Genomic DNA, 144,179 nt, shown 5'->3' with positions numbered 1-144,179 from the left:
GCCCTTCCCTCCTCTCTAGGTCTGACCCAGACTCCTAGGTTGCTGCTCTGGTTGCTGGAAACTTTTCTCTCAAGCTAAATTAGAGGCACAATTATAGGCTCTATATAAGCCATCATGGGCTTTCCTTGGTCTCAACTTTCTATTTTTATTTACATTGTCCCTGCTGCGGATTCTTTATTCTAACCTATATTACATCACAATATTATTGTATGTGTTTTTGTTGAAAAGCTTTTCAATGCCTCCCTGAACTAATACAGAACACAAATAAGTATGCAGAATAGTAACCCTGAAGTTTCTGCCCCCAGGAGACTGCTGATGGTGTCAGCTGTGTATCTTCTGTTTCTACATTGAAAAGAGAGAGGGATGGTGCCAATGTCCCTTGTTCCACTGTGTGGATCATGGGAGGTCTTGAACTTTATCGAACCAGGCACTTTTTCCAGATATTCCGGATAGACAAATGGTCTACAAAACTATAACCCACCAGGATTTTGTCTCAGGACTAAGTAGGAAAAATTATCACCTGGGTCTTTTATTTTTGTAAAACATTCAAACCATCCCCAACCCGAAAAAAAAAAAAAAAAAAACCACCAAAACACAAAAAACCAAGGATCACCTAAATATAGCTAAGTGAATCTTCTATCTTGGAAAAACACTTTTCACAAATAAAAAGCATACAGTTTAACTCAGTTGGCAGCATCTAATAATCAAATTTAGAAAAAGATCATTTTGGATGGTGCATCTAGGGTAGAAGTTGTCCTCAGAAAAATTTGGAAAACTTGTCTGATTCTTGATTTCTCCTGGTCTCCTTCCTTTCTCTCCCTCTCCACCTCATAATGAACATTCCTTTTTCACGTCTCCTCCCTTAGCCTGACACCGGATGGAGTTTCCAGGCGAGCCCCACTGTGGTGCTAATAATAGCGATAGCTGCTATTTATCAAGCCTTTACCACTTGCCAGGCTCTGTGTGAAGCGCCCTGGATACATTACCTCACTCATTCCTCCTGCAGCCCTCCCAGAGGATGGGCATATTTGTGTAATGAGCCCGGACAGACATGGTGCCTAAAGCCCCATTAGATCCTTTGTCAGCCCTCCAAATAACAAAGTTATTGGTATTCTTGACCTTTTCATGCTTGGTTTTAAATACATTGGTGAATATGTTGCTGGTTACAGAAAGGAATGAGCAGCAGGCTATAGGGAATTGGAGTTAGGCTTTGTATGCTTTTTTAATCCTTTTCCTGAGCAGTAATTACTGGTGGTAAATGAAAATACTGGGGGCCATTGTTTCATATTGACATTTAACTTCTTCCTTCCATGCAGTAAAAAAAAAAAACAAAAAACAGTAAGAATGATTAAGAGCCTAAGATGTAGGAAAGTGTTAAGGGTTGAATTCAGCCTCTCCTGTCAGGCTCAGGATTAACATTATGTTTGAACGCTTTGTCCTGTGAGAACAAAAAGTGCCAGGTCTCCGTGCTGTATATTTTGCAGGCAAGATATTCCAGGCTGTCTCTGGAGGGTCTGACGTTTTGAGTAGGAGCAAATGAGTCTGCAGAGGATGGCAGGTCAGTGGAGGGTGAGACTTCTGTTTTTGTTTCCTCCTAGACCTTACAACTCCTAGACCTTACCTTCCTTACTCTCCTGGTGATCCCATCAGAGGACAGTTTTCCAGAGTTCTCTGCTTCACAGGTAAAGCCCTACAGATTGCTCTTAAAGTCAGGACTTCAGGGACTGGCAAATGTTCCCCAATCAGTCAGCAAGGTTCTCACACGGGGGCACAGAGCCAACGTGTTGGGGCACAAGGGCACCGAGGGAGCACAATCTTGCATCAGACGCTGAAACTCTTTCATCACATGCTCTGACAATGAGACTAGAAAACCACAGCTGAACACTGATGCAACAGGATAGGAGCTGGTGGCCCTGGGACTTAACCTACCCTTGCAAAAGGGAAGACGGAAAGAAAAATAAAAGACCAGCTACATTTTATGTGAGACCGTCCCATTTCTTTTTGGAGGACCTAAGGGAATATAATTGGGAGAAGGCAATGGCAACCCACTCCAGTACTCTTGCCTGGAAAATCCCATGGGAGGAGCTCAGTAGACTGCAGTCCATGGGGTCGCTAAGAGTCTGACATAACTGAGCGGCTTCATTTTCACTTTTCACTTTCATGCATTGGAGAAGGAAATGGCAACCCACTCCAGTGTTCTTGCCTGGAGAATCCCAGAGATGGGGGAGCCTGGTGGGCTGCCGTCTATGGGATCGCACAGAGTCAGACACGACTGAAGCGACTTAGCAGCAGCAGCAGCAGGGAATATAATTATGTCACTTAGAGGGAAAGGAATGAGGTATGCTAGAGACTCATCAGAATTTTATCATTTCTTAGTTTTATTAACATGAATAACATGTATGCAGCAGTTTTGTTCTTGAACTTGTCTTTAACTTGTGAATCAAATCTTTCATTATAAAAACTAAATTACTATAGTGGGCTAAATAATAGCTCCCAAAGATATCGGGTTCTTGTCCTTGAAACTTGTAAATGGTTCCTTATTTCAAAAAATTCTTTGCAGGTGTGATTGAGTTAAAACACTTGAATTGGAAGGATTATCCAGAATTATCCAATAGGCCCTACATAATCACAGTATATTCTTTTTGAATTATTTTATTTTTATTTTATTTTTTAAAGATTTCTTTGATGTGGACCACTTTTAAAGTCTTTATTGAATTTGTTACCATCGTAGTTCAGTTTTATGTTTTGTTCTTTTGGCCACGAGGCATGTAGGACCTTAGCTCCCCTACCGGAGATTTAACCTGTATCCTCTGCATTGGAAGGCAAAGTCTTAACCACTGGACTACCAGGGAAGTCCCCACAGTATAATCCTTTTAAGAGAGAAATAAAAGGAGAAGACATACAAGGAAGAAGCTGCTGCTGCTAAATTGCTTCGGTCATGTCCCACTCTGTGCGACCCCATAGACGTCAGCCCATCAGGCTCCCCTATTCCTGGGATTCTCCAGGCAAGAACACTGGAGTGGGTTGCCAGTTCAAGGAAAAAGAGGAGAAGGCAATATAAACATGGAGGTAGAGATCAGAGGCATATAGTCACAAGCCAAGGAATGCTGGCAGCTCCCTGAAGCTGGAAGAGTCAAGGGACAGAATCTCCCCAGAGCCTCTGCTGACTGCTTGGTATTGGCCCAGTCTGCTTGGTATTGGCCCAGTCGTGCTGATTTTGGATATCTCACCTCCAGAACTGTGAGGAAATAAATCTCATTGTTTTGAGCCCTCGTTTGTGGTAATTTGTTACACCTGTCATAGAAAACTGATATAAGTACTTAACTTGAACCTAGAGAATTAAATTCTTAAGTCATGAACATAGGTCTGTCTACTGAAAAATAGGTCAGTACATTATGTGCTTGTAGAGAAGGAGACGTGAGAAATGGGCAGCAAGGTTTGCCTCTTGGAAAGGGAACCAAGAAAATAAGAGTCTAAACTGAGAGTTTGAATTTTTTCAAATGTGCCTAATCCTTTAAAAAACACTTTTAACTTTGGGATAGCTTTAAATTTACAGAAAAATTGCAAAGATCATACAGAGAGTTCCCATATACATAAACCCAGTTTCCTCTGTGATTAGCATCTTATGAGTATGTTTCATTATTCACAGTTTTTCACAGTGAACTCATAATACATTACTATTAAGTAAAATCCATACCTTGTTCCAATTTCCCTAGTTTTTTGCCTATTGTTCTTTTTCTTTGCCACGATCCCACCTAGAACACCACATTTCACTTAATTGTCATGTCCTGTTGGGTTCCTCTTGGCTGAAACAGTTTCTCAGACTTCTCAGATGACCTTTAGAGGAGTCAATACTGGCTACTAGTCAATAGGATGTTTCAGTTGAGATTTGTCTGATGTTTTGTCATGATTAGACTGGGGCATGTATTTCTTTTTCATTTTTTAAAAAAATATAAATTTATTTATTTTAATAGGAGGCTAATTACTTTACAATATTGTATTGGTTTTGCCATACATCAACATGAATCCACTACGGGTGTACAGGTGTTCCCCAACCTGAACCCCCCTCCCACCTCTCTCCCCATCCCATCCCTCTGGGTCATCCCAGTGCACCAGCCCTGAGCATCCTGTATCCTGCATCGAACCTGGACTGGCAATTCTTTTCTTATATGATATTATACATGTTTCAATGCCATTCTCCCAAATCATCCCACCCTCGCCCTCTCCCACAGAGTCCAAAAGACTGTTCTATACATCTGTGTCTCTTTTGCTGTCTTGCATACAGGGTTATCATTACCATCTTTCTAAATTCCATATATATGTATTAGTATACTGTATTGGTGTTTTTCTTTCTGGCTTACTTCACTCTGTATAATAGGCTCCAGTTTTATCCACCTTTTTCAATTAAAAACTCCTAGGTGGCAAAGTGGTAAAGAATCTGCCTGCCAATGCAGGAGACACAAGAGATGTGGGTTCGATCCCTGGGTTGGGAAGTTCTCCTGGAGTAGGAAATGGCAACCTGCTCCAATATTCTTGCCTGGAAAATTCCATGGACAGAAGGAGCTTGATGGACTACAGTTCACAGGGCTGCAAAGAGTTGGGACATGACTGAGTGACTGAATACACAATAAAAAAAAAGAAATATATTATTAGCACACTAAAAATATTTATGTAGATTATTGAGAGGATTAAAATAGTGTGTGTGTGTATGTGTGTTAGGTAGGACTAATATTCTATACATATTGAATATATATACAGTATACTGGTATACTGTATATATCGAAGGGCTTCCCTGATGGTACAGTGGTAAAGAATCTGCCTGCCAGTGCAGGAAACACAGGAGGTGAAGGTTTGATCCCCGGGTCAGACCAGAAGATGCATGCATGCATGCTAGATTTTATATATGTCTATATCTATATATGAAGTAGGATAACGTGGTAAAGGAGATCTAGGTTACAATCTCAACCCTATCACTTACTAGTTCTGTGATCTGGGGTGAATAACCTCTTTCTGCCTCAGTTTTGAAATCTGTAAAATGGTGATAATAATATGTGCTTAATAGACTGGTGATGAATATTTTAAAATATAGGTAAAACTAAAATGTAGATATAATAAATTTTCTATTGTTCTTAAGTATAATATTGGAAGGAATTGTGACTAGTGCAAGGAATTGTGACTAGTTTGCTTGTTTTAAGGGTCTGTTCAAATAAAGTGACCAAGTGATTGCTTTAGCTATATTCATAAACATCTCTGCCTTGTGATGAATTATCCATGAAATACTTATTTAGTGTCTGCTGCTGCTGCTGCTAAGTCTCTTCAGTCGTGTCTGACTCTGTGCGACCCCATAGACAGCAGCCCACCAGGCTCCCCCATCCCTGGGATTCTCTAGGCAAGAATACTGGAGTGGGTTGCCATTTCCTTCTCCAATGCATGAAAGTGAAAAGTCAAAGTGAAGTCGCTCAGTCGTGTCTGACTCTTGGCGACCCCGTGGACTACAGCCTACCAGGCTCCTCTGTCCATGGGATTTTCCAGGCAAGAGTACTGGAGTGGGTGCCATTTAGTGTCTACAAGAGGTGAAATTTTGTGCAACACAGAATTATACAAGACACAGTGCTTGCTTACAATCTAACGAGGCAGGACCAAAGTGACCCATGAGTGCAGAGGGAGAAGGGGTATTTGGAAACTGGAGCAGCTTTGTCTTGAAATATAGGTGGCTAGATGGCAACCCACTCCAGTACTCTTGCCTGGAAAAATCCCATGGACAGAGGAGCCTGGTAGGCTGCAGTCCATGAGGTCGCTAAGAGTCAGACACGACTGAGCGACTTCACTTTCACTTTTCACTTTCATGCAACCCACTCCAGTGTTCTTGCCTGGAGAATCCCAGGGACGGGGGAGCCTGGTGAGCTGCCGTCTATGGGGTCGCATAGAGTCGGACACGACTGAAGCGACTTAGCAGCAGCAGCAGCAGCAGAATTTTTATACTTTATCTTCTCTTGATTATCAGCATATTGGAATTACACTGCAGAAAATTTGAAAGAGTATAATCAAGTAGAAGAAAAATATCCAAACATAATTCTATTTTGGCATAGTTCCCTCTAGTGTTTTAAATAGATTTTATATATGTTTCCCGCATTGCGGGTAAAGCGTCTGCCCGCAATGCGGGAGACCCGGGTTCAATCCCTGGGTTGGGAAGATCTCCTGGAGAAGGAAACGGCAACCCACTCCAGTACTCTGGCCTGGAGAATCCCACAGGCGGAGGAGCCTGGTAGGGTACAGTCCATGGGGTCTCAAAGAGTCGGACACGACTGAGTGACTTCACTTTCCTCTAGTGTTTTTTAACTATGAATTTTAAAAACTACTGAGATCATATAGTAATACAGTATTCATTTTTTTCCCCACCTACTAAGTAATAATCATTCTTTCATGAAATTCAAACTGCTTCTTAAAGCCTCATTTAAAGTAGCTGCATACTATTTCCTTGTACTAATAGGAAATAGGTCTGGGCATTGTGAAAGAGACAGAACAGTGACTTAACCAAGACAGAAATGTGTTTCTCTGTTGTGGCAGCTTGAGCTGTTATGAAGCTCTGAGAAGTTGCCAGAGGCACAGGCTCTTTTATTGCATTGCTTTGCCATCTCCAGGTGTGGTCCTGTTCTGCATGGTCCAAGATGTCTCACCACCATGCTTATGTGAAAATAAAAAAGTTGGTGGGGGGTAAAGGGGGGGAAGGCACACCCCTAATGTCCATCACTTCTGCTCATATTACATTGGCCATATCTAGTCATATGGCCATAATCAGTCACAAGGAAGGATGGGAATCATAGTATTTATTCTAGGTGGTTATATGCCCAACTAAAATCCCGGGTTTCTACTACTTTAGGAGGATAAGACAGATACTGAGGCTCAGCTAGCAGTTTCTGCCACACTTTGCCTGGCTGTGTGGTGTGAAGTCTCTCAGTCGTGTCCGACTCTTTGCGACCCCATGGACTGTAACCTACCAGGCTCCTCCCTCCATGGGATTCTCCAGGCAAGAGTACTGGAGTGGGTTGCCATTTCCTTCTCCAGGGGATCTTCCCGACCCAGGGATTGAACCCGGGTCTCCCGAATTCCAGGCAGATGCTTTAACCTCTGAGCCACCAGGGAAGCAGATACTGAGGCTCAGTTAGCAGTTTCTGCCACACTTTGCCTGGTTGTGTAGTCTTCTGCTAATGTAAACCAGGTATTTTTGCTAGAGATATTTAGTGTCTCCATTTTCTTTTGCTTTAATGATAAATCTTTATATTTTTGTGCTTGTGTGTGTGCTTAGCTGCTCAGTCATGTCCGACTCTTTGCGACCCCATAGATTGCAGCCCACCAGAGGATTCTCTGCCCATGGGAATTCTCCAGACAAGAATACTGGAGCGGGTAGCCTATCCCTTCTCCCAGAGATCTTCCCAACTCAGGGATCAAACCAGGGTCTCCTGCTTTGCAGGCAGATTCTTTACTATCTGAGCTACCAGAGAACCTCATTGTTTTTTGCTTGCCAAGTTTCAAATGTTTGACATATCAATTCATTTAAAGCCTCGCAATAATCTTATAGATAAATACTATTATCCCTATTTTAAACTGAAGAGAGTAAAGTTAAGGTTCAAGGGAACGTAACTAGTTATAGAGTGGCCAGATTTGAGCCTACAGTCCAAATTCTGTAACTACCACTGTGCTTCTCATTTTTGCCAAGAACTGATTATTTCCTTAGGAAGATTTCTCGAAGAGGAATTAGTTGGTTAAAGGGTATGGGCAATTTTTTTAGTGGAGGAGGGATGTTGAGCAAAAAAAAAAGAAAAAGAAAAAGTGGGGATTCTAATTCTCTGACAAGGAATTGAACCTGGGCTCTCAGCAATGAGAGGGTATAGAGTTCTAACCACTGAATGGCCACAGAATTCCCAAAGTGCATGGACATTTTAAAGGCTAGTGATTTATTTTCCTCATTTACTTTATAGAAAATTTATACTAAGTGGCCATTCCCACCAATGAGAAAAAAAGATATGATGTCTTCCAAAACTGCTCCAAAATAAATCTTCCTGCCTGGTCATATAAGTCATCCTCTTAGCATCTTCCTGGAATTGGAACTGACCCCATTCTGGAATGGGGAACTGACCTCATTCTCACACTAGGCTTGATTTTTCACTGCACTTTTGCTTCAAATGTGGTAGTGGTGCTTGTAAATGGGCGGTGGTTATTTTACATACATTTATACACCCGCACGGCGTCCAGCCAAATGTGAAGGAGCTCACTGTATGCTTTTCGAGTTAACATGGGAGACACATATTCCTGTGGAAGTAACCTCAGTGCCTGGCCTTTGTAGGTGTTCAAAAATACCTTCTTACATGAAGTTATAGGTTCTTCCTGTGTTGGAACAGATCTTTTCTTGTCCCAGCTAGTATATTTCCATAAGCTACCACTCCACCACAAGTCTTTCTTACACAGCCAAATTTCACTAAACCACAACAGCACAGCTTTCTGTCTTCCTTCCCCGCCACACCTCAACTTCCTGACATCTAGCTCCAAGTCAGTTTTGTTGTTGTTGTTTAGTTGCTCAGTTGTGTCCAACTCTTTGCAACCTCCTGGGCTATAACTTGCCACTTCATACATCCATGGGATTTCCCAGGCAAGAATACTGAACTGGGTTGTCATTTCCTTCTCCAGGGGATCTTCCCAACCCAGGGATCTAACTCACGTCTCCCACACTGCAGGTGGATTCTTAACCACTGAGCCACCAGTTTCATCCCAATGTCCCCTCCCAAATGCCCTTTTGAATTTTGCTTTTCTTTCAGGTGGAGAGCCAGTTATTCATAAACTATTCAATACTATTTATTTATAATATTGGAGTGGGTAGCCATCTCCTTTTCCAGGGGATCTTCCCAACCCAGGGATCAAACCCAGGTCTCCTGCATTGCAGGCAGATTTTTTACCATCTCAACCACTTGGGAAGCCCTGAAAATGTCTTTTTGAAAGAGAGTTCTTGGAATCCTGATGTCAATAGCGAGAGAAGACAGCATGGTATGTTAAATCGACCACCATATTCCCCTAGGGCTTCCCAGGTGGTGTTAGAGTAGATTTCTAGTAAATATTTATTGGATGAGTGAATATATGTAATGATCCCTTCTTAATTATAAAATCATGAAATCTTTCATCTAGAAGGATTCCAACAACCCAAAACATGGTACAGGCATAAAATATAAATTGCTTCAGGGAAACAGGCAGACAGTTATCAGTGCTGTCAATGGGGTGGAGAGAGAGATAAGGAGGTGAAGGCAACTTCAATGGTGTCTTGTGTCTTTCCCTGTCATTCATTACAAGCGAATAAATTCATGTTTCATTTTTTAAAAACATAAAATGTAAGCAAAATAATTTAATATATATCTTAAAATAATTAAAAACAGGTAATTATGAATGTAGAGCCTTAAAGATTTTTCTAGTGTATGTCTAGGATAAAATCTTGATTATTTAAAACTGACAAGAAGAAGGACCAGAGTCTTCCACCGCACAGCACTTGGTGTCATGATATCATGATTACACATCCAACATTAGGCTTACCCTGTACGGCCATTTTATTGTCAGTTCAGTTCAGTTCAGTCACTCAGTTGTGTCCGACTTTTTGCAACCCCATGGACTGCAGCACACCAGGCCTCCCTGTCCATCACCAATTCCCAGAGTTTACCCAAACTCATGTTCATTGAGTTGGTGATGCCATCCAATCATCTCATCCTCTGTCATCCCCTTCTCCCACCTTCAATCTTTCCCAGCATCAGGGTCTTTTCAAAGGAGTCAGCTCTTCGCATCAGGTGGCAAAAATATTGGAGTTTCAGCTTCAACGTCAGTCCTTCCAATGAACACTCAGGACTGTCTCCTTTAGGATGGACTGGTTGGATCTCCTTGCAGTCCAAGGGACTCTCAAGAGTCTTCTCCAACACCACAATTTAAAAGCATCAATTTTTTGGCGCTCAGCTTTCTTTATAGTCCAACTCCCACATCCATACATGACTACTGGAGAAACTATAGCCTTGACTAGATGGACCTTTGTTGGCAAAGTAATGTCTCTGCTTTCTAATATGCTGTCTAGGTTGGTCATAACTTTCATTCCAAGGAGTAAGCGTCTCTTAATTTCATGGTTGCAGTCACCATCTGCAGTGATTTTAGAGCCCAGAAAAATAAAGTCTGACACTGTTTCACTTTTTTTCCCATCTATTTCCCATGAAGTGATGGGACAGGATGCCATGATCTTAGCTTTCTGAATGTTGAGCTTTAAGCCAACTTTTTCACTCTCTCTTTCACTTTCATCAAGAGGCTCTTTAGTTCTTCTTCACTTTCTGCCATAACCAAATACATGTTTATTTCAGACTTCTAACACAAACACAAGCTGCTCCCATTTTTCCTTTCTCCCCACGCCCCCCCTTTTCTCCTGCAACAAGTGCAAGACTGTGCTAGGAACCATGTGAGATATAAAGAACATATACTTAGCTCCTTCTTTCAAAAACATTGCATATTGGCTTGGGAGATAAAATAAATGAAAAGGGAACAGATGATCTGTTATAGAAGAGATAACACCTCAGGCCCGAAATGTATGTGATTAAGTTCAAAAAGTGTAAACCCATAGGAAATGGTATGAGGTGTCACTGTTGTGCAGATTAAAACAGAGCTGACCGTACAGGTGTAAGCAAACTATAACCCTGCTTAACTTGTTTCATTCCCTAATTGAGTGATAACTTCAGTACTAGTTTCCACTATTCTCAAATTGTTACTGTATTATTAACTAACAAGTGTTTATCCTTAACATAAGCAGTGAAAATGGAGTCCTACAAAGTGATTTTTGCCAATAGGTCCCATTTCTGCTAAAAAAAAAAAAAGTGGTATGCTCAGACTTAAACGGTCACGAGTCCACACTTCCTGTAACTTGGGAAGATGTCTCTCAGACTGTACTCAATATCACACAGCCAGTAAGAGACAGAGTCTGACTTGAACCAAGCAGTCTACCCCCAAAGCTGTAGGCTTAGCCATCATCTTCCAGGAAGGGAAGGGAAAACATAACCCCAGTTGTGTATTTACCATGAGTTGGGCACTCTGTTAAACACTTTTATTTACACTATTTCATTTAATCTTCGTGACAATACTTAGAAATAGCTGTTATAATCCACAGTTCTGTAAATGAGGAAGAAGACAGGCTCCAAGAGGTTAGGTTAGGAAAGTTAACTAACATTACATAGCTGGTAAGTAGTAGAGCTGGGATTCAAGTCCAAGTCTTTCTTGCTCCAAAGCACATGCATGTTTTATTATTTCAGGTAATAAGGATAAACATCTTTCAAAACATAGTAGTGGAAGACTAATAAAAAAAACAACAACAATGTTTGGTGATGTTGAGAATCTATACCCTCTGCTGGTCTTGCTCTATATCGGGCTCGTGTTTGTTAGCAAGTTCACTTCGACATTTCTCTCCAATCCCTCCCATCTCCCTCTGGCAGCCTCTCCTACCCTGCGGTCTCCTTTTTCTTTCACCCTTGAGTTCCTGATTGTTCTCATCTTTAATTTCCATTAATAACTGTCTGAATGCCCCCATAGCTCTCTCATGATATGTCCTTTTGGCATAAGAACTTGTATGAAAGTAGTTTTGTAATGTGTCTTTGTTGTTCTTGTCCTACCCTGAATATCCTGAGGGCAGGAGCTGCATCTCATTTATTCATCTCTGTTTGTCTCAGCGTTGGTGCTCACAGAGTAGTCAATCAGCAATTCTTTTTTGACTCGACTCCCCCTCTGGTTGCCCACAAACGTCTATTGTAACTCCTCTTCCCCATCCTTGTGTTCCCACCTCTCACTCTCCCACCCGACTCTCAACCTCTCCCAGTTCCCACCCTTCACTCTCAACCTACAGTGTCCTGAGCTCAGAGATAAGATAACTCAGTAAATAAGGCCTTCTGCCATGATGGCCATGTCCTCCATCTGTGCTGTCCAAGATGGCAGCCACTAGCCACTTGGGCCATTGAGCACCTGCAATGTGGTTCGTGCAGCTGAAGAACTGAAATTTTACATTTCATTTCATTTTAAATAAAATTGACTAAGAATTGACTAAAATGACATTTAAATTAATTTAAGTAACCACTACCATATTGAATAGTTTCCAAACACAGAACGAACAAGATCCTCAGTTTAAAGCTCAGATTGAAGAACAGGCTTTCGCAATAATTCCATGGAAGGGTATTTTGGAAATACAGAAGTGAGAGCTGTACAATTCATTTCTGGAAAGATAGTTGCTCACAGTTATTCTCAAGTTTTCTGGAATGAATTATCATGCAAACTAAACAAGTCATCTGTGCACTAAACATGTAGACACCATCTATTCTCTATAGGGTGGCAGCTCCATTAAAATAACACTCATGGAACTTTTCTAATGGCTCAGTGGTAAGGAATCTGCGTGCCAATGCAGGGAACACAGATCTGATCCCTGTTCTGAGAAGATCCCACATACCACAGAGCAACTAAGACCCTGCACCACAGTGACTATGTCATGTCTCAAATTTTTTTTTGAGCCCACGAGCCACAACTAATAAGCCTGTGTGCCTCAGCTACTGAAACCCACATGCCCTGGAGCCCGCGCTTTGCAACAAGAGACACCCCTCAATGAGAAGCCTGAGCTCCACAACGAAGAGTAGCCCCACTCTCTGCAACCAGAGAAAGCCCTTGCAAAGCAACAAAGACCCAGTGCAGCCAAAAACACTACTAATAAAATAATTTTAAAAATAACATTCATATCTGTAGGGTAAAAAGGAGGAGATGCCAAAGTGGTCTTTTACTGAATGGACTTTGAGATGCTAACTGGAAAAAATTCCTTCTTTCTTCACCCTCTGCATTTCTGTCAAATTTAATTTTCTTGTTTTCTTTTCCTGGAAATCTAGTGACAGTCAAGAATGTATTGCTGGGAGCCAAATGTGTCATTTTATCTTTGGCAGTTGAAGAACTTTGATATTTCTTTCTAGGGGTAATGCATCGCCACTTAGAAAATAGCTAAGTGGAAATGCACTCTTAAAAGTAGATTTGTTCTACGAGCTTCCTTCGATTTGTCAAAAAGACAAAAATCTCACCAGCCTCATTTTGTAATCATGCTCTGAAATTACTTGGAATCATCTTTCACCTACTTTTCTTGTCACTGTTACCTAATAAGTGTGGCAGGGAAAAAGAAAAGGAACACATTTACAATTTAATGTTCTGCTTATTACATGTACTGTCAACGCTAATTGTTTTAGGCAAGGTGTCTTATCTTCGATTAAAGTGATCAGTGCCTCTGAGTATAAAAGAAACAGCAGTAGAGTTTCACAACTCTTATTCATAACAGAGTCCTATACTTAACACTTTCCTGTGCTGACATCAATAATTAAGACACAAACCCTGACTTAAGCTATGATTATCTCCAAAATAGATAAATGGCATGCTCATTAATGAAAATCTTTGAGGTTCCTCTGTGCTCTACCCAGTTAGAAAGAGACACATTAAAAAAAAAAAAAATCCTCTCATTTGCAGAGAAGGAAGCTGAAACCACCAATCAACTAAGGGTTTTTACTTTTTCAGTTTAACTGGGTATCAGCAATGTTGAATATTCAACATAGCTTTCAAATATCAAAATCTCAGCACCATTTTCAAAGCACATCAGGCATCTCATGAAGCTAGCCTTTTGCTCTCGACACAGATCCAACATCTATTGCTTGTATATTTGAGGTTAACAATGGATAATGAGAAAGCAGAAGAGATTTTTATAGTTTTCACAAAATAGGTCAAGTAGCAGAAGGCAATGGCATCCCACTCCAGTACTCTTGCCTGGAAAATCCCACGGACAGAGGAGCCTGGAAGGCTGCAGTCCATGGGGTCGCCAAGAGTCGGACACGGCTGAGCGACTTCACTTTCACTTTTCACTTTCATGCATTGGAGAAGAAAATGGCAACCCACTCCAGTGTTCTTGCCTGGAGAATCCTAGGTACGGTGGAGCCTGGTGGGCTGCTGTCTATGGGGTCGCACAGAGTCGGGCACGACTGAAGTGACTTAGCAGCAGTAGCAGCAGCAGCAGAAGACTACTTCATTCTTGTCCTGGCCACATGACCAACATTTTTTTTTCTGGATTCCTCCTCTCTCTTCACTCTTCATCTCTACGTGGGCAGACCCATCACATCAATGTTATTGCTGGGCAGCTCGAGTTCACAGTCACCCAAGAGGGTCTCAGGGAGAACCTACATGCACTAGGCCCTTTCTGGAATGGATCTTCAGTCCTCACATCAACCCTGGGGGCAGGTGATGTTTCCATTTCACAGACAAGATACTGAAGCTTAATCAAGTGATGTGAATGGTCTTTGATCTACCTGATGAAAGGGAATGCAAGCTGGACTCAGAAGTCCTGCTTTCCTATACTTCTAAAGCACCACACCATGCTGCTTTCCTGTCCAGAATAAAGGTTCACCTTATACGTCTGGAGCCCAGGCCTCGAAGAGCTTCCAAATACCATCTTGTTGGAGAAGCAGAGCCCTGACCTGTGAAATTCCCTGTGGGAGGAAACCTGGCCTGGGCTTGTGTGGTAGGCTGCATTGTGGTCATCCAGTGCTGTTTGGGTCCGATGCCTGGAACCTGTGAGGATGTTCCCTGACACGGTTAAAGGGCCTTTGTTAACAATCTTTTTAAAAACATTTATTTATGTATATGTCTGTGCTGGGTCTTTGTTGCTGCACTTGGGCTTTCTCTAATTGCTGCGAGCAGGGGCGTTCATTGCAATGACTTCTCTTGTTTCAGGGCACGGGCTCTAGGGCCTGAGGTCTTCAGTAGTTGTGGTGCGTGGGCTCAGTAGTTGGGGCACATGGGTTTAGTTGCCTGGCAGCGTGTGGAATCTTCCCAGTCAAGGATCAAACCCATGTCTTCTGTATTCAAGAGAGGGAGGCAGGAGGACTAAAGTTACTAGTAGGAGATGTGATAGTGTAAGGAAGAGGTTGGAGTGATGCAAGGAAGGGGCCATGGGCCAAGGAATGTGGATGATGTCTAAAAACTGGAAAAGGCAAAGAAATAGATTCTTGCGGAAAACTCCCAGAAGGAATTCAGCCCAGCCAACATCTTGGTTTGAGACTTCTGATCTCCGGAACTGTTGTTGTTCAGTCACTCATTCGTGTCCAACTCTTTGCAAACCCATGACTGCAGCACGACAAGCTTCCCTGTCCTTCACCACCTCCTGGAGCTTGCTCAAACTCATGTCCATCGAGTCAGTGATGCCATCCAACCATCTCATCCTCTTCTCCTGCCTTCAGTCTTTCCAAGCATCAGGGTCTTTTCTAATGAGTCAGCTGTTTGCATCAGGTGGCCAGAGTATTGGAGCTTCAGCTTCAGCATGAGTCCTTCCAATGAATATTCAGGACTGATTTCCTTTAGGATTGACTGGTTTAATCTCTTAGGAGGCCAAGAGACTCTTAAGAGGCTTCTCCAACACCACAGTTCAAAAGCATCAATTCTTCAGCATTTGGCCTTTTGTATGGTCCAACTCTCACATCCATACATGACTACTGGAAAAAACATAGCTTTGACTAGATGGACCTTTCTGTCTAGATTTGAAATAGCTTTTCTTCCAAGGAGTAAGCATCTTTCAATTTCATGGCTGCAGTCACCATCTGCAGTGATTTTGGAGCCCTCTGAAAATAAAATCTGTCACTGTTTCCATTGTTTCCCCATCTATTTGCCATGAAGTGATGGGACCAGATGCCATGATCTTAGTTTTTTGAAGGTTGAGTTTTAAGCCAGCTTTTTCACTCTCCTCTTTCACCTTCATCAAGAGGCTCTTTAGATCCTCTTCACTTTCTGCCATAAGGATGGTGTCATCTGCATATTTGAGGTTATTAATATTTCTCCTGGCAATCTTGATTCCAGCTTGTGCTTCATCCAGCCTGGCATTTGGAATTCTAAGAGAATAAAAAGTGCAAAAGCATAAGTTTACATTGTCTTGCTGCTGCTGCTAAGTCGCTTCAGTCATGTCCGACTCTGTGCGACCCCATAGACAGCAGCCCACCAGGCTACCCTGTCCCTGGGATCTCCAGGCAAGAACACTGGAGAGGGTTGCCATTTCCTTCTCCAATGCACAAAAGTAAGAAGTGAAAGTGAAGTCGCTCAGTCGTGTCTGACTCTTGGCGACCCCATGGACTGCAGCCTTCCAGGCTCCTCTGTCCATGGGATTTTCCAGGCAAGAGTACTGGAGTGGGGTGCCATTGCCTTCTCCGTTACATTGTCTTAAGCTACTAAATTTGTAAAAATTTGCCATTTCCTATTGTAGCAACAGCAATAAGAAACTAAGGTAGCTTATTAACAAAAAGCAAACAGTCACCCAGGATTGGGTTGGCTGATTGCAGTCCCCATGTATTGGCCCCGGTGATTCCTGATTTTGTTTTTGTGTTTGTACACCACCACAGGAGGGCCTCTTATATCAAGAGTGTCATGAAGTCTTCAATTTTTAAAAACTTGCTAAAATTGTTTTTGTGTTAAATATATCACGTGGTGAGGGAAAACCTTTTTCAGGTCGACTGCTCTGCCTTTGAGATCATGGGCTAGTTGGGAGATTGGAATCATGTGAAAGTCTAAAGGAGAAGGGTGGTGAAGACCTAAGTCTTTGGAATGAAACTTAGTTGGAATTCCAACTTCAGTGTTTTTTTTGTTAGCTTTGGGACCTCAGCCTAGTTATTTAACCTCAGCTTTCTCATCTGTAGAATAGGGATAATGACAATAACTATCTTATAGGGTTTTAATAGCAATTAGATGAGACAATTGTATAAAATGGGAGGTGACAGGAACTTCCCTGGTAGTCCAATGGTTAAGACTCCATGCTCCCAATGCAGGGGGCCTGGGTTTGACCCCTAGTCAGGGAACTAGATACCACATGTTGCACCTAAAGAACTCATGCACTTCAGCTAAGACCCGGCACAGCCAAATATAAAAATAAACAAATTAAAAAAAATAGAAGGCAATAATAGTTCCTTTTCAGAGGGCTAATATAACTTGATTTTTTTTTAACAAAATAATTTTATTTATTTAATTATTTTTGGCTGTGTTGGATCTTTGTTGTTGCAGGAACTTTTCTCTAGTTGCACTGAGCAGGGGCTAAACTCTAGTTGCGGTGCTCAGGCTTCTCAATGCGGTGTCTGCTCTTGTTGCAGAGCACAGGCTCTAGGGCTCGTGGGCTCAGTAGTTGTGGCTCCCAGACTCTAGAGCACAGGCTCAATAGCTGTGACACACGGGATTAGTTGATTTGCGGTATGTGGGATCTTCCTGGATCAGGGATTGTACCTGAGTCTCCTGCATTGGCAGGCAAATTCTTTACCACTGAGCCATCAGGGAAGCCTGTGACTTGATTTTAACCATGTAAATCTCTTAGAATACTTTTAGATATCTTGTAGATAGTAAGCACTCCATAAATCTTTGTTACTATTTTAATTGAATAAAGCAGGCAAGCCATGATGGGAACAAAGTAGGACTCTAGACTTTGAAAGACAACTGGTGAATGCCTTACATAAAATGACAGAAGGAGGAAGAAAACCAGTATTTTCTGAGTGCTTAGTAGGTATCTGGAACTTAATATCAAAGGAAATATTTTGAGAGTTAAATAAAATAAGATACCCCATGCTCAGTGTAGGTTGTTGTTTTCTTATCCTAATTATGCAATGGAGTCTTCCAGAATTTAAGCAGTTTACTCAGGATCCCCTGACCTTGGCATGTTCGAAGTCCCTGGCCTTTCCCTCCACCTTGCTGCGTCTAGCTACAAGTAGAATGGAGGTGAGCCCGGAAGGGCGTGAGGACATGAGGAGTCAATTTGGCTGCAGTAGGGGCTTCCTTGGTAGCTCAGACAGTTAAGAATCTGCCTGTGGGAGACCTAGGTTTGATCCCTGGGTTGGGAAGATCCCCTGGAGGAGGGCATGATTACCCACTCCAGTATTCTTGCCTGGAGAACCCCCATGGACAGAGGAGCCTGGCAAGCTACAGTCCATGGGGTCACAAAGACTCGGACACAACTGAGCGACTAAGCACAGAACAGGGTTGGTACCTGGCTCCTGCTCTGGTCCCTGGCACAGAGTAAACCCTATACATACAAACATGCACGCATATATACATTCACATTTATATTTTTGTATATAAATGATGAATTCGAAACGGCCCAGACACGGTGATGCCGGCCTCTTGGTGACCACCAGATGTCAGTGCTAACAAGGAGTTCCTCCTCTTTGTTTTGTTTCCAGAGCTGAAGTGTCTTCATTTGGGAAATCCCATGGACACAGGAGCCTAGCGAGCTACAGTCCATGGGGTCGAAAGAATTGGACACAACTCAGTGACTAAACCACTACCTCCATCGCTGGCAGACACAGCTAAGAGAAATTTAACCTGGTCATAGAGTTCATCTTCTAGTTCATGGGAGCGTGGAGGGATTTTGGAAGGTTGGGTTATAAATATGTATTTTAGCAGAGCCTAGAACCGAATTTGGAAAATATATATTGGTAGAACACTTAGATCTTTAAGATAAAAGTCTAAATCACTGGACTTTTATTGGTGGCTCAGTGGTAATGAACTCACCTGCCATTGCAGAAGATGTGGGCTTGATCCCTGGGTAGAGACGATCGCCGGGAGAAGGAAATGGCAACCCACTCAGTATTCTTGTGTGGGAAATCCCATGGATAAAGGAGCCTGGCACGCTACAGTCCATGGGGTAGCAAAAGAGTCTGCAGGGCTTAGTGATTAAGCAACAACAAAGACAGATCAAATCATCACATCCTAAGGAAGTATTTGTATTTGGAAGATGAACTTTCCTTGAGGGTAGGCAATTGTGAAAACCAAAGGCACTCAGACCCTTAAATTCAAGAGGTGAAAAAGTTATTGATTGGTTATTGGTTATTGATCAGCAAAGGCTTGGAACTGTAGATTTAAAATTTAAAATCATGAAATGTAATTTACTCACTATGCAAGCCTATACCTATACATATATAATTGAAATAAAAATTTCCTAAAACAATATTTTACTACATGTTGGGCTCTCTTGTATTTTCTTTTCTATTCTATTCTTTCATTAAAAAATGCTGGTTGGGACCCACCAAAATGATGACCCACAGTTTGAAAAATACTAACCTATGAGATTATGCCATAGTATGTTTTAGATGAGGTCCTGGATTTTCAATGCTTGGTCAGAGTTAAATTCTAGGGTTAGAGTAGTCTAAGGGGGAAATCCATCCTTCAGGTATAGACCTGGACTCAGATGGAAAATTTGCCTTAAGTTACTTATCCCCTGAACCTTAACTTTCTTGCATGTAAAATGGATATAACAATGCCTCCTCACAGGAATGTTGTGAGGCACCTGGTATATAACAAGACTTTCAGCATATGCTTTTCCCTTCTCTACTTGAAGAGGGTTTTCTTTTTTGTCTTATTTTAAAATTTTAAATTATGCTTAATTGATTGATGACTGCTTTACAACATTGGTTTGATTTCTGCCACACATCAACATGAATTAGCCATAGATGTACAGATGTCCCCTCCCTCTTGAACCTCCCTCTCACCTCCCATCCTTTCCCACCCCTCTAGGTTGTTATAGAGCCCTGGTTTGAGTTCCCTGAGTCATACAGCAAATTTCCATTGGCTAACTGTCTCACATCTGGCAGAGTGTATATGCGTCCACGCTATTCTCTCCACTCATCTCACCCTCTCCTCCCTCCCTCCGCCCTTGTTGATAAGTCGGTTCTCTATGTCTGTGTTTCCACTGCTGCCCTGCAAACAGGTTCATCTATACCATCTTCCTAGATTCCATGTATATTGTATTTGATGGGTTTTATATTATATGTGGCTAGAGGAATTACAATTTAACTAAACCAGAGCATTTCATGTGGAGGGGCCATTAAATCCTAAAACCAGTGCCTGGAAATCCTTAAAAATAGAATAATCTTGTGCGAGTAGTTCAGGCATAATCACACTCAGAGGCAGAGAGCTGGAATAATGCTTCTTAGAGGTTTGGGGAGAGGAAGACATACCCAGTTTACAGTGACAGTTTCACTGGAATTCCCCTGTCTAACTCTCTCCTAGTACGAATCACACAAATGTGAAGTGATTGTAAAGTGAAAGTTGCTCAGTCATGTCCGACTCTTTGCCACCCATGGACTGGAGCCCACCAGGCTCCTCTCTCCATGGAATTCTCCAGGCAAGAATACTGGAATGGGTAGCCTTTCCCTTCTCCAGGGCATCTTCCCAACCCAGGGATCGAACCTAGGTCTCCCGCAATGCAAGTGGATTCTTTACCATTTGAGCCACCAAGGAAGCCTAAGAATACTGGGGTGGGTAGCCTATCACTTCTCCAGGGGATCTTCCTGACCCAGGAATCGACCTGGGGTCTCCTGCATTACAGGCAGACTGTTTATCCACTGAGCTACCAGGGAAGCCCAATCACACAAATACTATTGCTCATTTAATGATTTTTTCCCTGCTAGGGTCTGAGCTTGGCTGGTTAACAGTAGGTGCTCAAAATATTGTTGATATTAAGGCAGAATTATGAATGGGCATGTGACTATGGGTCAGACATCCCATTTGGAGAATTCTAGCTGAGGAGCCCTGTGACATGCTGAAGGAGAGCTGGGAAAACTGACTTTTTAATTTGCAGGGTAATAAATACTTATTACCAGGGTAATGTGATTTGTTTTATAATTAACTGCCTGGATTTTTTCAGTCTGCAAGAGCCTCTGAATTATGTCACCCGAGGAACAGACTGATTTCTTAGCGCTTCAACTCTTCTGAATCCTTGACATAAGAATCCATGTGAACGTTGGCAGTGTTTTCCTTTTTTAAAAATATTTTATTTACTTACTTTTGGCTAAGCTGGGTCTTCGTTGCTGCAAGCGGGCTTTCTCTAGCTGTAGATAGCAGGGTCTACTCTATTTGCGGGGCATGGGCTTCTCACTGCAGTGGCTTCTCTTGTTTTGGAGCATGGTCTCTACATACATGGGCTTCAGGGGTTGTGGCTCTCAGCCTCCAGAGCACAGGTCAATAGCTGTGGCTCCTAGGCTTAGTTGCCCCGTGGACCAGGGATCGAACCTGTCCCCCGCATTGCAAGGCAGAGTCTTAACCACTGGACCACCAGGAAAGCCTGGCAGTGTTTTCTTGTGTTGTAACTGTATCTCTGCTCCCCATTAGGTTATAAGTTCCTTGAATCTGTTTTGTGACAGTAAAGCCTCTTGTTTGTGATTACCTGCTCTATGTGTGCACGATCACTATCCTCACAGCTACCATAGCAAGGCAGATGTTGTTATATCTCCATTCGACAGATGAAGGCGCCGAGGCTCAGAGAAGGTGTAAACCTTCCCCAAGTCACACAATTAGCAGACAGCAGAGTCCGGATTCAAACTTACCTCTAAAGCCAGAGTTGGGGTACATGATAAATACTCTAAAGCCAGAGTTGGGGTACATGATAAATACGTGTTGACCTTGCACACTTTTGGTGGGAATGTAAATTGGTTCATCCACTGTGAAAAACAATGTGAAGGTTTCTCAAAAATTAAAATATAACTACCAAATGAGCCAGCAATTTCATTCTTGGATATATACTCAAAGGAAACAAAAATAATAATTTGAAAAGATACATGCACCTCAATGTTCATAGCATCATTATTTACAGTAACCAAGATACAGAAGCAACGTAAGTGTCTATCAATAGATGAATGGATAAAGAAGATGTGGTATATATATATACACATATGGATCCTGGACCATGTCAGTGGGGGCAAGCTTCAGAACACAGAGCCAAAGGAATCATTATGAGAGAGATAATGCCTTAGAGGAGATAGAAATGAAAAACTTGTAAGCTGTCTGAGTCCTCTGTCTGAGGGCAAGAGAGAATGAGAGAGGGAGATTACACACAATCAAGGGAGAGCGAAGGGTTAAAGAGAAGGAAGGCAGGGAGGTGGAGAAATGCTCTGAGCTCTAGGAACATCCATAGACTCTCTAAGCAGCCCCTGAAGATTCTTGCCTGGATAGGAACAAGCAGAGAAGGATGCTCCTCATGGTTCTAGCAACTTGCTGGAGTTACAGTTGTTACAGTTCAGCCCTCTTTTTGTTGTTTTTCAGTCGCTCAGTCCTGTTCGACTCTTTGAGACTCCATGGACTACAGCACGCCAGGCTTCCTTGTCCTTCACCACCTGCCAGAGCTTTGACATGAGCTCTCTTTGGCCTTACTCAATTCTAGCTATAGATCATTTTTGCAGACTCATGGAATTTTAGAGTTGGGAAGGACTTTGAAGATTATTTGCTGCCATCCTGTGGTAAGATCTCTCTCTTTCTCCCTCTCTCTCTCTCTCTAGATAAAGCCACCAGGGATACACAGTGTGAAAACAAGAGGAATAGTAACATTAATGATAAAGTACCTGGAGGTGATAGAGAACGTACTTTGCAATCACTGATGCATGGATGCTGACCAGTGAGAAATGACACAGCAGCAAATACCTGGTGTGGCTGGACTGGACACGGATTTTCAGCTGTGCTCAGCTCTAGCATGTGTGTGTGCTGGCCATGAGATACATGTATGCTGTGTGTGCTCAGTCATGTCCGACTCTTTGTGACCCTTCGGAATGTAGCTCTCCAGGCTCCTCTGTCCGTGGGATGCTTCAGGCAAGAATACTGGAGTGGGTTGCCATTTCCTTCTCCAGGGGATCTTCCCAACCCCGGGACTGAACCTGAGTCTCCTGCATTGCAGGCAGTTTCTTTACCTGCTGAGCTAAGCATTGCCTAATTAAATCCCCAGAAAACCACCAGATGAGAAAACATTAAGTTCAGAGAAATGACATTAGTGTCCCAGGACACATACTGAGTAACTGGAAGTGTCTGATTTGAACTTGAGGCTCCTGACTGTAAGGCCCTGACTGCTTAACTACTCTGGGGTAACTTGCATCTCAGAAAGGCATAGCTGGGCCAAGGTGGGAACAAGGGAGCATCTGTTTGGCGTTTGAGACATGTAGGTGAGGGAGTCCTTTCCATTCTACTTAGAGAGACTTCTTGATTTCGTCCAATAATGGCCCTCGAGAGTGTCACTCTAGTTTCTTATTTCCCTTAAGGCAGAAAATGAATAGAAAATGGTGACCTCTTTCCTATGTCAAAGCTTTCCTGTCCTTTTGGGGAGTGGATTTGAAAAACATGTCCATTATTTTTACTTCAAGCCTCCTCTCCACTTCCAGAGGACTCTTAAATCAAGAAAAATGGCTGGGGTTGGTTCAAGCATGACCCTGCAGGGGCTGGGGTCCTTGACAGGGTCTGAGCTCTAAGACTCTTCAGCTTTTTCCCCAGCACGTTGTTTGTTGCTGTTTGGCTGCTAAGTCCTGTCGACTCTTTGTAACCCCATCATCGGTAACTCGCCAGGTTTGCCCAACATGGATCCATAGTCTTTCCTTCCAGCAAAGGACCCAGGTGACTGGCAATCTGACCCAGGGCAAGTCACAGCCTCATGGAGGGGACAGTTGGAGGACACTGATGGGGGAGAAACCTATGCCAGACATAAAAGCCTAACATAGCTTGAATTTCATAAGTGAATACATCTTAAAGGGGCTTCTTAGTGAAAGTGAAGTCGCTCAGTCATGTCCAACTCTTTGCGACCCTATGGACACCAGGCTCCTCTGTCCATGGGATTTTCTAGGTAAGAGTACTGGAGTGGGTTGCCATTTCCTTCTCCAGGAGATCTTCCTGACCCAGGGATTGAACCCGGGTCTCCTGTATTATAGACAGTTGCTTTACTGTCTGAGCCACCAGGGAAGTCCAAAAGGGATTTCTTAGATAGAAGTGAAAAGTGTCTTTGAAAAGACACTGGAAAAATCACCTGAATAAAAAAGAACCCCAGTGAAATTTCCCTAATCACTAAAGCCTCATTTTTCTATAATAATAATTGGTATTATAATCGTTACATAATATTTTGGCAGGAAAAAGTTGACAAGATTTCCTCTTTTGCTTTTCGGAATATATTTTCTGCCAAGCCTGGCTAAGGACACTTATCTGCCTCAAGAAATTAGGATAATTACCGCAGAAAGAAATCAATGGTATTCACGTTCTGATTCTCAACATAAGATCTTATTTCGAGGCCACAGACCTGAGAGCAGACATTGTGAATTGTCTCGATTTCCTCACGTCCTTCCTTAGCTTACCAAAACCCAGGCCTGGAGAAATAGACAGTCGGGGTTTCATTGGGAGATTGATGGAGGGAGTGCAGTGGGTGGCAGAACCCCACCCCTTCCGGTCATGGGGGTAGCTATTAGAAGAGATGCAGCCAGGACAGAAGTACCTTCTTTAAGAAGCTGGTGTTACCCAAGCTGAGGAGAACTCCATGGGCAGAGACCTCTGTGCTGGGCTGCCCTGTGCCAGCAGAGGGTATTACGGTATGGTTTGCTCACTCAGGCCTCTCTCATGTCCTATGCAGTGTGGATATCAGGCCGACAGCCAGCAGCTCTGAACAGTAACCTGTGTGTGTGGGAGTGAGTCCCAGGGCTGGAGGAAGAAGGTGGAGGAGAGAAGAGGGAGCAGAAAGCCTAGGGAATGGCACTAAAAGATGCCAGGTTACCACACAAGACTATTTAGCTGGGCAAGGACTGGGTTTGTCAACCTGCAGGACCAATAGAGAAGTGAGAGATAAAACGAGGATCCGCGGTGGTTCAGGTAGTTAAGAATCCACTTGCAGTGCAGGAGACCTGGGTTCGATCCCTGGGTTGGGAAGATCCCCTGGAGAAGGGCATGGAAACCCACTCAGTATTCTGGCCTGGAGAATTCCATGGACTGTATAGTCCATGGGATCGCAAAGAGTCAGACACGACTGAGTGACTTTGACTTCACTTCACTTGTGGGAAAGATCCCAGCTAAGAAGCTGCAGCATGTGGGAGCTAGTTTCCTGCCCAGGGATTGAGCCCAAGCACCTTGCATTGGGAGTGTGGAGTCTTAGCCACCGGACCATCAGGGAAGTTCCCACCCTATTTAAATAGTTCTCCAATCCCTCTCCAGGCTCTTACACAGCTTTATTATCCCTCACAATGATTACAATTTGAGCCTATGTCTTAACAAAATATCACAGACTGGGTCGCTTAAACAACAGAGATTTCATTTTTTTCATAGCCTGGAGGCCGGGAATCCAAGATTAGAGTGTCAGCATGGCCAGGTTCTGGTGAGGCCTCTCCTCCAAGCTTGAAGATAGCAGCCTTCTTGCTGTGTGCTCACATGACCTTTCCTTGGCATATGCGTGTGTGTGTGTGGAGAGAGGGAGAAGATCACAAATTCTGTCAAATTAGATCCCTATACTTGTGGCTTCATTTAACCCTGCTGCTGCTGCTGCTGCTGCTAAGTCGCTTCAGTCGTGTCCAACTCTGTGCGACCTCATAGATGGCAGCCCACCAGACTCCCCCATCCCTGGGATTCTCCAGGCAAGAACGCTGGAGTGGGTTGCCATTTCCTTTTCCAATGCATGAAAGTGAAAAGTGAAAGTGAAGTTGCTCAGTCGTGTCCAGCCCTTGGCGACCCCGTGGACTGCAGCCTACCAGGCTCCTCCACCCATGGGATTTTCCAGGCAAGAGTACGGGAGTGGGGTGCCATTGCCTTCTCTGCATTTAACCTATTACCTCCTAAAAGCCCCCAAATGCAATCACATTGGAGCTTAGGGCTTCAGCCTATTGGAGGGCATAGTATTCAGTCCAAGGCATCCTTATAAGTCCATGTTTATTTGAATGCATTTCCACATTTCTTAGAATTGTCTGTGCATTGCTATTCCTAAATTGCCCATGACTGTGCCTCACATGGCAGGCACTCGATCAATATCTGTACAGTAAACAGATGAAGGGCAGCATCTTCTCTGTTTATCCTTGTGAGACTGTAAACAAGTTTATGACTCCGTTATGATAACACCTCAAACATGCCCCATTGATCAGGAAGGCGCATGTGCTAGCCTTTTACCTGTGTTTCCGATAGAATCTTCAACAAGATCCTAGAAAATAGGCATGATTATGACCCTGATAGGGATGAGCCAATTGAGGTATGGTGAAGTGAATTAACTGGCCCAGAGTCACACAGTTAACAGGCAAGGCCAAGATTAGGACCCTGGTCTGTCAATTCCAAAGTCCATTTCTCTTTAGATTCTAGACCAGTAGTTCTCAAACTCCGATGTGCTTCAGAATTACCCGGAGGACTTGTAAAAACAGCCTGCTGGGCTTTTCTGATTCTGTAGATCCAGGGTGGAATCCGAGAATCTGCATTTTTAGTTAGTTCCCAGGGGATACTGATAGTGCAGGTCCAGGGACCACACTTTGAGAATCCCTGTCATAGACATACACTACTTCGGGTTCCCTTTTCTTTCAGACTCCTGAACCATTTTCTGTCTCTCTAGCGTTTGCTCCAGTCTCAGTCGTGAGTTTCCAGTAAGTGCCCAGTGTTTCCAGCTCGTCTGGTCTGGAGGGGCCCTCCGGAGAGCCTAGAGAAGGAGCTCTGCCACAGGGCGGCAGCAGTATTCCAGGTGCCGAGAGTCTGGCCTGGAGCTGGGGGCAGCTCATTAGCGCACCCGCCCGTGGGTTCCCACAGAGTGTGGGCCTGCCTGCCTCTCTGTTTCCCCTTGGCAGGGAGCAGGGCGGCTGGAGGGGACCTGGCAGAGGGGGAGGTCGCTGGCACACAGAGAGGCGGTTTTGTTCTCTGGGAGACCCGGGAGGAAGCTGGGTGGTCCCCTCAGAGTGTCGAATTGTGCCCTTGACAAAACCACCATGCAGCGCGGGGCTGCTGGGAGAGCCGGGCCTGACAAAAGCCTCGGAGGAGACTGGCAGGGATTGCCTGTACCCCGGGTGCACGCAGAGGCCTGGGCCCCTCCAGCCTGGCAGTTTCTCAGGATACTCGTTTCTAGGGGTGATGGGCCTCCGCAAAACCTCCCTCCCAGAGGAGGTTGGTCTGTGGCATCCTCGGGGAGTTCCTTCCTGCTCTGTGGGCTCAGATGGAGTCAGGAGCCACCTTCCCCTCCTCCAGCATCATCCGTGCGCCTCTTCTTTTTCTACTAAGCTGGTTTTATTCTAGACACCTTAAGAATCTTCCTAAGTGCCATGAGCTGTGCTGAGAATTTTAGAATTTTCATTTATTTAATTCTCATTATATGTTACGGAGGTCTTATTATACCTGTTGATGATAAGGAAAGCTGAAGCCAAGCGTGGTTGACCACAGAGCCCCATTCAACTTCCTCTCGTATACGGAAACCTGAGAGGAAAATTGGTGTGGAGAATCTGGGTTTCATTTAACCTCCACGTGTACAGATGAGGACTTACAGGGGAGCCTGAAGGTTTAGGTCAAGGTACCACAGTTGGCTAAAAACAGGTCAGGGATTTTCCTCATGGTCCAATGGCTAAGGCTCCAAGTTCCCATTGCAGGGGTGGCCCAGGTTCGATCCCTGGTCAGGGAACAAGATTCCATACGCCACAAATAAGAATTTGCGTACCACAACTAAAGATCCTGCACACCTCAACTAAGACCCAGCACAGCCAAATAAAAAATAAATAGAAGAAAGGAAAAAAAGCAAGCCAGGGACTTGAACTCACATTTCCTTGTCCAGGTAACTACTATCACCATGAAGCCAATAGATTATGTTCCAGGGTTAAGCAAGATAGTTCAGGGACCTTGAAGAAATTGCCCAAGAACTTAGGGTTAATAGTGTGGATTCAGCCAGCACATGTACAGGTTTGGATTCAACCGTCACTCTGAAGCCAGCCAAAGGCCTTTAAGTTTGAGAAAGCATGAAGGTATTGATACTTTTAGCCTAGCTGTGTTAGTTTCCTAACACATGTGTAGATGTTCTACTTCTTCAGCTAATGGCTCATGATCAGCTTACATGGAATAATTCTTTATTGAAGCCCTGTAGTGCCAAGGCCATGGAATTTGGTGACAGTTTTCAGACTTGTGTTGTTGACAGAACTTTGAGTGCTAAGTTCTCCCACATGGATCGTCAGTTCCTTTGGGGGCTGAGATGACTCTTGGATGGTCTTCTTTATTTTTTCCTGCTATGTCTGCAAGCTCCTGGCTGGCTGCCTTCAGCCCTTTTTTTTTTGATCTGAACCTACAGATTTGGAAGGGAAACCCAAAAGTTGTCATCTGACACCATCTTCTGCAAGACCACCGTAAGCTGGCTGTGTGTATGTGATTATTGGGAAAGACTTTACGATTTTTAAAGGGCATATTTTTGTGCTCCTTCTGCAGCACCAACTGGGCCCTGCTTTTTAATATCCTTCAGCCTCAGCTGAAAGAAGGGGCTTTTGTGGGAATGATGCCCAACCACAGAGGCTACAGTTTCCTCAGAAGACTTTGAAAAATGCCTCCTTTCCAACTTTACAATAGCTGGAAAATGACGGTTTTTGGATAGTGCAATATGAAAAGAACATGGGTGCGTTTCTAAAAAAGAGCACCCCAAATGAAAAAAATATGTTCACATTGGAAAACAATATGTGAATGCCAAATTGCTCAGCTCTGTAACAGATTACAGAAAATATCTTATGTTTGGAGTTGGGTAGGGGCAGGGGAGGACAGGAGGAAGGGATAAGAGAAGGAAAGGGGGAAAAATGAAAAGAGAAGAAAAACAGATGTGAGTCTAAAATATTTCAAGCATGGATAACTGAAATACTATTTAATTTATTTAAGACCATGCAGTGATTTACAAGCACATAATAAGTGATGAAGTCCCCAAAGTAAATAAATAGGAAGAAATGTCCCAGATTTGGGCTGCCTTTTACACATGTTTTTGTCTACAAAGAGAAATTAAAAATTAGGATAATTATTTTAACAATCACACGAACTCTGTCACCTATAATATTCATTTCACTAAAGCAAGCATAGTCTTGAATTTTTAATTTCACTTGTATGTAGGGTAGCCAAGTTAACTAAAAAATACAGGTTGCCCTTATGGTATTTTGGGACACACTTACACTAGAACACTATTTGCTATTTTTTTTTTTTTTTACTATTTGCTATTTAATACTCAAAAAAACATTATTTGTTAGTATTCAGATTTATCTGCTCTCTTGTATTTTATCTAACAATCCTACTTGAATGTGTATGTTCAATAAAATGAGACTGTTTCCAAACTGAAGGTTGAGACACTGGTTTTGCAGGGGTAAAGAGGGAAGTTTTGCAGGCATAAAGGAAGATGAGCTGAAAAAAAAAAATTCCCATGCCACTTTCTGAGTACCTGTTTTGTGCTTAGGAAACATAAGTGATAGGATGTGAAGATAATAATCTAGAACAAGGTGGTACCAAAAAAGGAAGTGGGAGGAGAGAAAGGCAGGTCCAACGGGGAGACTAAACAGAGAATATCCAGAAAAGAAGAGGCTCCTGGGAGAGAGGACTGGAGAAGTAGGATGACCAGAGGGAAAAGGGAAGTGGGGCGGGGCAGAATTTTAAACCCCTTGATGGCTTTCACATATTGATCTTCCCTCTGCATTGCAGACCTTGGAATTTCATATTGAGCTAATTCAAGCGAGCTCTCCAAGAGGAAGTGCAGTTCCTTCCTGCGAAGAGCTCCGGGCTCCCCCCGGTGGCTATTATGGGTATCGCTCCCCCAGACCCTGCTTCATTTATCCCCGAGTTTTCCAATCTCCCGCTTTCTCTCTTAGAACTCGGCCTTCCTCGAACTTCGCTTTCTCGGCTCTTGCTTCTCGGCTTTTTCTGACGGTTTATTCATTCGGAGTCTGCTTTCGGCATGACGCCTACCAACGGCTCTGGGCCCCGGCACAGGCCACACAGAGCTGGTCATTGTTGCCCCAGTTCTGGGACCACCCGGGTGGGAGAAGGGGCAGCGCGCCGCCGCGGAGGCCGGATGACTGACAGCAGCCTCAGGTCAAGGGCCCCGCGGGCCACCCGGAAAGAGCGCGCCTGCCCCCTCCACGCCCCGCTTTGCCCCTTCCAGCGCGAAATGAGCCCTTCCTTTCGACCCACGCAATTAACAGCAGTAAAATCTCTATTTTCAACACTCCGTATATGAATAAAGACTTTCCAAAAAAAGAAAAAGAAGGGATTTTACTGGGAAGGTGAGATTTTTCAGCCTAAGAGAGAAAAATCCTGCTTGGAGAGGGGCAGTTGGTGCTGAAAGGATAAATATGGGAAGCACGAATAGACTCTCAACTTCTCACAGTGCTGGATTGTAAGAAAAATTGTTAGGAGTGTGTTTAGTCATCAGAAACATTAAAAAGAAAGTTGAGAATCTGAAAATTTTTCCAAAGTTCCATTTGTGAACAGATCTATGACACAGGGATCTATGCCGGCTTCCCCATCACCGCCTTAGGCGCACACCGACAGGGCTGCCATGCCCCTCAACCCTAATGGCATATCCAGATCTCCCACAGGCCGATGACCAGCTTCAGGCGTGGCTCTGGAGGTTGGGGGTGGAGGCAAAATCCAGCTTCGACTGGGACGGGAAGGAAACTGGTGACTGCAGGAAGAGCACTTCCTAGGGGGGAATTTTTTGTGGCACTTTCCTGATTGCTTCTTTATCCAGAGAGTCCCATGGATGCGGATTCCCTTAGGGTGGCCAGAGCTGGTTTGATTCCCTCTGGCTGTGGGCATTTCCCCACCCAACCATTCAAATATCATAGATGCCTTGTAGAAAGACTGGTCAAAGTGATTTGTAAATGTTTTGGTCAAAAGATCCTTTAGAGAAATTGATGGAAATTAAAGATTGCTCCCATGCAGAAAGGCAAATGCCCAGGACTTTCCCTACAATTTCAAGGGCTGTATGAGCTCACTGAAGTCTTCACATGGATGATCTAGGACAGTGGTCCCTAACCTCTCAGGCACCAGGGCTAGGGTTCACGGAAGACAGCTTTTCCACGGATAGGGTGGTGGTGGTGGGATGGTTTGGGATGATTTAAGCACGTTACATTTGCTATGCACTTTATTTTTAATCTAATGCTGCTGCTGATCTGACAGGAGATACCATTACTGTGGCCCAGAGGTTGGGGACCCCTGATCTAGGGGTTTTTCGGACCATACTTAAGAGACCCTCCTCTAGGTGGCTGCCACCTGCTGGTAGAGGGTTACATTAGAAGGTCTCCAGACACAACTTTAATCTGGGCATTCCATGGTACTGCCTTTCAGTTCTTTATTAAAAAGCATGACAGAAAAAAAAAAGCAGTTACTCATAATTCATACATTATGAATAGAACGGTTCACTGGCACATTGGCTGTTTCTGAAATATCCTTTGAGATCTTATTCAGCTCTTTTCACAAATGGCAGCAGTCATCACATAGATAAATCTACCTAATTTGAAGGTCAGACAGGAAATTACTTTTTTTTTGGAAGAACCACTGGTGGCATTACACTTTTCTAATTAATCCCAACATGGAAATGATTCACTCTCTTGCAGAAATCTGAATCTGAAATGAACAAGTAAATGCAGGCTGTTAAAGCAAAATGCTTCCCTCACCTCCTCCTGTTTCCAGCTTCAGTTTTAGGAGTTGGGCAGGGAGAGTATGTCCTTTCTGATTTTCTTCTGTTTGGGTTCCCTAGCTGGGCCTTCCAAGATTTTACCTAGTAAAATCTAAAAAAAGAAAAAAAAGCAAACAAACCAAAGAACTGCAAGGCATCCTTCCCAGCATTATCCTGACCTCACCGAAATACTTCCTTGAGTGAAAAGTTTATTTTCCTTCAGGGAGAAGAATAATAACAACATGCAAAGATATCATGTAAAACTAATTTTTTTCTTTATTGAAAATACATCTACAAAGTAACGCTTCTCAGTCCACACTGGGTACAAGTGATATGCAGAGCCTGTGATGGGCTGGCGAGAGGGTCATCTCAGAGGATCTGCTTTCCGTAAGAGATGGTTAGTATTAAAAAAGATCACACTGTGTAACAGAGTTAATTTGACATGATTAATTTTTGCTCTACTGGTGTCATGACAGCCATGGATAATACATTAAGTTTTGTAGTGTATTTCCCAAATAGAGTCTTGACATTAAACGGTTATTCCACCACAGCCTAATGTTACCTTTTGTACACATGTAATGCTTGTGATCTATATAAAAATATCTCTAATTGTGTATCAGAGGATGTATGTCTAGATTTTCAATCTGTTAGCATAATTAAGTCCATTCTTCACCATTTTCAGTCAGAAACTCAAACACAGTTGGTATTGTCTGACAGCTCCCACTTCACATCTTTGACTGCATATTCCTTACAGGGTAAAAAAAAAAAAAATTAATCTCCTCTAAACCTAATAGCTGCCTTGCCTGAAACTAATGCCCCAAAGTCGTTTTTTTTTTTTTTTCTTGGAACCACGCTGACATGGCTTCATACCGATTTATCTTCTACCATTTCTCTCATGGACACAAATACAATCAAATCAAACAGCACTCCAGCTTAAGATTTTTGTTCCAACACAAAGAAATATCTTGTTTTACTCATTCTGAGAACTTTTGATGAGAGTCAAAAACCTTTTCAAATAAGAGACCACCCACCTGACTCTGGGACCTCTAGTAGAGACAGAGCTCATTCATTTGACTTGTTTAAAATAATATAAGAAGTGACCTTATATTTTAATCTGCAGACTTCCTTAGGGAATGATTTTTGAACTGAAGAGAAAACATGTTTCAGGTTTTAAAGAAAAAAAACACCTTTTCCTTAAAGATGCCTTATAATCTTGGTGTTTTAAAATCCTCTGTTTATAATGTCAACCATGCTCCATTCTTTCCTGGCTGGCTCTTTAGTGTTCCAAAGTAAGACGGGTAAGCACCCTTGCTAATTGATAGTCTTACTTTTTATTTTCTAAAAGTCTATGGTCAGTTGAGGAGTGGTGGGAGACATCCTTCCCAGAAGAGTCCCTTAAATTTGGGAAGAAAGAAAGGAATACGTCCCCTCTTGGGAAGAACTAAGCAGAGTTTCATGAACAACTCCACTCCTGGAATGCCTCCAGTCTGGTGACGTGTAACTGACATTTTGGATACAGGACCTTGTAAACCACACTGCCATCCCCCTACTATTTAGAAACGTTCATTCGAAATGAATGTCTGTTTTGAAAGTCCCATGCTCCATGGAATGATCCTTGCTACAGAACATTCTGAGGGGAATTGGAGAAGGTGTTCTTTCATGGTGCCACCTGATGTTTGGACTGGAATCAACCATAAAGGCATCTAAGGAACTTGCTCATTTTATAGATGGGAACACTGAGGCCTAGAGATAAGACTTCATCACTTCCCATGGCCACATGGAAATTTCTCTTTACATGCCTCCTTACAGCTGTGCTAGGTGTGTGTTAATATTGTCCTGCTACTAATATAAAATAAGGACACAAATCATAGGAGAAAGGGGGAAAAAAACAACCCTCTTAATATCCAACTAATAACCCATTGCTGATCAATTTGTTTTGTTTTGATCCTAAAACTGAATTGTATTCTGAAGGATTTCTCCATTCTGAACATTGATTTAAAACCATGATTTTAGCCGAGTATTTGAGTCTTTAAATTATAAGATCTATCACATTTACAGGATTGTGTGCCACAGAAACTTGTAAGATCTGATCAGGACTATTTTTGATCTCAGTACCTTATTAGATAAGACTAACATGAAATGACTTAAAAATTTCAAGGCTGGGATGAAAACTATACATTTTGGCCACTGCAAAATCTTCCCTTGATTTTGGATGAATACCTCCCAATCCTGTCAGGGCAGGGAGGAGAAGGGAGGGAAGGGGTTTACTGGCGAGAATGAGTTGTAATGAGATGGAAACATTGTATAATGGTTTTCAAACACCTGGAGCTCAAGGAAGCATTTCTTTGTGTTAGTCTACATCTTGGTCTCACTGTCCAAGGATTTTTCAATTTCGCTTTCCTGGGAAATCAGCTGATATGGTTTCTTCATTTCATTCTCTTCAATCACTGAGTTACCCATTTCGACATCCCGGTTCTTCAGTTCGTGTCGTGACAAGTGTTCAACAATGCCGGCTCCCAGAGAGTCTCCCAACACGTTGGTGGTGGTGCGAAGGCGGTCCCTGGGGAAGAGCACGGAGGAGTGAAAAGCGAGGCTCCAGTAAACGCCAGGAGCTTTCAGCTCGTGTTCTGAACTAGCCAGCTAAGCCACTGGGGGCAGCTCTTAAGTTCTGCTTCCCTGTCTCCTTCTATTTAAAATTAATCTTTGGTTCTCTTTCCTTTCTTTTACCAGAAGGTCTCAAATTGAACTCTAGAGACCCCTGGGGGTCCCTAAGGCAAAAACAATTTTCATAATAATGCCAAGATATTATTTGCCCCTTTCTGTCTCACTTTCTCATGAATGTCTATCTAGTGGAGTTTCTAGAATACTACAACATAACACAAAATATAACAAAAGAGATTGAAAGCAGAAGCAGTTAGTCTTGTATTAAACTAGATTCTAAGGAGATTTTCAAAGATGTAAAATGGTGTCATTCTTTTCCCTAAATTTTTGGTTTGGAAGATGGTATTTTTTCAGAAAAACGTTATATATGTTAACATGTAATGAATTTATTATTGTAATCTTTAAAAGTATTTAACATTTAAAAAATGCCCAAGTTTTTCTAACATGATGGATATTGATAGATATGACCCATACAGATAAAAAAGTTTTGGGAGTCCTCAAATTTTTAAATGTAAAGGGGTTGAAACTAAAACCTTTGAGAACCACCGGTTTACGCTATAAAAGTCTTCACATCAATTGAGTAGGACTGTGGGGCAGATAGTGGGCCGAATGCTTCCTACGTACCACTGCATTTAATCCTCATAGCACCAGTGAAGACATTCCTGTCTTCATTTTACAGAGGAGGAGACTAGGGTGGCTGGGTAACCTCCCAGGATCACACAGGGGCAGGGCACAAGCCCAGATCCAAGTGACTGTAGATCTCACGCTTCAGTTAATCACCTCCCTCCTCCCCCACCTTATAGTGCCTTGAGCACACTGAGCTTCTGAGGTCATTGGATCTAGCTCACAGCATCTATGTAGACTCTAGCACCTACTGCATCCTTCTAGGCTTTCAACCTGGGCATCCTGGGGAGAAATTCTGTAAGTGGAAGGGAAAGAAGAGGAGTGGAACGTGTCGGTCGGAAGGGTGAGGGGAAAAGGGCAGAGGGATGGGCCCTGGAGGTTAGGGTCTAGGGTACTGTTCTTGGAATTTTCCCCAGAGCCAAAAATCAATTCCACTTAATGATGCCAGCTCTCTTTCCACTGTCTTTGGGGACGCCCCACTCCCTGCGGGGATCAGATGGGAACATCTGCCCTGTATTACGCCATTGGAATGGGAAGCACAAGGAGAAAGTCTGAGCCAGCCTGGGAGGCCCACACTTCTGTTCCGGCTGCCATGGGGACGTGTTGTGCAATTCAGAACTGACTTCGCTGATTTATGTTGACTTTGCAGACAGTGGGTTTCCCAATCCCCAGATGGCTTTATGGAGTGAGAAGTGTAACAGCCAGATGTGCCCTGTGGACTGATAAGGGGGTGAGTGTGCGTAGAGTCTGGGACTCAGGCTCCAGATAGCCGCCGGGATCAGGCAGGGAGCACAATAATTACAAGCCAAGCTAAGCCTCTTCCTGGAGCCCTTTGCCTGGTGTCCTAAGATGACAGAGGGGCCCCCACGACGGCAAGCCGGATGATGTGGTCCGAGTGTACTCACAGGAACCAGTCCACTGCAATGATGAGTGTGATGTCGTCGGTGGGCAGGCCCACAGATGTCAGCACGATGACCATGGTGACCAGGCCTGCCTGAGGAATCCCAGCTGCCCCAATACTGGCAGCCGTGGCTGTGATGCTGTTAGAGGAAGTCCCCAAACAGAAAACCTTTGTTTAAATCTCCCCAAATAGAGAGCAGACCCTATAAAACATGCACAGTGGTGCTGTCTGACTTGCCAAATTAAGGACACACTTTAGAAAAATGTAAATGAGATTGTTAAAAAAAAAAACCATTGAGTTAATAAGCATATTAACTAATACTTATCAAATGCCTATTATGTGTCTCCTGATATGTGAAGCATGGCTTACCTCATTTGCTTCTTGCAACAACCCTTCAAGAGTTGGTCCTACTACTACAACCTTTTCTAAATAAAGAACCTTGTACCTAGATATTGGGTTGGCCAAAAAGTTCTTTTGGCCTTTCCCTTATGATATTATAGAATACTTCCTCATGTACCTGAATGTATTCTGTAAGGTCTAAAATACTGTACAGTTATAATAACAATTTATTTCTAATAATTCCTCTATCCAAGCAGAGGCTTGTAAGGGATACTGAACTTGCATGGCTACTGTGGTCAGAAAAAAAAATCAAATTTATGAATTCAAAAGCAAAATGATTTATGAACAAAGTTCTGTAGCACTATCAATATCTTTTACAGAGGCGATGTGAATTTCATTTGTAAGGTACATAACCCGTCTGGAACTCAGTTTGTTAAATATCTATTTGATAGGCTTATGTGACAATGTGAAAATGTTTTATGAGTAGATATAAAGTGGTATTCATAAAGTAATAAGTCTATGGAAGAGACTGTTCATGGTTCCCTTACATTGTCCCCCTTGTATAGTACCAAGTGTTCTATAGAGTAAGGGACCAGAGCTTGTGTCATCCTGGGTGTTACCCTCATCCGGGTGGCCCTGATCACTAGCTCATCATTTAAAGGCATTCTTAAGAAAATGTCATGTAGAATATTCCTTGTACCTGATTGTAATAATCTGTCCAAAGTTCAGTTCGAAGTTGTTAACTTGAGCAATGAAAATGGCAGCCAAGGCCTCATAGAGGGCAGTCCCATCCATGTTGATGGTGGCCCCTACCGGGAGCACGAATCTGGTAACGCGTTTGTCCACGCCATTGTTCTCTTCCAGGCACTTGAAGGTGATGGGTAGGGTGGCGGAGCTGAGCACAGTAAAACGGGACATGTCAGTTGACCATCCTGACATGTGAAGCACGGCTTACCTCATTTGCTTCTTGCGACAACCCTTAGGGAGTTGGTCCCACTGTTGTGCCTGTCTGTTTTAGTACTTTGGACAGAGAGTTCCTTCCTCTCCCATATTCTAAATTAAAGGGAACCAAGTCAGCACTGCTATAAATAGGGGAGCAGGATTAGGAACCGTGGGTCCCTTCACTGCATCATTTGACAGCTGCTTCTAGGTTTCTCCATGAGGCATCGCTTGTGATTACTCTCTAACTCCTGCAAGAAGAGCCTGTGCTGACGCTCTGCCATCTCAGGTAAATGGCAACTGGACAAGGGACTTGAGAGTGGGCAGGAAAGGATAGTTGATTTCTATTTTTCCCCGAAAAGTGTGTATATCCAGCCATTCCCTAAATCCCAAATCAGTCTGATTTAGCATCAGAGTCCAAAAAGCCAATTCATGCGTCTAGACATTTAAAACCTGGAAAAAAATGTACCCTGCCACTCCAATCTGAAGGTTCTGGTTCAAAGTAAGGTTTGAAATATATTTTCTGATAGGAATAAGCCATGGATATATCTATACCTGGAGGAAGTTCCCAGAGCCGTGATGAGCGCTTGCAGCAACCCTCCGATAAAAACCCAGGGGTTTTTCCGCGTTACCAGGAAGTAGAGGAGGGGTAGGACGATGACGGCATGGATGAGCAAGCCCACGATGACTGTCACTGTGTACATGGCCAGCTGTCCCCCGATCACGCCCATGTCTTCCATCTCAACAATTTTCCCTGCAATCAGGAAGAGTATGCCCAGAGGGGCGTACCTATGTAGAAGCAACACACGCACAGTTGGAAGTCTGATTTCCAACAAACTATTCCACAGAAATTACCAAGTGATAAGAAAAAGTCAATGAGAGTTGATGTCCAAACTTTTCTGCCCAGGATACTATGAGGGCTTGCAGAAATTATGAACTTCCTTCTTTCCTTTTTTAAAATCTAAATTTAAATACAAATAGTACTTTAGGCTTTCCTCTCACTCAGAATTTCTTTAGGTCACAGTTTTGTTTTGTTTTTTCTCCAAAGCCAAGAAAAATGGTAGGTTCAGAGGTTTTGTTACTTACCTCTTTTTTTCCCTAAATACCTCAGTTGCTTTGGGAGTCCTCAGATGCCATCCACTCTCCGAGCACTCCCCACCACCTCCTGTTCCCCTGCTAAATACCCTGAACAGTCAGAATCTACTGAACCAATTTCCAGACTTCTGGGCAGGGCAGAGGAGGCAGCATTTCCCACATCAGAGACTGATTCTCAAGTTAAAGCAAGATGTATACCATGCCATTTCAGTGTTTTAGATTTGCGGTCAACTCTCTTTATCAAGGACCACTTTTATTGGTTTTTCCTATATTACAACCTTGTTATATTACATACGTGGTTTTTTTTTTTTTTACTTAAATGTACTATAAGAGGAAATTATATGTTATAGTGCAAATGAAAAACTAACACCATTTGCGATGAGTAGAAGGCAATCGTAAAACAAATTTACAGCTATCAAATTTAATAATATGCATGTATGTACCTCCACAATCAGGTTATAAGTGCTCTAGTTAAGCAATTATTATCCACAGGCTGCTACTGCTATTTGCAATCCTTCTTCTAGATCTTGCTCTACATCTGAGCAAGAATTAACATCGGAGACATGAAAGGGATTGTATACACTGAATCAAGGCTGTGCTGCCTGGCTTTCAACTCTCTTTGTCCGACATATGCTGTAAACTACAACCCAACTCCTATTACCATAAACACAGAAGTCGATCACCCTTCAGGAGAAAGGTCTGTTGGGAACTGTGGAGGACTTCTTTCATATTGAAAAATACAATGGTTCTTTTAAAAGCCCTTTAAAAACACAGGCCAGAAAAGTATAAGAGTACCTGTTTTCAGAAATGTAATAACTCAATGTTGAATGTGCAGGCGAAATGTACAGCTAGAAAAGCTACATGTGAGGTTCATTCAGCAGCCTTTGAATAGACTTCTTTCATAAAAGAGGTGAAAGGTAGAGGCATTTTAATAATATGAAGATAAATGTCCACTTTCAGCCCTGCCAAGGTTTCCAAGGAGGGCCCCCAGCATTTCAACGGGGATGCCTGTGGAGACCGCACTCTGATCATCTTTGTGTTTCCGACTTCATATCCATCTTGTACAAACTCCTGAAAGATGGATTCTCTGGGATTCAGTGGCAATAAAAACTAAGGATATTTTTAATCACGTTGGTGAGTGCTTTTCTTAGAAATGGATGCCTTCCTGCCTCAGGTGTCAAGAGGGAGTCTGGATTTAAAATAAAGGATAAAAGGAAAGCAACCCTCACAGGAAGTTTAAACTGATCACTGGGTTCTTCCCTGCTGGGGAGAGTTTACTTTTCCAAGGTCAATGTTCCTCTGTGGATTTAGTCTTTTCCTTTGTTTCCCGCTCTCTTTTCTTTGAAGGAAGTTTTGTTACAAATTGTGGCTTGGCTTTCTATAACACTTCCCATGAGTCCCTCACACTAGCTGCAGAAGGGCCATTTACACTTCCTTCTTAGGACTGAAGTGGAGGAGAGGAGAGCTCAGTTTTTCTGATGGTTCAGGGGCCTCGGCCTTTGCTTTTCCCTCTCCTGGGAATGTGATTCTCACCACTTTGTATAGCTAGCTTCTCCTGGTCATTCAGAGCTCAGCAAAAAATGTCATCCATCTTTTCAGAGGCCTTTTTGTCCCAACCAAGGCAAATTTTAAGCCTCCTCCTCAGTTATTTATTTTTTTTATCATACCACATGATATATAAAATAAAATCTCATGTTTTATTTTTTCTCCATAGCACTTGTGACTCCAAGCATATGGTTGATTTGTTTAAGAATATAAGATCTGAACAAATTCCTACTGTATAGCTCAGGAAACTATATGCAATATTTTATAATAAACTAAAATAGAAAAGAATAAAAAAAAAAGTAAGATCTAGGACATCTTTATTTTCCTCAGTGCTATATCCATAGTGCCTGGCATTAAATGCTTGGTATACATCACTGCATGGGAAATAGATGGGGAAACAGTGTCAGACTTTATTTTTTTTGGGCTCCAAAATCACTGCAGATGGTGAGTGCAGTTATGAAATTAAAAGATGCTTACTCCTTGGAAGAAAAGTTATGACCAACCTAGATAGCATATTCAAAAGCAGAGACATTACTTTGCCAACAAAGGTCCATCTAGTCAAGGCTATGGTTTTTCCTGTGGTCATGTATGGATGTGAGAGTTGGACTGCAAAGAAAGCTGAGCACCGAAGAATTGATGCTTTTGAACTGTGGTGTTGGAGAAGACTCTTGAGAGTCCCTTGGACTGCAAGGAGATCCAACCAGTCCATTCTGAAGGAGATCAGCCCTGGGTGTTCTTTGGAAGGAATGATGCTAAAGCTGAAACTCCAGTACTCTGGCCACCTCATGCGAAGAGTTGACTCATTGGAAAGGACTCTGATGCTGGGAAGGATTGCGGGCAGGAGGAGAAGGGGAAGACAGAGGATGAGATGGCTGGATGGCATCACTGACTCGATGGACATGAGTCTGAGTGAACTCCGGGAGTTGGTGATGGACAGGGAGGCCTGGCATGCTGGCGATTCATGGGGTCGCAAAGAGTCGGACACAACTGAGTGACTGAACTGAACTGAACTGAACTGATAGAGGAGATAATAAAAAAATATGTATTGAATGAATAGCTAATTAGTTATAAAAGAGCAATGAGCAATGGGATGCCATCAGCACTGGAATAAAGGAGCTGACATCTTTCAAAACCAAAGAAGCAAACTAATGAAGAGAGGTTCACATACATTCAAGGCTACTCTCAGCCCAGAAAGTCACTGATTTTCTTATGCTTACCCGGATGAAATCTTTGCAACTGGCCATTCTGCCTGGTGGCATCTTCCTCAGAACAGAACACAAGTTGATGGCAATAAGCATCTTCTATAGAGCATACAGAGCAAATGGAAATACATACCACATGATCACTGCTACCAATCTCATGATGGCTTCGTTGAGAGAATCAAAGAACTCTCGCAGGGCCTGGCCCTGCTCCTTCATGTTTCCAATCACAAATCCGAAGCACATGGAGAAGACAACTAGTCCCAGCGCATTGACCCCGTTCACAGACCCTGGGACTGGGACTAACTCTTCTGTGATCCTCGTCAGAGTCTCCATGGCTTCTGAAACATTGTTTATCACGGCGCCCACGAGTGTTTCATTGGGCCGGATGGGCACTTTAAAGCTCCTCTTCTCATAGTTGGTTTTAAACTTAAACAGAAAAGACACAACAGTGATGAAAGATGATTTTTCTTTTCTTCTCTGTACTTTCTGCTCACATTTTCTGTAATGATATACATTACCCTGAATTCAGAGAACTGTGTTATAGAAAGTATCTGTCTATCTATATCTATCATCTATCTAATCTGTGACAAACCTCTACTACTTCCTCAGTACAGTCACACACACACACACACACACACACACACACACACTTAAATATACAGCAAATCATAACAGGAAAGAGGTTGAAGATGTTGGAGTAAACATATGCATGTTTCTGAAACTCTAATAAAATGACTATAATAGGCTTTTTAAAAATTAAAAGATATTCACAACAATCCCTGTATCCTCTATGGGTTCATGTTATGCCATCACTGGCAAATCACCTAACCTCCCTTTGCTCATATCCCATAGCTGCAAAACAGGGGTCATTGGGCTGACTCTACCTCACAGGGTTGTTGTAATGATCATATTAAACAATATATGAGATCATATGATAAATTTTAAAGCACAGATTTTCATGCTGGCTAATTATACTCACAAATAAAGCTCTTCTGGAACTAGACTTAGTTGGAGATTTTGGTGAATATTACAGATTTTAATATCCCTAAACAACATTCCTCCAGGTATTCCTGATTGTATCAGTTCTTAAGAAAAGGTGTTTGATTGGTGAGGATGACAACCCACTTCTCAAGTCTACAGAGGAGTTTCTCCTCTTACTCAGGAAATGGTCTTGAGGCTTCCCTGGTTGCCCAGTGATTAGGAATCCACTTGCCAATGCAGGGAACATGGGTTCAATCTCTAGTCCAGGAGGATCTCACATGCTGTGGGGCAACTAAGCCAGTGTGCCACAACTACTGAGCCTGCGGGTTGCACCCAGAAAGTAGCTCCTGCTCGCTGCAACTAGAGAAAGCTTGTGAGCAGCAATGAAGATCCAAGGCAACCATAAATAAATAAATAAATCTTAAAAGAAGAAAAGCGAGATCGTCTTTATACCAAAATTTCTGCATAGATGCCCCAGACAGAAGATGCTGACTGTATTCCTGTGGCCATTTGAAACAAGCCCATCTCTCTATGATTTTAATAAGAACAGAATTTCTGGCCTTCACATTGATGGTACTAAAGCACCAGAGAAAGTAATGATCTATGGATGCTGAGTGGATCTAGAGTCTAGGGGAAGAAAGCATAGCTGTACATGGAATGCTTGGCCATCACTTTACCAAGAGTATTGGTAAAGTATGGGAGACTGTTTTGTGCAGTGGGAAACTATCATTTCCAAACAAGGACATGACTAGCTGTCAATACTGTAGACATCCCTAAACAATCAGTGGCACTGCTGTTAATTTTAACAAAGAAACTGGCCCCCTTCTGTCTCCTATTCCAGTCAAATCTCTGTTCAACTGGGGTGCTTATGCATTTTAATGCACCCCAATTTTAGACTGTCTAGGGTGAATTTTCAATCCCAACTAGCCTTTCCTACACCTCCAACTCTTTCCCCTAAGACAGTTTGCAGCCTACACAGAAATTGCAACCTCACTTGCATTCTGATCTAAGACAAACAGATCTGGGACGATACATTTGCTTCTCCTTCAAAATCGTGTAAGTGCTATCCAAAACCAAATATTGAATACAATAAATCTGCATGAGTCAGCACTTTTCCCAGTGCTGCTAGAAATCAACGTTTTTGAATTCGTCCTGCGCCAGCTGACTAACTGGAAGAATCAGCCCCATGGTGCTGGGGTTGGCTGGCTGGATTGAAAGGGGATTATTATTTATGGTTACAGTTGTTTTGAATAAAAAGAGTTAGATTTTGCCTGTCAGCCTTTTTTCTTTAAAGAAAGAATTCTGTTTGAATTTTGCAGTATGTGCAAAATTGACTATTAAAAATGGTCAATACAAATTTTAAAAAGGGAAGAAAAGTGAAGAGTGGAAAACTTGGTCTTCCATGAGGTCAGGGTTTGGTTTTGTTTATTTTACAATCCCAAGTACAAGGGTTAGGGTAAAGTGACACCATCTGGGGAAATGTTTGGGAACTACTATTTAACAACTATAATGTCTAATTGTTTCCCTCTTAATATTTTGGGTAACAAAGCTTTTTTTTTAATTCAATTGAGGTTAGAATGAGCTTTACTCATTTTATCCCTTAATAGTAAAATGTATTTGTGTGCTCAACACAAAGAGCCAAGGGTTGCTTGGATTTGGTGCTAAAAAGAACTGACGCTCACTACAGCCTCCTGGGAAGTGTCGCATCAGCCTGGATACCGCTTTCCAGGAAGGGGAACAGAATGTAGAAGCAGAAAGATGACAGAATTTGGAATCAGCACAAAGGTCTGAATTCTGGGTCTGGCATTTACTCCTTGTGAAATCGAATGCCTGTTACATGACCCCTCTGAATGATCACAGATGAGTTGCCTCATTGATGAAATGAAGACAATGATACCCATCATATTTATGTGAGGAGTAAATATAACATTAGTGCTTGGCACAGAGCAGACATTCAATACATGATGGTGGCAATCCTTTCTGACATGGTTCCTTCTTTAGAATCCATAAGGCCCTTAGCAGACTTTTAAAAAACACAACCCACTGACTTTTAAAATCAAACCCAGAAACCTGAATAATCTCCCTAATCTTTGAAGCAAGTTATAAATATATTTTATACTGGAGTTTGTGTGCTTGGTGAGCTTTTGTGTATGGGATATGGAGGAAGGGAGAAAGTCTCCTGATTAGCCTTCTTAACAATTAACAGAGACTTAATGAGCCATTTGTATGCAAGACATACAGTGTCTGGCAACTAATAAGCCTTCAATACAAGGGAAGACTCCTCCCTCCCCTCCCTACAAGGGAAGACCCCTCCCTCCCCTCCCAATTCCCCAGAAAACTCTAGTGCTTTCCATCTAGTTGGCAAAGGAAGTGTTTCTTATTGCAGGGAAACAGGAAAAAAAAAATTTTCAATTAAAAAGACAGCCACACTCTGTCTGCCAAAGAGGAATTTCAAAGGGGAATTTATGGCTGTAGAGTATTTACCTGTTTAAAGCAAGCTTCCACCAGATTTGGAGGGAACATATTCCTGCAAAGAAAATAATGATCACTTGAAACTTTTCCAAATAATAAATTAGTTCCTTAAATACCTGTTCTTTGTGTGTAAGGTAAAGATTGCATCCAACTAAGCAGCAAATGGAAAAAGAGAAAGATTTTGGTAGATGGTTTTGAAATGGGACGTAGGTCATCCCTAAGTGTGGTACATGTAGTTCATATTTTTCAGTTTAAGTCCCAAATTCAACTAATCTGTCCTTTCATCAGACAAATGAATTTTTTAAATTCAGACATCAAATCTTGCGCCCAGGAAGAACCCAGGTGAAAATGGAAATGCCTTTTAGCATAAGCATTCTGGTTGACTGGGGCGGGTCATTAGGGGTCATTCAATAGGGGTCATTTTAGTATCATGCTGGGTGTTTAGGGACCAAATGTTCTGAATCAAATGTCATGGTCAGACTGTGGAATTTTATTCTCCACAAAGTCCTCCCAAAGAACGCTGGGGGATGAGATGATGACTCTGAATGGTTAGAGCTTCTAGCCCTTTGGTAACCAACAGGGAGACAGATGGTCCACAGAACTTGAAGTTGGGGCTCAGGTGGCAGAATCTGTCACTTCCTCAGACCAGTGTCTGTGCTCATGATGGGGAAGGAATAAGAGTCAGCACTCTCACTGGGGAGTTTCTAACCAGCTGTGTGACCTTGGGTGACTCATGGCATCCATGGAGATCTCAGTTTGCTCATCTGTTAAAGAGGAGATGGGTTTAACTATCACCAGGGCTCCAAGATGGAAACCTGTGGAGGAGACACGACCTGGGCAGCTGGTCAGAGCCTGAGATTCCAGCAATTGTAAGTCATCGATATGTTAAGGTTATAAACTCTTGTCTCTTCTCACTGCCTAGACCATCCTGTTCCTTTGTTCTTCCCATCTATGCTCTATGGGTCTGTTTCTATGAACCCTGAGATAAATGTTTAGGAGATTCCAAGATAAATGCTCAAACCAGGTGTATGTGGGAGGACAGGCTAGTCTTGTACTTGTCACTGGGGCAAGGAGGGGCAGAAAAGCATCTGAGAATGACAAGATGCCAGCTCCTTAAACAAGGAGTAGAAATTATACAGAAAGAGAATATAATAAAATACCCCCAGTCCAAACTACCTGAAGGTAAAGTCCCTGAAAAAAAATGGTGAAAAGCTTTAATTAACTGTATGAACTAAATAAAATCAATCTCATCAGGTGCCAACTTGGTATGAACTAAAACAGAATGGCTTATTACCTTCAGATAATTGCCATTAACTCCCTGGAAAAGGCTTTCAAGAGGGGGCTGTATAGTGCTTACACACAGATGCTACAAAGTCACTCATGGTAGGTATTGAGAGGTGCTGCTGAAGAGGTCCTTTGTTGTCCAACTCCTGAACCCACCAGCCACAGACCCATTCCTTGAGATGGCACTGATTTGCTACGAGGAGCTGCTTTCAAATGGCCAGTGGGGAATCCTAGAGTAGACATCTCTGCAAATAGGTCCATTGGAAAGTAAGGAGGAAAGAGCTAGGTTTGGGAAGACAGCTTGGATGGGCTGCTGGCTGGACTGTTGAGCAGGTGGGACACCTCGAGGTCTGTGCTACGGTATCTTCCATTTGTCCTTCTCCATCTACCCGCCATCCTGCTCTGTGCCTGCGAGGCTGCCCCCTTGCCTTCTGGCTTCCTGTTGGGTTTGTCCAGTGGGAGGGGCTGACAGATCACAGAGAGCAGTGGGAGAGAGAAATGGATGTATAGGTTCTTCCAGCTCTCTCTCTTGGCAGGTTGGGCAATAGCTCCCTTCCTCCAAATTAGAGCTCTAGCCCCTGTCTTTGGTGGCCTTTCCCAAGGCTACAGCTCATCCTGAGTTCTAGGAATATCTCCCTTCCTGACCTCAAAGCAACAGGTGGTAACAAAACAATTTCTTATTGCTGATAGTCCCCGAGTGTCTCACCATCACTTGTAGGTTCCCTTAACCCAGCCCACACCTTTGCACACCCTGTTCAGTGATCCTTTTGAGCCTGCAACATGCTTCCCTCAAGGACCTGACTCATGCAAAAGCAAATGTGGATAGAGAGCAGGCAGGGAAGTACCAGGATCAAATTTAGGCTTACTTCTCAGTTCTGTGTAAAACAGACTATATCATTGGGTCTGTTTCAAGTATTAGAGAAAACTAATTTGTAATCAGTATATGGTTTGTATATAAAAACAATGCTAAAGAAGTCATCCTTTAATCTTTTATTGTTGATTTGCCAAATCCTTTCTTCATAAATAGTACAAAAGGAAAATTTTAGGACAGGTGAGATCAGATGATCTCTAAGGTCCCTTCTGGAAATAAATCGGTGTGTATAATTGACGGTGATACAGATCACAAGTTCCAAATTAGAAGAGTCCAGTGAACAGGTTATACTTGGGGGAAAAAATAGCCTTAGACAGTAAGACTTGAGAAAGGTAGGTCAAGAATTATTGAAGGGCATTATGCTAAGTGACATAAGTCAGAAAGAGACAAATACTATATGATTATCACTTATATATGTGGAATCTAAAAAGTACAGCCAACTAGTGAGTATAACAAAAAAAGCAAACTCACAGACACAGAGAACTAGTGGTTATCAGTGGGGAGAAGGAAGGGGGAAAGAGCAATATAGGGGTAGAAGAGTTAGCAGTACAAACTGCTAGGTATAAAATAAGCTACAAGGATATACTGTACAACACAGGGAATAAAGCCAATATTTTATAAGCAAAGTATAACCTGTAAAAAAATTTGAATTTCTGTGTTGTACATCTGTAACTTATGCAATTGCACAACACTACACTTCAATAAAAAATCATACACACAAAAGAACTATTGATATTAATATTCCAAGATGAGCTGCACAGTTAAGAGGACTGAGTGCTCAGATTCTGAATTCTAAAAGCAGGGCTCCTAAAGCTTTATCTTTTCCTTGCTCTTTTTATCTCTTTCACATGAGATCAGAAAACGGATCCTTACTTCCATTTCTGTTACATGTGATCTTCATTTCAAGCCCAGCAGGACTGGTTCAGTTGGACACCTCTTCTAGGGTTTGATCAGCTCCCCCCGAAAGAGGAGAGGTGGTCAAAATATACTCAAAAGGATGGGCTTGCAAGGACGTACCTGATCAAGTCCAGAAAGGCGTCTGCAGCTGTCACTTGTACAATTTTGCCTTCTCTGTGCATGTTTTCCTTTGTGCCCTTCCCAGGATGGATGATGATAACAATGATTATGCCAATCACCACGGCAATGATGGTCGTAGTCATGTAATAGACTACAGCTCGCATCCCCATCTTTCCTGATGCCTTACTATCTAGGGCCGCCATTCCTAGGGAAGGCAAACAGAAGGAGATTTTCAGGAAATCAGTTCAGGGAATTGTCCAGTGGAAGGTAATGGGAAGAGCATTTCCTTTTTCACTCCCCAACCCTCTCCCACCCGGCAATGGGATTTTATACATGTTATGAGAACTTGGCACCAATTTGAATCAGGGCATCACAAAAGGTGAAGGGAAAAAGCCATAGAATGGCTAGGCACCAGCCGTGTCAGCTAACACATGATCACCCATTTTCTGCCCCAAGAGTTGATTTCACATGACTCTGATGGTTTGAAGGGGCAATCAAATTCTTTCCTAGGTTGCTACTAGTTGGGGAAGCTATGAGTGTGAATTAGTGAGTATTGTGTGTGTGTGTGTTGTGTGTGTGTGTGTGTGTGTGTGTATGAAGAGATACCTTAAAAAAGGTTTCTGGCAGGATAATCTAAGCATATCTCAAGTTTTGAGCACTCTGCAGACTCATACAGAGTAACTACCATTAAATTCTTTTATAAGAATTATTATTTTATGTATGCACTTGCTAGGTTTTTTTTATTTTTAATGTAAAATTTAAGCTATTATTCTATTCACTTACTGAGTTATCCTCAGTTTACATTTATAGTAGGCCAAAGTTCTCAAATAGCTTCTCTGTTGTTTCATTTTATCTCATCTCATCAACAGTTTTTAAAAACAGTAATTTTGGTAGGGTTCCTCTCATTTTTGCTCTCTGCCTTCCTCCACCTTGTCCCACAGGCCTGGCATACCTTATCTCATGTGAAACATTCTTTCCCTCTTTTTTCAGGACATCTTCAAAGTCTACCTCAGGCAAGCCATGATCCTCTGTGAGAGAGGAGGCATGATGGTGAATGTTTCCCTAACTGTTCTAGCAAATGGAACACAGCTCCATGCCTCTTGGGATGGAAAAAAATTGGAAATAACCCAAAACTCTCAAAAGATTAAGTTTTCGGAATCATGATATGGGCTCTTCTGTTTCATTAACCATTTCCTCATTTGTCTCTTTTCTTTCTCACCCCCAAACTCCCTAAAACACTAAGATTCAATTACAGCATCATCTAATCATAATTAAACTATTTTCTTTATTAGGCAAAATCATAATTTTATAAATATATTAAAAGTTTACACTGTAGCTCAATGATCAGTATCAGACTCTAACAGTGGTTCAATATGTAGGTAGTGACTCTGTTTATATCAGTGTATTCAGAGTAAGGTAAAGTATATTGGATAATGTCCATGAATGCCAGATAACTGGCTGGGTTTGCCCCCAAATCTTGATAATGGTAATGAGCTTATATGGGAATTGAAGCCATGATCTCCAATTTATTTCACGTGTATTTGAATCAAATCATTCATAATTTTCATAATAAGCACATAGTACTTGCTATATTTTTATTTTTGACAACAATCTATAAGGCAGATTAAAAAGCAATTAAGTAAATTTCTCAGTTCTTAGTTAATAACAAGTAAAATGAAGTGGGAACTTGAGCCCAGATCTTATGTAACTGAATTTAGTGTACTTTCTGTCCCTGAGAAAACCACCTACAGCTCCCACAAATGAGAAGGCCAATTTTGGTTTTAAGGCAGTGAAGTTAGTTTCTTTCATCCTTGCCCTAGGCTTCTTGAAGCCTAGGGTTAATACCCACTTGTGGGGCTGGCGCCACTTCAACACTTTACCATCATTAGAAATGGGCTAATCTGTTCTCAATCCACGTGGTCCCATCCCCCCAGGTTCATCCGCAGGTCTCCTATGGTGTCTCAAAATATCTTGGCTTTCCTGTGCTTGAAATCATTTCTCCCAGAAGGGGCCCACTCTCTTTCCCATCATTGCCTGAGCTCGTCACCACTGAAGCCTGCAATTCTTCGGCGGGCGAGTGGTGTGGGCACAAAAGGCCGGATATCTCTGCTAGGGGTACCAGGCGGCAGTATTCTCTTCCTCCGAGATGCTTTCTTTCCCTCTCGCCTTCTATTCTGTGGTGCTGTTCCGTTCTCACGCCAACTCTTCTCTGCCGCTCCTGCCCACTACTCCCGACCTATAGCTATTCAGAGAGAGCGCTAAGTGGTCAAGGCACAGCACTGGAAACCACGTGGCAGACAAAGGAGGAGGCTTAAATCTCCCTCCCTCCCACCATGGGGGAGGGCTGCGGACTTGTTACTCCGGAATTCACAGTTACAAGGCCATCAGCTCTAGGAAACAAAGTTTATAGGTGTGTTTTTTTTTTTCTTTTCTAAAATAAAGTTAATTTAAAAAAGAAAACCAATGAGTATTTACTCCATACTTCCCAACTGTGAAATAGATGAAGACAAACATTGAAGCATTTTTTTTTTAGCAATGAGCCCAGAAGGAGAATCGATGGTCAAATGAGAGGCCTCACCAACCTCTGCATATTGACCCTGATCCTGTGAAAGAGAATAAAGCAGCAACTGCTAACGTTTTAGAAAAGGCAGGGGTGTGTGTGGGTATCTTTATTAACCAAATCTCAGTGGAAATCCTTCTTCTAAAAGGGTCTGGTGTCCCATGCGGGGCTGCTTGCTGACTTCTGCTCTGGGTACCCCAGTGCCCCCTCCCCTCCTCCTTCCAACTCTAACTTCTCCCCTTTTCTCTGAGTAGAGTCTGTCAAACTAAAGGGACCGCTAGAAGCAAAGCCACACACTGTCATCAGGGCAAAGGTAGGATGGATGTGGGCAATCTGTCACAATACTGGGCTGCAAGAGAACAGCCTTGATGCTGGAGGAGCAGAGGAAATGGAGGGAAGGCTCTGGAAGGCAAAACTCCACATAAGCAGGCTGTCATTCTTCCTGTCTCTCACTCCAACTCTGGGGCATCTCCTTTCTCCAGCCTCCCGAAATTCCAGACAAAGCGCTGCACACAAATGTCAGAGTGTCTGGGCACAAGGGTAAAGCACTAAATCACTTTGTAGAAAAGGGAACTCTGGTAGGAAGTGCTCTAAATGTTTGAGAAGGGGGAAGTCTTCATGGAGCCTCGACATTTTAAAATATATGGAGGAAAAGGGCACTGGGGTGAGGGTGAACGAGGTCTCTTGGGTATGCAGGTACTAGTGGGAGTATGTTATGACAACTATGTGTTCATCTAAATACGTATGTGAGAAACACATTCCAGGGCAAGTAGTAAAGATAATGATCTTAACTGGTTCCTTTTTCTGCATCTGATCTGGGCTTAGCTGAGCCAACCCTATTCAAGACATCCTGACATCTTTATTATGAAAACAATCTGTCATCGGAATTGAGATCCTCCTGAACCCCAAGAAATAGTATATTGCCTATTAATTACAGCTCTGTCATAGTTCTTCCAATTACAATGACATGTTTGTAAGTTTATATGCTTTGTATATTTTGAGTTAACTTTTGTGCTGATCCACTAAATCACTCACCAAATTCTTCCTCTCACCAGTGGCACATCTAATTTCATGACAACTGTATGTTGCAGATATTGTTGATACCATTTTAAAGGTAGAGAGACAAGAGACCAGAGAAGTTAAGTAACTGGCTGAGTGTTGCACAGCTAGTAAACAGTAATGGCAGGATTTGAACCCACACTCAAAGGGAGTACCCTTTCTACTATATCTCAATCCTTATGGACAAGCTAGGAGTCACCCACATTTCATGTGTTTTTATTCATACTAGCTTTCTCTAACTTTATTGCATTTGAGTTTAATGTTGAAACGAGCCATCTGGCTAGAAGCAAATTGCATACACGGAGGTACCTGTGGAAAAACTCTGACAATCCCCCACCTTGGGAGGAAGTGGGCCACACTGGTCACCAGAAGGACTAGCTAGAGCTCAGATCAATCCGTTCAAATTCCTCATCATTCCTAGAAAAAGAGCCCAGAACATGTTCTAATGGAGCATTGAGGATCATGGATATTTGCTGACTGTGGGCACACGGATCTTGTCTTCTTTTCTAAAAACAAACCCATCAAATACCAGTCGTCAACAAAGTAATCAAGTCAACTATACTCCAATAGAAATTGATTTTTAAAAAGTAATTAATCATTCGTGTCTGCAAACCTATTATATGTTTACCCATGAGTTAAGCATCTAAAAAAGACTGAACAAGACATTCTCTAGAATGCAAAAGATTTAGACTTTGCTTCAAACACCTGAATATTTTAGGCAGCAGTCACTCTGAAGAGAGAGGAGGAGAGTTTCTTAATGCAAATGGGTCAGTAAGCATTTACCTCTTTATTTATGAAGATAGTGTTTAAGTAATCAGTTTAGCACAACAGAACATGCATGAAATTCATGTTTTGGGGCAAGATGGGGAGGGGGAGGGAGTGTTCAATAAATATGTATATGGAACTCTGTAAGTCTACTGTAAATTAGATTTCTTTTGGTATAATATTTGATATGACTTATTGGATAAATGAAATATGTATTCAGTCAAGTATTAAAGGGTAACAAAAATAATGTCAAGTTCCTAAGGCTTTGCATAGATTTTATTCTCCCATCTGCTAAAAGTCTGTCTTATACATTAATGGGTCCCAGTATATTCCTCCAGTGATTCCTGTTTCTGGCTTTGAAATGTGAAATCTAAAGAAGAAGCCTTCTGCTATGACTGCTCTTTCTACTCACCCTGATGGTGTTTCATTGTTCTTTCAGGGCCACTGGATCAGGCCCAGAAAGAAAGGAAAAGGGAGGGGGTGGCAACTGCTGCCTCAAGAATATTGCTCTGTTTTAGTTTTTATTTTATTTTAGGTATACTCCTTCTCTACCAAGGGTTTCTCAGACACTCATCTAATGAAAGCCGCCTGTTCTCAAGCCTCCTAGAATTTTGAGACGGGCAAACTTATAACAAGGAAATCAAGGATGAGTGGTAGTATATGCCATATTCATTTGAATAAAAGGTAATTTTTTTTCCAATAAGAAAGTTAAACTCTAAAAAATACAATGTACTTCATATTTACAGGCTGAAAAAGGTGCTCTTGTGTCCTAAAGCATCTGCCCATCGCTGGAGCAAGGGCACCCTGGACCCTCAGCACACACAGTAGAAGAAAAAGCTCTAAGGAAAGGTGTGAGGGGGTGGGAGTGAGCATGAAACAAATTGCTTTAAATCTCCTTCTAAAACTATGTGAAGTTTTTTTCCTACTGGAATATTTTCTTCCAGCTTCTTTATAAACTAGATTGGAGAAAAAAATAAGTTCGATGATTCTAGGGGTTCTAGAACAGAAGGCAAATCTTAGTTAGGTTAGAAATTGTATCATAATTTCACATCACAATGAATAAGCTGGTTAAAGCCTCAGAATTTAATCGAAGAGTCAATATTTCAAACTACTTAAGGCCAACCTCAGGCATTTTCAGAAGCACATTGTTTTTAAAAAATTGTGGCACAGTGATTAAGAGTTCAGGCTCTGAGGTTAGAATACCTGGATACTACTTCTAGCTCTGGGATGCCCTGTGACCTCTGTAAGCCCCAGTTTCCTTATCTGTAGCGTGGGAATGAAGAAAGCTCCCTCACAGGGTTTTCATGGCTCTAAGGGGACTTCTGTACAAGATGTACTTAGCATTGTGCTTGGCACATAGTGAGCATTCAAGCAATGTTAGCTGCTAGTATTATTAATTAATCAAATAATAATATTTGACCTCTCTAAGTCTCCATTTCACCTAGACAAGAAGATAATACCTACACTGCAAGCTTATGGAAAACTTACATGAAGAATCTATACAAAGTAAGCCCTTGATAAATGCTATGATTATTATATGATGCCCCCTGTTAGAATTTTAGTGCCAGGAGAGCAGAACAATCTGTTGTATTCACTGATGTAGCCTCCTTGCCCCAAACAGTGCCTGCACAGGAAGGCACCCAATAGAATGTTGAATAGTCATTCTTATCACTGTTGTTGTTATGCTGGGAGGAGGCCACAAACTTTTAAAAAACATTTCACTTAGGCTACTGTTCGAATGACCAGCACTAATATTGCTTGTGTTTAAAATACTCTGAAATTCAGACGTGCCAATTTTGATTGCGCGTCCCCATATTTATCATAGTGTCGTTGTTGTTTGGTTTGCTCAGCTGTCGACCCCATGGAATGTAGCCCACCAGGCTCCTCTGTCCATGGGATTTCCCAGGCTGCAGTGGGTTGCCGTTTCCTTTTCCAGGGGATCTTCCTCACCCAGAGATCGAACCTGCCTCTCTTGCAAGTCTCCTGCATTACAGGCAAGTTCTTTACCATTGAACCACTGGGGAAGCCCTCTTCCCCACATTTAATCCAAAGTAGTGAGGTTCCTTCTACCTTGAAGAAGGAGAGACAGACCTTGTGGGGAGGGACCCAGCATCACCTGGAGCTTTATCTCCAGATGGGGGTGGGGGGTAATCCGAGAAGGGCAGGATGGGCAGGAGGCTGGCACACTGCTACCCCTCACCACAGGAGTACCCCTCCCTCTCACCCAGCCTCTCCCTCCCCCGCTCTTTTATTCTTTGCCATCTTTAACAGGATTCACTCTTGCAGATGAGCTTATTTAATTGCTATAGTCCTATCTGTCACACAGTAACAGAACAATGAGCAAATAAATGAAAAACCCAACACAAAGATGGGAATGGAAGAGGAGGTGAGGTTGAATAAGTGCTTAAGATGTCAGTCATGAAACCAATTTAGTAGGTCATGAGCTAGTATCTTTTATCCTATTAATGAAACAGGATAGAATAGAAAACGATAGTGTATCATGTAGGGTAAGAGGGAAATACTGCTTTGTGAAGTTTTTTTCAGCTGCACATGTGTATGTCTGTGTGCGGCCAGGTCACAGTGTAAAATACGTTTATATGGTATTTGCAGGTTCTGGTTAAAAAAAAAAAAAAGAGTTTGCAAACACTGGTATATACCTACATTCAGTTGAGAGTAGAGGCTTGAAAAAGGAGCCTTGAGCTACGGTCTTCCCACCCTCTCATCTTGCTTCCGTTCCCCTGGGGCTGCCCAGGAGAACCCACTCCACCTAAGACCTCACCCCATCTCTAACGGAGACCAAGGAAATGATGGTGCTGATTGCTGGAATCTGGTCAACTCATCTGAACAGAAATTCTACAGACACTATAATGAAGGGAAATCTTTTAGAAAAGGTATGCCTCATGGAATTTTGAGCCAAGAAGGCTTTTACTTTAATCAGTGATTCTTGGTGAAGAGAGTTAAACCATCTTCCACAAAGAGCTGAGAATGACTTTGTGAAATTCACAGTCAATTAAATCACAAATATTCTCACAAGGGTTTTCCCCCTGGCCGATATTTCCTTCCTGTTATGGCTGTTCACAGCATCACAAACCTTGGCATTTCTTTCACCTATGACACCACTTAGTTTTATGAGGTTATTTTGCCTGAGAAGGACAAAGATGCTTCCTAACAAATGTATCACTGGCATATCACTTTGTCAGCCAAGCTGATTTTTTAATTCAATTCTTGAGGCTTGTCAACAAAAGTCTTTTTTTTGAACTCTGGTGTTCACTAGTAGAATGCCATGGAAAGGTAAAAAGGAAACATTCTTTTTCAAGATTGTTAAATAGGAAATGTAGTGGAACAGACATGATTGTCAGTAGCAGGAAAAGTTATATCATAAGTCACCTTTTATTCTCAGTGTGGTAGGACTGAGCAGACAATCCCTTTTCTCTGGCTATAGTCAGCCTTGAAAATTAGCTTTCACAGAAGGGAGCAGAGAAGGGACACGGAGGCCGAGCTTCAACTTCTGCTACCTCTCATGTCCAAGAGTTTCTGGGTCCTTTTCATTAACCTTGGGGTGGGGAGAATCCTTCTTTTGGGTGGGGTTTTCCAGGTGGCACTAGCGGTAAAGAATCCACCTGCCAATGTACGAGATATAGAGTGGCTTCAATCCCTGGGTTGGGAAGATCCCCTGGAGGAGGAAATGGCACCCCACTGCAGTCTTCTTGCCTGGAGAATCCCATGGACAGAGGAGCCTAACGGGCTACAACTCATGGGGTCTCGAAGAGTCAGATACATCTGAGCGCCCTCCTTTTGGGTAACCAACTGGTGAGGCCCTCTGAATGGTCAAGCTTTGTCTTCATTGCATTGTGCTGTGCTTAGTCACTCAGTTGTGTCTGACTCTTTGTGACCCCGTGGACTATAGCCCTCCAGGCTCCTCTGTCCATGAGGATTCTCCACGCAAGAGTACTGGAGTGGGTTGCCATGCCCTTCTCCAGGAGATCTTCCCAACCCAGGGATTGAACCTGGGTTTCCCGCATTGTAGGCGGATTCTTTACCATCTGAGCCACCAGGGAAGCCCTTTTCTGCACTAGTCTTAACCATCCAAAACAGCATAACCTAACATCCCAGCCTAACACAGCATATCCCAGCCTAACACAGCCCTGTAACGAATGGTTCCAGTAACTCGGGAACCCATCACGTCAGCTTTCTCTCTCTCTCAGCGTGGTCTCAGGAAACTCTCAGAGGGCCAGCTCTGAGGTTCACGTCTCACAGGCCACAGCTGCCAGCGTGAGGCCCGCGAAGAGGTGATTTAGATACCCATTCACCCCACACACTAGCCCATCCTTCGCTCACGGTATTGGAATGTGCCGCACAATATGCTGTTTTGAAGAGAAACCAGGGAGTCATTCATCTTCTTTATGTGTGCTAAGCAGAGCAAGAGGGAGAGGCGAGTGGGACCCATGATGAGCCGGGGAGTAGTGATTAGTAACAGCTGACAGCCTCAGACCAAGACCCTTTCTTTGGTTACCTCATTGTAGCAGCCGAGCACAAAGGAATGACTGTCTTCTCGCCAAGACTGGGAAACCCAGGACCACAGAAAAGAGCAGCTAAGAGAAAAAGTGAGAGTTGGGCAGTGGGGGCAAGGAGCTGATCAGATCGACTCTGAGTTACACCTGTGGAGTCTGGCTTTAAGAAGAGACCTCTACAAGGTGGAAAGATGCACCCCTGGCGGGGGACCCTCAACCAGACCCTGCCAGAAGCACTGATGTGAATGAGGAAAGCAGGTGACTTCCCTCACAGCAGAAAGAGCACGCAGAGAGCAGCAAATTGCTCTTGTTTAATGAGAGGAAGTTCTTTGAGGGCCAGAGCTCCAGCCCCCTCTGCCTTTATTCCCCCAAAGAATGATTTACAACCAACCACCGGATGAGTTGTTGGCCGTTTCCATAACAGCCCTCTTTCCTTGGGGTTGCCTAACTTGCCACGGAAAAGACCTTCATGTTCTGGGCATCGTACAACTTTCTTAGGAAGGTGGTGATCGAGACAGTACGTTTTCTAGCTGGTAGGATGCTGAATGGGACTGAGTTCCAGCACGGGGCCAGACTCGTCCCAAGTTAATCAAAGGGCTTCACAAGTTGATGGCAGAATATGTCAGACTCAAGGAGTGTTCTTTCTTCCCAGGGAAGGCCTGTCCCTCACAGGAAAAAAAAAAAAAAAAAGGAACTGAAAGCCTCAGAGAAACTGAAAGCAACATATGGACATTAAAACCCAAATCCATCTGGCCTAGATTTCCAGAACAGTTGAAGCAGGAGTATGACTCTGGGCCTTGAAATGAGGCTGGGAAGCAGCAAGAGTGCTGGGGCCAAAGGACTCATACAGACTGTGTGACCCAAGGTCCACCCTCCCTGCTCCAATTCCTTGCCATCAAGAATCTGGAACCATAACCCAACCTGAAATGAACTGAGGTTGAGTCTGTTGCCTGAAACTAAAATTAAGACATTTTTAATATTTCTTTATAAGAAAAAAAAAAGAAAGGAAGAATTGAGAGTAAGATATTGTTCACCTGGAAGCATGCTTTCTGCCTGCAGTGCAGGAAACCCGGGTTTGATCCCTGGGTCAGGAAGATCCTGGGGAGAAGGGAATGGCAACCCACTCCAGTATTCTTGCCTGGAAAACTCCATGGACAGAGGAGCCAGGCGGGCTATAGTCCATGGGGTCACAAAGAGTTGGGCACGACTGAGCAACTTCCATTCATTCACATGCTCACCTGAGCTATTTTCTGAATTAAATTCAGAATGTAGAGTCTTAGGTGCTACAAAAAAGAATGCATTTCTAAAAATGTAAGTCCATGTTTTGCCCAGTTAAGAGAGTTTTCAAAATTAAGTCTTTGGGGATCAAGTTGGGGTTGAGGAAAAGAGAAAGATAGTGGAGATAAGAGAGTTGAGGGAATGACAGATAAGAAAGACAAGAAAGAAACTTAAAAGCTGAGAAGTGTGGGATGGAGAAACAGTTCAGAAGGTGCTTTTATCTCAGTCGGTATATTTATTGGGCTGTGGCCAACACCCACCCCCCCCTTTCCAGTTCTGATTAGTTTTCTCAGCATTTAAAAGTTCATCAATTGTTCTTATCTAATCTATAAAGGAATAGTCGCACCCAGGGGGTGGGGGATTGTGCTCCCAACTACCTGACCCAAACAATAAGGCAGTATCACTACGCAGAGTGAAAAAGACTGTAAACTCTAGAACTGGTTGGCTCGCCTCATCTCTGCCTCACAGGTTAAGTCAGAGAACAGTCCCTCCTTGGAACAGGAAAAGCTGCATTTTTGCCCCCAGGGCCAAGGGCGACAATGGAATTGAATTATTCCTGAAATAGTCCACTAGAAGTGGCGCAACACTTTACAGCTTTTTTCCCTTCTACACAAGGGAGTTGTTTCTGAAAATTCTACTTTAGTTTTGTAGCGTCAATTTCCTATTTTGATTTTTTTCAAGGGATAGTTTAGGAATTCCCAAAAAATTCTCCAAGAAAATTATGGGCAGCCCCTGACATCAGACTTCAGTTATCTTGAATAGACTTCAGGGATCTAAGAAGATTGTCAAAGAACAGATGTGGAAATGGCGTTTGGTTGATTTGAGACTGATACTGCATGATGGGTAATATTCTTCTTTGACTTAGACTTTAGGAGTGGATAGGCACATTTAAGTGAAATCTGGTGAAAAGAGAGAATATGAACTTGGGATATTGCTGTTAAAACTGAATATGGCATAAAAAGTTTATAAATAAGATTAAAAAAAAGCAGCTACAAAACATGGATTTCAAATGACTATTAAATAATTCAAATAACTAAGACTGTCCCATCACAAATAATGGAAAGAGGCAGTAAGGTAATTAAGTTCTATTAAGGGCAAGTTACTTCTTTTGAAAGTGGCTATGCTAATTGATTTTATAATTAAAAATTTTTCATTTATTCATGTGTTCACTCACCTTTCATTAAGGACCTTCTCAATGATCTAGCCAAAGACATGATCATTAAGACCCTCATGTATTTAGTATTTAGTAACAAGACTTTAAAATATATTAATGTGAACAAACAAAATGCATAGAATTATCCAGCAGAGTGATTTGGAATGGAATTAGGAGGAAAACCAGGAAATTTGTTGGTATATATTGGAAGAAAATGAGAGTGGGCTTGGTTTGAATCCTGGTTCCCTCACTTATTAGCCAGTGACTAGTCAGCCTCTCAGGGTCTCAGTAAATGAGAGATAATAATAATATTTAATTCACGGGATTGTTTGGAGGATTAAATAAATTCAGCATGTGATGCCTCAGAACAAATATATGGTGCATATCCTAGCCATGATGATGGCACATTTTTTGTTTTTAAAAATATTTTTAGGTCTGAAAGACTTCTTGGAACACCACTCTAGTTGTGAGACAAGGGCTTAGCTGCCCAGCGTTATGTGGGATCTTAGTTCCCTGACCAGGTAACGAACCTACATCCCCTGCATTAGAAGGCATATTCTTAACCACTGGACCACCAGGGAAGTCCCAGCTTTGATTTTTTTAAAAACTGGTGCATAGAGAGAACTGAAATCTGGTTCTTTATAATTCTTTTCCCCCTGAGATAAATTTTAGCTTCTGGAGGAACACAGAGCAAATCCGGTCCACATTTATCAGAGACCTTGGTCTTCTTTTCTGCACACTAAATACACATCATTTCTCCAACCAATCTCCATATAGCATTGTTTTCAGAGGTTCATGTGTGCATATGTGCTAAGTCGCTTCAGTTGTGTCCAACTCTTTGTGCCTCTACGGACTATAGACCTCCAGGCTCCTCTGTCTGTGGGAACTCTCCAGGCATGAACACTGGAGCGGGTTGTCCTGCCCTCCTCCAGGGGATCTTCCTGACCCAGGGATCAAACCTGCATCCTCTTACATCTCCTGCATTGACAGATGGGTTCTTTACCACTAGCACCACCCGGGAAGCCCTTTCAGAAGTTCACCAACCTGTAATCCTTCTAAAACTGTCTACCAGTCAGGACCCTCATGCTCTGATCCAGACCTTCATCTCCCAGCTTCATCTTCTGCGAGGGCTACCCTATTCTTCTGGACAGCCTACGCTGCTCAGTAGTCCCTTGACGTGCCTCGAGTTTTCATGTCTCTGCATCTTGCTTTTATGGCTTCCTCCGCTCTTGTCCTCATTTCCTGTGGAAATCCTCCCACCAGTCCAGCTCCTGAATTCTCAGAGCACTCTCTTTATTGCTTCTTGGCTTCAGAGTCAAGCTTTGTTTTACAGTCAAGTGTGTACCTGTCAGGCAGTCCATTAACATTTTCAGCTCCTTGAGGCTAGAGACTGGCAAGGTCTTCTTCACATCTTTATCCTCATACCAGTTAGCACATCGCCGGCTCAAAACAGGAGTCCAATAAATGTGTCTGGGATTGGATTCAACACCCTCTTAGTAGCTACTCTGCTTTGTCAAAGGTGCTCCCGAATGTGCTCGGTTCTAAACAAATACTCCCAAGGCAGTGTGACCACTGCAGAGCACAGTGAACTATTCATAATTCTACTGAGGAAGCACACGACTATGTTCATTCTTTTTTAGCCACCACATCCTACCGTTGGTTCCCATTAAGCTTTTAGTCGCATGAACGGCTGCCAAGCTCAGTTGCTCCCTATCCTGCGATTGCGCAATTGCCTTTTGAATCTAAAAGCAGAAATGTGCATTTATCCCCTGCTCAACTTCATCTTGTTGGTTTCCATCCAGCATTGCAGCCTATTGAAGTCATTTTGAATCATCCTTAGAGGCATATGTGGTAGAAGCTATTCTTCAGGGGCTTATATCATCTCAAAACACAGTGTAGGTGTCTTCTGGGTCATTAAGTTGTTGATTTAAAAGAATGGAACAAGACAGGGTTTTTTTCATAAGTATACTTGAATACTTTTTTATAAGTACACCCGGCTTCCCTGGTGGCTTAGTTGGTAAGGAAGCTGCCTGCAATGCAGGAGACCTGGGTTTGATCCCTGGGTCAGGAAGATCCTCTGGAGAAGGAAATGACAACCCACCCCAGTATTCTTGTCTGGAAAATCCTGTGGACAGAGGAGCCTGGTGAACTACAGTCCATGGGGGTGCAAGAGTAGGCCACAACTTAGAGATTAAACCACCATCACCACCGTCAGAGTATGTTACCAGGTATCTTTCCAGGTGGCCATGGAGCTTTAAACACTCCTTAGGAGCTAAACATTCAGTCAGTTTCAAGTACACACCACTGTTTCATTAGGTGCTATTTTATTATCAAAGGTATTACAGAAGACTCTGAAATTTTCAAAATAACCAAAATAAATTGTACCAGGAATTCCACAGCCAAATGTTACTATAGAAAGGGATTATTTTTAAAACATAAAAAGATTCTTTGTAGCACAAGGAATTCTTATGGGATACTTTGTGAGAATACATTAAGCTTGACTTTGTAACTTTAAGAAATAATTCTCTTTTCCTAAAAGAATCAATAATATGAATCCAAAAAATTATACATTGATAAATATCTTTCTCTACTAAATGGGAATGTAACATCATGGGGTAGAGATTTAAACAGGACAAGGATTAATACGAACATAAGTTACTCATGTGAGAAAGAAATAGCATAATAATTATTTTAGGCTTTAGAAAAGTTCACTGGGTAATTCATTAGCAAACAATCCCAGATGTTATGCTATGTTAATGACACAGATCATTAAAATGTCCATTATTCAAAAGTGTATGCTTTTAACTCATCTTCACTTTTACTCCTTCTACCAATACATGGTAGCTTGTGGTTTTCTAAGTTACAGTCCTTCAATTCTAAGTATACATGATGGTCTGTATTTACTGCTATGCATCCAGTGGCTATCACAGTAGGGACCCAAAAGTTATTTCGTTGCACAAATGATGAGTGAAAAAGTGCAAATTTAGCAGGTGAGAATAATTAAGCAAATGTACTCGATCCACAAATCAATGAGTTATTTATGTAAAATCTACTAAACTCGTCACTATAACCAGGCCTGAGATGCAGATGTCCAAAGAGTAGTTTCTATTCTCAAGGAGCTCTTTCTTTGAGTTGACAAGTTCTCAACAAATAATCAAATGATCAACCACATGTGACTTAAAAAGTTAAGTGTATATTGCTAAAATGCATTCGTTGCCTTAATGAGGGAATTTTTGCTCATGTGGAGAAAAGACTTTATTACAGGCAGTAAAATTAAGGCAACAAATGCACTTTACCATTATCAGTCAGTCTTGTACAAATCTAGTGGCCAGAGCCCATAAAAGGTTGCACGGCACCACAGACTGCATCTCTGCATGGTATCACTTTTGTGACAAAGAGATCTGAGTTTGAACACAGGTTCAGTCACTTGCTGCCAGGGACACCTTGGGAAGTTTCCTCATTTGAAAATGAGAATAATGACCTTGCACAAGGAATAACAAGTATATGGGTTCAATGCCCAGCATGTCTTTTACACTCAATAACTGCTAGCAATTATTATGCAGGTCAAATTTCAAAAGTCACTGACCAATCAAAGAATAAATCTGCAATCAAGATTATCATTTCACCTCTTTAAAGTAGAAGAGAGTAAACATGATCTGAATGGCAACACCAAGGTTCTCATCCATTTTCAGCTTCAGATGTAAATCACACATTATTTAGTCAATTTTTGAGGAAATACCATGTGCCAGGTTCTGTCCCAGACTAAGCAAACCATGTGGCACTGTCTCTAACTTGCACACATCTTAATGCTATGGAAACTTGATAATCCCAAGGCAGAATCTGCAAACACCCTTTGAAACAACGTCCATTACCAAAAGCGAAAATTAAATGCTGAAGACTGGGGCTAGGTCATGGCTAAGGAAAATGAGTCCCAGAAACCAAGAGGCTCTCAATAATGTACGAAATGACACCACTCGATAGTGGTGAGGCTGGGACGGAATGAAAGCTTCACCATGAAACTTTGCAAAGTAGTTTAAAGCTTTGCATTAGTACACCAACTTGAAGCCAGTTAAAGTGTTAATTTTCAGTCACGTCTGACTCTTTGCAAGTCCCTGGACTGTAGCCCTCCAGGCTCCTGTGTCCATGGGATTTTCAGGCAAGAATACTGGAGTGGACTGCCATTGCCTTTTCCAGGGGATCTTCCTGAACCAGGGATCAAACCGGTGTCTCCTGTGTCTCCAGCATTGCAAGCAGATTCTTTACCCACTGAGCCATGGGGAAGCCCCATGAAGCCAGTTAAGTTTAGCACAAAGAAAATTTTCCCAATCCTGGGAGGTCATGAGCTTTTTTGGCAAATGAGTTTTTTTTTCTAATATAGAATATAAGATGACTTTAATTGTTTGAAAAAAAAATTAAAAGTTAAGCTTCCCTGGTGGCTCTGATGGTAAAGTGTCTGTCTACGATGCGGGAGACCCACGTTCAATCCCTGGGTCAGGAAGATCTCCTGGAGAAGGAAATGGCAACCCACTCCAGTATTCCTGCCTGGAAAATCCCATGGTCGGAGGAACCTGGTAGGCTACAGTCCATGGGGTTGCAAAGAGTTGAACACAACTGATCAACTTCAGCTGCACTTTTAATTGTTTACCCTGGGTCATCCCCAGCAGCGTTCTTTTTCAGAAACATTGATGAGCTGCAGTGAGCATGTTTTGAAGTGACGTGAAAGTTGCTCAGTCTTATCTGACTCTTTGCAGTCCATGGACCGTACAGTCCATGGAATTCTCCAGGCCAGAATACTGGAGTGGGTAGCTATTCCCTTCTCCAGGGGATCTTCCCAATCCAGGTCTCCATCTTCCCAGCCAGGTCTCCCGCATTGCAGGTGCATTCTTTACCTGCTGAGCCACCAGGGATCCCACAAATTAGCTGAAAGGAGGTAAAGTGGCATACAACATGATCTGATCTCTGAATCTGGCTACCAATTAGTGACAGCCCAGGAGTGGTCCTGAAGCTGATGCTCCACTACTTTGGCCACCTGATGTGAACAGGTGACTCACTGGAAAAGATCCTGATGCTGGGAAAGATTGAAAGTAAAAGGAGAAGAGGGCGGCAGAGGATGAGATGGTTGGATGACATCCCCGACTCAATGGACATGAACTTGTGCAAACACTGGGAGATAGAAAGGACAATGAGGCCTGATGTGCTGTAGTCCATGGGGGTCTTGAAGAGTTGGACACTACTTAGTGACTGAACAAGAATAACAACAACAATCATGGTCACTGATTCGAGCACCATCAGATGACCTGGGGCCAAGACTTTGGAAATGAATCCTTTCTGAGCAGATGCGAGATCTACAAATGAGGAAGGGCCTTTCACCAGATCCTCTCCAGCAAGGAAGCCAAAGTAGCTTTGCATTTGATGTTCACAGCACTGAAGCAGAGTCCGAGAGTGACAGTAATCACTAACATTAATTCATTGCCTGCAATTCACACAGAGCATGCGCATAGCCACAATCTCAGCTGGGCTCATCTCTGGGTCCCCTATCATAGCATGGACAAATATTCCTATCACTGCCATTATTTCCCACTCCATCAATAAGCCATGAATACCAAAGCAATGTTCCCCTTAGCTAGTCAGTATGAAAACTAGTCTGATAATTCCAAAGTCTGTGCTCTTAAGAAACAAACAGGGATTACTGTGTGTACATGCAGCCAGAGGGAGCCTCCTGTTCTTTGATTCTCTACTCTGAACTACTCAGCTAGCCCCTTTTCAAGTTTTCAGGATTAAACACCTTGTCTCTCCACAGAGGAAGGACATCCAAAGCCCAGAGTCCCTGTTTAACAGCTCTGTCACTTCCTTCTTCAGCACCTAGCACAGCTGACTGGAGGAACTCAATACTGAATGAATTAACAAGCTCAGCTAGACAATAGCCACTGTGCATGACTCAGGGCACCAAAGCAATGAGGACACGGAAGGGAATGAAGCGTGAAAACGTATGGCAGATGCTGTCAGGACTGTTTACCACGCAGCCAGTGAAAGTGCGGAGCCAGACGAGGTTTGACGTGGAAAATAAAGGAAGTGGTACAGCCCGCGCTCCCTGAGAAGTGTCTTGACAGTCTTACTGAGGCCACAACACAAGAAAATGCCTCATGAAGGCTTGTGAAATAACTTCCAAGTGAGTAGAGATGTAGAATACTTCAAGTAGGGAGATAAATGTGTAAAGAAAGTGAACGGAGTAACCATCTGCTGGGAATCAGCTTGCAAGATAGGCAAACAAGCCCCCTAATCCATCCCTGAGTGTTTGGAAGCATGATAGCGTTTCTACCAGCTTATCCAACGCACTGCGGATTTTCTGTTCATACAAACAGCTTTCCCTAGGCTCCTGGAGGGGCATTAGAAGCCCTTCTGAGGAAGATTCTGAGATTAAAGTTGATTAAGAAGAAAACACAAACATTTTCCTTTTTTCTTGGTGAACCGTCCTTGGCTTATTTGAAGAATTTATTGAGCATTTATTGTATGCCAGGCTTGGGAAATAAAACCCAGGGCTGGTTTCAGTACTCCCAGCGGCAGGCAGAGCAGTGATGCGGGAGCCACATTCTGGCAGAAGAGAGGAGCACTGGCGAAGGGGAGCTTGGGGACTGTGATAACCTGGAAGCTGGGCTTCTGGCAATGCCTGACTTTGCTGTCAGGACAACTGGAAAAGTACATTTAGAAAGAAAGAGCAATTTTCGTGCCAAATCAGATCTGCCTGTGCATGTTTACCAGATTGGACTCTGAGCACCAAGGATTTAGCAATGATGCCATCAGAACCAATAAATAGGTTAGGAGAGCTCACGGGGGGTTAAGTGTGGAGTCAGAGGTTAGGTATGTCTGTGAGCACATTGAAGGAATAACTCTAATTACAAGACATGAAATAACCCCAAATTTTGAAAATTAGTACCCCTCACCATGCTGCCAAACACCTAGCATCTGTTCAAATCTATTATGACCCATCTCCTTGGGGAGGAATGTGAAAGAATTGCAAGCAGCTGCCGAGAAGTGTGCTAGCGAGGCGTACCGCTTCCATGCAGTAAATTTATGTGTGAACTGATTCATTAAGTAATACCGTTCTGACCACAGACATGCTGCAAAACGGATGAAGAATTCAGTCCCAGGGCACATGTGAGGTCAGTGCCCCAAGGTCATCAAACAATTTAAGAAGCCCATCTTAGAAAATGCATTCTCCACTCATTGCAACTAGAGAGAGCCTACGCGCAGTCACGAAGACCCAGCAAAGCCAAATAAACAAATAAATTTTTTTTTTAAGAAAATCCATTAAAAAGCAAACTAGCATCTCACATTTGGTTTGTGAAGCTGTAGTGATGCTCTCTAGTGGAAGCATTTCAATTCTCAGCACTTTCACCGTAACCATTTCAAAGCCTGCAATTCACGGTAGCTGAATCAGTGACTCTAATTGGACTTTTTGAGGTTTTAACTTTATATTGTCTACTGGTACCTAAGAATTGCTCTTGGTGAAACTTTCTTCTACTGGCCATTTACCTCTGAGAGTCACTATGGAAGGAGAATAATAAAGACATGTGATATGGCAGTGTTAGTAACACACAGCTGTATTGGGTTACTGTCTTTTTACTAATCATTTTAGGCCAGTTCTTGCTCCCTAGGTAACTCTGGGAATTCTCCACAGGCGTGCAGAAGACGTGAATCTAGCTCTTTGTGTCTGTAACTGTACACCTGCTATTGATGCAAAGGATGAAAAGAAAAACACCCAATACACACTGTTCTATTTTTAAGCTGTTGTACTCAGTTCCAGAGGAGAGAGTGATGCCCTTCTCCCCTTGAAAGTTACCGAGAGCCAGTTATTCTGCTGTTGTGTCAATTCAATTTCCAAACGTTGAAGACAGATGATTTTAAGCACTGAGGGAGAAAGTAGGGGTGTGGGTGTGTGTGTAGACATGCACACATACCAGTTGGAGCTGCGGCGGAGGGGGGGTGCGCAAAATAAATCTTTCCTCACATCCGGAAATGCCTATCAGGGAAGCGAACTAGCTGGCAATCAGAAACTCCATGTAATGCTCACTGTTTTAAACGGCACACACTTTCATGTCCTAGGGCAGAATTGCATGCCGCGGCTTTGGAAGGCACTCTACCAAATATTAACTGAAAGAGTGAATCAGTGAATCTTTCCAGGAAAAGCATGTCAAAGCTCTCTTTGCCTGTGTTTTTTTTTTTTTTTTTTTTTTTAAAGCCAACTGCATAAATTGGCAGTACAGTGCAATATTTCTCTAACTCAGGAGTCCAAATTTTGGCTGTTCTGGTCTGATGCTACTCAAGGACACAGTGGAATAGTTTCAGGAGGAGCTGGGTCACCTTGGAATGCTGACCCTTCTTCCCTCCTGTATTAACCTCTGAGAAATGGTATGCAGGGTATAATACCTTTTTTTACATGAAAAATGGAGACTTTCATGTCTTTTTCTAAAATCACTGAAGACTCTCTGGGATCTCAAAACAAAAACAAAAACAAAAAAACAATTGTTGCCAGCCCCCATCAGGGATGTAGTGTTAAACAAAATGATCTTACACTTCCCAGAAACTTACAGTTGGCTGGAGGAGGTGGAAAAATGACAGTGGGGCCACTTGATGACACAGGAAGGGTAGGAAAGATTTCTTGGAGGAAATGACATCCAAAGTAAGATCAGAGGTTAAGGAGAGCTTTCAGATAAAGATTCCAGGCAGACATGGTAGGGGAAAGTCAGTGAGAAATGAGATGGAAAGAGATAAGCAGGAATCATAGAAGACATGCTTACATTCTGACCTTTACTTCAAAAGCAGTGTGGGGAATTATAGCAAGATCATACTGCCTTCATGTAAAAAATTGGTCAGAAAAGGGCACGTCTCCATGGGGAGTGTGAGGGAAGGCAGAGAGGCTGGCGATGGTGTTGAAGCTGTAGTTTAGGATTGAGCTGGTGTTGCTTGGACTTGGTGGAGGGGTGTCCACAGTGAGAAGTCAGAGTTAAGGAAGTGGAATCAACAAGTTTGGGCATGGGAGGAGGAGCAGGAGAGGAGGTGAAGTTTCTGATTTAGCCCCTACTGTCTACATTTCCTTTGATTTAAAACAACAGCAAACTTTCAATAGTTTTGTACTCTTTCTATATCTAAAATAGCTGATTTCTCCTCCATGTTTACATTCTTTCACCAGGAATACATTTATTCTACCTGCCCTCACCATCTTCATAATAATGAACCAGCTCTGTAAAACCTTAGTAACTTAAAAGGGACCAGCAGGTCCTTCTCAGGCAGTGAACCAGGCTCAGAATTATGAAGTTTTTACTGTGTCTGTAAGTTTATTTTGCAGATAATTCTAGTTTGCACACACCTGGGAAGACATCCAATAGCTATCTTCCATCTGGAAATAAAAGAAGAATTTTTGTGAGTCTGTAGAATTAACAATCAGGACTTCCCTGATGGTCTAAGAATAAGACTCTGTACTCCCAGTTCAGGGGGCCTAGTCTATGGGGTTGCACAGAGTTGGACACGACTGGCGTGACAGCAGCAGCAGCAGGTTTGATCCATAGTTAGGGAACCAGATCCCACACACTGGAACTAAAAGCCCTTCATACCATAATGAAGATCGAAGATACTGTGTAACACAACTATGACCCAGCGTGACCAGATAAATAAACGTGACAAAAAGAAGAAAAGAAGGAGCAATCACATTTCAACGGTGGCCTAACTCAAGAGCCTTTGGCCAACTGAGTTTTACCAGTTCCTGAAAGCTGTGGTTACTAAGGTTCTTCAAGGTCTCTTTCCAATACAGACTTCTGGTTGTATCTATCTGTCACTCTCTTGACCAAAAAACTATGGTCTGATGGACAGAGGAAGATGTTAAACACCAGCAGGGAGATGTAATCAGCAAAATCCAGAGTACGGAAAACTGATTTTACATGACAAACAATCTGGTCTCTTCAACAAACAAACTGCGAAAGAAAAGAGTGGGAAAGAGAGAGAAAGAGAAAGAACCTGTAGATTACAAGGTTTAAAAGATACGCAAAACAATCTGGCTTGATTCAAACTAACACACTATAAAAAGGGAGGGAGAAAAGAAATGGGTTTTTTTTTTTTTTTTGGAAACTGATTGGATGATATTAAGAGATTATTGTTAATTTTTAAACAAATGATAATGAGCATTATAGTTATGTTTCAGTTCAGTTCAGTTGCTCAGTCATGTCTAACTCTTTGTGACCTCATGGACTACAGCACAAAAGGCTTCCCTGTCCATCACCAACTCCTGGAGCTTGCTCAACTCATGTCCATCGAGTAGGTGATGCCATCCAACCATCTCATCCTCTGTCATCCCCTTCTCCTCCTGCCTTCAATCCTTCCCAGCATCAGGGTCTTTTCCAGTGAGGTAGTTATTCACATTAGGTAGCCAAAGTATTGGAGCTTCAGCTTCAGCAGCAGTCCTTCCAGTGAATATTCAGGACTGATTTCCTTTAGGAAGGACTGGTTGGATCTGCTTGCAGTCCAAGGGACTCTCAAGAGACTTCTCCAACACCACAGTTCAAAAGCATCAATTCTTTGGTGCTCAGCTTTTCTTTATGGTCCAACTCTCACATCCCTACATGTCTACTGGAAAAACCATAGCTTTGACTGCTGCTGCTGCTGCTAAGTCAATTCAGTTTTGTCTGACTCTGTGCGACCCCATAGACCGCAGCCCACCAGGCTCCTCCATCCCTGAGATTCTCCAGGCAAGAATACTGGAGTGGGTTGCCATTTCCTTCTCCTAGCTTTGACTAGACGGACCTTTGTCAGCAAAGTAATGTCTCTGCTTTTTAATATGCTGTCTAGGTTGATCATAGCTTTTCTTCCAAGGAGCAAATGTCTTTTAACTTCATGGTTGCAGTCACCATCTGCAGTGATTTTGGAGGCCAAGAAAATAAAATCTCTCACTGTTTCCATTGTTTCCCCATCTATTTGCCATGAAGTAATGGGACCAGATGCCATGATCTTAGTTTTTTGAATGTTGAGTTTTAAGCCAGCTTTTCAGTTCAGTTCAGTTCAGTTCAGTTGCTCAGTCGTGTCCGACTCTTTGCGACCCCATGAATCGCAGCACGCCAGGCCTCCCTGTCCATCACCAACTCCCAGAGTTCACTCAGATTCACATCCATCAGTCTCCTTTTTGATTTTCATCACGAGGCTCTTTAGTTCCTCTTCGCTTTCTGTCATAAGGGTAGTTTCATCTACATATATTATTGATGTTTCTTCCTGCAATCTTGATTTCAGCTTGCACTTCATTCAGCCTGGCATTTTGAATTTTGTTTGTTTAGGGAATGGTTATGTTTAGGGAAACTAATTTTCCTTTTTTAGGCATACATGACTTCCACAGAAGCCAGACTTTCCCTCAGACTATAGAAAGTCCCTAGCCTGTATCCAGGAAAGATGATTTTCATTGTCATTCCAGAGTTGGAGGTTAGGGTAGAAACAGTGGAAGAGTTTCTCCAATAGTGAACCTATTTTCCCCACCTGCCTCTTCACTAAGAGAAAGTGAAAGGGAAGTCACTCAGTTGTGTCCAACTCTTTGCGACCCCATGGACTGCAGCCCACCAAGCTCCTCTGTCCATGGGATTTTCCAGGCAAAAGTACTGGGGTGGGGTGCCATCACCTTCTCCGTGAGAGAATACTAACACTCTTCAAAAACTTATCAATGAAGTAGAATTTGAGGCAGGTATTTGCAATCCTTTCTCAACCCTGAGAATGACTTTAACAACCACTATGAAATTAGCTTGAGGTCATCACGGCATGTTGTACAATTTAGTTAAAAATAAAATGATAATATTCAACTATTTTCCAAGTCAGTTAACCTTCAACAAGGAAAGGGAGGATGGTGGCAAATAGTATTTCCAAGGGGAAAAAGAAGTCATGATTTACTCCTAGCTACTTATTTGTCTCAAGATGATTCACAAATCCTAGAACAGTTGAAGAAAAGACATAACAGATTATCAGATATTAGAATTTTGCCATGACCTTGAGGTCATGTTACATGGGAGTCTGACATTCATGTTCCATGGGAACCACTAAGAATTACTACCAGTTTGGTTAAGAGTTCATAACTGCATATCTATAAGATCTATTATGTCTTTTCTTCACTAAGAGATGGATATTCCAAATAAAAATTGTAAGGTGACTGACATTCCCAAACTCGACTTTCACATCTGCCCAGCAATTTAATCCTGACAGCAAAATCAATGTTCCCAAAAGCTTGAGTCAAACTTTAAATGCACTGTAGCAATCCATGGTGAATCATTTATAATTTATTATTTTTGGAAAACGCATACTTATTATCAATAGTGCAGGCATATCACCCTCAACAGTTGGGGGAGTGGGGAAAATCAGAGCATGTGTCTTTTAGAGTCCTTTTAAACAATACAGGTGTACAAGGCTCCTTCTGTTCTCCCCATACCAAAAAAACAAAGACTAAGAGATTATATTAGCTACTATTAATTACCAAGAAGAGTGATTTTTCTCTCTCAAGGAAGTTGGGACTGGAAAAATTTCGAGACCATTGATCTGGACTTCCTTTTTGGGTATTTTTTCAAAGTGAAGTCTACCTTGATCATTCAACACAGTTAAGAATTGTTCTAGAACCAATTTGTTGGAATGAAGTTCCTGCAAGAGATAGGAATGCCTTTCGTCTTAACAGACAAATAAGTAAGCTGCAGAAAGGCCAGAGCCTTGCTCTTTATGATGCTTTTCTATCTCGATTTTGTCAACCAAGTTAGGACTGTGTTTTTTCTTTGAGAAGCATAGGAATTTAAACCAACTGTCCATTTTTCACAATGGAGAAAATGAAAACCTCAGAGAATCTTTTAGCCATGAGCCAATCAGATAAATGTATTCAGCTAGGATGGACTGTGAATTATTCAACTTTCATAATTCAACATAACAAGGAATATAATAACTATACTGTACAATTAGGACTGTTCATTATATGTAGCAAAAAAAAACCAAAAAACAAAAACACGTTATCTGTAGTGTTTTCTAAAGAAGCTTTTGTTTTCATATTTTTTCTTCTACTGAAATCTTAATAACTCTTGAACCACAGGTCATTAATGCAGTTAGAGTCCAGAGAGATCAAGTCCTGCACTTCTATCTATTGAATCTTTTCACAATGTCTGTGGAGAGAAAGAAAACCAGAGAGATTCACTGTGTCTAAAGATCGGTCACGGGGGCTGCTCGTGCCTAAAAGTCCTTTCCAAGCCCCTCGTCTAGTGAGGCTGCACTGTTTGAAAGTGGACTTTGACTTTGCACTTGGGAAGCTGGGATCAGTAGCTCGGTGTTACAAGAAGGCCAAGAGGTTTATCTACAAGAACCCTGTGACTGTGAACATAGCCCATCAAAGCCATAAATACCTCCCAAGGGCAATCGAAGGTTGTAAGAGCCAAACTCTCAAACGACACAGAGGAGACAGTATGAAGTGTGGTACAGAATGCCTTTGGAAATTGTCCAAAGATCTGATGAACTATGGGGCAAAAACAGTAGATCTGATTTAAGAACAGTGTTCCAACTTACATTAGTCATCAGTTATAAAACAAAAAAATGGTTTCTTGACACAAATCTCAAACTTCCTTGAAAAGTCCCCAAGTTAAAATTTTGAAAACTGAGTTTGTTGCTTTGAGTGACACAGTCCTGACTATAGATAAAAGAATCAAACATGTAAACCTTGAAAATTTTCCTTTCAACATTGAGACAGTGCAAACATTAAAAAAAATTAAGAACCGAAAGGTATTTACCAGAATAAAATACAGTTTCTTGCATGTTTATGTGCTTGGTCCTCAAAAAAAAAAAAAAAGCCAAATGGCAAATTTAAGGCTGATTAATGTCTTAATTAAAAGAAAATTCTAAGTGATCACATAGAAATATGGAGAATGCTTCTTATAAACTCTCAGCACCCAAAACCCATTTTAGCCTCCTCCACATGAAGGTTGGGATAAATTAAAAACAAGGAACAAAAAAGCCCAGGAAGTTACTGTGATAAATTGCCATAAAAGAAGCTGAGCTCTTTTAAAGTATAATAATTGTTGGAACTGCTGCTACCTTTTCTCAAAAACTGTTTTCAGTTGTAAAAATAAAATAAAATGGATGATTGCAGGCTGGATATTTAAGGAAATAGCCTTTCAGTAAAAATCTGACCAAAATCTGACTTTTTCTAATATTGACAAAAATATCTTTCCATGGAAGAATCACAGATTCTATCTTATCTTTGGTGTAAGTAAGCCAATGAGTAGATTGGCAGGAATAATGTGCCCAAGTAAAATTGATTAAATTCCTTTAATACATTTGATTTCTCTCTCTTTCTCTTTCCTGAGCAAACTTTGGAATCATTTTGAATGCCAAAGGTAATATTCCACTTAACAAAAGATATATTTGAATTTGAGTGTATCTTGATTGAATGTCAAGAACGAATACTTATTTGGAAGGATCAAGTATGCTTTGCTCCAGAGAAATTCATGGCAGCTAATTTTGCCTTTTGTATATTGAAAATAATTGAATTATTTCATTCAAGTCCTTTTAATAAATTGCATTATGACAGGCATGTGACTGAGAATAGAAGTTGGTTAACAGTGAGTGTTAGTTGAGTACTCACAGGACTCACAAAGTATTTTAAGAGGAAAATGGTCAAATTAGATTCTTACTTGGTGCTACAAAAGAAGAACCACATATTTCCAGTGGGGTAATTAAAGAAAACAAATGAAAACCTAAAACTTAGTTATGCAGAATCATGAAACTTTCTCTGCACCGCCTGTGTGTATGAAGTAAGTAAGCAGAGTCTAATTCCATTGCAACACTCACAAATGTGTAGTTTATAATGATATGGTGTCATAAGGAATCTATATTTTACTAGAATAGATATATTTTGGCTAGTGACCCCAGGGTTGTGGACAGAAATGATTTCAACAAAAAATATCCCAAGGGAACAATTCTACCTCTGACCCTTACACTCCAATAGCCCAATAAACATGGATGGATGTAATATAAAATTTAAATTTAAATTCCCGCCCATGCCTTTATTTCCTTCACATAGCAAAATTTGTACTCCACCAAGGCAAGAACTTTTGTACCTGTAAAGTGTCAAGAAATCTTTTTCTCTCCCCCCAAAGTACCCCTTTGGGCATTATTTGTGAGGATGCTTGAAATAGACATACTGAAATAGAAAGTGTTCAAAGACTTAAGAACCACTTGGAATATTCTCCTTTAAAAGACCACAAATATGAGACCACAAATTGTTTTCCTTCTAATATCCAAACCCATTTCCCAGCAGGGAGGTTAACTTGTCACTGTCAGTGTGTACACACAGATGCACAATGCTGGGCCAGTGTGGCACCTGTGGGGGAGCTTGACTGCAAAGCTTAATCAGAAGGGAGACGCACTGTCTGCCTTCATGCAGCTTGCACTTGGAGAGGACACTGGCCCAGAGCCACCAAAAGCAAATCACAGGGCTGCAGAATGAAGCCGACACATACCAGAGTGCGGTTTGTCTAACCACAGAGGGGGCAGACATGACTAAACAATGTCTAACATTTAGATTTCCAAAGAGCTTGGGATATTTTGTTTATTTTTTGAGGGTTTTAATCTCATGGCCCTTGTGTGGATTTCAACACAGAAAGGATAATCTGAAACAGCAAAATAAACAGAGGAAACCAACTGTTAGTGAAACAAAAGCCAGCCCTTGTTATCAAGGATAGTCCATGTAATACTCTATCAGTGTTCTTTAAAATTCCAGACTTCCCTTGGTCAGACCAATAATCCATCCTGTCTCTGGCAGCAACACCAATGTTGCCCTCTGAGACATCAACTTCAAAAGACCCAACAGACTAGTTTTCCCTTAACAATAAAGCTTTGTTTCTTTAATGGGTGGTCAGTGGCTTATGTTTCGCTGACACCAGTCTTTAAGGTTTTCTTTAATAAAACACAAAGGAATAATTTGTAATTATCCTGTACATTGCTTATACATCTATAAGAGTGTATCACCATCAATGCAAGAAATAGCTTGGGCTATAATTCTATTCAGGCATAAAAATGAGCAATAACCAGTACCACAACTAGTTCATCAAACAGAGGTAAAGCTCCTTCCTGGCAATTCAATAAATGAGATGGAAGCTGAATGAAACAACCCCCAAATTATTGAGAATGGTCAGTTGGCAGGCTTCACTTTGGCTTACTGATGGTCTTAAGGCAACAGAAGCCATTCTGCAAAGACACAGCTCAAAATTTGGATTGGAGGTCTTTTTTTTTTTTTTTTTTTTAATATTTCTTTATTTGGCTGAGCCAGGTCTTAGTTGCAGCATGTGGGATCTAGTTCCCTGACCGGGAACCGAACCCTGGTCCTCAGCATTAGGAGCACAGCGTCTTAGCCACTGGACCACCAGGGAAATCCCTGGATTGGAGGTCTTATGCATGCTTTAAAGGGAAAGATTCCTAAAAGAATGGAACTAAGGGGGTTCTTTTTAAATTCCCCAAGTGCGAACACCTAAGGAAGCAAACCCTTTCCTTCTGAGCTGAAAATAACTGACTTGGAATTATAGCTCATCATGCAAAGAATTAGAATGAATACATAATTCAATAGTATTGTAAAAGATCTGAACAGAACTTTCAGCAATGGGGGGCATTCTGTAAATTAAGATGTACCAGGCCACTGAAGCAGCTCATAAAAACCACTTCATACCAGTGAGATTTGTATCTGCACTCCAGTCTTAGCATCTACATTCCTTGGAGGAATCCAGAGGATCTCTGTCTGGCTTTAGTCTGTCTCTTCCCCCACCCCCACCCTCACCCCCAACCACCTCAGGGAAACCACAGGGGCCGTTGAAGAATGTCTCAGTTTGGAGAGATTTTAACATTCTGGATAACCCAAGCATCTATACTGCGATTTTCAAATGTAAATCCAGGCGCAGGGAGAAAGCTATCTGATTAAAGCAGTTTATGGTGTCCTTTGAAAGCTGTGTGTAAAAACTCTAGCTGTGGTAGATTAGATTAATCAGAAAACAAATATTTAGAATATTTAGACGAATATTTAGAATGTCTCTTCAAAAGAACATTAACATAGCACATCTTGTATGACTGATTCATTTTTGCTATACAATAGAAACTAACACGACATTATAAAGCAACTATGCTTCAAACAATTAACTTAAAAAATCATATTTTTGGAGTGGAAGGTGAGAGGGAGGTTCAAGAGGGAGGGGAACATATGTACACCTATGGCTGATTCATGTTTATGTATGGCAGAAGCCAATACAATATTGTAAAGCAGTTATCCTCCAATTAAAAATAAAAACCGGAAAAAAATTACATCTACCTTATTTTTAAAAATGTTTGTGTTAAAGATCATATAACATAAAATTTACCACCTTAACTATTTTTAAATGTACCGTTTAGTGGTGTTAAGTATAGTCACATTGCTGTGTCCCCTGTCTTATTTTTTAGTTGATTTGTGTTCACTATAAAGAAATTAATACAAACAAAAAGTCGTAATTGATGAGTCCACATACATTTTAAAGGATTTCAACAATTATTTTAGTACAACCAAAGATGTAATATTTGAACTTTATCTTTTTTGAAATGGAAAATTCAGTTATAATACAGAGACTTTTATGACTTCAAAAGTTTTAGCTAAAACATACATCTTTTATAGGTAAAAGTTAAGACAACAACAAAAAAACCCCAACAAACCGAAAAAGACATGGTTAGTGTCGGCAAGAATGTAGACAAGCTGGAACTCCACCATGCAGCTGGTGGGGATGTAAGATGGTACAAATAGTACAGAACAGTCTGGCAGTTCTTCCAAAGTTTTAAGGAGAATTATCATATGTCCCAGGAGTTCCACTCTGAGGTATAGACCCAAGAGAAATGAAAACATAGACCCAGGAAAGTTTACAGCAGCATTATTCATAAGGGCACCCTGCCTGTAACAGACAAAATCCCTGAAGTCTACCAAGTAATGAATGGATAAATAAAGCATGGGATGTTCAGAAAACGAAATATCATTTGGCCATAAAGGGGAATAAAACACTAACATGCACAGCAACAAGGATGAACTCTGAAAGAACTAGTAACAAAGGACCGTATATTCCATTTATACGGAATGTCCAGGATAGATAGGTGCATAGAGAAAGGAAATAGTTTGGTGTTTGCTTAGGGCTGGAGAAATGGAGTAACTAGGGGGTGATGGCTAGGGAGTGTGGGTTTTTTTTCAGGGGGTAATAATAATGTTCTAAAATTTTAATGTGATGATGGGTGCCCAACCTCATGCATACACTAAAAACCACTGAATTACACACAATAGGGGTAAATTGTATGTGTGTGAGTTACATTTCAGCAAAACTGTTAACAAAATAAAAACCACCTTGAAATAAAATAAAGCTAAGTCTACCAATACCAAGAAATAATTTTAGGAACGTCATATAAATAAAAACCTCTCTCTTTCTATTGTAAAATAGGCTTCTATCATTCCAAAGAACAACGGAAAGCAGTGATAGAGGCAAAGTTTGGCAACTAGGATGTTTCTAGTAGTTGAAAGACTGATACACACTGCTACACACCCATCTTCACAGATGGAAAATGTGCTTCTGTGGGGTATACAGCACTTTTCAGGCACTTGACCTCACTTGCTAGTTGTAAATTTAGTGTTCAGATGTTTATTTAATGGGAAATTATACAGTGACGTCAGTCACTTTCCCATAAAACATCTGTTTTCTGCTAAGATCAAATAATGATGCCACATGCCCAATTCAGAGGGGAAAAAAAATGAATAAAGTCAGTAGATCGAATTCTTTTGAGTTTTCACTATAAATTTTTTTTCAGTATTTCTTGCCTCTACTTATGTGAATGCTAGCAGAAAAAGGACTTAAAAATTATGAATACCTAAATGATATTACAAACTTTGCAACTGTCAATCATGCTTTCGTTTAATAGCTTATACTATTTGTGGAAATATGCTTATAGTTTTGTTCCTATACTGCATAAGAGTCATATTTTCTTACAGTAAATGTATTCCTACATCATTCAATATGTAAACATTTTGAATATACCCATGAGAGTGTTATGAGTTTCCAGTTTGTTATTCTTAAATATGTTTAAGAACTACTACATTAATGCCTGGCTATAAGCCTAAGTATGCCAAAGGAATGCTTTCAGATATGTCATTAAGTATAGGTCCCAAGATAAGACTACCAAATTCTATTCTAAAATAAAAAAAAGAAGGCAAGATTCTAGTATAAAAGTTACAAGATTCTAGTATAGAAGCTATTAATGTTTCCATCTTAGTTTTGAAAAAAACCTCTTTATTTTATATTGGAGTATAGACAATTGATAATGTTGTGATAATTTCAGGTATACAGCAAAACAACTCAGCCATACATATATATGTATTCATTCTTTCCCAAACTCCAAAATACTTAGTGTGTAGGTAAGGTATGCTGATATTAAGGATTTTATGGTATGTACCAACTCAGGAAAATTTTGCGATATTCTTTAGGAAAGTTCTAAAATAATTGAAACTTCAGCTCTTAGCACAAATTCCTTTGAGAACAATGTGTTCAAATGATAGCTTAACAAGAAATAATCTATGTGAGATACCATAAAGCACAGAAAGAAATTCTGGAAAAGTTGTAAATTACAAAGAGTAGAGGCAACAGTCAGACCATAGTACTTTTCAGAGTTGGAAGAGCTTTGGACAAAACACACAAAGTTATGTGTGCACACACATACTTGTATTGTGCTACAATGAAAAATTGTGTCCCCAAATTTCATAGCATCAACATTTTATTGCATTATCTTATACCAGAGATGTATCATGCTCTCTGGAAGCAGATTTTGGTAATTACTGTAAAGCAATGGTAGAGAAGTTTGTACCACAAAAGGAAAGAACTTGGTTGGCAACAATTTTTTAAAGTGACAGACAGCTCTTGGTGTGCATGTGTGCGGGGGTGGTGGGGTAGGACATTATGGAAACATGAAACAAGTTAAAATTATCTTAAAATATCATTCCTGTCTTATGTGTTCTTGCTTTTAGAAACATAACGAAGAATCTGGTATTTGCTTCAAAATAATCCAATGGTGGGAAGGCGTATAGGTGGGGGAGGGTTGAGGGAGGGGATCTAAGGGTACTATAGACGAGACAAGATTTTGGGTATGTATATATTTATATTCTCCCTCAACTGCACTGACAAGTCCTGGTAATATAAATGTCATTTCAATAGGCTGAACCTAGGAAGTCTGCAGTCATCTTGCCACCTTGCTCTTCCTTCTAAAACTCTTTCTAAATGGCTAGCCAAGAGCTTCTTCTGACTTGTTTACTTGCCCCCAGCATCACAGAGCTCAGACACTGGCCTCCCTTCATCCAGCGCCCTGTGAGAGGAAACCCCCGTGGTAATTTAGGGGAAGTTTCTTCCCTCCGAGAAAAACTCAGATGAAAACTCAAGTAATTGTTTAACAAATTAAACACAAAGACAGCAAAACCTATTTCCCCATACATGGGAGTCCAGGAAATGGACATCTGAAAGCAGTATTAACTGAAAATGTAGATGTTGCTGGGCTAGCTAAACAGGTTGCAATCATGGGTAGTAAACTGGCTTCCATCTGGGGTTGACTCGGCAAGCTGGATTTTACATAGGCTCAAAATTGGCTGGATCATTCCAGCAGATCCATCCTTCAGCAGAAAATATCATCACCCCCAAAAGCCTTCTTTCTGCTTATCATGAAATACCCACTAAACACTGAACAAAGAGAAGAAGGGGTACTATCTCCTGAAGACATAAAATCCATGACATTGTCACAGAAAGCCTTATCCAGCTATAGAAACTTTTCTCTTTCTGTCTCTATCTCTGTCTCTTTCTGATGGCAGATACTCCAGCACCTTTTTACTTGGCTTTATGGGACATGCATAATTTATAACTGAAGGCAGTTTTCCCAGTCATTTTCAAGGTAAGCAGTTTTCTTAGCAGAAATCCATTCAAATCAAAGTTAATAAACTGGTTGTCTGTGTGTGTCCTCAAGCACAAATCTCCAGTCAGGATTCATCCTTGCTCTATTGAAAACCATTATCATATCAGCAGAATAAAAGCACCTGTTTTCAGCACCGCCCACAGACTTGCAGTTTCAGAGTAGTTTGAAAGAAATTACCAGATTGGTAACATAAACTGGGGGTGGGGGGTTGGGGCGGGGGTGTTTGGGGATCTTATTTTTCTTAGAGAATCAGTTCAGTTCAGTTCAGTCACTCAGTCGTGTCTGACTCTTGCGACCCCATGAATCGCAGCACGCCAGGCCTCCCTGTCCACCACCAACTCCCGGAGTTCACTCAAACTCACTCACGTCCATCGAGTCAGTGATGCCATCCAGCCATCTAATTTAACTTTAAAAGAAGCTTTAAATCTTTTTTTAAAAAAAATTTTATTAAAGAAACTTTCAAAAATGTCTTACAAGCTGGAACTGATCAAAACTGTAGGCTACCTACCTTGAAGCTGCTGAAATTTCACAGAGAAGAATTCCCAAGTCATAGAAGCCTAAACTTTCTAGGAAAGCCTTGAGCCTGGGGCTTATAATTTTTCAAGAACTGTTCGATTTTTTACCACAAAAACTTCTCCACAAACTTCGTTTCTCAGGGGTTAGGTGACCATAGGCTGAACTCCTCTGAGCCAGGGGTCTGTTGCCACTGATGACAGCTGAGCCCACCCCAGTCCGTATGAGCAGAGGACTGGGTCCGGTGACTGCCCCGACCTGGTCATGTGACACCTGGAACACTGGGCTCACCTCTGGGAACACAAGGGGACGTGGAAGGCAACCAGGCTGGTGAAGGGCCTAGGAGGACTGGGCACCTGAGAAGAACTGGCAGAAAAATTCGAGGCTGTTGCTCAAGTGCTTTCCAGAAGCCGTCCAAACTGTCATCCTCTATTTCTCCCTGGACCTCACAGGAGACAAGTTCAACTTAAGCTTGGACTATGGACCCACAAAACTTTCAGGCAGCGGCTGTGGGCCGCCTTCCAGGGTGCAGGGCAGGGGGCTGCCACTCTGGGCGCTGGACTGCAAGGCACGTCCTCTCCCTGCCGTCCAGCTCAGACGGACCTAATCTCCTGTGTCCCCCACTGAGAGCCAAGAGGCTCTGCTCCCGAAGGGAGTTTCTGTGGCTGAAACCCCGTCAGGTGCCTCTTCCCTCTGTGAGGCCACACATCCCAGGGTTACTTTTGCTGGGAGCTGCCCAGGGCCCAACCTCCGGCTCTTGCAGTGTTTAATGGTGAGCCAAGTGTAGGAACAACAACCTAAACAGCTTCTTCTCTGCTAGTAGAGTTGCTTCCTGACTAGGGAGCCTGAAACCTGGGGAGTACAGTTGGCCTCTGTGTCCCTCCCTGGGCTCTTCCTCCCTGGGTCACTGTCCCTATCCATGACACTGCCATTGCAAGTCTCCCACCAGACTATGAACTCCTTAAGTCAGGGGTTTTGTCTTCCTCATTAAAAAAAAAAAATTTTTTTTTTTTGGCTGTGCCTTGAAGCATTTGGGATCCTACCTTGGCGACCAGGGATTGAACCTGTACCCCCTGTAGTGGAAGCAAGAGGCTTAACCACTGGACTGCCAGGGAAGTTCTGTGTCATCTTCATGTCCTAGAAATTGTCTGGTACATTAAAAAAAAAAAATTCAAGTGCTTATTGAATGAAATTATTTGTGATGGAAAGGTAGATATTTTCTGGGACAGCTAGACTTAAATAATTTGGTCTACCTTTTAACAAAACCCAAAAGTAAATAAAAAGTATTTAGTTTCCCAGATTTCCTTTCTACAGGGAAAAAAAAAAAAAAAAGCCAGGCGATCTCTTCAGCTCTCAGGTGGGTCTTCCTATTATATCTTACAATCTCTTTGTCTCTGTGGATGTAATTCAGCCTCCCTCCCCATGTTTGTCAACAGATCTAGAGAAAAAATGAAGTGGGGCCAACCTGCTGGCTTCAAATGAACTGGGCCGAAGTTGCTTTCTGGGTGGCTTGTTTCTAGGCTGCCAAGCATTGTGTCGAGACAGACTCCGCTTGTCCAACTTTTGATTAGCCAGGAAGGCTCCGCTTGTGGCATATAAGCAGCAAGTAGACTTTGCTGCCCTGTGGATTCCAGGGTGCTGCACACTGGGGCCTCATTGCTCAGTAAGGACTGGGCAGTTGTATAACCAATGATAATATTTAGAATGATGCAGCCATAATAAGGTCATCCCGTCCCACACTACAGGGCAGAAACCAGTCCCTTCCAGTAGAGAGGAAGGAATTCTCCCTGGCTCCCAGTTGCTACTCGATTAACTTCATGGTTTCTTTAATCAACCTTTAATAGGAAAATGATCACTGTGAAGACCACAGACAAATAAAATGTAAGGAATCTGGAAGCTTAGTTACATGTCCCTGAGCTGAAGCTCTCTCTTCTTGTTCTAGAATTTTCACTCATACTGTGTGGACCAGGACAGCTCTTACTGCTGCTATCCTTACCACCAGTAGCTACCAGTAACTGAGCATGTACAACCTAGACAGCACATTAAAAAGCAGAGACATTACTTTGCCAACAAAGGCCCATCTAGTCAAGCCTATGGTTTTTCCAGTAGACATGTATGGATGTGAGAGTTGGACTATAAAGAAAGCTGAGCACTGAAGAATTGATGCTTTTGAACTGTGGTGTTGGAGAAGACTCTTGAGAGTCCCTTGGACTGCAAGGAGATCCAACGAGTCCATCCTAAAGGAAATCAGTCCTGAATATTCATTGGAAGGACTGATGTTGAAGCTGAAACTCCAATCCTTTGGCCAACTGATGCGAAGAGCTGACTCATTTGAAAAGACCTTGATGCTGGGAAAGATTGAAGGTGGGAGAAGGGGACGACAGAGAATGAGATGGTTGGATGGCATCACAGACTTAATGGACATGGGTTTGGGTGAACTCCAGGAGTTGGTGATGAACAAGGAGGCCTGGCGTGCTGTAGTCCATGGGGTCACAAAGAGTGGGACACAACCGAGCTGAACTGAACTGAACTGTGTGCCAAGCATAAATCCTCAGAACAGACCCATGACACAGATACCATGAATGAACTCATTTTACAGAGAACGAAAAGGAGGCTCAAAGACACTCCTCCCCACCACAGATAGATATATTTCCTTCTTCAATGAAATGTATGTGTAGGGGAAAAAAGGAAAGAAATCTACTCTCCCTTTTCTTGTACATAAGCACCTGGAGTATTTCATCAAGGTCTCAGCGATACTCCTCAGCCACGACAATGTATCATTTAAAATAGTAAATTTTCTTATGTGTTTTGGCTTTCATTTTTGCAAGACCTTCACAAAACCTTCATATGTCCAAGAACCAAGAATTGTCTAGCTCATTGCTTGCCCTCTTGTGTTAAATGAAATGACAAAACTTTAGATCGTTCTTCTTGTAGCTGTCTTTTCTTTGACAATAAGGGGCCATATTTTGAGGTTCACCATTCACTGTCTCTACTTCTGTTTTCTCAAGTAAGGGAGCCCTTTGCTGAATGGAGCTTGTTGGCTTCACCTATACCGAAGTCCTATATTTCACTGAATCACAGGTCTACAGATTTGGAAGATCATTTGTCAAAAGGGATGCTTTCCCCTTCCAGAAAACTGGAGACACAGAAGATTTCTTGCAGGGTAAGAGATTGAGCAGGAATGCACACTCAGAATGAGAAAAGAAAGCACTAGTTTTCTGAAAAGAATCCAAAGTAAGGAGGAGGTGAGGTGGTAGCTGTCTACACAGAGCAATCTGAAATGGAGTTTAACTATTATCTAGTGAATTTAATCAGGGTTAAGTCAGTCAAACCAACTCATATTTATGGCATGAAATATCCAGTTTGGCTGCCTATCTTGACCAAATCAATAGAAATTGGTGCCAACTCCCCATTTTATTGTGTGGTACGTTGGCACAGATGTATTCCTTTTGTTCAAAAAAATACGTACTTGAGTACAAATCTAGCCGTTAGGCTTTCTCCCGGCTTCTCTCTGGCAGCTTCTGGAATGCTAATACATACCAAGGATGTTAGGAAGGATTGAAATTTCAAATTTGAGAAAAGGAGAACATGACTTACAGGGTGTCTAGTGCCACAATTCACCAAGAGGGATGTTCCAAGCGTGAAAATCTAACTTAAATTTCTCAGAGTTTCAGTTCAGTTCAGTTCAGTCGCTCAGTCGTGTCCAACTCTTTGCGACCCCATGAATCGCAGCACGCCAGGCCTCCCTGTCCATCACCAACTCCCGGAGTTCACTCAGACTTTAAATGTGATTAAAAACATACAGAACCAGGCTTCTCTGGTGGCTCATTGGTCAAGCATCTGCCTGCAGGTGCAGGAGTTGCAGGTTGGATCTCTGCTCTGGGAAGATCCCACAGGCCATGGAGCAACTAAGCTCATGGGCCACAACTATCAACCCAGTGTTCTAGAACCTGCGTACACAACCGCTGAAGCCCATGCACTCCAGAGCCCGTGAGCCGCAGCCACTGAGCCTGCGCTCTAGGGCCCAGGAACTGCAGTTACTGAGCCCATCTGCCGCAACTCTGAGCCCACCTGCTGAAACCACGGAAGCTCATGCACCCTAGAGCCCGTGCTCCACAAGAGAACCCACAACAAAGAGAAATCTGCACACTGCACCCAAGGTTTCTCCACAACTAGAGAAACAGCGGTGCAGCAACGGTGACCCAGCACAGCCTAAAATATATTAATTAACTAATTAAAGAAAAAACAACACACAGAACCTTCTAAAACAAAATGCAGGCAATGCAGTAAGGGTTTCATGCATTCCAAGTTCTGTCTGCACAGACCCTGGGACTGACTTTTGAACTTAAAGAGTGCTGAGTTCTCGTGTTCCTGATGGGGACCGAAAAGGCCAGCATGGCCAGGACACAACACATTTATAACACAGAAGATGAAGAGATTTTCCAACAGTTGCTTGTTTAGTGGCATTCAGTAGCTGATTCCATGTTAAGTTAAGCTTTGACAAGGAACTGCCAACCATGGAATAAGGCAACATATGAAACCCGGCGATAGGCTGATGCATGCACAAGTCTATCAGTGCGTTCTTATAATTAATAGCACCGACACTGAAACCTGAGTCCCAGTATTGGTAGCATAAGTGTTGGACTGAGCCTGCAGATGTGCTTTGTTTGGCTTGCACTGTTTTGTTCTGTTACCTATGTCAATGTTTAAAAAAATCTAGCTTCTGGACTTCCCTAGTGACCCAGTGGTTAAGAATCTGCCTGTCCATGCAAGAGACATGGGTTCAATCCCTGGTCCAGGAAGATCCCACATGCTGTGGAGCAACTAAGCCTGTGTGCCACAGCTACTTAGCTCATGCTCTAGAGCCTGTGCTTTGCAACAAGAGAAGCCATTGCAATGAGAAGCCTGCTCACTTCAAGTAAAGAAAGCCTGCACAGAGCAGTAAAGACCCAGCACAGCCAAAAATAAATAAATTTAAAAAAAAATCTAGGTTCTTATCAATTTTTGGATTTCTGGATTCTTTTGAAAAATTGGAAGATTTGGCCCTTATTGACACATGGCAACAACTGGATGGAGTTGATAGTTTTCAGGTCATAATCACCTCCTTTCCTTCCTTTGTCTACACTGTTCTGCTGTCGCTTTCCATTTATCATCACACTCGTCCCTGCTACCTCTCCCATTGAAGAGAAATATTTCCTTGTACCCATGACTCTATCAAGTAGGAAAACAAAAAGGAGCCTGAAAGGACACTTCATATATGAAGATCCCTCACCTGCTTGGTCACTGGAGGCACTTGAGCTTGCTTTTCCATTCTAAAATATTGGGCCCTCACTTTGTCCTCTCCCAACACATTCTCCGGTAATGCTTTCCAATACACACAGAGATCCTCTTGTGTACGTGTAATTTGCAAAAGTCCCCAAAGGGGACCTTCTTATTTACACTAGATCACACGCTGCTTTGGTTTAGAATCACAGCACTTTGAATCATGAAAGAAATTCTTATTGAATCTATCATTCATTCCAATTGATCGTATCTAAATTATCATGTAGCTTAGAAATTATTCCTTTGAGACTAACACCTTGAAAAGATCTTTAGCAAACATAATTATGTCCCTTGCCTTAACAGTCCTAGAAAGGAACTGAGACTCTTTTAATGGTCCCAAGTGGTGGCATCCCCAACTTGCAATTAGGTTACCTTTTAAGGTTCATTTTATACCTGTTGTTCAAAGTTTAAAATTCCTTTCTCTTTAACACCAGTATCATAAATGTTGATAATTTCTCCAAGGTTTACACACAGTTTCTTTTTAACCAAGCAGAGGGACTGCCTCATAGTGTTGTTGTTGTTTTTTCCCTGAAAAATTACTCAACCAAAGTTCTTATTCCTGCAACAAAATTGATGTATTAAGTATGAGAAAACACTAGGGAGTTCTGCTTCAAAGGATTGCTAAAGGGAACTAATATTTTCTCTAGTTGTACTGAACAAGGGCTCTCCTCTTATAAAGGGTAACACAGTGGGTTTTTTTTTTTTTTTAAAGCACAATTATCAGAAAGCAGAAACCTCTAAACACTGGCCTCACCATTGAAGAGAGAGCATAAAGGAACACAGGGCCCTCAGTTTACATCCAGGAAAACTGCAGGTACTCAAGACAGACTCCAGCCATAGGGTGGTGGGAAGGGACTCCCTGTTCCACTAAACAAAGTGGTGGATATGAGTTCTGTTCTCTGAGTGCTTGCTGCAAGAACTTGCTTCCCAGAAAAACGGCAGCAAATGCATAATGAGGACGTGCCCTCACCTCAGTATGAATGTAGCTTCTCTGATAAGAATCGTGGCCGGCTATGATTACCTCTGGTCAGCAATGGGCCAGACCAATTTCAAAAACAAGTACTCCAAATCATCCTGTCTACATGACTGTTTTATGGGCAACTCATCTTCCAATGGGAGCTTTATGTACATGCAATCACTTGTTTGAAGACCTGGGCAAGTAGAAGCCAGCAGAGATCTGCAAGGCATTGGGGAAAAAAAAGAAACTGATGTAGTTTCTGTTCCATGTAATGGCCAGCCCTCCAAGGCATGAAGCAGTCAGAATCTTGCCTCAAGACTTTTGAGTTGTTCTATGAAGGTCTTTTTACACAGAGATCTTGAAAGGAGATTATAAACATCCTTGCGAACTCCCTGGGAGGTGAAAAGATGCTGAGAGCCAGCTCACAGAATGATCTGCCTAAGGGTGGACAGTAAGCCAAGGACGGAAAAGAAAACAGGGCTAGTAATACCTGAGGTCTGGGCTTGAGCTACAAACCCAGAAACCATCCTGCTGGGGGTAGTGTCTACGGATATTCCTTCTCCAAGTCAGAGATGTGCTGTGGGGAAAGAGAACAGTGGGCAGGGAGGAACGTACAGAAACATTTTTCTGAAAATTTTAGCTCTGTTCGTATTCACCAATCACATGTACTCTTAAACCGTTTCCCACGCAGGCGTAAATCGTTATTTCGCGTTCATAGAGAATAAGAATCCTATCCTGCCAAGCTTCCACGCCTCGACAATCCAAGTGTCAACTGACAAAGTGTCTGGATGGGGAAATCTCCCACCCCCTCCCCATTCTCCCACCAGCGTAAAAGGCAACGGGGATGGGGGACAATGGAGAAGTCATGCGGGTTCACCAGGAAAAGATACAGTGTTGGTGGCAGGAGAGTTGGTGAGTGCGTCGTGGGCATTACCTCTTGATGAGGCTTCCAAGAAGGCTCCCGCTCAAGTCGTGGTGGCTCTGAGAACAAGCATTCTTGCATCAATAGCTAATAGGCTGTCCAACCAGATGTTATCTGGGTGGGATAAGAGGGTGAGAAAACAGACCTGTTGTACGCTGTTGTCAACTACATCGCTGTGGGCAGAGAAGGCTGGTGGTGTAGTGTCTAGCAGGGTGCCTCTTTCATAGTGAGGCAGACCAGATTACGTGGCGGTTCAAATCCATTTCCTCTTGTGATTGGTAAAATACGAGAGTTATGATCATTCATGCATTACTGAAGCGTCCTTTCCATCATTTTGAAGGGACTTTTATTTTCTAGAACAGAGCATGCATCCAGCAGAAACCTAAAGCGTTTGTTTTTCTAAGCAATCTTTGGCAATAAGCACACATGAAAAAACAAAACAAAACTGCAGAGGGTACCTGTGACGAGACTGGAGATGATGAGTGGTAACACCAGCATCTGTAGCATCCTCATCAGTAGCTCCCCAGGAAAAGAGAAGTACTTGACTTCCCGGTAGCTCATTCTGTATGGTCGGAGGGTAAATCCAAGGATTGTACCTGAAGGAAAAAGCAAAACAAGGAAGAAAAGTTGAGTCTTTCTTGAAAGTGTAACAAACCTAGAAAAATATGCAAGAATTTGGCTGGTGATCATGCCTGTCTAACAAGAATCAGTTTACTTAAGCAGCAAATATTTGTGCTGCTTTGTTGCAAGGGGTGTTGCCTGCCTTTTCAACCATAATCTCAAAGGGTCTGGCAGAATTCAGGGCTTCAAATAGAAGTTAGAGAAAAAAATGTTCCTGGTCTTAGCCAATGAAAAGTTTCTTTGTCTACCTTGCAACCGATTTTGACACGGCCCAGGACAAAGTTATAAAGACTGGGGCATATCTAGGAAACAAAGGATGTACCCATACACAAGGCGATACAGGGGGAAAAGGCTTATTATATTCACATTCCTTTGTAACAACAGATGTTAGAACTGCTGGCATAACCATTTATAAAGGGTAGTGTAATTTTATTTTTTACAATTAAAAAAAAAACAAAACTCCTCTTGCTCACACTGTGAATCCAGTTTCATCATCCCCCTATCTACGCCCCACACTTTCTGTCTACGTGGTCCTGATATTGCCTTGGCAACTATCCTGGACTTGGCTAGTTGCTGGCGAGAGAGGATTTCAAAATTACCACTTTTTCCAAAAATCTTCCCTGAAAACCTTAGGGGATAATAGGAGAGAGAGAAAGCAATTTTTCCCTTAATTTGATTCTGCTCCTGGAACTTTAAAAAATATCAAAATGAAGTACTCTGTGGTGCTCTGGTGGTTAATAATCTGTCTGCCAATGCAGGGGACATGGTTCAATCCCTGGTCCAGGAAGATTCCACATGCTGAGGGGCAACTAAGCCTGTATACCACACCTACTGAGCCCACACTTTAAGGTCCATGAGCTGCAACTACTAAAGCCCACACACCCAAGAGCCTGTGCTCTGCAATGGGAAGCCACTGCAATGAGAAGCATGCACTCTGCAACTAGAGTGTAACCCCCGCTTGCCACAACTAGAGAAAGTCAAGCGAAGCAATGAAGACCCAGTGGAGCCAAAAATAAATAAATAGAATTTTAAAATATTTAATAATTTATATGCAAATCAAATTATGCATGATACCATTGGAAATGTTTAGAAATTAACAAATGTAGTGAATAAATTCTCTCCCTCTCCCCTTTCCCTAATTAACTTTCCAGACTCCACCTCAGTTCAGTTTAGTTCAGTCACTCAATCGTGTCTGACTTTGAGACGCCATGGACCACGGCACGCCAGGCCTCCCTGTCCATCACCAACTCCTGGAGTTTACCCAAACCCATGTCCATTGAGTCAGTGATGCCATCCAACCATATCATCCTCTGTCATCCCGTTCTGCCCCCGCCTTCAATCTTTCCCAGCATCAGGGTCTTTTCAAATGAGTCAGCTCTTCACATCAGGTAGCCAAAGGGTTGGAGTTTCAGCTTCAACATCAGTCCTTCCAATGAACACCCAGGACTGATCTCCTCTAGGATGGACTGGTTGGATCTCCTTGCAGTCCAAGGGACTCTCAAGAGTCTTCTCCAACACCACAGTTCAAAGGCATCAATTCGTCAGCACTCAGCTTTCTTTATAGTCCAACTCTCACATCCATACATGACTACTGGAAAAGCCATAGCCTTGACTAGACAGACCTTTGTTGGCAAAGTAATGTCTCTGCTTTTTAATATGCTGTCTAGGTTGGTCATAGCTTTTCTTCCAAGGAGCAAGCGTCTTTCAATTTCATGGCTGCAGTCACCACCTGCAGTGATTTTGGAGCCCCCAAAAATAAAGTCCACCACTGTTTCCACTGTTTCCCCATCTATTTCCCATGAAGTGATAGGACCAGATGCCATGATCTTAGTTTTCTGAATGCTGAGTTTTAAGCCAACTTTTTCACTCTCCTCTTTCACTTTCATCAAGAAGCTTTTTAGTTCCTCTTCACTTTCTGGCATAAGGGTGGTGTCATCTGCATATCTGAGGTTATTGATATTTCTCCCAGCAATCTTGATTCCAGCTTGTGCTTCCTCCAGCCCAGTGTTTCTCATGATGTACTCTGCATATAAGTTACATAAGCAAGGTGACAATATACAGCTTTGACATGCTCACTTTCCTATTTGGAACCAGTCTGTTGTTCCATGTCCAGTTCTAACTGTTGCTTCCTGATGTGCATACAGATTTCTCAAGAGGCAGGTCAGGTGGTCTAGTATTCCCATCTCTTTCAGAATTTTCCACAGTTTATTGTGATCCACACAGTCAAAGGCTTTGGCATAGTCAAGAAAGCAGAAATAGATGTTTTTCTGGAACTCTCTTGCTTTTTCGATGATGTTGGCAATTTGACCTCTGGTTCCTCTGCCTTTTCTAAAACCAGCTTGAACATCTGGAAGTTCATGGTTCACGTATTGCTGAAGCCTGGCTTGGAGAATTTTGAGCATGACTTTACTAGCATGTGAGATGAGTGCAATTCTCCAGTCCTGTGGCCACTGCTGAGTTTCCCAAGTTTGCTGGCATATTGAGTGCAGCACTTTCACAGCATCATCTTTCAGGATTTGAAATAGCTCAGTTGGGATTCCATCACATCCACTAGCTTCGTTCATAGTGATGCTTCCTAAGGCCCACTTGACTTTGCATTGCAGGATGTCTGGCTCTAGGTGAATGATCACACCATCGTGATTATCTGGGTCGTGAAGATCTTTTTTGTACAGTTCTGTGTATTCTTGCCACCTCTTAATATCTTCTGCTTCTGTTAGGTCCATGCCATTTCTGTCCTTTATCGAGCCCATCTTTGCATGAAATGTTCCCTTGGTATCTCTAATTTTCTTGAAGAGATCTCTAGTCTTTCTAGTTTTCCCCTATTTCTTTGCACTGATCACTGATGAAAGCTTTCTTATCTCTCCTTGCTATTCTTTGGAACTCTACATTCAAACGGGTTTATCTTTCCTTTTCTCCTTTGCTTTTCGCTTCTCTTCTTTTCACAGCTATTTGTAAGGCCTCCTCAGACAGCCATTTTGCTTTTTTGCAATTCTTTTTTGGGGGCATGGTCTTGATCCCTGTCTCTTGTACAATGTTACGAACCTCTGTCCATAGTTCATCAGGCACTCTGTCTATCAGATCTAGTCCCATAAATCTATTTCTCACTTCCACTGTACAATCATAAGGGATTTGATCTAGGTCACACCTGAATGGTCTAGTGGTTTTCTCTACTTTCTTCAAGTCTGAATTTGACAATAAGGAGTTCATGATCTGAGCCACAGTCAGCTCCTGGTCTTGTTTTTGCTGACTGTATAGAGCTTTTCCATCTTTGGCTGCAAAGAATATAATCAATCTGATTTTGGTGTTGGCTGTCTGGTGATGTCCATGTGTAGAGTCTTCTCTTGTGTTGTTGGAAGAGGGTGTTTGCTAACCCTTGACCTCTAAAATGTGCTTATTTCATTATTATAAATATTTTCAAAAATTTTGCCCTGTTATTACTAAAACATGTGAGTTATAGAGAAGTACTGAGTAGTCTAGAGGCTAGAGGTTGGGGAAGTGAATACTGTGTAGACACAAGTTTTTTCAAAGGAAGCAATCTTTCCTTTAAAGAAACTGAGCCATCCTAACTTCTTATAAAATGAGACACAAAGTTCATTTCAGTTGTAACTGTAACTTCCAATTTCAATTCTTGGATTCCAGCAGCAATGAAGTATCCATTTGATTATATACTGTGATATCCCAATCATGAGCTGAATCTATGATATCTCAATTATGAGCTGAATCTATGTTTACTAGAAAATCCAGCTGACCCAGTTTTCAAGACGTTCAGAAAAATATTTATTGCTTTCCCTCAGTATAACAGTAACATGTTTGATGTAGAAAAGTTGATTGGGAAAAGGTAGAAAAGTCTAGGCAAAACCCTGCCTTTATTTGCTTTGCCATTTAAACAGCAAATAGCTAATGCTTATTGAAATCCTACTATTTGCTAAACATTGCTGTTAAGTGCTTACCTGTATTTAGTCACTAAGTAGTATCCAACTCTTTTGAGACCCCACAGACTGTAGCTTGCCAGGTTCCTCTGTCTATGGGGTTTTCCAGGCAAGAATACCGGAGTGGGTTGCCATTTCCTTCTCCTTCCTTTCCTGGCCTGTATTAGTATATTTAATCCTCAAAAAAAAAATCCCAGGAATTATGTACTAATTTACCACCAATTTACTCACAGAGAAATTTAATCACAGTGAACTTAAAACATGTCCAATTTCAATAGCTCTTCCATATCAAAGTTAAACAGTCACTGAAGTGGCAGAGCTGGGAGTTAAGTCCAGGCAGTTTGGACTCAGATCTCCTGTTCCTGACTACATTTCATTCTCCTGCCTCTTCAGTAGGGCAGACAACCACTGTTAGTGCTTCTGTGAGTTTCCTCCCAGAATGTTCCCATACAGAGTGAAATATATTGAAATCATGAAGACAATACTTTTCTATATATGGTTACTATTAAACAACACTTTTAAGCCTCATGATAACAGATCTAATGATTGTATCAAAATGTACCTAATATTTCTTTTTGTTGTCATTTTGTTGTTTCACATTTTTTACTTTATGAACAACTCCATTATGAATATATGAAGGCTGGTTTTTATCTAGGAATATTTTGCTTAGCATGGTTCAGGGAAAGGGAACCTGTGCATTAAAGAATCTGGCTACTGGGTGGGAAGAGGAGAGATTGAGGTGAGAGAGATTAAGATGTATAAACTTCCAGTTACAAAACAAATGAGTCATGGGTATGAAATGTACAGTCTAGGCTTACCATGAGGATCATTTTTAAATGTATGAAAATACCTAGATAGCATATTGAAAAGCAGAGACATTACTTTGCCAACAAAGGTCCATCTAATCAAGGCTATGGTTTTTCCAGTGGTCATGTAGGGATGTGAGAGTTGGACTCTGAAGAAAGCTGAGCACTGAAGAATTGATGCTTTTGAACTGTGGTGTTGGAGAAGACTCTTGAGAGTCCCTTGGACTGCAAGGAGATCCAACCAGTCCATTCTGAAGGAGATCAGCCCTGGGTGTTCTTTGGAAGGAATGATACTAAAGCTGAAACTCCAGTACTCTGGCCACCTCATGCGAAGAGTTGACTCATTGGAAAAGACTCTGATGCTGGGAGGGATTGGGGGCAGGAGGAGAAGGGGATGACCGAGGATGAGATGGCTGGATGGCATCACTGACTCGATGGACGTGAGTCTGAGTGAACTCCGGGAGTTGGTGATGGACAGGGAGGCCTGGCGTGCTGGCGATTCATGGGGTCGCAAAGAGTCGGACACGACTGAGCGACTGAACTGAACTGATGTTGTCCACCAGGAACTAACATAGTGTTGTAGGTCAATCTCACTTCAAAACCAAACTCATGGAAAATGAGATCAGAATTGTGGTTACATGAGGCAGGGTGTGGGCAGAAGGAGAATTAGAGGAAGGTGGTCAAAAGCTACAAACTTCCAGTCATGAGACAAAGAAATACTAGGGATGTAATGGACAACATGATAAATTAACATTGCTGTACTTATATACGAAAACTGTTAAAAGGGGTAAAATTTGAGTTACCACAAGGAAAAAAATTTTTCGATTTCTTCAATTTTTGTATCTGGAAGATAATGGATGTTCACCAAACTTACTGTGATAATAATTTCATGATGGAAGGAGATCAAACCAGTCAAAGGAAATCAGTCCTGAACCTTCATTAGAAGGACTGATGCTGAAGCTGAAGCTCCACTGCTTGGGCCACCTGATGTGAAGAGCCAACTCACTAGAAAAGACCCTGATGCTGGGAAAGACTGAGGGCAGGAGGAGAGGGGACGACAGAGGCTGAGACGGTTGGATGGCATCACTGACTCAATGGATATGAGTTTGAGCAAACTTTGCGAGATAATGAAGGACAGGGAAGCCTAGTGTGCTGCAGTCCATGGGGTTGCAAAGAGTCAGACACGACCAAGTGACTGAACAACAATAAGTCAAATTATTATCTTGTACATCTTTGTGGGGGTTATGGGGCTGAGCTGTGTAGCTTGTGAAATCTTTGTTTCCTGACCAGAGATTGAATCCTGTCTCTCAGCAGTGGAAGCTCAGTCTTAACCATTGGGTTGCCAGGGAATTCCCACGCTGTATATCTTAAACTTATATGGTGCTGTATGTCAATTATATCTCAATAAAACTGGAAGAAAATAAAGCGTATGACTACCTCAATTCATACTATCAATCTGCTTCCTCAATGGGTTAGCTCAGCAGTTTAATTCATTAGTGAATTGAGATAGCTTATTTCCTATACCTCTAAGAACAGAGAGCATTATAAAAAATTGTTTAAAAGAAGCAGAATTTTTGAATGAGGGGAGAAAATAGTATGCATATTTGTTTTCTTTTGAATTTACTTAATATTTAGTGATCTTGACCATTCCCTCAATTGTATTTTCACCAAGCATTTATTACATTTTGATAGTTTAAGAGTTTATGTATGTGTGTGTATATTTGGTATATATTCTTTATGTAATAGAGATAATTACTCTCTGCCTATATTTAAAATGGCATTTGCTATAACTACTTTCCTAATTTACTTGCCATATATTATTACTTAAAATATATAGGTATTCTGTATATCTGTATATAAAAAAAATGTCTACATATCTTTTTTATTAGATGATCTCTTTAAGAGTTATAAACTTTAATTTCCCTCCCAAGTTTGAGAAATCTTTAATATATTTTTCCTTTTCTGATAGTTCGCTTGGTTTTAAAATATTGAACCTTTAATCTTCCTGGAACTTGGTTTGGGGTAAAGGATTTGACTTCAGTTTTCATTGTGCATTATTTGATACAGCAGTATTAATAGCAGATAGGAATTATAAAAAGCTCTGTTTATCTCTGGTTTTTTCCTACTTGTTCATATAAAGGTTGTTACTAATTTAAATGCTTTATCTTATAAGCATGTAAATAAATAAATATTTAAAATTTTTACCTTACTTCCAAATCAAATTTACACTGGTATTAATTATGTTTTGTGACTTTTGTTAAAATGCATTTAAACACTGGACATTCAATTGTAACAAAAAATATGCACAGTAAACATGAGAAACTCGCTTTGGTCTTCTGGAATTTGACCATACCAAGCTAGTAGGAATTTTAGATATCCTTCAAGCAACAATTTAAGAAAGCTTGGCTTTACAAGTTCATTTCTAAATTCGTGTATTTACTCATGTATTGATACAATAATATTGCCAAAGGTAGGTAGGATCCTGCCTAGTTCAGAAAATTTAAATTATAATTTAAAAAATTGGCAAGATAGCTTCTCTACTTATGATATAGGTTCTGAGAACAAGAGACAAGCTAGTGTAGATGAAAGAAGGGATTATTCTTTCTAAATATCAGGTACATTTGATCCTACTCCCCAGAGTCCAACCATTGCCAACACTGATTCTATTTTGCTCTCAATAACCAGTTCAGCTGTGTCCAGTCTCTTTCTTTCTGAGTGCTCCATGTACCTTCTCTTCCATTTAGCCTGCCTAAAGACAGTTCTCTAATGCACCTGACCTCTGGGTCTTCAAGCATCTCTAAACCATAAAAGCAACTGAGTACTAAGCGTTGATCTGCTGAAGATGCTGTGGAGGTACCCAGCACATCTTGGAACCTTCCACAGATCCTCTGACTTGCTGAAGGTCCTACAGTATGGCTATTAGTATCAAGTCACTTTTTAAAATGGTTACACCAAGTCCTTTTTTATGGAATGATTTAACTAAACTTAAATAGAATTTATTCATTAAAGTAGCCTGCCTTTTCCTTCCAGGGCAGACATTTTAATCCTTGGAAACCATCAGTACACAAAGGTAGGAAAGACATGAAAAGAAAACATGCTTCAGATTCTCTCGCTTAATGATATCAGTCTTGAGCACATGCAAGATGCCACGTTCTCACAAGCACAGATATCATGGAGGCCACGACTAGCACCACCTATATCTCAGATGAAGACCCAGTCATCGACAAGGTTGGTAAACTGCCAAAACCACAAACCTGTGTAGGTAAGATCACCTTATGGGTGGTCAAGTTCTTCCAGGCCAGCTGAGTGGCTGAGCTGGACTTCACACCCAACTCCAGGGCCCAGATCATCACCCACTACGCTGTACTCAGGGCCTCTCAATAGTCATGTCACTGGCAGGTTTGGGGGAGAATGGATACACGTATCTGTGTGGCTGAGTCCTTTTGTTGTTCACCTGAAACTATCACAACGTTGTTAATTGGTGATACCCCAATACAAAATGTTTTTGGTGTTAAAAAAAATAGTCATGACACTACTTTAAAGAGCAATATTTTATCTACCTTTTCATTCTATTTTGAATTAGGTTAACTAATTAGGTTAAATATGGAGCTTAAGTTGAGGACAGATTTCATTGAATTAATGAAGTTAACATTTAGCTGTTTTCAATGCATTTGTTACATGAAGAAACAAAAGACATTTTTTTCTTCAGCTTTCTGCTGGGACAGGCAGTTAGAGGTAAAGCCAGAGTGGTGAGGTCAGCCAGCGATCAACATCAAAATCAAGAGGAAATGGTCTGCTCGCAGAGATGGCTTTTGGTGGGTAAGCAATTCAGGTTTCTGATTACAGAAATGAAGCCTTTTCTGAAACGTTCTCACACCCTGATGCATAGATGTCTCAGCATCCTCTCCACTCTGTCCTGACCTGTTACTGGGAGAGGGATGGGGGAGCCTACTTCCCTTTGGTAAAACAACTCAATGCCTCTGCAGAGCTGGGTTCCATTAGTGGGCACTTACTTAAGTACATTGATCTATATTCCCAGAATTAATAAAGACCTTTATGGCCACCAGATCTTCAGTGCAAACGAACAGACCCTTTATTATTGATTACTCTGCGGAAATAACAATAAAAACCAGAAGAACTTCCTAACAGGACGGGTCAGAGACAAAGCAAAGTTTGCAAAGTTGGCATCTTGGTGACATTATGTAATACATAGATGTCACGAGCAATATCAAGATCACTCATTCTCAGCCAGTAGGCTTATGGCACTCTTGTTTCGGTATTTTAACAAGATTTCTAGAATCTAGGAAATACATGAACAAAGATATTTACAGGGATGAAAACTAACTGTAGATAGTTAATTGCTACGAACAAAGATGCATTTTCAAAAATATTCAATTCTTTCTCTTAATGTGTAAAGCACAAGAAGGGAGTCCTTCAGGGGCTCACTGTTCTCCCTAGGAAGTCTATATAACAAATACTTCTTTGGAAGATTAAATATCACTTCACTTTCTAAACTAAGACACAATATGCACCCAGGTACCTCAGAAAGAACACATTCTTAGCTCGGTTTTGAAGGCCAAACACACACAAGTAAAAGCTGAAGACCTGTTTTAAGAATTTGGTCCATATCTAATCTGAAAAAATTACTGAAAACATTAAGAAGTCCGAACATATTTAAAAGTAAAAGAACGAGGCACAATCAGAAATAAACTAGATCAAGTCACCCAATTTAAGTTTTGGTGGATATTGGAGTTTGAAACAAAAAGTCTTACTAAGATTCCTGCCTTATCTCCAAACTCTGTTCGGAGAGTTGGTAGAAAGCCTTCTAGAATTATTACTTACAATGCAAAATTCTCAGAAAGAGATGATGCCGCTTAAAGGCTCAGATGTCAAGAGAATTTAAAGGTGACAGTGGCATTGATCTTGAGAGGAGGACGTCACATTCTGAGGCCAGCTGTAAGAAAACTACCAGAAGCCCACCCAAGATGAGCCAACTAGCTCTTTAAGCATTTACACTGCAAACCAGTCAAAGCGCATTCAAACTCCTACCAAGAAAAGGCTTGGCCTGTAGGTCTTTAGCCAGAAAGACCATGCTGTCTGTAAGATGATTCAAGCATGTAGCAGTAACACCAAAAGTTGATAGTGTACCAATGGTTTTATGTACAAAATGCTACTATTTCCCAGCTACGGTCTTTTCATTTTTGTAGCAAAAACAAAACAAAACAAAACCCAAACACACACACAAACAAAAAGTTAGCACTACTTTGCCTTAAGTTTACAACAATCTAAACAGTGTCAGACTTTATCTTTTGAGGTTCCAAAATCACTGCAGATGGTGACTGCAGCCATGAAATTAAAAGACGCTTACTCCTTGGAAGGAAAGTTATGACCAACCTAGACAGCATATTCAAAAGCAGAGACATTACTTTGCCAACAAAGGTCCGTCTAGTCAAGGCTATGGTTTTTCCAGTGGTCATATATGGATGTGAGAGTTGGACTCTGAAGAAAGCTGAGCACTGAAGAATTGATGCTTTTGAACTGTGGTGTTGGAGAAGACTCTTGAGAGTCCCTTGGACTGCAAGGAGAGCCAACCAGTCCATTCTGAAGGAGATCAGTCCTGGGTGTTCTTTGGAAGGAATGATGCTAAAGCTGAAACTCCAGTACTCTGGCCACCTCACGCGAAGAGTTGATTCATTGGAAAAGACCCTGATGCTGGGAGGGATTGGGGGCAGGAGAAGGGGACGAGAGAGGATGAGATGGCTGGATGGCATCACCAACTCGATGGACATGAGTTTGGGTAAACTCTGGGAGTTGGTGATGGACAGGGAGGCCTGACATGCTCTGATTCATGGGGTCGCAAAGAGTCGGATACAACTGAGTGACTGAACTGAACTGAACTGAACTGAAAGTATGATCTGGCTTCCGGAGTGGCTCAGCAGTTAAGAATCCACTTGCCAATGCAGGAGACTCAGGAGATGCAGGTTCGATCCCTGGGTTGGGAAGACCCCCTCAAGAAGGAAAAAGCAACCTACTCCAGTATTCTTCTCTGGGAAATCCCATGGACAGAGGACACTGGCGGGCTACAGTCCATTAGGTCAAAAAAGGCATAACTTAGCAACTAAACAACAACAACGTGTGATGTAATAAAATCACAGGAGTGGCACCCTTCACCTTTGCCATATTCTATTGGCTAAAAGCGAGATCAGTTTCTCCACACCAACAAGCAAGCTTCACAGGGTAATTCATGGCTTGTCTGACCTGTCAAGTCTCTAGGCCTGGCCTCCAGCTGCTGTTGAACAGTCTCCTGAACAGAGGAATGACTTAGCTCCACAGTGAATCTGATTCCTTACTGTGCTGTGTGAACACAGGAGCCTGCCCTTAGAGACATCTCCTGTCTGCCAAACCGTGGCTTCTCTCATGATCTGGGAAACTGGTTCTTGATTGACTCCTAGATTCACAAACGAGGCATGATAGCTCTCAATCCCTAATACTCTGACAAGGCAGGTTGATTTTTTTTTTTTTTTTTTGAGTGTGAAAAACAGCAGGTGTGATGCAATAGCAAGATCATGGACTGAAAGTCAGATGCTGTTAGTAAATTATGCAAGTAAACACTTCACTTAAATGATTGAATCATCATAGCAGACATGCAGGACTTAGAATCATCACTGTATAGATGGGGAGACTGAACCCTAGAAAGAATAAGCTGTCTGCCCAGGATTACACGGCCAGTAAGAGATGTTGGCAAAATGGGGTTATAGGCTTGGATCTTCCTATTTCCACAGCTCCTACGTTCAAGTCACGTAATCTCTTTGCTCTCCTTGCCCTCTTCATTAATCTCCCATTCAAAAATGGGAGAACTAGATCAGAAAGCCAGTATCTAAGATCGTCTTGAAGTGTAATATTCTCAGCTAAATGTCCTGAGCATTAGCTTAGCTTCTTTATGAATTCATCTTGTTTCTTCTAATGAATTCTAAAGTCCTTGATAATGCACATGAAACTTGTAGTAAGTCATAAAATGCTTTATCAATTTGGCCATTACGGCTGTTATGGCGGGTACGCAACAGGTTGAGAGATTGAATAAAAGTTTCTGTTTTGGAAATTTGTTAGACTGTGGCCAATCCATTTGGAGATGTTAAAGGCCGGTCTTATGTCAGCTTGAGGAAGCTGCTGGACATAAAGCACCATTAACTCATTTTTATAAAGACTCCAAGGCAATAATGGAGAGTTTACCTGCTGGGGGTAGGGGGATTGGGGGTCTGCAGCTCCCTGGCCTTTTGTTTCAGCCCAAACTTGCAGGCATTTCCTGGTGAGAAGCTGCCCTGTGTTGAGTCAACCTTTCGACCCTCCCCCACTCCTCAGTTCCCACATCCTTCAGAGATTTGGGCCCTGACTTGGCTCATTGTTTTGTCCTTTGGTATTTCCTGTTGCTGGAGGTGGGAAATACCTGTTCCAGCCTTGTTCCACCAATGGTGCCCAGATAACCAGCCGTGGGTGACGGACACCAGGCAGGGTACAGACGCAGACTCAAAGCCACATGGCGTGCAGCCCTGGGACCCAAGCGAATTCCAAGAACCCTGGAGTTCTGAAAAATCTGGTGTTTTCTCCTTCTTTTTTAAGACAGAGACTAATATTTATTTATCACTAGATGATCCGTTCGTGTCACAGTTCCTGACACATAGTAGGGCTCAATAAATATTAACCAAATGGCATAGTGAGCACAGAATGTCCCAGGGAGAGCAGAATGGCTTTCAATGTGGTGTGACTTTCTTCTTCAAATTGCAGTAACACAGGCTATGCAAAATGGTAATGTAATTTATAAATAATTCTATAGATCTAGTAAATGTCCAATCCATTGTCCTTTTAAAAAAGTCTTTTATTTTAGAAATAGGAACTATAATCACCAGAATCTGTTGCCTTTATTTCTGGTTTAAATATATATTATATTTTATAACTATATATATTATATTTTATAGTTACATAACTATATATGCTTCCCTGGTGGCTCAGATGGTAAAGAATCTGCCTGCAATGTGTGAGACCTGGGTTCAATCCCTGGGTTGGGAAGATCCCCTGGAGGAGGGCATGGCAACCCACTTCAGTATTCTTGCCTAGAGAATCCCCACGGACAGAAGAGCCTGGCAGGTTACAGGCCAAAGGGTCACAAAGAGTTGGACATGACTGAGCTACTAAGCACAGCACATGTACGTATATAGTTGTGAGCACAAACTGAAAATAAAATACATTTAAAATTTTCCAAGTTCCCCCTATGCCTTTGCTATGTGTCACATGCTTGCCACTCCTAAATTTACCTTCAACTCTTTGATAAGCTACACAGGGGAAATCTTGCCTTAATTCAGCCAGGGTATAACTTTCTTTATCTACTTTTGGGGATTTTATTCTTTTCTTTTTGCTTTCAAAACAACTTGGGCACATTTTTGATTGGGCCTAGTGATGGGAATATTCTTGGTCTAGGGAATATGCTCTGGGCTGCTTTGATTGCACTGAAGCTTGACACAAAACTCATAATTTTTATCCACAGTCAGTACAATGGCAATACTTTGTGTGCTGGAGAGCTCTCTGTGTTTCCACAACTCACAGCAATGATACAGCTCACCTCGCTGCCACTAGTTGTGGTCCACAACTGCAAAGTCCACTCATCTTTACCTGTGGCAGCAGTCCCACTGGGAAAACTTTCAAATCTCACAATTTGAAAGAGTAAATGCCAACAACCTCTGTGAGGTGTAAGTTATCCATATTTATCAAAATCACAAATGCGCATATCCTTAGTCTCAGCAATTTCACTGTAAAGGATGTATTCTATAGACATACTATACTAAGGTAAAATAACTTTCATCCAAGATAATTCATTATACCGTTTGAAAAAATGATTTAGAAGAGTTGGAAACAACCTTTACATTGGGGGTTGTTTAAATGAATTATAATTTGCCCATACAATGCAGCCCTGAAAGAATGGAGGCTCTTTATGTGCCAGTAAGGAATGACATCCAAAGAATGCTTCAAAGTGAAAAAAAGCAAAGTATGAAGTGGGCTATATATACTATGCTACTATTTGGAAAAGACCGAAAAAAATCAATATGAATTTATTTTTATGCTCATAAAATCACTCTACATACACTGAGGAAACTGATAACATAGCAATTTAGATCCCTGGGGGAGGGTTTTGGTGGCCGTGACACTTTCATTTCACTTCTGTTCTTTTTGATTTGGGGCAGTGTGATTTATTTCATAAGTTAAATAACAAAATAAACACACAAAAATGGTCCACAACTACAAAAAGCAATCTGATGGAATTCTATTTTACATATTTTCTGCTTGATGCCCGGATCTTTCTAAAAGGTCATTCTGGGTCTGGGTCGGCTGGTCCTCAATCTATTTTAATAATGAATTTACTTAACTTCGGTCATGGAGAGAGGAGACACTAGTTGTGCTCAGGCTTATAGTTGAGTGGATCACTTTTTGACCAAAGGCTCTTCTTTTTCTGGAGACAAGGAAGTGACTCTGAAAAAACTTTGAACTCAGTCATCTGAGGCTCATGTGCCAATTCACCCCATTAGCTGGAGTTACAAGTGCCCCAGAACTGAAGACTCAGAGACTCAACAGCTCGGCAAAGGTATGCTCTTTCCTCATCCACCATGTTGTGTAAAGCATCCCAATACCAGAAATTACAAAGCCCTGGTAAGTTTACTGAATCTCAACTTTAGCACAGGACTACTTCATTTGCCTTAAAAAAGCAAATCTAAGACAAAAGTAAAAAAATAGAAAAAAAAATCAAAACCAACTAGGGTCATAGGCATCTCTAAAAAGACATAATTTCTTTCTTTCTTTGTCTTCACATTCAACAACATGATGAAGATAGCAACAAACACATGGATCTCTGGGGTTTTGCCTTTCTTGCTTTAAAGATGGAATTTCCAATGATGCAATGGATCTAAACGCAGAGGCCATCATCTTAGGGTGAGAAGGGCAGTAATTGTCCATCTCTACTCTCATTAGGGACAAATGAGCTTCATCTTACAAGATTCTGAATAGAAAGTCTGTCATTAATAGCCCGCTGTTTTCTCTCTGAGAAGAGACAGCAGTGTGTGGCCTGGAATCATTGCTGGAGAACTGGAGAAGTCTCTTTGGGGCCAAGAAGAATGAAGCTGTCCTCTCAGGAGACAGGGACTCAGTCTTGAAATTCAAAATTCAAGTGTGCCTTTCATCTCGCTGCTCCTAAATTTACCTTCAACTCTTTGATAAGCTACACAGGGGAAATCTTGCCTTAATTCAGCCAGGGTATAACTTTCTTTATCTACTTTTGGGGATTTTATTCTTTTCTTTTTGCTTTCAAAACAACTTGGGCACATTTTTGATTGGGCCTAGTGATGGGAATATTCTTGGTCTAGGGAATATGCTCTGGGCTGCTTTGATTGCACTGAAGCTTGACATAAAACTCATAATTTTTATCCGCAGTCAGTACAATGGCAATACTTTGTGTGCTGGAGAGCTCTCTGTGTTTCCACAACTCACAGCAATGATACAGCTCACCTCGCTGCCAGATCAAATACCTGATGAATGATGGCACCCCAGTGTTCCATAAATATCAAGAACTCTAACACCTGGAATGTACAGCTTGGGAAAGACGGGGCTTAAATTCCAGTTGCCTCTTCCAAATAGTGTAGGCTCTTCACAACCTTGTTTACAGCAAAAACAGACACCCAAAATCTTCATCCTCAGACCTATGATAGGTTAGCAGAAGACGGAAGGTTGGAAGTGACTGCTGAAGAGATATGCCTCACGTGTGTCCTCGAACATTGCGTAGGTAACACTGGCCATTACCCAGAGTCAGGAACTTGACAGCCAAGAATGCAAAGCAAGAGAAGGCAGCTGCTTGTTAGTTTAGAGAGGCTGGCTCAAATGGGTTGGGAGATCATGAGTTCAGGGAAAAGGTCCTTGCAATGATACAGCGTCATGGGCTGCAAACACTCTTGTATCTTATTTCATATATAGCTTTAGAGGAAGGCAAATTAGACTTTAAATGATAGAATTGTGGAGCTGGCAGCAGACATTAGTCCAAATGTATTTTGCTGATGGTGGTGCTAGGGGTAAAGAACCCACCTGCCAATGCAGGAGATGAAAGAAATGCAGGTTCGATCCCTGGGTGGGGAAGATCCACTGGAGGAGGGCACGGTAACCCACTCCAGTATTCTTGCCTGGAGAATCTCTATGGATAGAGGAGCCTGGCAGGCTACAGTTCGTAGGGTCGCAAAGAATTGGACATGACTGAAGTAACTTAGCATGTATGCATGGTGAGAATTTGTGAGGACCAGAGATTTGTTTTAAATCATAAAGGGAGGACTTCCCTGGTGGTTCAGTGGTTAAGAATCCTCCTGCCAATGCAGGGGACATGGGTTCGATCCCTGGTCTGGGAGGAGTCCACATGCCACAGAGCAACCAAACCTGTGGGCCCCAACTACTGAGCCCACAAGGTCTAAAGTCCACGCACCCCAACAGGAGGAGCCATTGCAACGAGAAGCCTGCACACTGCCACTAGAGAGTAGCCACATGAAACGATGAAGACCGGGCACAGCCGAAAATAGAATAAATAAAAATTTTAAAAAATCATAAGGGGAGCTGATGGCAGAGCAGGGTCTGTAAGCAGGACCTTTAGATTTCTTAGCATTTTCCTAGCTGTGTTCCAGACATTCCCAGATACTAATAGAAGAGGGGATGAACTGGCCATGGACTTACATTGCTATAGAGGGCAAACAGAAAGCGCTCTGTAAAGTGACACAGAAAAATGGAAGGTAGTATTATTATTGCAGGTAATTGTTCTGAACATATCTACTTATTTGACGGCCTACTTTTAACAGAAACAGATTTGAAATTGCCTGCTCTGATTGCCTTATCTGATTTAACAGAAAGAAGATAGAACCGAGAGATAATCTTAGAACAACATTAAGCCTTACCCCTACTTCAAAACAACCTCTACCAGCTCTGTTAGAAACCAGCAACATTTTCTCCAAGTTTCCAGAACCCCTCATCTTTCCTGCCCCCCACTCCAATGGGGGGGTGACAGTTAATGAATAGTCGACACCAAAAATGGGCTTCCCTGGTGGCTCAGTGGTAAAGAATCTCCCAGCCAATGAAGAAGACATGGTTTGATCCTTGGGTCAAGAAAATCCCTTGGAGAAGGAGACAGCAACCCCCTCCAGTATTTTTGCCTGGGAGATCCCATGGACTGAGGAGCTGGACGGGCTAAAATCCATGGGGTTTGAAAAGAGTCGGACATGATTTAGTGACTAAACAACAAGGAAGACACCAAAATGCTGGAGAAAAGGAGAAATCAGGGAGGTGATAGACTCTCTGATGGGTCCCCAAGTGCTAGGAACAAAAATGAGCTATTGAGTATGTTACAACATTTATTGAAACCACTTTTCCAGCAACTTCCCATTTTCCTGAGAGGGGCCGTGGCTGTCACGTACTCCCTGCATTGAGCAAGCTATGTAGTGATAAACAGTTGCCTGGAGATTGCTTTCTGCTTTGACCCAAGACGCCAGGTAGATAAGGAACAGATAAGGATGGTGTCACTTACTCTGAGGCTTTCATCTCTGCTCTCAGAGCCCTTAACAACTATTAGGTCTCTTCCTACAACTCTCTTGGATCTTTTCTCTAGCCAAGGAAACAAAAGCCACTTCTAGACCTAAACCAGGTGACTGACTTCTCTGCTTCCAGCTCCCAGGCCTCCCTCATTCCTGGGTCTCCGTCCTCTGACCAAGTAGCATCATCAAACCTGTGCATATTTCCACTTGATGCCATAGCAAAGATGGGAAGCAAAGGAAAAGCGTGGACAGTTCCTACAGACACTCTGTCTGCCAAACATTTAAGGAAGTGATTTAAGGTTACAAGGTTGTAAATGGCAGAACTGGGATATAAATCTTGGCAGAGAGGTGTTATAATTATTCCATTTTACATGCAAGGAAACAGAGGCTCAGTTCCAGAAGTGGGACATAGCCCTAAGTGTCTGACTCCAGAATCCATAGCTCTGATCCACTCCCCTCTCCAGTCCTGGACTCTGTCCCCACGACAGGAGGCAGCTCCCTGGAAAGCTTGCAGAGAAGGTGGGGTATGGGGAGGGCTAGGATCAAGTCAGCTAATGCAAGTCACTTATTTGCTATTGCTGTCCCTGACAAGTTTTCTATAGTTCTGCTCCCTGGGGGAGAAGATAAAGCAGATAAAAAAGAAAAAAAAATTCAGACTCTAATCCCTAATATTCAATCCCTGCGTCATTTCTCTAGAGCAGGGCATTGTGGTTCTAGCTCCGAAAGCCTAACCCGTCCAGTTCAGCCCTCTGCCCGGGGAGCCTCCGTTGTGTGACCACAAATAGCTGGGCTTTGGTAACACCAGGGGAGGGCCTGCCTTGGGAGCCACCCTTCCTGAAGCTTCCGGAAGCTCTCTCTCTTCTTCTCTTTTCCAGGAAGTGTTGAAGGAAACAGAAATCCATCCACCATTCTTTGGATTCCTGTTGTTCAACAGGAGAGGAGCTGCCCTTCTCTTAGTAAGGTGGAAGGTGTCAGCAGGGGGCCACTGACTCAAATAGTTGGCTACTTTGGCCCCAAGACCTGTCACTTCAGTGCAGCAGCTGACAGTTCACTGCATTGATGAACCTGTTGAGCTAAACTGACTCAGCTGGATATTGTGTTACATGTCCGAGGCTCAGAATACCACTACAGTATTTCTGGGAGATTACTGCTTCTAGTCATAAAGAAGGGCCCTAGAGTTAATACTGCTCTCAGAATAGACTCACCTACAGAGTAGCTTATGTTGTAGAATAACCTGACTCACTCATCATTATTCATTTACCTTCAAAGACAGAGCCTGTCTTCACTGGGCCTGGAGACGGTAAGGCTACTATCCAAATCTCTGTGAGCCTGTTGCACTGTATCTCCACTGCAGTGGCAGCCTGCATCTCAAACTCCGTATGTCCAAAACTCAGCTTATTATTTCCCCCATCTTCTTCCTGTATTCCACCATGACAGGTGGCACCATTATCACTCAGGCACCCAAACCAGAAATCGGACGATTCACCTGCAGGCCACTTTCTCTGTCAACTTACATGTAATCAACCACCAGGATTCAGGAGTGACCCTTGTTCTGAACTGTCGATTCAATCTCTCCTTTCCACGCCTTGTGTTGATGTGTCAGTGCACATCCTTAGTTAACTGTTGTAATAAAACAAGAATGAACATGTCCTGAGAGCAGCGATGAGCACCCAGAACACTGTGGTGGGTAAGAATATGAACTTGGAGACAGAAGAGTGGGTTTGAAACATGGTCAAAATGCATCAACTGTGAATCAACTGTGGCTGACCTTCAGTTTCCTCATCTATAAAATGAGAATAAAAATACCTCCCTCCCTGGCTTACTCTAGCACTGCTTGGCACCCTGTAAGTGTTCACAATATACTGTATACATATAACGATAGATGAGGAAACTGAAACTTCAGAATAGCTAAACGCCTCATTTAGGTTCACACAGTGATTAAGTACAGCAGGCATATGAACCCAGATCTATCCTTCATCAAAAGCCACAGTTTAAAAAAAAATTATTCCACGTGGAACATCTAGGGCTCCAAGTCCGGCTGTTAATAATACAGCAGAATCTCTAAAGTACCAACACAGGAAGACCTCATATATGATACAGCACTGTATATACAAATATGATCTCATTTTAAAGAATGCTACAAACTCCTCTAATACGATATCTAAACCCTGTATATCACTTTGTCTTCTCATGTTTCATCCATCTCTCCTACTGAATGACTGGAGGGCAGAGACTCCTCATCTCAAAGCACAGGGCCAGATATACACTATCCAATATTTGTTAAATCACTGAATAACACTGAATCTTAAAAAAAAAAAATTAACGTATTTATTCAGCAAATAATAGATCACAGGGGGTAATGTGTGAATGTGGTATAAAGCATTTATTAGCATCACGCCATAGCCAACTGAGCTAATCAGCCCTTAAAACATTTAAACTATACAAAAACTTATTTAGGATAAAGTAACATTCCTTCCATCCTACTCCCCACCTATCCAAATTTCTACCCCAAGAAGCAGTCATGGTGGCTCATTTCTTGCATGTCCTTTCAGAGATATTATTGAACTGCACTCAATTTTAGTGCAATTGAAACTTATTGCCAAAGAGTGTCAGGGAATGGTGGGAAATGTAATATACACATTCAGTCAGCAGGTTTTCTTTTTTAAAAAGTCACCAATTTCTCTCAAAGTCACATAAAGAATAGTCTAAACATTAACGTTGTGTGTGTGTCTGTCTGTCTTAAGACCAACAGCAAAAAATAGGTGCCGTATTTGTGAACTTCCTCAGATAAAACCACCATCTAATTCTCTGCAACTCTATTTAAAGATTCCCTCTGCTTGAAGCTGATCTTAAGACCTATTTTTTCATAATTCTTTGGCCTGAGATTTCACTTTATTGTCTCTTCGTTCCCTGTACATGAAATGAGTAACACTCTGTGATTTGACCATGACAAAGGATTTTCCTTTCTTTCAGGGAGATGTCTGAGGTCACTCTAACACAACTGACCACAGCTGAAAATGAGAAAAGGCTTCCTGGAGAAAGAAGGACAGTAACCACTTTTCTGAGTATGGCTTTTGTCAGCAGCTGTCTGCAATAGCCCGGGAAGACACTTCATCTAATGCTCTCATGATGAACTATTCTAAAGACATCTAGCACTTGGCGCTGCCTTCTCTTAGGTTGCTAACCTGTTCCTGTTACATGGGCTTTGCAACCTGGCACGTTCAGACTTTTGATATCACTTAGAAATGATATCAAATTGTTCACATAGTTCTATGCCTGTGTTTGTAGAGGAATTGCTATGGAAATATTAATATTTACAATTCTCTACTTTTTTGAGCTATGGATTTACATGTCTCTACTCTTCCTCTCTTTTTCTAGTTTCTATTTCCACACACTAAATGAACATTTACTTTATTTCAAAAAGATAAAATAGATTGGAATAAAAAATTCACCCCAATATGTAGGTTTTTCCACTCTTTCTTAGTAAAAGCAACCAAGACCTAAGAATTTGAAAACTAAGTAATAGCTATAGTTCTTTTGTCTCATTTCATCTTTGGGGAAAGAAACTATTTTCTTCTTTCTTCCCAGCAACTTCCCAGTCTTTTCTCATGCTGCAGCAAATAAATTTGAGCAGACATGCACAGACATGTCCTTTTCCTAATATTTCTTTAAGGTTGATGTAGACATGCACCAGTGACAAGCTAAATTCATGTTTTCACTCTATGGAAGAGGCACCAAAAGATAACCGAAGCTTCTTCCTTCTTTCCTAAATGTTTGCTACTAAATTGAGATTCCAAGTCTTTGGTGTAGACTCAGTGGTCTCTCTGACTGTCAATGAGCTCTTTTTATTTGTTTCTTTGTTAGTGGCTTCTTCTCCTTACTTCTACCTCCTCAGTTTCCATTAGTAAAGCCAACACCGAGGGCAACCTGCCAAGCTATCTACCCCAGCTCAGCCAACTCATCACAAATCTCACAAATTGTAGGAACGCCTCATTGGGCTAGGAAATGATCCCAGAACTCAAAGAGAAAATGGACTTTTAAATCTGGGATTATCTTCCTTCTATTAGAGATTTTATTTCTTTTTAGTCACTTAAGAACTTCCTTCTCCATCAATCAGCTTTCCATGCTCAGGTTTTTATCACTTTTTATTTCTCTATTCTTTAAATGAAACACTTCTGTCGTAGAATTGAACTCTTGTGTTTAGAACACCATTTTGAATCAGTGTTTCTACATCTTTTCCAAACACACACCAGTATCACTAAGCTCTATTATTATATGGATAGGGTTACAAAATAAATGGGTATTTGTTAAATTTATGATAGGGAGGCAGCTTAATCATTTGTAGGAGAATTATACGTTTTCTGCTGAATTTAACTGAGTAAATCATATAGCAAAATTACAAGGCTATGTGAATGCATCTGACATTGCTTGGTAACTGGCTTCTACCAAGACACGGCAGCATTTTTCTTCCTGGCAACTCTCATAAGATATAAACTAGTCAGGAGAGCAGAGAGGCAAGACGGCAGAGTAGTTAAGAGAAATCACCTCTGGCTCTAGACAGCCTGAGTTTCACTTCCAGCTCTATCTAACATTTGTTAGTTGTGTGATGTTGGCCAAGTTGCTTGATCTCTCCATGCTCAGTCTCCTCAACTATAAAATGAAGATCAGAGTAATCATACCTATCCACAGTCTTCACAGGTTTGTTTAAAGATTAAGTGATATAAGCAAAACACCTAGAAAGTAGCTGGCAGAGTGCTGTATAAATGTTCACTGTTGGTATTATGCAGCTATTAGTTGGCTTGACAATGACTGTAATTCATTGAAAATAATGTATTTTACATCAACTGCCAAGACAGTGACACAGCACTGAAATACCTCTTCCAGGAAGGTACTCAAACCTGGCAACCTAAGGAAAGCCATTACTTCTCCCAGTCAGTCAAGACACTTTCCCTTGGAACATCTCTAGAATTAATTGAATGCTCATTAATCAACAACAGTTACTAAAAGGAGCCAATGATACTGAAATGGAATGTATCTAAAGTCTTGTGACAAACTACTCTTCTGCTATATTCATATTTGTCTGTGATCTAAGAATTCCATTTTGGGGGATAAAGTTACAATTATATTTACATGCTACAGAATTTCTTAGTTGTTTTGTCATTGCCTCTTATATTTGATGGAGATTTTAGCAAACTTCAAGTTAGAGATTGAAACCTCTTCTGGTGGCAGATTTAAGCTTTGTTGTTTTTTGTTTTGTTTTGTTTTTTAACAGCATGGCATTGGCTTATCTGTTTACTAGCCTAAGGACGTTTATATTGGTTCAGCCAAAAATCCCAAGTATGGAGTTTCTTCAACTACATTTTATAGTAAGATTAATGCTACCCACAAGTAATGAATTGTAATTTCAGATAACAAATCAAGCAAAACAATAATGTTTCATTTGTACAGATTGATGTCAACAATGTTAAATTAGTATGAGGCTAAAATGTTTCAAAAGAGTTATAGCCATTTATGTCAGGCACTTAGAGGCAATGAATGAATGAGAGATCTGTTAACATTTTCCAAAATTTACCTTTCCCAGTCACTGGATGAGAGAGAGTGCAAACAAAAAAAGATTCTAAGTCTAAGAGTTGATACTCAGCTTCAAGTCAGCATCAGTTAGAATATAATTACTATCAGGGACCTGTGTCTCAATTTGGGTATACTAATTGTGTAAATAAGTTTTAAATGAAAGTTACATTGTATAACAATCACATTTTGGCCAGATCTACTGTGCTTGCTTGTTTTTATTGTTATTTGACCGCTCAGGCCTAATGATTAAATTATCCTCTTTTATTCTTACATAAGATGGAAAAACATTTGATGTATTTCCCTTCTCCACACAATCAATTGATTTGCATAATGCCTAAGGATGCTTCTTCAGATTCCCACATGTTTATCAAAGTTCCAAACGTGCTAACAGACTGTCATGTAAAGGGGAAAAAAAAGTATCTTCCAATTCAGAGGAAAGCCTGGGCGGTCCTTTTGAATACCTACAATCAGTTCATCTGATAATTTTCCCAGGCAGTCAGATGCCCCAGAGAAGCAAGATCCAGTTGTTGTTTTTTTTTTGGAAGGGGGTTGTATTATCAAATGACTTACCCACAATGACTGCAGTTACTGTGAGCAGCACAAATGCATTCCGAAATAGGTAACTTTTAACGTCTTCCTTTGTGATGTTCTGCACTTTCTTCTTGGCCAAGAGTGTGCGTTTACGGACCCCTTGCTGGAATCTCTCCATCCTGCCTCCCAACCTGGCCTCTTCTCCATTGCTTTTCGTCATATTTTACTTCTCTAGAGTGTCTCAGCTTTGAACTTCAGTGTCACGAAATCAGCCCCAGAAAGCCAGTCCTCTTTGGTGTTAAAGAACACAACTAGACAGGAGAGAAAGAGACACGAGTTACAGCCTCCAGGGGTGAAAAATCAGGGCTGCCTCACACCAGGGGAAGCTGGCAAATTGCATGATTTCACTAGGAATCAAGGACTGGAGAGCAGCAATGCCAGACCTCAGGGCTCGAATGTGGATATCTTACTGAACCACGTGTGAGACATGTGCATAAATCCAGAATATATGAGCAGGAACTTGTGTTACATTTTTAAAAATTTGTCCTTCCCTCTCCAGTGAAGCTATAAAAGGGCTCATCAGAGCTGGGTGTGACGGAACAACACCTACCCCAACCCGATCCCCTGGAACCTAGCTGGGCGCCTTACACAGGATTCACCCTCAATAAATGTCCAACTGAATTAAATGCACAGAAAACACTCAATAACTATACTGAATGGCTTATGTTGTATACAGGGCAAAGGCATAACTAGCTCAATAAAATGAATTAAGATGTTGTGATTTCAGTCAGATGTTTCTGTTATATATAATAAAGTAACTATTTTCTTCATTAAGAAAAAAGTCATGATAACATCCAATAGTAAATATGCTTATGAAAAGAACACAAGTACCCACAGGCCGTGAGAAAGAATGACTCTTTTTAGCTTTTTTCACGAAATGAGCAAAGTGGGCTGGGCACATTTATAAATGATCTGAAATCATAATTCATTTACATTTTGGTCACAAGTAGAAGTACAAAGTAGCATTTATCTTTGTGGCAAACATGCTGAAGTCTTCTAAGGAAACTATCACCCACTTCTCTGTATTTTAAAATTTAGGATTTCTACAACAGATGAAGAGATGAGTCCAATTTTCATTCCAAACATTACAGTTAGTGTGGTTTCCAGTTTCTTTAAAGTGCTCCTAGGTTATTCAAACATATCTAAGTAAATCTCCCCTTGGTAGAAATCAGCTCTTTTGAAAGATCAAGAAATTACTCCAGCTGTTTTACAAGATTTCTAATCCATAACCTTTCCCACAATAAATCCAAGGAAAAAGCAGTGGTGCCTGTGGACGTGTGTATCTGGCGAACAGCCAGCGTGTGCGTCCGTGGGGGAAGTAACTAGAAAGCGAGGGACTCCTCGGAAGCTTTTGGCAAATTCAAGTGCGGGGCGGGTGGGGGAAACAACCCTAACAGCTTTGACTTTTAAATAAAACTGCAGGTTGGGGTCAGTGGTAATAAGACGTACAGGTCGTTCAAGACTTCATAGCAGATCAAACGTTTAGGGAGAAGTAAAGCAGAGGAGACGCGAGAGACCAGATTTTTTTTCCCCTCTACTGATCTCTCATTCCCTTTACCAGTCACTTTTCAACAGACCAGCTCAGCCTTGATTCTTTTCTAGCGCCGGAACCACAATCTGCCCCCAATCCACCCTGAATGACTCAACTCCAAATTAAGAGAGGACGCGGCGTAAATAGACACCACACGCTCCTTGCATTAAATCACTAACATGGACTTTATCTACCAAAATGGCTAGCTTTTACTCTCGCTACTCCTCTGCCTGGGAAACAAAATACAGGGGCAGAGAAATGGAATGAGAAATTAAGCCCAGCAGGAATAACAGGGCGTCAGACTTACCTTTTTCGGATTTTGTAACGGGTGGAAGATACCCCAGGCAATGACAAGGTGAATTCCCAGCAGGTACGGCAGAGCAACAGAACGCAGTGAGCGAGGCGTGCATGTGCTCTGAAACTGCAAATTACTATCAGGGCAACTTAAGAAAAGGGGCGGAGTCTGTGCCCGGGAAAGGGGGAGTGGGGAAAAATGAAAACACCACAGGGAAGGAGGGGAGAAACCCGAGGTTTCTGGAATATTGATTAATCTTGGCGCACCAGAAGCCTGCTTGTTGGCTTTGTTTTGCTCCTTAGACCACTTTGCCGCTTTGTCAGTTCACTTTCATTAGAAATGCAAAACCGGGACCAGGAAGAATTGAAGAATAAAGCGCAAACACACTCAGAAAGCTTGAAGTCTTGATTAGAACGTTTCAAAGAAGAGATTTCTGGAGCTAAATTTAATTATCTCACACTGTTGCTGGTTTCCTCCCTTTAAGGAAACACGAGTGTGCTCTTTTGCCTGGTTGTACACTATTATGAAAGAGTCCCTCTTCTTAGAATTGGGGAAATAACTGACATTTCTTGGGAAGACCCAGAAGGCAATCAAATATGGATTTAAAAAAATGCTATAATGCTCTAAACTTGGCTAAACTTACTCAAAACACAAGATGAGACATGCCTCTATTTTAGCAGTTAAAACTTTATTATAACATATCTAATTTAGCTCAAATTGTTTGATGGCAAAGATTTAAAAAGGTAAGAAACACAAAGAGACCAAGATCTTTGCTAGACTACTAAAGTAAAAAGCATTTTAAGACCAAGAGTATAAATGCACACTTGAAGTTTCGTAATTTCAAAAGATAAGTTTGCTGTGCAGACAGATGCCTCAATTTTAAAGGATGCTAAATGTCCTCTACACCCCTACCTGCCCCATTGTCTTTTAGGAATTAGAAAATTCTCATTTCCTTGAGACTGTAACTTGCACTTCTAGTCCACCTTTCTTAAGAAAGAAAATAGATCGTGAAAATAGATTTTTAAAAATTAAAAAAAATTTTTTTGAGCCTGACTCAACTCCAAAACTTAGAATTTGTTTAGCAAGAAGAAAAATGTTTAATAGAAACAAAACTCATACCAAAAATTACAGCCAGAGTTCTGTTTTCCTGTTTATTAAACCTCATATTCCCCATACAAAATCCACTTAATTCTTACGTCTGTTTTCCAACAAGAAAGTATGTCTTTTTATCTCATTAGCAAATCCAGGGAGATTCTGAAGATATGTCTCCTGCCAAGTCTCAACTGTTGCATGTTTATACTTTTTTGAACATCTCCTGGTTGGAAAGCAATGGTGAATCATGTAAATGCTAAAAGTATAAATTAGCAGCAATTACAACAACTTTTAAAATTGCGTCATTCTAAGGGTTTATTGAAAATATATGCTCTTGGCAGTCCCAAGCCTCAGCAGTCTTTCTCTTTCTTTTATCTCCTAGGTCACTTAGCATCTGTATCACATAGTTTAACATTTAATTACAAGTCTGCTACCACTCTTTTCTTTTAAAAAATCCTGGTAAAATTTCTGGCTTCTCAACTAAATTGTAAGTTGTTTGAGAGCAAGAATGGGTTTTATACCTGATACACAGTAAATATTAAATGTAATTCCTATGAATAAGTGACATAATAACACTTGGCAACAAACAAAATCACTTTTTATGTTGGCACTTCTGGCCTAGGCGCCATTTCTCAATGCCTTGACTACATTTTAAAGCATTTAAGTCCTCTGTGAGCCATGGATTTAAGACTAACTTGTCCACATTTCTTGCGGAAATGTCTTGTATTTCAGAGAACTTAAAAGAGAAATCTTTATAGAATTTTAAATGGAATTTCAAGCCAAGTGGCATTTCCATCTTTTATTTCTGGTTGTTTTGGAGTAGGGGACAAGAAAAGGGATTAGAAAACCATACTTTGGTTAGTATAGAGATGAGAAGGCTCTAGTGCCCTCTCTTTATCCCTTTTTTTCTAATCCCCAAATCTTAGTTAAAAATCATTTCGTTATTTTAGTTAGCACAGACATTATAGGAGTCTGGTGAACCCCAGAAAAGGGAAGTAATTCACCAGTGAAAGTTTTGTTGGCTATAATCAAAACCTAATGAGAAAATGACATGCAAAGAGTCTCAGTTTAGAGTTCATCTGAGTTACAAGGGTGTAGTCTGGGGGAAATATTAGGAATTACTACCTTTAACTACCACTGTCTCTTTTGGAAAGCTATAGCAATAATGCCCTTGGGACAACTTGGGTTTACTCAACACATATTTCCTCCTTTTCCTGTATTTTATAAATAAGACCCTTGAGCCTTCAAACATTTTTTCCTTCATAGAAATACTAAATAAACCAAACAGCAAGAAATTATGAACAAGTCTCTATATGTATTTTATTTAATGCTACTGTGGGTAGGAGACACAGGACCAGGAAATCATATTAATTTTTCTATTCCAGAGTTAAAAAAAAAAAAAGATATGGCAAATGCTATTTCTTTTGAAAACTTTCAAGAATTTTCTTTGAACATGCTATTATAAAGTATGTTGTAGGTGAATTCGTTGAGGTGGTGGGAGGGGAGGGGAAATGTCACAATAGCAAGAAACAACCAAATCCAACCTATCCTTGAATGTCCATTAGTTTGAAGTATGACGTATTAGTAAGTTTTGTAGCATAGTACAGAACCATCAAATTTCAGCATTCAAGATAAGGGAATTCTGGAATTTGAGGAAGAATGTGATTAGAAACCCTTTTAACTTTTTTTGAATATTTTTCACTTTAATTTGTAAGTTCATGGGAGATTTTGTCCATTCTTGTTCAAATAGTTTACATTTTAGGATTACCATAAGGAATGTCAATTTTCCTTCTACAGTTTGGAAATTGTAGAATATTAGGACAATGAAGGGGACTTATTTAACTCCAGTGAAAGTACTAGAGGTAGCAGGCATAAAAATAGTGCTTATGGTAGCTGGTCTCTCATTTTGTCTTTTTTTTTTTTTTTTCCTTTTGAGCCCGAATGTAAAAAGCAAAATAACAAAAAGTTGGTGGTGAATTCTGGTTAGGTTTTTAACAGATTGGGTTTATCTTGAACCTATGTGAAGCCTGAAAGTCCCAATTTTAGTGGGTAGCTAGGCTTCCCTGGTGGCTCAGAAGGTGAAGAATCTGCCTGCAATACAGGAGACTCGAGTTTGATCCCTGGGTCAGGAAGATCCCCTGGAGAAAGGAAAGACTATGCACTCCAGTATTCTTGCTGGGAGAATTCCAGGGACAGAAGAGCCTGGCGAGAAAGTGTCCATAGGGTTGCAAAGAGTTGAACAACTATAAGTAACCTTTATCATAATCACTTATTCAACAAACCTTGAACAAGTGCTGTGCTCCAAAAACCAGCCCTTTTTCTCTAGGAGGCCACAAACACATCTGTAATTATTATTCAGTGGGCAGTGGGAGCGGCCCACAGAAAGTTATGGGAACCCTGTCCTGCAGCCTTATTTTCCAGGTCTTTCTCTGAGACTCAGAGACTCTTGGAGAAGCTATGCCTAGCTCAACATTATTCTTACTGTGTGTGTGCTGTGTTAAGTCGGTTCAGTGGTGTCCGACTCTTTGCGATCCTATGGACTGTAGCCCGACAGTCTCCTCTGTCCATGGGATTCTCCAGGCAAGAATACTGGAATGGGTTGCCATGCCCTTCTTCAGGGTAACTTACAGAGGAGCCAGAACACTAGGTTAAAAAACCTTGAACTCTACTCCTAAGCAAGAGGGAGCCACAGGATTTAATCACTGGAGTGATTTTAGGTTTAGATTGATGCAAACCTTTTAAGGGAACAAGACTTGAGTAAGGAAGCCAAGGGGACAGAGGAGCCTTTACAAACTGGAATGATTCACACTCACATTTAAAGATAAAGAAGATTACACTGAACAGCAAAGACAACCTCATGGTATGGAGGTTCAACAGACAGGCTGGAATTAAACTGAGACCACCTCTCCTAGAGGTAATTCCTTTCCAGATCTCTGGGCCAACCCACTTCACTCCTTTTAGTTCAGTTCAGTTCAGTTCAGTCGCTCAGTCGTGTCCGCTCTTTGCGACCCCATGAATCGCAGCACGCCAGGCCTCCCTGTTCATCACCATCTCCCGGAGTTCACTCAGATTCACGTCCATCGAGTCCGTGATGCCATCCAGCCATCTCATCCTCGGTCGTCCGCTTCTCCTCCTTTCCCCAATCCCTCCCAGTATCAGAGTCTTTTCCAATGAGTCAGCTCTTCTCATGAGGTGGCCAAAGTACTGGAGTTTCAGCTTTAGCTCCTTTTAGTTACCAGTGGGTTTCTCTAGAACATTCTAATGTTTTGACCCCTGAAGAAGTTTAAGAAGCAAGGGCAGATGCCTAGGGAATTCCACTATAAGACAAAAAGAACAACAGGACTCCCCCTCAATAAATCTGGAGATGGCAAGAAATTATATCAACCATTTTATCCCAAGTTAGCTAAGAAGAGTTGGACACAATGATGATTTACAGAAATGTAACACATTCTCTTCATCCTAAAACTAAAGAGGGTCTGCTTTTTAACGAAGATTTCACAAGCCTTATTGCTATTAATTATGACTCACATTGTGAAATGGCTCCCTTCCCAGTTGTTCGAAGTGAGCCAAACCTCCACAGGACCAGAATCTTGGTGTAATTGGGAAAGATTGGGTAGGTCAGTGGGAATTAAAGCTTTCCGCAGAGTGTTAGCAATAATGATAGTCCACATTTTTACAGGGCTTTATAGTTTTATAAACACTTTTACACACATTATCTAATTCGATCTTTGTGATAGTGCTTTGTGGAACATTCTATCATTCCTGGCCCTGTATATCCAGATGTTGACATGGAGTTTCATAGGGATTTAGCAATTTGCCCAGGATTACAGTCAGTGAGTGACAAGAGCTCTTAACAGTTCTCGGAAGTTTGGTTTCTCATCTTTTTCCAAAAGAAGTCCTCGGTAGCTTTCATTAAGACAAAGAGAAAAGAAAGTAAAGAACATTAAAAGGAATGTCCACCATCTGTTATTTCTTCTGGAAAGTCAACCCCAAACTTCTCCTCTTCCTTCTCTTCCTCCTCAAATCTTGATAGGGTTGACTGCCCCTTCTATGTGCTCCCAAGATTCCTGGGGTTTAAATTTCCAGAGTGATTGCCACCCTGTTCTGTAATTCTCTCTTTCTAGACTGCAAGCTCTTTGAGAGCAGAGTCTGTTTTTACAGCTACTGCACACCCAGTCACTAATACAGAAGTTTGCTCGGTTAAGTAGAAGTTATTACATGAATAAATGGACACATCACAGCCACAAATATGAAAAATTCTATTAATCCATCTCCGGTGGTAAAACTTGAAGAAAGGATCTCAGAAAACATCAAATTTTAAAAGGAGGAGAAGGAATTCCCTGGCAGTCCGGTGGTTAGAACTCTACCCTCCAACACAAGGATCGGGTGACACGGCCAAAAAAATAAAAAATAAATCCAACTAGAGCTGCTCTAATGGAATGGATAGGGGATGGATGTCAGAACCTATTTCAGTGTCCCCCCCTCTCTCCCTCAGGGGAGCCCCTCATCAATCCACAGAGTTGAGGCATCATCTTTGAGAAGAAGGGTGAATGAGGAAGTCAAGTCAGCTTGTGCCAGGACTCCTCAGGGCCAGGGCCAGGCTTAGAATTTAGATGTCCCATTCCTGCTCCCATCATATTTTTAATCACTAAACCACAAATTCCTCCCCTTCCAAACTTGCATGTCATCTGTAAAATGAGATTGATGGTGGTTTACTCACTAAGTCCTGTCCAACTCTTACGACCCCATGGAATGTAGCCTGCCAGGCTCCTCTGCCCATGGGTTTTCCCAGGCAAGAGTACTGGAGGAGGTTGAATTCCCTTCTCCAGGGCATCTTCCCAACCCAGGGGTTGAACCCTCATCTCCAGCATTGCAGGCAGATTCTTTACAGAATGAGCCATCAGGGAAGCCCAGAATGAGGTTAGACTACATTACTTTGCTTAAGTCGCTTTCCCTTTCAACATTCTATGACTCTAAATCTTGTCATGCCAGTAATAGGCTTGCCCCATTCACTTCGGTCTATTTAGTTAAGGACACAAATTTTTATATGCACTCAGTGATTACTGGCTTCTCATTAGATTTCTCTGCCACAAATTAAACACAAACATATAAACAGTCACCAAAGGAAGCTTATTGAAGGGCATGGGTTTTATGAAGCACAGCAATGACATGAATCTTTTATAAGTGTTTGCAAGTATAGAATCATAATTACAGCAATCAAGACAGATACACATTTTTTGTAAGGAAAAAAAGTAATTATAATTTAAAAGCACACAGCTCAAAGTTGCCATCACAAAAACGACTATTATAGCAACTATTTCGCATTTGGACATTTTTTTGGCAGGAGGTCTGGGCATTGTTTATTGTGAGTCAGAAACAGGCACTGAGAAAATATGCAAATTTTTTAAGCAAGAGAAAATGCAGCTTTGAGTTGAGAAAACAGGGTGAATGGTGGAAACTGTCTGGGTCTTGCACACAAATCAATCTTAGCGGCTGAAATAATTTTTGGTCATCGGATGCTGTGATAGTAATTTGGGGTAAGGTCAGAATAAAGTTATTTCATGCTTTAAAATGCACACTGCGCTGTGCTCAGGAGTTGAAGTCCATCTTCTGCTAATGTCATGTCTATAGGCTGATTCTAAAGTGAAAGACCAAAGAAGGAACCTTTAGAATGCTACCAACCCCATTTTCCTGAGCTGGGCAGGGGGATTGCTGTGGCCTGGTAAGGTAGTTCACCTTGGGTCACAGAAGTGGCAAAACCAGCCCTCCCCCCTCATCCTGCTCTTTTCTCACATAGGACCACATCTGCCAAAATGAAATGACATTCTCACAGGATGACCTGTTCACTCCTGTGGATAGCCCTCAGTTATAAAACAATATTTCTATCACTGTTGCATGAGTTCCAGTAAGTTCTTCAAAAATCTCTTAATACTGGGACTTCCCTGGTGGTCCAGTGGCTAAGGCTTCCAACTCCCAATGCAGGGGGCCCAGGTTCAATCCCTGGTGGGGGAATTAGATCCCACATGCTGTAACTAAGAGTTGGCATGTTGCAAATAAATATCTTGTATGCTGCAACTGAGAAGATCCTGCATGCCACAACTAAGACCCAGGACAGCCTAAAGAAATAAATATTTTTAAAAAAAAATCTCTTAATATCAACAGGTAAAACTTGGGGAGATAATTTAGTCTTGGAGAAACATACACTGAGGCTGGGGTCAGGTTGTGGAAGCTTGGGCAAATCCTGGGACTAAACTAAAGGTAAGACAGAAACTAGGTTTCAGACTTTTTAACCTGATAAGGTTAATTCATGTTAATTCATGCCCACATCAGACATTAAAACCCAAGTCAGCCCACACTGTCAAGGAAACCTAACACACCAACTCCAAATCTCCAACTCAGCTTTAGCTAGCCTGTGTGCTAAGTCACTGCAGTGGTGTCCAACTCTTTGCAAACCTATGAACCATTGCCTGCCAGGCTCCTTTGTCTATGGGATTCTCCTAGGCAAGATTACTCGAGTGGGTTGCCATGTCCTTCTCCAGGGGATCTTCCCGACCCAAGGATCGAACCCAAACCTCTTACATCTCCTGCGTTGGCAGGCAGGTTCTTTACCACTAGCACCCCCTGCAAAGCCTTAGCTTACCTTCCCAGAAAATAGGACCTACCAGCCTTATAAGGCCCTCAGGCCAATTGGCCCTGTTTCAGCGAGGCCTCTTCTAAAGCTCTACAAATTAACTTTTGCCCAAAATCCCCTGGGAAGGGTGCTCCCCTGCTTATGATGGACTGTGCTCCCCTAGTCCTTGGATTGTTTTCACTTGAATAAAGGACACCAAAGTTATTTCTAAATTGTATTTTTTTTGTCATTTGATAAGCACTTTGTTATCAGCTTCCTGGGTTTGATTCCTGGGTCAGGAAGATAACCTGGAGAAGGAAATGGGAACCCACTCCAGTATTCTTGCCTGGGAAATCCCATGGACAGAGGAGCCTGGCTGACTACAGTCCATGGGGTCGTAAAGGGTAGGACAGGACTGAGCGACTTTCACTCGCTTGTTCAAATAAAATCTCATGATGGAACAAACAGTAATATCACACACCAGGGATAAGCCTAATGTGGAGGTGGGATGCCCAGAGCTCTGGATTTGCCCTCCCTCTGGCATCCCCTCCCTTCTCCCACCACTAGCAAGTGAACCTGAGTGGGTTCCCAGGACAAGATATGGAAGTGACTGTGTCAGGTAACTCAAAGTACTCAAATTCTAAGAAAAGCACTCTAACAGGATAGAATAACTTCACAGCAAAAGACAAAAGCCTTAAACTCTAAGGACCCCAGATTTGTTTGTTTGTTTGTTTTTGTTTTTTTTAGGACCCCAGATTTTTAGTGCTTCAATTAATAAATCTTATAGAGGTATGGCTTGTTGTAGTAAATTCAGCCATAGGTAAGATGTCTGGGAGTATGTTTTGCAGATCTCAGGCCCAGGCCTGTGGTCAGGGGATGGGAGGGGATGGTGGGTGGTGATGAGACAGACTGGACTGAGCAATGGGTCATAATTTTTATGGCCATGTAACCTTGCTAAGCCCCAGGATAGATGAAGCAAATGCCAAATTAACGGTTTGCCCAAAGTCAACGAAGTGAACATCAAAGTCAGCACCTGAACCTGGTGTTCACACTCCCACCAAACATTTTCAGAGAAACAAACAGTGAAAGCCTAATATGGTTTGACTCACTTATGAGGGAGGTATTTTCAGATCCCATGTTAGAAAGCTATACTGTCCAATATGGTTGCCACCAGCCACAAGTTGCTATGGAGTGCTTTAATGTGGCTAGGACAAATCAAGATGAGCTGTGAGTGTGAAAGTGAAAAGGGTTAGTCGCTAATCGTTTCTGACTCTTCACAGCCCCATGGACTGTATAGCCTGCCAGGCTCCTCCATCCATGGGATTTTCCAGGCAAGAATACTGGAGTGTGTTGCCATTTCTTTCTCCAGGGTATCTTCCCTACCCTGGGATCAAACTTGGGTCTCCCACATTGTGGGCAGACTCTTTACCATTTGAACCACTATGTAAGTGTGAAGTATATATTAATTTTGAAAATTTAATCCAAAAAAATGTTAAGTATACCATTAATAGTTATTCATATTAATTACATGTTTGTAATGATAATATTTTAGATATTGGGTTAAGTTGTTGTTTAGTCACTAAGTCGTGTCTGACTCTTTGTGACCCTATGGACTGCAGCACACCAGGCTTCCCTGTCCTTCACTATCTTCCAGTTTGCTCAAACCCATATCCATTGAGTTGGTGATACCATCGAACCGTCTCATTCTCTGCCAACCCCTTCTCCTCCTACCCTCATTCTTTTCCAGCATTAGTGTCTTTTCCAGTGAGTTGACTCTTTACATCAGGTGGCCAAAGTATTAGAGCTTCAGCTTCAGCATCAGTCCTTCTGATGAAAATTCAGGGTTGATTTCCTTTAGCATTGACTGGTTGGATCTCCTTGCAGTCCAAGGGACTCTCAAGAGTCTCCTCCAGTACCACAATTCGAAAACATCAGTTCTTTGGCACTCAGCCTTCTTTGTGGTCCAACTCTCATGTCTGTACATGACTGCTGGAAAAACTATAGCCTTGACTATACAGACCTTTGTTGGCAAAGTGACATCTCTGCTTTTTAGCATGCTGTCTAGGTTTGTCATAGCTTTTCTTCCAAGGAGCATGCATCTTTTAATTTCATGGCTGTAGTCATCAGTGCAGTGATTTTAGAGCCCAGGAAAATGAAATCTGCCTCTGCTTCCATTTTTTCCCCCTATTTATTTTCCATGAAGTGATGGAACTGGATTCCGTGGTCTTTGTTTTTTGATTGTTGAGTTTTAAGTCAACTTTTTCACTCTCCTCTTTCATCATCATCGAGTTAAAGAAAATATATTAAAAATATGGTTAAGAATTTCACCTGTTTCTTTTAGCTTATTTTCATGTAGCTAATAGAAAACTTAAAATTACATATGTGACTTGCATTGTCTTTCTATTGGACAGCACTGGTATAAAGTGATTACTCTTTATAGAGGTGTTCTTAGACTTGGCAGCACTAGCAAGCTCTCCAGTCCATTTTCTCTCAATTTATTTAAATAGATTAGCATGTGTTGAAACTATTTTGGTCTCTGCACAGAGGTTTAATGCTATGGTAATAGTAATAATAATAAAACAGCTACCATTTATTAAATCTTTTCTGTGTGCCAGGCCCTGTGCCAAGTGCTTTACATTTGCCTCATTTACTTGTCACAACAACCCTATTGTTACTAAATTTTATTATTCCCACTTTCCCAATGAAGGAATTGAGGTTCTGAGAGAATGAGCACCCAGCCAAGATCACAAGCTGGTTAAGTGGTTGGACTGAGATTCTACCGTAGCCACTTGCTTTCAAAGCTCAGGCCTTTGAGTGCCACACAATTTTGCTTTGAGAAAGAACACTCCTGATGAAAATACTGCCTTCTGAATTCTACAAATTCCCACAGGTCTGAAGACACTGAAGGGAAGTCCGAATACACAGAGAAGGACAAAATGGTTGCAGTCCTCAAGGATCTTACAATATTGTACGGAGGACATACGCACAGTGAGAAAGATGACTATCTAAGGCCTGATGAGATTGAAAAATTAAACTCTCTAGACACACAGGAGAGAGATGAATTCCAGTTTTGGGGGGAAGGGAAATGGCAGGTTGCATGGAAGAGGCAATATTTCAGAAGGAACTCTACAGATGAAGTTTTTTTTTAATACAGTTAGGAAGATCCCCTGGAGAAGGGAATGGCAACCCACTCCACTATTCTTGCCTGGAAAATTCCATGGGCAGAAGAGCTTGGTGGGCTATGGTCAATGGGGTCGCAAACAGTGGGACAGGACTGAGGGCCTAACACACACACACACACACACACACACACACACACACACACACACAGGAATAGCTCGGGAGAATCTTTCAGGTGGCAAAACCAAAGAGCAAAGACACTGCACGGACTCCAGAGAAGCTATTAAAATATGGCACAAGTGAAAGACGAGACGGAAGAGGTCGAGTATACCGTGTTTTATTTTTAATATTTTTTTGACTGTGCCGGGTCTTATTGTGGCATGCAGGATTTAGTTCTCTGGCCAGGGATGGAACCTGGGTCCCCTGCATTAGGAGAGCAAATTCTTAGCCACTGGACCATGAGGGAGGTCATACTGCATTTAGACAAGTAGAGAGTAAGAAGGTAGAAAGACCTTGGATACTTTGCTTTATTCTTTTTTTTTAAAACTGAAGTACAGTTGATTTACAAGATTGTGTTAGTTTCAGGTGTATAGCAAAGTGATTTGGTTATATATATATATATGTACATGTCTATATACATATATTCATTAAATTTTTGTTGTTGTTGTTATAGGTTACTATAAGATATCTGTGGAGCCCTATACCAAGGTCACAGGTGTGGAACCCTGTACCATAGGATAAAAATCTCTGGAACTGACCAAGCCCCATAGCAATTGTTGCCATGAGCTTCCAGATCTAAACCAGCCAGTTCCGTGACCCCATATTATGTAAAATACCCACCCTACTATCCCCCTATAGCATCCTAACCAATCACTTAATGCCACCATTCCAGTAGGAATTTTCTCTGTCTCGAGGCTATAAAAATTGGCTGCAAGCCTGGGAAAGCGTTCAGCTCACCCTTGAGCCACGCTGCTCTTCTAACAGCATCTCTCACTCTAGTAAACTTTAGTTTCCTCTCATTCTGCCTCATGTCTCAAAATTCTTTTCCAACTCTCACACAGACTGTGACAATATTGACTATAGTTCTCTGTGCTGTGTAAATGTAAATGTGTGAGTCACTTAGTCGTGTCTGCCTCTTTGTGACCCCATGGACTGTAGTCTGCTAGGCTCCTCTGTCCATGGAATTATCCAGGCAAGAATACTGGGGTGGGTTGCCATTTTCTTCTCTAGGGGATCTTCCTGATGCAGAGATCAAATCCAGGTCTCCTACGTTGCAGGCAGATTCTTTATCGTCAGCCACTGGGGAAGCCCTGGTGCTGTACAGAAAAATAAATCCTTGTATTTTATTAATTTTATATACGGTAGCATATATCTGTTAATCCCAAACTCATTTACCCCTTGTCCACCTTTGCTTTCTTGACAAGCATTTCTTGGGTTGAAAAAAAGTCTTTTCATAATCAAAGATAGCTTTGTATTAATGCAATTTGTAAAACCCTCAAGTCTTTCTCTATAACCAGGCCAAACATGCAATAGCACCAACTACCACAAAATCAGACCCTAAGACCTTCAGAGAACCACCCATCTTCAAGAATCAAAAGGAACCGTGTATCCAAATGTAACAAAGATGCCACAAAATTGATCTCCTGGTGGCCTACATTCGTTCATATTCCAGGATCTTTATCAGTAGAAAAAAAATGCCTTCTCACCTATGCCCCTGCCTCAGCTCCACCCCAACGCATCAGTTCAGTTCAGTCCCTCAGTTGTGTCCAATTCTTTGCAACCCCATGAATCACAGCACGACATGCCTCCCTGTCCATCACCAACTCGAAGAGTTTATCCAAACTCACGTCCATTGAGTCGGTGATGCCATCCAATCATCTCATCCTCTGTCGTCCCCTTCTCCTCCTGCCCCCAATCCCTCCCAGCATCAGGGTCTTTTCCAATGAGTCAACTCTTCCCATGAGGTGGCCAAAGTATTGGAGCTTCAGCTTCAGCATCAGTCCTTCCAATGAACACCCAGGACTGATCTCCTTTAAGATGGACTGGTTGGATCTCCTTGCAGTCCAAGGGACTCTCAAGAGTCTTCTCCAACACCACAGTTCAAAAGCACCAATTCTTTGGCACTCAGCTTTCTTCGCAGTCCAACTCTCACATCCATACATGACCACAGGAAAAACCATAGCCTTGACTAGATGGACCTTTGTTGGCAAAGTAATGTCTCTGCTTTTGAATGCTATCTAGGTTGGTCATAACTTTTCTCCCAAGGAGTCAGCGTCTTTTAATTTCATGGCTGCAGTCACCATCTGCAGTGATTTTGGAGCCCCCCAAAATAAAGTCTGACACTGTTTCCACTATTTCCCCATCTATTTCCCATGAAGTGATGGGACCGGATGCCATGATCTTAGTTTTCTGAATGTTGAGCTTTAAGCCAACTTTTTCACTCTCCTCTTTCACTTTCATCAAGAGGCTTTTTAGTTCCTCTTCACTTTCTGCCATAAGGGTGGTGTCATCTGCATATCTGAGGTTATTGATATTTCTCCTGGCAATCTTGATTCCAGTTTGTGCTTCTTCCAGCGCAGCGTTTCTCATGATGTACTCTGCATATAAATTAGATAAGCAGGGTGACTATATACAGCCTTGACACACTTCTTTTCCTATTTGAAACCAGTCTGTTGTTCCATGTCCAGTTCTAACTGTTGCTTCCTGACTTGCATATAGATTTCTCAAGAGGCAGGTCAGGTGGTCTGGTATTCCCATCTCTTTCAGAATTTTCCACAGTTTATTGTGATCCACACAGTCAAAGGCTTTGGCATAGTCAAGAAAGCAGAAATAGATGTTTTTCTGGAACTCTCTTGCTTTTTCCATGATCCAGCGGATGTTGGCAATTTGATCTCTGGTTCCACTGCCTTTTCTAAAACCAGTTTGAACATCTGGAAGTTCACGGTTCACATATTGCTGAAGCCTGGCTTGGAGAATTTTGAGCATTACTTTACTAGCATGTGAGATGAATGCAATTGTGTGGTAGTTTGAGCATTCTTTGGCATTGCCTTTCTTTGGGATTGGAATGAAAACTGACCTTTTCCAGTCCTGTGGCCACTGCTGTGTTTTCCAAACTTGCTGACATATTGAGTGCAGCACTTTCACAGCATTATCTTTCTATAGGCCTCCCTGGTGGTTCAGGCTGTAAAGATTCTGCCTGCAATGCAGGAGACCCCTGGTTCAGTCCCTGGGTTGGTCCCCTGGAGAAGGGAATGGCTACCCACTCCAGTATTGTTGCCTGGAGAACTCCATGGACAGAGAATTCTGGTGGGCTATAGTCCATGGGGTCACAGAAGTTGGACCCCAACACATACTCAGGTCAAAATCCTGGTTTCCTTCAACTCCATTACAGGAAGGACTGTTTGGGGGCCAGTAGATCCACAGAAGGATACTAATTGCTAACATTGAAGGGGCGGACAGAGACGACTAGAAAAAGTAGCTTTTACCAGCATGTAGAAGACAGTGAATAATTTTATTAGATAATCTGTTGGAATCCCTCTTAGATGTCTGTTAAGTTTTCTTTTTTTTTTCTTTGTGTAATAAAGTTTTATTAAAGTATAAAAGAGAGAGAGAAAGCTTCTGACATAGACATCAGAAGGGGGTAGAAAGAATACCCCCTCTCTAGTGTTAGCATTGGAGTTATTTACATTTTAATTCGTTATTACAATGAATCAAAGATTATCTGAAGGTTGTAAAGTTCTTCTAGACCCACTCCCATCATTTACATTTTAAGATAACAGGATTAGCCAGAAGGTTTCTCCCAGAAACAGTCCTCAAGCAGAACACATTCAGTTCAGTTCAGTTCAGTTCAGTTCGGTTGCTCAGTCGTCTCCGACTCTTTTCGACCCCATGAATTGCAGCACGCCAGGCCTTGCTGTCCCGTCACCAACTCCCGGAGTTCACTCAGACTCATGTCCATTGAGTCCGTGATGCCATCCAATCATCTCATCCTCGGTCGTCCCCTTCTCCTCCTGCCCCCAATCCCTCCCAGCATCAGAGTCTTTTCCAATGAGTCAACTCTTCGCATGAGGTGGCCAAAGTACTGGAGTTTCAGCTTTAGCATCATTCCCTCCAAAGAAATCCCAGGGCTGATCTCCTTCAGAATGGACTGGTTGGATCTCCTTGCAGTCCAAGGCTCTCAAGAGTCTTCTCCAACACCACAGTTCAAAAGCATCAATTCTTCGGCACTCAGCCTTCTTCACAGTCCAACTCTCACATCCATACATGACCACTGGAAAACCATAGCCTTGACTAGACGGACCTTTGTTGGCAAAGTAATGTCTTTGCTTTTCAATACGCTATCTAGGTTGGTCATAACTTTTCTTCCAAGGAGTAAGCGTCTTTTAATTTCATGGCTGCAGTCACCATCTGCAGTGACTTTGGAGCCCCCCAAAATAAAGTCTGACATTGTTTCCACTGTTTTCCCATCTATTTCCCATGAAGTGATGGGACCGGATGCCATGATCTTTGTTTTCTGAATGTTGAGCTTTAAGCCAAAATTTTCACTTTCCTCTTTCACTTTCATCAAGAGGCTTTTTAGTTCCTCTTCACTTTCTGCCATAAGGGTGGTGTCATCTGCACATCTGAGGTTATTGACATTTCTCCCTGCAATCTTGATTCCAGCTTGTGTTTCTTCCAGTCCAGCGTTTCTCATGATGTACTCTGCATATAAGTTAAAGAAGCAGGGTGACAATATACAGCCTTGACGCACTCCTTTTCCTATCTGGTACCAGTCTGTTGTTCCATGTCCAGTTCTAACTGTTGCTTCCTGACCTGCATATAGGTTTCTCAAGAGGCAGGTCAGGTGGTCTGGTATTCCTATCTCTTTCAGAATCTTCCACAGTTTATTGTGATCCACACAGTCAAAGGCTTTGGCATAGTCAATAAAGCAGAAATAGAGGTTTTTCTGGAACTCTTTTGCTTTTTCCATGATCCAGCGGATGTTGGCAATTTGATCTCTGGTTCCTCTGCCTTTTCTAAAACCAGTTTGAACATCTGGAAGTTCATGGTTCACATATTGCTGAAGCCTGGCTTGGAGAATTTTGAGCACTACTTTACTAGCATGTGAGATGAGTGCAATTGTGTGGTAGTTTGAGCATTCTTTGGCATTTCCTTTCTTTGGGATTGGAATGAAAACTGACCTTTTCCAGTCCTGTGGCCACAGCTGACTTTTCCATATTTGCTGGCATATTGAGTGCAGCACTTTCACAGCAGCATCTTTCAGGATTTGAAATATCTCACTTGGAATTCCATTACCTCCACTAGTGATGCTTTCTAAATCCCATTTGTCTTCACATTCCAAGATGTCTGGCTCTAGGTGAGTGATCACACCATCATGATTATCTGGGTCGAGAACATCTTTTTTGTACAGTTCTGTGTATTCTAGCCACCTCTTCTTAATATCTTCTGCTTCTGTTAGGTCTATATCATTTCTGTGCTTTATCGAGCCCATATTTGCATGAAATGTTCCCTTGGTGTGTCTAATTTTCTTGAAGAGATCTCTAGTCTTTCCCATTCTGTTGTTTTCCTCTATTTCTTTGCATTGATTGCTGAAGAAGGCTTTCTTATCTCTTCTTGCTATTCTTTGGAACTCTGCATTCAGATGCTTCTATCTTTCCTTTTCTCCTTTAGATGTCATGTGAGTGTATGTTCCCCAGTTCTTTGTCTCGTTACAACAAAGATTTGGAGCAACGGACATTAGAGCCCTCGGCGCGTCACAGTTCTCAGGTCTTGGACAAACCGTGTTATAGCTCTTAGGCAAATCAGTGTTACAGCTCTATTTTATTTAGAAGATAGCAGGAGAATACATCCTTGAAGCGTGAGGGCATGCCAAGCCAAAGACTTGAAGAGAAGAGAATAGAGGAGCGCGTGGGAGAGAGAGAGAAAGAGCGCATGCACGCAGGAGAGGAAGACAGAGAGCAAGCAAGGCTTTGGCTCCTCCTTTTATATGTTTTTCCTCCACCTGGGCCTGCCCTATGCAAATTGGGCTTAGCCAGGAGTGCTGATTGTTCTACCTGAAGTCTTCACTCTGGTCCTCGGACCTTCTTTTGTTCAATTTTCATGGGCTTTTCCCTTCCTTGTCTTTTAGCCACCACCATTTTGGACTCCTTTTCCCTATTCTACCTACCTAACATTCCCCCCTCAAGAGATGGGAGGCCCAATTCTTTGGGAATAGGGGCTTTGAGGTCTTTCTGGCTACTTACTGCTGAACTGGGACAGCAAGGGGTATTGGGCCTCCCCCTCTTGCTAGTCTCAAGCCTCAGAATCCTTATAGTAGTGTCCATCTAAGGGTGTGATCTTTTTCGTGGTCGGCTGTAGTTTTATATCTCTGTTGAACTGGCACTGCATGTTGTAGCTTGTTGACAGGTGTATTGAGTGTCCTCTTCTGTCTTCTTCCATGGCCATGGCTTGACTTGTGAGTAGTGAATCCAGGTGTCATGTCCTGGTACCTTGACTGGTGGCAGAGGCTTAGCCTCTGTGGTCTCAAAATTGGAGACTATTGCCTACCCGGCTCTTCTTTTCCCATCCAAGACAAAGCTGCTTCCATCAGTGTACCAGATTTCCTCAGGATTGGTCAGAGGATCTTCTGAAAATCCCTCTCGGGGTTTTGTCCAGTGGTCCAAGGTTTCTTAACCAGAGGTCTTCTGGGATCTGAGACTGGGCCACGTGACCTTTCTGCTGAGTTTGTTTTTCACTGTCCCGGTTTCCAGCACGATGGGCCTTCCCCTGCGCTGGATTTTCTTCATGTTCCACCTCTACCCTGGGAACTTCACTGAGTTGGGTTCCTGCTGTGCTTGGCCTCTTCTGCGTGGAGGTTGTTTCAGCCAGGTTACATCTGGGTCACGGCACCATAGATGTCACGCGAGTGTATGTTCCCTGGTTCTTTGTCTCATTACAACAAAGATTTGGAGCAACGGACATTAGAGCCCTCGGCGCGTCACAGCTCTCAGGTCTTGGACAAACCGTGTTATAGCTCTTAGGCAAATCAGTGTTACAGCTCTATTTTATTTAGAAGATAGCAGGAGAATACATCCTTGAAGTGTGGGGGCATGCCAACCCAAAGACTTGAAGAGAAGAGAGTGGAGGAGCATGTGGGAGAGAGAGAGAGAGGAAGAGAGAGAGAGAGGAAGAGAGAGAGAGAGAGAGAGAGAGCGAATGCACGCGGGAGAGGAAGAGAGAGAGCTGTTAAGTTTTCAAATGTAATTTTTAAGACAGAACTCACTGCCCATTTCCTTGACAGGGAAGATGGAGTTTCCCCTCCCACCGCTTAAATCTTTTTTTCACCAAATTCAATGTGACTCAGAATTGCCTGTTCAACTTTTAAAATCTTCCAGGAAATTGGAGCCACCAGATGAGGCCTATTGTTATGAAACAGTTAAGTGATTAAAATGTAGTCCCAATCTAATTTCAGCCCAGGGTTTGTCTCTAGGTTAAAATGTGTGGTGGTGAATTTAGGGAAAGGAGTGTTGCTGAAGGGTTAATTTATCTAGGGTTAAAATGGAAAGAGTGACAGACTTTATTTTCTTGGGCTCCAAAATCACAGTGGACGGTGACTGCAATCATGAAATTAAAAGACACTTGCTGCTTGGAAAAAAAGTTATGACAAACCTACATAGCATATTAAAAAGCAGAGACATTGCTTTGTTGACAAAGGTTCATATAGTCAAAGTTGTGATTTTTCCAGCAGTCAAGTATGGATGTGAGAGTTGGACCATAAAGAAGGCTGAGAGACAAAGAATTGATGCTTTTGAACTGTGTTGCTGGAGAAGACTCTTCAGAGTCCCTTGGACAGCAAGGAGCTCAAACCTGTCAATCTTAAAGGAAATCAATCCTGAGTATTTATAGGAAGGACTGATGCTGAAGCTCCAATACTTTGGCCACCTTATGTGAAGAGCTGACTCATTATAAAGACACTGATGCTGGGAAAGATTGAAGGCAGGAGGAGAAGGGGACGACAGAGGATGAGATGATTGTATCACCAACTCAATGGACATGAGTTTGAGCAAACTCTGCAAGACAAAGGACAGGGAAGCCTGACGTGCTGCAGTTCATGGGGTCTCAAAGAGTCAGACCTGACTGAGTGACTGAAGAACAAGAACAAACCACCTTTTGCACCAGTCTTTCACTACAACCAACAGTACCATCACCAGGACCAACCAAATCCCACTCCTAGAACATGGTCAATGTACATATGTCAATCCTGAAGCTATGCCTCTGGCATTCTTTTTACCCACTTGGAATATCTGGCTTTCTCAACTTCTTATCACAGAGAATTTATTGCTTCTTTGCTGGCTTTTTAGAACAGTTTTCTTGGGTCTTCTGGATAAGATTGTTATTGTTGTTGTTCAGTGGCTCAGTGGTGTTCAGCTGTTTGTGACCCCACGGGCTGCAGCACACCAGGCTTCCCTGTCCTTCCCTATCTCCCAGGGTTTGCTCAGACTCATGGCTGTTGCTTCAGTGATGCCATCCAACCATCTTATTCTCTGTTGTCCCCTTCTCTTCTTGCCCGCAATCTTTCCCAGCATCATGGTCTTTTCCAACAGACTGTAACTTGGTGTTAAGAAATTTTATTCTGCTGAGGAAAACTCCTCTCACTCTTAAGAACTGTATCATCCATCATGCTTGCCGTGCTGTTCACTTCACAATAAGTTCTCTTTTTTATAACCAATTATATCTTCATACCATCAGATTTAAATATATGCGTGGAATTAACTAAAAAAAAAAAAAAGATGTGATTAGGGTGAGAAAAAGGAAAAGAACAAACAAGACAAGAGAGTGGACAAGGGCACAGATAATCTTCAAAAGGGTAGAAACTGGCTATGCTGGAAGCTGGGGTTTTGAGTCTCATTAGGAAGTCATTGTGAACCAGAGGAAGACTCCTCTCTGACATTTTTCCTAGAAGGTTGATGTGACTCATTCAGCTTCCTCAGCTCCACAAGTAAATTTCTGGTGGATCTCCACCACTATAGATTTCTCTGTCTTATTCTAGAACCCCTTCAATCCTATGGAAAGCTTAAACTTGCTAACATGTTTACATTAATTTTTCCCCTCTGAAATTTTTGAGGATTAAGTCTTCAAAATGTGTTTTCTTTACAAGAAAAGTAAAAACTATAAAGAAAACTGTAAGGGTTGTCCTTCTATACTCCTTTGCATCCCCAAACCTTGCTCCATCCACATCCAATAGTTTATTTACTTTTTTAAAAAATAGAAGCATAGTTGGTTTACATGTTGTGCCATTTTTGCTGTACAGCAAGGTGATTTAGCTATATATATGTACATATTGTTAAAATTTTTTTTTTTTGCATTATGACTTACCACAGGATATTGAATGAATTCCTTGTGCTATACTGTGGGACCTTGTTGTTTATCCTTTCTTTATCTATTAGTTTGCATCTGCTAACCCCAAACTTCAAGTTTATTTACTCTTTATGCAACAAATTTCTGTTGAGTCCCTACTCCATGTGTGGCACTGTTTAGGTGCTGTGGATAGAGTGGTGAAGAAAGGAAAGGAGTTCTGGATGCTCCTGGAGTTTACATTCTAGCAGGAGATAGAGCCTCAACAAAGAAATGTGCATGGCTTCAGGAAGGGGCTCTGGATCTCACTGAGAGAGATAGGAAGCCACTGTAGGGCTTAGCTTAGCACAGAGGGGTGAAGTAGTCTTCCTAAAAATCAACTCTAGGACTTTCTTTGTGGTCCAGTGGTTAGGACTCTGTACTTCCACTGTAGGAGACCTGTGTTCCATCCTTGGATAGGGAACTAAGATCCTGATACAGACAAAAAAATCGAACTCTGGCTGCTGCATGGAGAATGGTTAATAGGGTGAGAGACTACTAGAAAAGCCTCAAGGAAAGATGATGGTAGCTTGGATTAAGGTGACTAACCAGAGAGATGGTGAGCAGTGGATGTCTTTTGAAAGAAGAACTCTCAGTCTTTGATGATGTTTGAATGAAAGGTATGAAGGTTAAGAGGGTAGTGAAGGATGGAACTAAAGTTTTAGACTTCAGTAACTGCATAAATAGAGTTTAACGGAAATGGGTGGAAAGCTGAAGGTTTCAGTTAGGTGTAGGGAATGGAAGAGCTTTTTTGGATTCTCTCAGATCTCCAAATGCAGATGGCCAGGTGGCAATGGCATTCAAGAGAGATGGAAAGCCGGCATTCCATATTTGTTACACACACAGAATTAAGAGCTCCAGCTCTGCGTGAGCATGCCAAGGGAGTGCATGGGTGTGCATGGAGACAGAGCAGAAAGATTCATAACAAATGGAATAACTAAAAATTAAATAGTTCATTTTATTTTGCTTAACATTATACACGCTAGTACACCGAACACTATTACAAAGGCTGAAGTTATATCTAGTGGACTCTCTATTATTCTGCTTCAAACTGTTAGCCAAATTTTTCATAAGCATGTATTGGCTCAAAAAGGATGATACCAAGGTTTTTGGCCTGAGAAACTGGAAGACTGTGGTTGTAATTTACCAATTTGGGGAAGAGCGGGAACAGACTTGTGTGCGGTGTGGGAAGGACAGGAAATCAAAAGGTAATCAAATGGAGATGTTGAATAGGCTGTTAGATATAAGAAAAGGAATTCAGGGGCGAGGTCTGGTTGGAGATTAGATCTGCTGTTATCAAATTCTAGATAGTGTATAAAGCTAGGGCACAGTTTGATACTAACAACTTGGATTTTGTCTCCACAGGGTGTGAGTGTAACTAGAGATAGCTAATCAAGAATTGATAATCAAGGAATGGGCTGGGGGCTCTCCAATACCCAGAGATGTAAAAGATATGGAGGAATGGGAAGAGAGCCCTGTTGGTAAGGGAAGAAAAAGCAGAAGTATGGTTTAATATGCCAAATTATTTTAAACAAGTACTTAAAATACCAGTTAGTCACAGATTCTTTTGAAATTTAATGCAAGCGTAGCATTTGTTGTTTGGTGGAGAAGTCATGTCCAACTCTTTTGCGACCCCATGGACTGTAGCTTGCCAGGCTCCTCTGTCCACGGAATTTCCCATGTGAAAATACTGGAGTGGGTTGCCACTCCCTTCTCCAGGGGATCTTCTTGACCCAGAGATTGAATCAGAGTCTTCTGCATTGCAAGCAGATTTTTTTACCACTGAGCCACCTGGTCTTATTTACATGGCCTCTGTATTTAATTCTAAATCTCCCCAGGATTGTATATACTTGCCTGTTTAGAAAATAAATATGTCATCCAAAGGATTTGAGAGTTGCTTTCTCAAAGGGATATTTTGGAATTATGTTTCCAGCTATACATTCCTGGCTAATCAGTGTGGCACGTTGACCAGAGATTTTGGCTAGGTGTGATATGGGAAGCAGCAGACAGCAGGGCTTGGCTTCTCAACTCCTGACTGCCATGCTGTGAGATGCTGTTTAAATCTCTGTCATGATTTTGAAGGGTGGAGAGTGGGATGAAGTTGGACTATTTAAGCAACCAGAGGGGATCCACAACACTTGATTAGACTTTGCCTTTCTTTATATTTTGAGGTTGTGTCAAGATCTTCCCATGGAATTCTGAACCTGGGGTTGGAGGAGCTGTCCAAAGGGTCTTCTATGCATAAAACCTAAGTGTCCATGAACATGGATGTGAAAAATATTACAGTTTTTCTTTCAATCCTTTCATTAACTTGGGAGGGGGCTGCACCAGGTCTTTGGAGAAGGCAATGGCAACCCATTCCAGTACTCTTGCCTGGAAAATCCCATAGGCAGAGGAGCCTGGTAGGCTGCAGTCCATGGGGTCACGAAGAGTCAGACACAACTGAGCGACTTCACTTTCACTTTTCACTTTCAGGCATGGGAGAAGGAAATGGCAACCCACTCCAGTGTTCTTGCCTGGAGAATCCCGGGGATGGGGGAGCCTGGTGGGCTGCTGTCTATGGGGTCGCACAGAGTCGGATACGACTGAAGCAACTTAGCCGCAGCAGCAGCAGCACTGGGTCTTAGTTGCCCTGCAACATTGTGGGATCTTAGTTCCCTGGCCAAGACCGAACCTGGGCCCCCTGTATTGGAATGTGAATTCTTAACCACTGGAACACCGGGGAAGTCCTACTTTCATTAACTTTTAATTGAAATTCAGCAATTCTTTCACTTAAGAATGTAGGCAACAAGCCATATTAATATTAGCAGTACCTGAACTTTGTCACTGACATAGATAGCATTATATCACCTTACAGTTGTTTCAGATAGCTCAACAGTACATCAAAACTGCAGTAATTATTAGATTGGACACTGTATCTTTCTTATTGTGTTAGTAGAGAAGCGTATATACATATAATTGAATTTCAAAATAATTGGTTCCCTTTGTAATCTTTTGCATTATGCTTGCGTATTTTTTATTTAATCCTGAGAAGGGACTTCATAAGACTGCCAGAGGAATAATGGTGCAGAAAGGTGGAGAAGGTCTGCTGTCTCTGAATCTGTGTCCTGAACTCTTAAGATATACTTCCCACTTCTTGGCACAATACTACTCCTAAAGACAGAGTGATGATATTTTATGGGACATCTTGAGGCTTTGGTCAACAACGTTATCATTATTTGTGGTGTCTTTTCTCATCTGAGGCTTGAAATTTTAAGCAGGAAGTTTGCTATTGTTACTTTTATTTCATGGCTTCTGGTTTTAAATATTTCTTTAAAAGACTTTACCTATTCTAAAGTTATAAAAGTACTGTAATCTCCAAGATTTTCTTCCAGTGTTTTAATAGGGTTTTTGCTTTGTTTCTCATCTCAGTCAGTTGAGTTGCTCAGTTGTGTCCAATTCTTTGCGATGCCACAGACTGCAGCACACCAGGCTTCCCTGTCCATCACCAACTCCCAGAGCTTGCTCAAACTCATGCCCGTCGAGTCGGTGATGCCATCCAACCATCCCATCCTCTGTTGTCCCCTTCTCCTCCTGCCTTCAGTCTTTCCCAACATCAGAATCTTTTCCAAGGAGTCAGTTCTTCGCCTCAGGTGGAGCTTCAGCTTCAACATCAGTCCTTCCAATGAATATTCAGGACTGATTTCCTTTAGGATTGACTGGTTGGATCTCCTTGCAGTCCAAGGGACTCTCAAGAGTCTTCTCCATCACCACAGTTCAAAAGCATCAATTCTTCAGGGTTCAACTTTCTTTGTGGTCCAACTCTCACATCCATACTGGATGTGACTACTGGAAAAGACAAAGCTTTGACTAGATGGACCTTTGTTGGCAAAGTAATGTCTCTGCTTTTTAATATGCTGTCTAGGTTGGTCATTGCTTTTCTTCCAAGGAGCAAGAGTCTTTTAATTTCATGGCTGTAGTCACCATCTGCAGTGATTTTGGAGCCTAAAAAAATAAAGTCTCTCACTGTTTTAATTGTTTCCCCATTTGACTGCCATGAAGTGATAGGGCTGGATGACATGATCTTCATTTTTTGAATGTTGAGTTTTAAGCCAATTTTTTCACTCTCTTCTTTCACTTTCATCAAGAGGCTCTTTAGTTCTTCTTCACTTTCTGCCATAAGGGTGGTGTCATCTGCATATCTAAGGTTATTGATATTTCTCCTAGCAATCTTGATTCCAGTTTATGCTTCATCTAGCCTGGCATTTCACATGATGTACTCTGTATAGAAGTTAAGTAAGCAGGGTGACAATATACAGTCTTGACATACTCCTTTCCCAGTTTGGAATCAGTCCATTGTTCCATGTCTGGTTCTAACTGTTGCTTCTTGACCTGCATACAGGTTTCTCAGGAGGCAGGTACGGTGGTCTGGTATTCCCATCTCTTTCAGAATTTTCCACAGTTTGTTGTGATTCACATAGTCAAAGGCTATGGCATACTCAATAAGGCAGAAGTAGGTGTTTTTCTAGAATTCTCTTGCTTTTTCGATGATCCAACAGATGTTGGCAATTTGATCTCTGGTCGTTCTGCTTTTTCTAAATCCAGCTTGAATGTCTGGAAGTTCTCGGTTCACATACTGTTGAAGCCTTGCTTGGAGAATTTTGAGCATGGCTTTGCTAGCGTGTGAAATGAGTGCAATTGTGCAGTGGTTTGAACATTCTTTGGCATTGTTTTCCTTTGGGATTGGAATGAAAACTGACCTTTTCCAGTCCTGTGGCCACTGCTGAGTTTTCCAAATTTACTGGCATACTAAGTGCATCATTTTTAAAGATTTGAAATAGTTCAGCTGGAATTCTATCACCTCCAGTACCTTTGTTCATAGTGATGCTTCCTAAGGTCTACTTGACTTCCCACTCCAGGATGTTTGGCTCTAGGTGAATGATCACACCATCGTGGTTATCTGGGTCATGAAGATCTCTTTTGTATAGTTCTTTGTATTCTTGCCACCTTTTCTTAATATGATCTGCTTCTGTTAGGTCCATACCATTTCTGTCCTTTATTGTGCCCATCTTTGAATGAAATGTTCCCTTGGCACCTCTAATTTTCTTGAAGAGATCTCTAGTCTTTCCCATTCTATTGCATACTTCTGTTTCTTTGCACTGATTGCTTAAGAAGGCTTTTTTATCTCTCTCCTTTTTTTTTTTTTTGATCTCTGCATTCAGATGGGTATATTTTTCCTTTTCTCCTTTGCCTTTCTATATTCTTCTTTTCTCAGCTATTTGTAAGTCCTCCTCAAACAACCATTTTGCCTTTTTGCATTTCTTTTTCTTCAGTGAACAAAGCAAACACAAATCCTTTCATTCATAGACCTTACCTTCTAATGAGGTTGATCATAGTTTATTCAACCAACTTCCTAATAATGAGTGTTTAGTTTTCAATCTTTTGCTATTATAAACAGTGCTCTAATAAATACTTTATACATATCATTTGACATGTATAAATATATTGATAGAATACAATTCTAGAAGAGGAATTTCTGGGTCAAAAGGTATGTACATTTCTAACTGATATGATCAAATTATTCTTGGTGGAGGATTAATCAATTTATACTTCCAAGGATAATGTATTGATAGTGCTGGCTTCTCCACACATTGTTCTATGTAGGTTTTTTTTTTAATTTTGTCCATTTAATAGGCAAAAAATGATAAATCATTGTAAAGTTATTTACATATTTCTTCTAATGAATGATACTGGGATTTTTCTCATGCTTAAGACCATTTCTATTTCATATCCTTTGCCTGTTTATCTATTGATATCTATTTATCTTTTCCTGCTTACATAGAATAGACATATTTTTAGGAAATGTTGGTCTTTTTTTCTGTGATGTAAGTTTCTAATATTTTGACCAGTTTGTCATTTATCTTTTGATTATTGATGGGTTTTACTGAACATAAATTTTGAATTTTAGGCAATTGAAATGATCAGTCTTTCTTTTTGTGATTTCTGAGAAGTTTTATGGTACTTAGGATTATGAAAGGACTGCAATGATTTCTGCCTGAATTTTTGTTATTTAATTTGTTGAATTTAAATATTTAATGTACCTGGAATTATCTTGGCATAAAGTAAGGGCTCATTTTTTTTCCCCAGACAATGCTCCAGCATAATTTATTAGGTAAGTTTTCTTTTCTCTACTGATATTAAATGTCATGTTGTGACTACATTTCCACATGTGTTTATGCCTATGTCTTCCCTGGGGGCTCAGTTGGTAAACAATCTGTCTGCAATGCAGGAGATGCAGGAGAGGGAGCTTCAGTCCCTGGGTCGGGAAGATCCCCTGGAGAAGGGGAGTGGCTACCCGTTCCAGTGTTCTTGCCTGGAGATTTCCAAGGACAGAGGAGCCTGGCGGGCTATGGTCCATGGGATCACAAGCAGTCAGACACCACTGAGCGATTAATGCTTACGTTCCTGCTCTGATCCATTGATCTGTCTGCAGCTTCAGTGTGTCAGTACTACAGGTTTAATTATTGTATCATCGGACTATCAAGACATTGTTTCACTATTTTTGTTTTTCACAATTGTCCTAGCTATTCTTGCTTGCTTATTTTTCTACGTAGACTTTAAAACCAGCTTATGTATTCCAGTATTTCTTCATTTTTGCTGAGATTTCCCAGGAAGCCCAATATATAGCACATCTTTTCTCTGTCCAGGTTATGAACACAGTGAGAAAAAAGGTAAAGAGGCAGGCATATGGAAAATAAAAAGACACCCTTCATTAGAGACTACAACTGAGTTGATAGTGTACCTATAAATGTACCTCCAAACGGCCCTATGAACTGATTCCAGGATTAGGTGGATGTGCTCCTGAGCCACAGGCAACCTTGGTTTGGGGATGGTCTCCCGAGGTGGGAGTTGTCCAGGTAAGACTCTCAGCACCTTGCTTCCATGATCCTTGTGGCCCACCAAAAAGGTAGGAATGGAGCCAAAAAGGTCTACTTTATTCTTCCCTAATTTGCCAGAGAAGAAGGAAGAGTGAGTGAGAAGTAAAAAGAGGCCTTGAAAATGAATCCTCCACAAGAGAGAAAAATGAGTTTTTCCCTTCTAACACTTTGATGTTGGATGGAGTAAATTATTATTCCACTTTTTAAGGTGAGGTAGAGAGTACACAGAGATGTGGAGAGACACAGAAACATCCATTTTCTGTTTCAGTTGACTCCATATGCAAAGCCTTGGTGGCCTGAAAAAGATCCCCTCATATAATCCCCTACATTAATTCTTAAAAATTTATGTATTTATCTATTTGTCTGTGTCAGGTCTTAGCTGAGGCATGCAGGATCTTCACGGCCTCACACGGGATCTTTCCTTGTGGTGCAAAAACTCCAGTTGTGGCTCACAGGCTCCAGAGCACGTGGTCTCTGTAGTTGCAGCGAGGACTCTTTGTTGCTCCCCTGGCATGTGAGATCTTAGTTCCTGAACCGGTGATAGAATCTGGGTCCCCTGCATTATAAGGCAGATTCTTAACCACTGGACCACTAGGGAAGTCCCTCTTCTATGTTAATTATGTTGGTATTTTCCCTCACCCCAATGTAAACTTAACAGAAATCATAAAAATGAATTTCCTCATTGGTTTTTATTTTTCCTCATTGACATGATTTATAGATAATACAGTCTCACAGGCAAATAATCCTCAATCCAACTTTGCATTGCCTCCGTTTGAAATTTGGACATTGAGCTCAATTTTTTTTTCAGTTTCAGGAGAGCATCATCTATCTTTCTTGGCACTATCACATAGCTTGTTTCTGTCTGACTCTTATCTCAAACTAATTAACTCTGAAGTGATGCCAACTTCCACGCATGGTTCCCTCTATGTCGTGTGTTTTTCCTATCCTTGATGGTATCTGTGGGGTTATTTCTGTGGACCCTAAAACAAGTATTCTTGCCTGGAGAATTCCATGGACAGTGGAGCCTAGCAGGCTACAGTCCATGGGGTCGCAAAGAGTTGGACATGACTGAGCAACTATATAGCAGGTATGGCTAAAACTGAAGCAGAAATACCCCCCAAATCATCTCTGACTTTCTGAAGTTGAAGCTGCCTTACACTCACCCCACTCCCTGGGATCTGGTTGCTCTAAAACTGATCACACATGATATATCAAACATGCCTCTTCAGTGATCATTTAGCTCTTCCTAATGCACATACTCCTCTAGGTGATGGATCAATCTTAGCCCTCCAACCCCTGCACCCCACCCCTGAGACGCTGACTCTATGGAATTCCACGGCAGGGACATTATATCTAAACATATGTTCTGAAACAAAATAATGCTTACTTTTAATTAGATATGTTAACATGGTAGGTTCCCATAAGAAAAGAAAGAATAATCTTAAATGTGTATCATTACTGGAATCAAAAGAGAAGAATGAATTTACTTGAGAATGTACTGATGAAAAAGGACTCAGCTTTATTATGTAACCTCCTAAAGAACTAATAAAAGTCATCATTACTACAAGCTTTTAGGGTGTTTCTCTCTGTGTGTGGAGTTTTTTTTTTTTTTTGCTAATTCATTCTCTGTCTTACTCCTACTGAGTTCAAGTACACTCCATCAGAGAGCTTGTTAATGTTCATCACAGCATCTGTGTTGTATTTTGGGAGGTCCATGGAACTTAATTAGAAAGAAAGTTGGCTTTAATTTCTTCTTTTAGTCCCCCCACTTGAACAAATAAAGACTGGCTGTTTGAAGACCCATTTGAAAAAATCGTTTTCAGTTTCCTCTTGATTTGTGTTTATTGCTAAAAGTTTTCCCAGGGGAGGGCTGAAGGCAATGCTAGAACAGTTCAGGCGTTCTCTTCTATTCCTTTTCTATCGCAGAGCTCCAGATAAGAGCTCTGAAGAAGGGAACACATTCAGCCCTCACAGCAGGATGTCAGTACTTTATAATAACCTCTCTCACAGCCCCAAGCTCTCAGCACTATTCGCTTTGTACTAGTACCCTTGACACCACACAAAGGAGACTTTGAACGTCCTTGGACCCCACATCCCTGCTGAGATCCCAGGATGCAGGATACTGCCCAGCAGTCTTCAAAAAGCCCCCTAATTTTATTTTTGTTTCTGATTTCTGGGTTGGAGTCTTCTGCTTGAACAAGGGGAAGAACAGCTGTGTAAATAAACACAGATGAGTACAACTGGCTGTGTGCTTTCCCCAACTGCCTACTCCGCTTACATACGCTCTCTGCTGATTGCAGGTAAGATGCATAAGGACATGGACCCAAAGTACAGCACTATATGTTATTCTTCAGAGAGAAAATTGTCTGGTATTAGCAACTGGGAGAGTTTTCTGTATAAAACAGGGATGCAGGGCTGCTGGCTAAGCAGAAGCAGTTAACTATATCATCTGATTGTAGTTAGGAACTTCCAAAAAGCCTGCTTTCCTAAAACCAATTGATATTTATTCAACAAACATTTATTGAGTATCTACGACATGAGAAGCATGTTTCTAAGTGTTTATGAGGACTCTTGGCAAACCTCAGTGAGGTCTGTCTGTGCCTTTAAGGCTGTGCATCAGAGCAAAGGGATAAGCAGTGATTAAAGGTATTGTTTCTGAAAGCAACTGTCCTAGGCTTGAGTTCTAACTCCATTATCTACTAGCTGTGTGGCCCCAGGCATGTTGCAAACCCCTTCTGAGCTTCAGTTTCCTCATCTCTAACATTATTTTCCCACGATATCATTGTGAGTGTTAAATGATGTGATGCACAGTGTCTGCTACTTGATAAACTCTCAATATAGAGATTAGCTATCATAGTAGGTAGGATATGGATTAAGCTACAATGACAAGGAGACTCCAAAATTCAGTAGTACCAAATAATAGAAATGGATTTTCTCTATTTGAAGCTAAGAGGTTTGGGACTATAAAAATATCTCTGCCATTTTCAAAATATAGTTTCATCTCTAAGGCAAAGATGGTGGCTCCAGCCCTTGTTCCATCCTTGCAAGCAAGAAAGGGAAAAGGCTAGAGGAGGGCATGATTATTCCTTTTAAGGGAATAAACTGGAAGTGGCATATTCTGTTTCTGATTACATGCCATGTGCCAGAACTCAGTCCTATGATTGAGTCAAGCTGCATTGAAAGAGTGCTTAATTGTAGTGTCTGGCTGGCCACGTGCTCAGCAAAAACTTATGGCTTCCGCTGTGTGAAATGGTTGGCCATGAACCATCTCCGCCATAGCTATCACTCTTACCTAGCCATAGGATCAATGACAATTGTGTTGTGTGAGCCTCAGGAGATCACAGGATAGATGGGGTAAGAAAACACATTTTCAGTGGAGGGAGGGAGAGCTTGAGGGCATCAATGAGGGGGCATGATCAGCATACTGAGAAGTTCAGATTATTGGGAGCATAGCATGTAATAGCAGCACTATGTGGGAAGAAAAGCCAGACCAAATGTTAGCAGCAGACTATGAAGGGGCTGAGACAATTGGCTGGTACTTTTCAGGCAGTGAATGAAGAGATAGTACAGCTTTCTTTCTTTCTTTCTTTCTTTCTTTTTTATTTTTTAGCAGGGGAGGGGGAAAATAGAGGATGTGGTTTGAGAACACATACCTGACAGCGTTGAATAGGCAATGATATGA

General features: G+C 41.7%; 1 protein-coding gene across 1 annotated transcript; it reads right to left on the bottom strand.

Annotated features, from left to right (window-relative positions):
- Window positions 1-31,727: 31,727 nt before the first annotated feature.
- SLC1A3 (solute carrier family 1 member 3) lies at window positions 31,728-113,527 on the bottom strand. Its single transcript, XM_040262336.1, has 10 exons — window positions 113,399-113,527; window positions 111,540-111,811; window positions 87,899-88,036; window positions 47,406-47,610; window positions 44,246-44,288; window positions 40,914-41,206; window positions 37,494-37,727; window positions 36,700-36,894; window positions 35,665-35,799; window positions 31,728-34,034 (listed from the first exon to the last, which is right to left on the bottom strand). Exons 2-10 carry the CDS (start codon window positions 111,718-111,720, stop codon window positions 33,830-33,832), a joined length of 1,629 nt encoding a protein of 542 aa, XP_040118270.1. The 5' UTR covers window positions 111,721-111,811; window positions 113,399-113,527; the 3' UTR covers window positions 31,728-33,829.
- Window positions 113,528-144,179: the final 30,652 nt, after the last annotated feature.

Source organism: Oryx dammah, unplaced genomic scaffold (assembly GCF_014754425.2).
Source record: "Oryx dammah isolate SB20612 unplaced genomic scaffold, SCBI_Odam_1.1 HiC_scaffold_20, whole genome shotgun sequence".
Classification (NCBI taxonomy): domain Eukaryota; kingdom Metazoa; phylum Chordata; class Mammalia; order Artiodactyla; family Bovidae; genus Oryx; species Oryx dammah.
This window is presented reverse-complemented; position numbering and strand designations above follow the sequence as displayed.

What these genes read in the sequence shown, in the direction of transcription:
- SLC1A3 (XM_040262336.1), bottom strand. Translation starts at nt 111,720, where the DNA reads ATGACGAAAAGCAATGGAGAAGAGGCCAGGTTGGGAGGCAGGATGGAG. An exon ending in GCCTTTCTGGACTTGATCAG is followed by an intron (nt 44,289 to 47,405) that starts GTACGTCCTTGC and finishes TTTTCTTTGCAG; the next exon opens with GAATATGTTCCCTCCAAATC. An exon ending in ATTGCAGTGGACTGGTTCCT is followed by an intron (nt 34,035 to 35,664) that starts GTGAGTACACTC and finishes GCTCTTCCCCAG; the next exon opens with GGACCGCCTTCGCACCACCA.